The sequence below is a fragment of the Strongylocentrotus purpuratus genome, unplaced genomic scaffold (assembly GCF_000002235.5).
Source record: "Strongylocentrotus purpuratus isolate Spur 01 unplaced genomic scaffold, Spur_5.0 spur5_scaffold_4, whole genome shotgun sequence".
NCBI lineage: Eukaryota > Metazoa > Echinodermata > Echinoidea > Camarodonta > Strongylocentrotidae > Strongylocentrotus > Strongylocentrotus purpuratus.
Genome location: NW_022145610.1, coordinates 14,920,961 through 15,065,139, shown reverse-complemented (window position 1 = coordinate 15,065,139; position 144,179 = coordinate 14,920,961). Strand labels below are relative to the sequence as shown.

The following is a 144,179-nucleotide window of genomic DNA, read 5'->3' as shown; positions in this document are numbered from 1 at the left end:
CAGGATGGCGGGAAAAAATCTTATCTTGAATGTTTGAGATGGTCATGGTGGTGTGGTGGAGGAGGATGCGACGGGTCTGTATGGTGGCCCTGAAGGGACATCGCGAATAGACTAAATCGTGAAAAATATGCGATAAAATTCACGATATCGTCAATTTTATCGCATATTTTTCACGAAGAAATTCACGAAATTGACGATATCGTGAACTTTATCGTGAACTTTTCACGATGAAATTGACGATATCGTGAATTTTATCGTGAAAAGTTCACGATATAAAGTTCACGATATCGTCAATTTTATCGTGTACTCTATCGTGTACTCTATCGTGTACTCTCCTGACGGGCGCTTCGTAAACAAAACCAGCCCTAGCTGGGGGAGACAGAGAGAAGGAAAAAAGGGAAAGGGAAAGAGAAGATAAAAGGAAAGAAAGAATAATAATAAGAAAAGAGGGAAACGGGGGGGGGGGCGAAGGGCTCTTGCCTCCTCCTCACTCCCCCCCCCGCCAAAAAATAAATAAGGAGAGAGAGAAGGGAAAGGGAAAGGGAAAGAAAATATAAAAGGAAAGAAAGAAGAGGAAGAAGGAAAGAGGGAAACGGGGGAAGGGCGAAAGGCTCTTACCTCCCCCCCCGCCAAAAAAATAAATAAGAGAGAGAGAGAGAGAGAGAGAGAAGGGAAAGGGAAAGAAAGAAGAGGAATAAGAGGGAAACAGGGGAAGGGCGAAGGGCTCTTGCCTCCTCCCCCCCCCGCCGAAAATAAATAAGAGAGAGAAGGGAAAGGGAAAGAAAATATAAAAGGAAAGAAAGAAGAGGAATAAGAAGGAAAGAGGGAAACGGGGGCGAAGGGCTCTTGCATCCCCCCGCCCAAAAAATAAATAGGAGAGAGAGAGAGAGAGATAGAGAGAAGGGAAAGGGAAAGGGAAAGAAAATATAAAAGGAAAGAAAGAAGAAGAAGACGGAAAGAGGGAAACGGGGGAAGGGCGAAAGGCTCTTACCTCCCCCTCCCCCCTCCCGCCATAAAGGGAAAGAGAAGGGAGAGGGAAAGAAAATATAAAAGGAAAGAAAGAAGAGGAAAAAAATAAGAAAAGAGGGAAACAGGGGCGAAGGGCTCTTGCCTCCTTTCTTTTCTTTCTTTTCCTTTCTTTCCTATTCTCCCTCTTTTTCGTTTTTCTCTTTCTTTCTTCTCTTTCCCTTTCCTTCTCTCTCTCTCTTATTTATTTTTTGGCGGGGGGCGGGGGGACGAAGCAAAAGCCCTTTGCCCCCGTTTCCCTCTTTTCTTCTTCTTCCTCTTCTTTCTTTCCTTTTATCTTCTCTTTCCCTTTCCCTTTCCCTTCTCTCTCTCTCTCTTATTTATTTTTTGGCGGGGGGGGGGGGGACGAGGCAAAAGCCCTTTGCCCCCGTTTCCCTCTTTTCTTCTTCTTCCTCTTCTTTCTTTCCTTTTATCTTCTCTTTCCCTTTCCCTTTCCCTTCTCTCTCTCTCTTATTTATTTTTTGGCGGGGGGCGGGGGGACGAGGCAAAAGCCCTTTGCCCCCGTTTCCCTCTTTTCTTCTTCTTCCTCTTCTTTCTTTCCTTTTATCTTCTCTTTCCCTTTCCTTTCCTTCTCTCTCTCACTCTGATTTATTTTTTGGCGGGGGGGGGGGGGGAGGGGGGGGGGCAAGAGTCCTTCGCCCTTCCCCGTTTTCCTCTTTCTTCTTCTTCCTCTTCTTTCTTTCCTTTTATCTTCTCTTTCCCTTTCCCTTTCCCTTCTCTCTCTCTCTCTGATTTATTTTTGGCGGGGAGGGGGGGGGGGGGGGTGAGGAGGAGGCAAGAGCCCTTCGCCCCCCCCCCCGTTTCCCTCTTTTCTTCTTATTATTCTTTCTTTCCTTTTATCTTCTCTTTCCCTTTCCCTTTTTTCCTTCTCTCTGTCTCCCCAAGCTAGGGCTGGTTTTGTTTACGAAGCGCCCGTCAGGAGAGTACACGATAGAGTACACGATAGAGTACACGATAGAGTACACGATAAAATTGACGATATCGTGAACTTTATATCGTGAACTTTTCACGATAAAATTCACGATATCGTCAATTTCATCGTGAAAAGTTCACGATAAAGTTCACGATATCGTCAATTTCGTGAATTTCTTCGTGAAAAATATGCGATAAAATTGACGATATCGTGAATTTTATCGCATATTTTTCACGATTTAGTCTATTCGCGATGTCCTTCAGGGCCACCATAGGTCTGGGTATTCCATCCAATATCAGAACCGGAAAGCCCAGTTCATGTTATCATAAAAAAAAAAAAAAAATGTTGTCTTCGTTTGTACACGGACATGCTGAAAACAGCATTGCGGCAGAAATTATAAAACAAAAATCAAACACATAAAATGACTAAATATGGTATGATAAAACAGTCAGTATCAAAGTGTATGATATCATAACAATGATTGAAGTGTACCAAAGTATAAACAACTTCCAATGGGGGCATAATGTCCCTTGTAGACCCTGTTCGATCCCTAACTGAAAGTAATTACTAAAAAAACACAAAGATTATTGATAAAAATTTGATATCACTTCTTTCAGTGGCTCATATGATGGGGAGGGGGGGGGGGGGTTGGTGTGGGTACAACGGGCTCATGCACCCGTAAATATTCCTTTACTTAAGTGCCCATGTGAGTCATTCTTCCCCAACTAAAATAACAATAATAATGATAATGATATTAATAATAATGATGAGAATGACAACGATGCAGTCTAAGTCACCCTACTTATCCTTGAGCCCCGTCACCTGTCGGTTAGCTTAACAAAATCTTTAAGAGTGTGTTAGTAATGTGAAATGTTGGGCACAGAAAATCTAGCTTAAGCTTTATAGTGACAAATCGGAATTACTTCACAGTTTCGTAAACCCTTGCCCTTGCCAGATTTTGTCTTGAATGACACAAAATTGTGTACCTCTGAATCGGCCCAAAACATGGGTGTCACCATGGACACTGCTCTCAATATAAAGGCTCACATGAAGAAAGTATGTAAAGCTGCATCTTATGGTATCCACAGAATTGGTAAAAATTAGGAAATTTCTAGATAAACCCACTACAGAGCGACTGATACATGCATTTGTCACTTCCCATTTAGACTTCTGTATTGGCCTCCTTGTTAATTTGCCACCCTCCCACCTTGTTCCTCTTCAGCGTATCCAAAATGCCGCCGCTCGTCTAGTTATACCGCTCAACACTTTACGAACATAATACTCCAATCCTACGCAATGTCCACTGGGTGCCAGTAATTCAAAGTATATGGCGCGCCGTTTGACCAATAATTCAGATAAACACTGTTTATCGCTCGATAAACAGTGTTTATCATCTGAATTTTGGTCAAACGGCGCGCCATAAACGTATCCAATTTAAAATTCTTCTCCTTGCCTTTAAAATCCGTAACGGCGAATGCCCCACGCACTTTCCAGTCTCGTAAAATCCAAAACCCCGTCCTCCAGGTTGCGTGCTTCAACTTCCTCTCACTTTCAACTAATTCCTGGCCTAAAAACTAATTCGTGGGAAAAGAAGATACGGCGATAGAACACTTTCTGTAGCCGCCCCCCAGTTGTGGAATAGCCTCCCGTCTTACATACAAAATGCTCCTTCTATACACACTTTCAAATCCACATCATGAATTTCTGTTTTCTCTAAACATGTCACAATAAATAGATGTCGTACTACTATTCATTATGAAATAAGTCATCTAGCATAAAACAAGTTAGATTAAGTTGATTGATTTATTTATCTCTAACATACTATAACTTTTTGGGAATAATATTGTTTAATCGTGGTGTTGCCGTCCCAGCTTTTATTTCGTGTGAGGTCAACGCTTCACGTAATGGCTGCTGGGACAACGGCACCACAGCACCACAGCACCTAGAAATAAAGTATGAGGCGCGTTATAACTGTGAACTATTATTATTATTATTTTTATAACGATAGGAATATTAATGATAACAATAACAATAATAACAATAGTAATGACTGTTTATGTTATATACATCTTTACCTGTTACAACCGACCAAAGCGCCAACAGTATTATTATTACCCGGTCTCTGGATTCAGTTACTATTCCGTACATTAGAGTACAAATTCTCAACTCACTGGGGAGCATTCCAGCCAGTCTCCTTTTTACGAGCGCGCACATGCTAATCCAACAACGATGCCATTCGCATCTTACCAGGTACCCATTTGACACCTGGATGGGGAGAAGCTGTGTAGGGAAAATGCCTTGCTCAAGGACGTGAGTGCCATCACGCCGAGGCTCGAACCAACGATCTTTGCATTTCCAGTCAAGTGATTAAACCGTTCAAGTACGACACCTCTGCGATTATGATGTTGGTTTCTCGACTATCGTAATCTCCATTATACCTAAACATTGCCATGCTCAAGACGATGGGAGATTAACCTTAAAGGCATCGTTAAACTTAACGTTAAATCTGAGATGCATGGCCCTACGTTTTATCAGTGTCTCTGATATGATGTAATATTTTAGCCCTAAAAAAAGTGCCTCAAAAAAGTAAAACAAATTTGAGTGACCGGTTTTACCATACTCATTTTCCCAATAGACTGTAGAGTTATAATAACCGTTAGGAAAACGAAAAATGAAATTTCGATTTCCAATCATAAATATCTTGATAATCAGACAGGCGATCGGCTTGTAAAAGTCATGGGATTCCTGACTGACCTAAAGGTTTATAATTATGATTGCAGCATGAGCTAAATCCAGGATTTTGTTTCAGAATCTGAGGCAATGTTACCGAGTCACTTTAAATAATTTTGAGCATGCCAGTGAATATCTTGTCCTCTAAAACATAATTTTAATATAGCAAATTACGGCTTGACTGTAAAAAGTAACTCACATCCGGTCATTTGTAGGAGACTGGCGTCCATTTTGTACACCGACTCGGATTTCCAGGTGGCTATAACCCATTATAAGTGGTATAAATGAATTCTTAGATGTAGAGGTATCGTGGTCTAGTGGATAAGTCGTCGGACTGTGGATCACAGGGTCCGAGGTTCGAGTCCCGCCACGACACTAATATCCTTTGCAAGATATTTATCTACATTTGCCACTCTCCACCCAGGTGTTGTAGGAACGAATTCCTTGAACGCTTTGAGCGCCGAAATCGGTAGCCTAACAGAGCCGGGGTAATAGTTGGGGCGCCTTGAACACCACGCATGGTGGATATGTGCGCTATATAAATATCCAAATGTCCGATTTTATTCGATTTTTAGTATGTTGTTTCTGATTCAAACAATGGCGGAAACCTTTAAGAAACCTCCTTTCAATTTGTTCGGGGATTGGAGTAGTTTTTTTTCCAATAATAGACTTGATACAACATATCAATCTTTGCTTGTGGTTGTAACGTATTCTTGTCTTGAAATGACGATACCAACCTTTGCGTGTAATCCCGATAACGCCTTGTTTAGATATGACTCGCAAAAAACCGATGTTTTCTCTTTCATGAAGACGTCAAATGTAATACGCCTTATATATCTGTATCGTAGGCCTATATATTACACAGAGCTCACTTTATACGCACAGGACCTTTGTTGCGAGGAGTTCATTCATTATCTACTAAAAAAAAAAACTAGATGGAACTTCGACTGCGCGCAGTCGAATATAATGCCTCCGTCATGGAGCAATTTTACAAACTAAAACAGAAGCAATTTTACAAATTCAAGTTCGATTGTAATCCATTACAGGTTATCAGAATATCGTGATTACAAGCTATTTCTCGTATACATGTATCATCCTTTGATCTTTGACCTCATGACCCTAAAATCTAATTAGTTCATTGGCTTTGCAAGATATACATGTCCTAAGTTTGATTGTAATCCATCCGTCAGTTCTAATTAGAATGCGTTCACAAGCTATTTTTGCATGCATAATGAGCCTCATCATGACCTATGACCTTTGACCTCATGACCCCAAAATCTACTCAGTTCTTTGGCTCTGCATGATACATACATGTCGTGAGTTTGATGGTAATTCATCAATCGGTTCTTATGATAATGGGATCTCAAGCTATTTTTGCATACATAATGAGCCCCATGACCTTTGATCTTGACCAGATGACCCCAAAATCTAATCAGTTCATTGGCTCAGCAAGATACAAACATGTCCTGAGTTTGATGGTAATCTGTCCATCTGTTCTAAAGAAAACGTGATCACAAGCTAATTTTGCATACATAATGAGCCCTGTTACCTTTGACCTCGTAACCTCAAAATCTAATGAAGTAATTGGCTCTGCATGATTCATACATGACCTAAGTAGGGCAGGAATCCATCAATCAGTTCTTGAGATAACGCGATCACGAGCTATCTTTGCATACATAATGAGCCCTGTGACCTTTGACCTTTGACCTCGTAACCCAAAATATAATCAAATTAATAGCTCTGCAAGTTACATACATGGCCAAAGTTTGGCAGGAATCCATCCATCGGTTCTTGAGACAATGCGATCACAAGAACGGGACGTACGGATGTACGTACGGACGGACGGACAACCCGAAAACATAATGCCTCCGGCTACTTCGTAACGGAGGCATAAAACTTGGCGGCGGTTACCGAGACATATCTGAACGAGCCTTAGTTACAAAAAATATTAATTTAGAATGTGATGCTATCTACATAATATTACACATTTTATGTTTTAAAGACAATTATGCTGAAACAGCCACCTCTCTTTAAAAAGAGTGGATGTTCCTATTATCATTTACACACAATAGGCGGAGTTACACAGAAAAATCCCGACCCACCTTGAATAAACTATGTGTGATTTGAGTATGTCTGTACGTGCGTGTGTGTGTGTGTGTGTGTGTGGAGATGGGATACCGTCTGTTCACTTTAATTTCATTAACATATCTTTTTCTCCAAAGTGCCTTCTCCCTTTGGGCACTACTCAAATTATAAAATGGGTAACATATTATCATAGGTCCTCTTAAAAGAGAAGACCCTCCCGAATCATGTACATTTAGACAAATTGACATTTTAATCATTTTGTGTGTTGAAATAAATGGGAAAGTAGTCCGGCACTTTGTCACGATGATGACATTACCGATTTAGCCAATTTGAAGTGCCCATACGTATAGTGATTACAAGTTTAAAAAAAATCACAACTTTTTTTTGTTGGTCCGATTTAATTCAAACCTTCGCCCGTCTGCTTTTTGATTTGCTGCCTTCTATGAGAGTAGATGTTTGTTAAGGTTAGATTTATCTTTATGAATAAATAAATTTAAAAAAAAATCCATCTTATATCCGTCGCAGAGCTAATGCTTTGTTATCGTGACGTCGTAGGTAATGGGGTAAACCATCTACACTAGTAGAGACACAAAACCTTGTTTCAGCATCGACTTCAGCCCGTGCGATACAGACTTGATCTTCCGACATGTTTAGCCATATGAGCCACCCAGATGGCAGGAATAAAATACTGCCCAGCCCCAGACTCGGCGTGCTTTCGAGGTTGATGAGTATGAACGGACCTTGTATTTTTTTCAGATCAAACCATGCAATTCGGGCTAGATAGGCTTGCGTCCAAAACAATCGTTCTCCTTTAAGAAAAAAAAAAGGCCAAATAATAGTAAATGAACATACTTAAAAAGATATTATATACCTCACTTAAGAAATTCAGCCATCTCATTGGTCGAAATTGCAGTCATAAACTTTAACTACTCCTGTAAAATTCCCGGTAAAATTCCAGTAACCATGGTTACCGGGAAAATAGTTCAGTCTTGGTGAAATACCCATAGGTTCACATTTTAAAAACTGGTTTGAGCGATCGAGGATACCGTACGTGTGCGAAGAATTGGTCGGTAATTTCAATCGTACTAAATTCCAAACCGAAGGCAAAAATGGCTGAAGAAACTCCCCCAAGATTTCAACTTCTTGATGATGATCAAATGCAAGACTTGCTGACAGTAAGAGCACCAAAAAGGGTACGTTAAATTCTCCATAATTTTTTTTCAAAATAGATCTAGTAGGCCTAGATTCTAGTAAGTAGGTCTAGTAGTGCTAAAATCCTTCCCGTAGAGATTGCACACATCCCTATGCATTGGCCATTGCGAATTGCGCACTCATGCTAAATTTGGTCGATGTTTTATTTACCAGAGATTCGAACTAATATTGCTCGTGATCCTGAAGGTGATACTCAGTGAGGTGTCATATGAAAGCGCAGGTTTTTCTCCATATTCCCCACAGGGCCGGCCCACCCCCAAAATTGTAAAAATATCTTGATTAGGTCTAGACTAGAATCTAGATCTAGTCTAGATCTACTCTCAAAGATACACTCATAAAAAACAACCGTGCAGATAAACTAGAGGAAGGCCAAGGTAGTGTCATAAGTTTTCGGCATATAAAAGTATTTATGATTGCTTTAATATTCGAGAAATAGTTGTTTTTATACGCTCTCGTGAAGGTTACAATTGGGCTATTGCCCTCGACAAGCCTCGGGCAATAGCACAATTGTAACCTTCCCTTGAGCGTATAGAAACAACTATTTCTCTCAAAGCAGTCATTAATACTATGCCATCTCATTTGCCCTGTAAACGAAAATTCCCCTGATTCGGAATGATCAACCACTATGTATAATTTACCCGGAAAAGACTTTCCTTCAGTTTGTTTTATCGATTTAATTAGTGAAAATAGATTCTGCATCGAATTAACAACAATATGGTCGTTCTAATAATGCCATAGGCATGTTTAACGTTCTCTAGTTCCAGACATGCATACAATGCAGTCATCTGAAAAGGACACTGATGAGGCCCTTCCGAATATTAACCAGTGTCTAAAAAGAGAAAATGCTATTTCCTCATCAATATACACTAGAAACACGTTTAATAAGATTTTCTAAAATTCAACCTAGGACAATTTCAATAGCCTTGTTGTCCATAGCCTAACATGCGAAAGTTGCAATGATGCATTTTTTAATCCGAACATGATTTTTATGGGAAACACAATAGGGTATTGAAAGTGCACTCAAATTGATTTTTCAAAGGCCCATATTTTGATCTTTTGGAACTTCCATTGGGCTGGGATTGAAGGTCTGCAGCCCCCCTCCCCCATTATGCCCTCAGATTATTATATTTTGATAATTTCGTACAGTTCCACTCCACTTGAAATGGCCATGCATGATTCATTGATAACTTTTTAGTGCCGTACTTAACTAAAAGAGGAGCTTTGAAATAATGAGTAGATTATTAAAAAAACCAGAAAAACCGGAATAACTAAGCGATTTAAACAATAATTACCACTAATCTAAGACTTTTGTTATAATCCCAAGCACTGGTGATTTCCAATATATCCTTCTATTTTTTTCTTCATGTAATTTGAAATTGAAGTTTGCGTAACTATGCAGTTTCACGTAAGATGTGTACAAGATTATTTAGATTATCTAATTATCCTAATAATGGGAGTTGGAAAAGATCGGGAAGGGAGTGGGAGGGAGCCCTTCCAATTCCATCCATCTCAAACCCAATCAATTTGCTACAATAAATAATTAACCACCTTCTTCATCTATTGTCAATCCATGAAGCGGTTGTCCTACTATTCTACTTTCTAGCTTTGTTGTGTGCCCGTCGTCAAGATGGGTTCGATGCAGTCGATGAATCCCTTTAAATAGATGGAGAGTGTAGAGATACCTGCCGAGGGTCGAATGATTCGAAACAATTATGTAGAGCACTTGGGAGTTGGGAACAGAGTATCAATTATTCTCTTGATGATAATATATCTTCTCCTGCGATAATAAAGTGTTTACGATGTTCGTGTACTACAAGCAAGATAAGCCTTCTACATCTGCATTTGACAGAAGAAGGAGAGCAAGGGCTCTTTTCACCAACAAATGTGTTATAGATAATATCTTGAAAATGCGCAAACACTGACGATTGATGAAATCATCTTAATTAAGATCAAAACAAAGAACGATGGTCCTGTCAAATATCCCACTAACATGATTAAACAGTGTGTGGTGATATTACTGTAACCGTGACTTAGAACTACGGTTATCATGATTAAGTGTATCCACTACTTAAAACGTGGTTGATGGGTGTAAAACGAAGGGAGATAGGACACAGAACGGCTACGTATTTTAAGTTGATACGTTCAAGGTTGGAATGGCTTACACTAACAATTTACAATTTGGAAACGAAACTAGACACTGCTAAAGAAGAGAGACGATACATCAACAGAAATAGGAACAGGGAAGAGCATAATAAAAGCGAGATTTTTGGCGAGATTATTTGTCACCTTCGTCGCTGATCAATGACATAGCTTCCGCTCATCGGGACTCCCGATAATTCAACAGGATCGGAAACGGCTCCTTCTTGTCGTACTCCTCGTTGCATATGTCCACCCGGGAATGTCATCCAGTGAAGTTGCTGTTCCTTGTTGTCCAAAGCCAAACACCTGTAGAGACTTGTCACTGTTATCAACGAGACGGAGAATACGAAGGCTAAAAACTTAAAATCTTAAGAGCACAAACAGTAATCATGATATTCCGTGATGACGGAATTTTTTCTGAACAACCGTTCTCAACAAAATTTCAAATTCAATTTTGTTTGAAAAAAGAATCCGCCCCGAAGCTATTGGACAGAAAACGATATTTATGTCTTGTTTTCCTTTTTTGCCCCCTGCATGTGCCGCTTGGGACTATGTCCCTTTCCCCATCTGCCCCCCCCACCCCCGCCCCCTCTAGAGGGGCGTGGTTTTCCTAAACTTAGAAGTGATTATGATGGACTTTAGTATTAGATCCGTTGAGTATTAGCAGATTGTTTGATGACCAGCAATCAAGCATTAAACATGAACTAGACCGTTTAGTAGTTTGTCAAAGGAGTCCATACGCTCAATGGCTTGCCCAAGAAAAAATCTAGCTGTGTAAAATCAGTGTAAACTGCACATCGATTTATTTGATGAGCCGTAATAACAGCATTCAGTAAAACTCTGTATGGGATGAATACCAGTGGGCCTATGTCAGACCATTGGGGGATACCCCATGTGAGAGCAAAGAATCAAGAGCAAGTCCGGTGATATATACCCCCCTCTGGCGACCCTCAAGGTAAGATATCAGCCCTTTCAAAGTAAGTCTTTGAATGGCATGTGGGTTTTGTGAGGTGTACTTTAGTCTGGCTTGGTCAATCGTCTGACATGCTGCCCAGTGGTGAAGTATGCTTAAATAGCTTCATATCCTCTGTCAAAAACGAGGAGATCACCCAATACTCGTACTAGTGCAGTCAACGTTGGATGGTAGCCTCGATAAGCAGACTGTCTAGTCTGCTTACATATCGCACCCATGGTCCTATATTGTAAGTATGTATGGATGCTCTGAGACGACTGTCTCCAAGACTTTCGTTGTACACTTGAAGTTGACAACGGGTCGGATAGTTCTTTTGGGTCATTGTATTCCACATTTACATAGCTTTTTCAAAAATGCGGTAACAGCACCGCCTTAAAAAGGATCTGTCACAATCATGACAATGCGACAGCACATGCAGTTTGCCGAGACATGTTTCCACTACCATCAAAATAATATAAATATTGAAAGAAAATATATATTGATTTAGAGGCAGATTTGTTTTTAAATATACACAAAATATTTTGAAAAAAACTTATGTGGTACAATACCTGCAATATCAGCAGATATAACCGTCCAGTTCGCCCATCCCATCTTATACATCCTAACGTCCAACGCCATAGGCTCGTTCGGTTTTGACAAAGTTCCTTTAACCAAATCCGTCCAGTAGAGTGTATCAGATGTGTCATCAAAGACCATGGTTACGATCTGGGCGGAGTTGCCGAAGTCTACGAATTTTGAGAACACATAGTCGCTCATATTAGCGACCAAAATCCCAGTCCTTTGCGGATTGATGATTAGCAGTTGCAAAGAGACATCTGAGAAAAGGTCATGGAATGAAAAAACGGCATTATCTTTAAGAATAGCATTCAAATTATACGGATATTGCTACTCGATATAAAATCTCAATAGTTTTAGGACGAACATGTCGTGGTATAGTGGTTTATTCACTTGACTCTCAATCCAAGGGTAGATAGTTCTAATTCCTGCTCGGAAATAACGTCCTTTGGCAAGACATTGATCAACTCTCCACCCAGATTTTTTGAAGTGCAAGCTCCACATATAGCTATAAGTTTACCACTGAATAAAAAACAACAACTTTAGGATACCTACCACATTCTGTGCCATCGAACCCAATATCACATTGGCACCTGAACGCTGGAGTATGGCCAATAGAAGGCGTGCAGGTTCCTCCATTGAGGCAAGGGCTAGCTGAGCAAAGATTGTAGCCTACGAATAAGACATGAGTGAGAGAAGGAGAGAGAGAGAGAGCGAGAGAGAAAGGGGGGGGGGGGAGAGAGAGAGGGGGGGGGGGGGGGAGACAGAAAGAGGGACAAATACATTCGTAAAAGCGTATGAGGAATGTATATTCAACGATATGCGCTACTGAATTACTGAATTACAATGTGACTGTAACAATAACAAATCGAAAGTAATGAATAAAACATTAAATGGATTAACGAAAATAATTAATTATTTGATCGTTCTTAAGAAATATTTACCGTAGTGAGGTGCCTCGCATACGATTATCTCATGACCTGGTGTTGTCAATGATGATGATGATTGGTTGAAGACCATACCTTTGACAGTTCCTCTAATGACCGTGCCATCGGGTAGCAATGAAGAGGGACACATGTCTTCTTCAGGGCACTTCAATACTTCACAATTTATACCTAGAAACATAGGGGATCTTTATACATGTAATTGTGTTCGGTAATCTGTTTCAACTCAATCATCCAATTGAATCGAAATGACTATCGAAATGAATATTTCAATAAGTACAAGGAGGTGAAAAGCTTGTGTAAGGAACATGCACCATCAACAAATACAAACAGGATACTTGTAGCCATTCAAAATATGAATGCTTATCTTTGCAGGAGTAGGAAAGAAAATACAGAATAAAGGAAAATCGCGGAGAAAATGTAGGCCTTAGATGATAAATTTATATAAAATTACGAGGTGTACCATTTTTTACCATTCTATATTTGTTTCGGGGCTGTGCCCCTCAGTAAATAGTACTATTGGAGTCGCCTCGTGCGCATAGTTTTAACCAGAACCTCTCAAGACAGAGTATATTTGTATACTATTGAAACTCTACTTTGCTACTATTTTCTTTTTTTAATATTATTCTTCTAGGCCTCTGTATATTTCATGGTAGCGGAATGGTACGTATAACAATTAGGGGTAATCTAAAGTTTGTGTACGGTTTGTTGTCGGTTTGTTGCCGGGATTGTTAGAGCCACTGAGGTATCGGGGTTACAAAATACAAAAACAGCCCGAGGTCAATGATGGAATTATCTAGTCTTATACTCTTCTAGATCGAATATCATACTCACCGTCTTCTAGCAGTGTCATAGCAATCAACAGGCTGATCAGATGCTAAAACTAACAAACAAACGATATGAAAATAGTACATCGTCGCAGGCGCGTGCGCAGGGGGGGGGGGGGGGGGTCGAACCCCCGCTCAATTTTTGGTTTAAATGTGTGTGTTTTGAAGGAAAAACCCCACCTCAATTTTGTTTTAATAAACAAAACAAAAAAGAATACAAAAAAATTGTGTGCTAAAGGGTTATCAAAAAGTGATCTTACCCCCCCCCTAACTGAACGAAATATCGGTCGGCCAATTTTTCAAATTTCCGGGACAAAAAACTAAGAAATTTTAACCCCCCCCCCCTCGAAAAAAAATCTGCGTACGCTACTGCATCGTCGCAACCCAAATTGAATTTCTTCTATTCTTTAGATAGCAAACTTTGAAATCCTCAAAATCATTGCATTTTTCTGCATGTCAGGTTTCAACTTTTCACCCTGGTCTCCTCAGGTTGTCACGAAACCCTAATCCGCAAAAAAAACTACAAATAGTAAACTTGGAGGGACTATCGTTTATTGTCATGTAAATATAATTTTTCAACCAAAAAAGTGTTTTTTTTTCACTTCATTCCTCTCGACCCATAATAACTGGCAATATCTGCAGGGTCTGCAGGAATAGCAATGAACGATTTCCTGCAATTTGTCGCTCACCAAATAATGTCGTTTTTGTTGTTGCTTCATTTCATCCAAATAATTATGAGAATATGTTGACTTGACCATTTCACAACCTTAGTGATACCAGTAATTTCTATGAGACAAAGGTCGTAACATCGAGCGATTTTCACTATTGGATGTTGTGAAGAACACCGGCGGTGCACGTAATCGCCCCGATATCAATACCGATGTGGCAATCTGAATACACGTAAGTAAATTAGACTAAATTAATTAACTAATAACAAAAGTCCTAGCGAAAACAAAAGGAAAGGAGAAAAAATGTATTACCGAGGTAAACATGATCCTGATGATGAAGACGATCTTTATCGTCATTGGTCACACAGAATGAGAGGGTTTAAAAGATCCGTAGCCGAATAATCTCGAACAGACTGTGAGCAGGAGGGTGATTTGAAGAGTGTTTAGGTCTTGCAGCCTAAAAATCCTTTTCTTTTTATATGAGAGATGGAACCAGATTTTGTTGTAAGAAGGCAAATCTAAAAAAGCGTGAGAATGGTTCCCCGCGGAAACAACGGACGTTGATTGCAAGCTACTGCTTCATGAGAAAGGTAAATGGCCGATTTCTGTTTAGTTTGCGCGAAACTGCCTCTTCCAGGCACCCACGGCATTACAACCGGGATAATAAATATATTCCAATGACAATTTAAATATTGCTTGCAAAGTGAAAAAACCCTTTTAAATCGATTTTTACCATCAAGGAGGAAACTATTAAAATCACAACTTTCAAGCAACCGTCACGAATGGTAAGCTAGATAAAATATATTACATCCTTATTGCCACATCGGTCTACAGTCCAGGCAAAGCTAGTTTTATAAACCAAAGATTATGGACCCCATTAAATAACAAGTGTCACTTATGATGTTCATGCCTTGGCAAACGGTGGGAGGTAATAACATAGCAAAGCATACTTTGCTGAAACGTTGTCATGGTAGTATTAAGCCAGATGAAATGTCAGCCATGTCAGATTCGTTACCAAAATTGATACGATCATCACGATTATATTTTACATAAAAAAGTATTCCATCATTGAGTCACGGTTAGTGCCATAAAATGGGACCATTAAAGCAGAACGTCACTCGGATATTAGGTTGATTTTAATAGAAGCAGACAAATTAGAGAAACAAGTCAATGATAGTTTGAGCGAAAACCGATCAAAAAGAAGAACGTTATGGATGATTTTTGAAGGTGCAATCAATATCACAAATTGGCAACTCTGTGGCGTATCCTGCGAGCTCCCCTCCCATTTGCCCTGTTCCTTAAAGACTTCAAAAATCTGTATTTTCCCTCAAGAAAATTTTCTATCTTACATTCACCCTAAACTTAATTATTGCAAATGCGTTTTTAAATACCCCTGTATGGAACACATATATTCCGTCCTCAATAACTAAGAAAATGAAATTTTATGATTTTTTTTCTTCTACAGAGCAAATTGAGAGAACCTCGCATGATACGTTGTAGTCCAGCCTCTGTACCGTTTTCGTTTAGCGCACCCAACCAGCTGATAAAATAACACACTCTCAACGTTGAAAGTAGACCTAGCCATTCCTCTAAATCTGGACCTCGAATACGTGTGGACGGAAATTTGGGGATTGCGCGATCACTGGAGAGACCGCGCTGTGTGTGGGGGATAAAAAGAACGAACGGACTGAATCTGGACTAGATACGTTGTTGATACGTCTTGCTTATTTGTGTTTCATTGATGACAACTTTAACAATCACCATCACACGTTTTATTCTCTGCAACAGCTTGATCTACAAAAAAAAGTAGTATTCATACAACGCGTCAAGATCGGAGGCATACCGTGTGTGTATGGGTGTGTGTGTGTGAATGTGTGTGCGTGATTGTGTGTTCGTGTGGGCGTGTGTGCGTGCGTGTGTGTTAAACTGCGTTACTTTACTAATGTTCTGTTTTCCCACTTTCACTCGTGTTCTCGCTTTCGTCTTTCCCTGCTCAGAATTACCTTCATGACAGGCTCCATGGGAATATTAACTCCCCGTACGACACCTGGAGCCGTATCAATAAGCCAGTTTACGGTTGCAGTCTGAGCATTAGCAGATAAAGGTCATTTGTACCAAAAAGGTAAAACCCACAGAGATGAATACTGGATATGCGCCCATGAAAGTTATGTAACATTATTCATTTATGCACCAGAGGTAAATTCTAAGATACGCAGGTGGAAGTATTCTTTTCAAGGGGGCAAACAAAAGGTATTCATGAAGCACATCTAGGACTTTGGCAGTTATTATTTTAAGATGCTCAAAGTAGAACTTCTCCATGTGTAAAAGATCTGTGGATATTTGGGGTCATTTGTACCATGTGCTATCTGTAAACTCCTTTATTACCATCAACCTTCCCCTTTCTCTCTCTCTCTCTTTCTCTCTCCCTCTCCCTCTCTCTTTTTCTCTTTCTCTTCCCCCTCTCTCTCCTCCCTATCTTTACCATCTTCTTGTTTCTTGTTTTTCATTCTTTTATAACATAAACAACATAAATAAAATAATTTAAACATTCAAATACGGCAATTAGCCCATTTCAGCTGAAAATGGCAGAGAACAGCTGTTTTTCCATTGGGTAATATGGTAAATAATATTCAGCCCACGTAGATCCTACCCCCTTTCTCTCTTTTATTCTCTCGTCTTTCTCCCAGCAGATTTGTCGCTGATTTTTGTCATTTGTCATTGAAAAACGGCTTTGTGAAACAGGTCCCAGGGCATGAGAAAAGCAAGGAACAATGCTAGGCTCAATCTCAAGCCACAGACGCAACCTCTTGAAGCACGGTGCCATGGCTTAGCACTGGATATCGGATTAAAAAAAAATTAAACCGAAAATTGAATTTAGCCCAGAAAACTAGGGTATAAACATGAAAACAGGGAGAGGACTGAGAAAACTTTGTGTGACGACTCCGGGCGGAACAATCCTTATAATGTAGGGGCCTGTTGTGAACTGCATATACTGAGGCAAAATTGATATGGAGTTAAGGCGTTGGTAGCAATATGGCATAATCACATAATCACAACTTACCTAATCGCGACCTTATACCCCCAGGTATTGTTTTCGTCGATATGGTAATCGGTGACAGCTCGGCAATTACCGGAGCATGCTGTCACCGGAACGAGTACACAGTGGTCACGAGGCACCGCGTTTTTTTGCCATTTTGAAAAGAATACTTCCACTTATCTTAAATGGAATCCATGGATCATTCGGGGAAAATCATTATTCAATGTTCACGAGTAAGTATCGTATCCCCCCGGTGGGATTTACGATTTGGTTCAGATGACATTTATTCTTCCCTTGCTCTACAAAGTTTTAGTTTTCCCCTTTGGAAAAGTATGCTACGTACACCTATCGTGGAATGCACCGTTGGTGCGTAAATGAATAATAATCAGCCAACATTCATGAAAACATTTAAACATGCGTCTCCTGTGGGTCTTTCAATGTGTTACAAATGACATATAATGCTCGGACTTACGAAACGTGTTCCGGCGACAATCCCTCAGTGGTCTATTTCCTACGCAAAGCTTTTAAAGGCAGGGTATTTTCGATTGCGCTATCTTTCAGTGAAGGCGTACATTAAAAAAAGGAAATATATTAGAGCGATTTCCGGTTCCAGTACCCCATCACGCGTGCGTCATGCAATTAGTGATGCATTGTGGGACATATCTGGACATGTAGTAGTAGTAGTAGTAGTAGTATACAAATAATACACATCAGTGAGGGCATTAGTATGAATTACCCACCCGAGGTACTGTTGGAACAGTCTAACACGCCCGAGGCGATAGCCGAGGGCGTTTGGACTGTTTTGAGCATATTGGTCCGGTTGTCTCATTTTAGCTCGCTGGACGTATATAGCAGCCGCCAATCGGCGGATTAGACGACACTTGGTAGTGAATTTGTATGTGAGATTGCTTTGCTAAATATAAAATTCAAGAACATTTTCCATATCTTTAAACTATCATTGATATCTGATAATTAAACAGTTATACAGTTATTAAAATAAACCTACCAAACTACATAATACAATGAAATACTTGACTTAAAGTAGGGGAGTTTGATGTGGTGCACAATTGCACCCCTCTGAAAATAATTGAAAAGTCCATGGCGATCATGAATATTCATGTTTTTGCTTACCACGGCAAAATGTTTGCCTATCTTCAATGGAAAAAAATACGGTGGGGGGGGGGGGGGGTTGGATGAAATGGACATAATGAACCGATCAGAACTGATCTATTATAATTCATGGTTCTTATCCTTCGTGTGCTTGACCTAAAACCTTACAATCGCTTGGCAAACTATGTCCAAAGTTCGACTTGTTTCACGTGTGTTATATAGGCAATGGCGAGCTTGCAACCTATTTTGATCAAATTACGGTGGGTGAACTTTCAAAAGTCAATGGGACATGAGTGTTCCAATGAAAGAGCTAGTGATAACGTACGTCGGGGTGAATGTACTTTTCGTTTAAACAAAAAATGAATTTTTAACGATTTTTGGGGTAAAATTCCATAGGCTAACATGTAAGGCTGCTGACTCTGACGATAGGGGGCGTTGTCAAATGAGACTAAACGGAGCTATATGAGGTACCAAGTGTCGGTAATTTTACTAATGCCCGAACAAAATGATGTGTATTATTTGTTTTATAAGATTATGTTTTATTTATTTCATATAATGATGTTTTCTAACATGATTTTGATAATGACCGGTCATTATCATTGGATAATGACCGGTCACTACCCAAATTACGCGCGATTACGCGCACGTGTACGCTTTCAACCAATCATTTGATTAGGATCCACGTCATCATCTTATAAAAGTGGTTATTTTACCTGACCTCTAAGGATGCACCAATGCTTGTTAATGAGCAACCATAGGACCGACGGCTTAAGGTCCTCTCCGAGAAACATTACGAGCACTAGGGCCTCGCTTAAAAAGAGTTACGATTGATCCAAATCAATCGTAAGTCCTTTAATCGATCGCAAGTTTGCAGTCTCCGATCTCTTACGTACATAGTTGTGCCGATTGATATCAATCGCAATTAAGTTGCGTATTTGGCTTGCGTGTTGCTGCGTATTTATGGCAAGCCGTTTTAACATTTATTCCTATTTCAAAAAACGAATTCTTGATATCACGAAATGATTTTCTGTTGTAAAGCAATGGTAATTTTTAGTATTAAGAATTCGATTTCTTGATATAAAAATAAATAAATCAATTCTTGATATTAAGAAATAGGAAAAAATGTTAAAACGGCTTGCCAAATACCCAACGGTGTGACTGAGGCATAAAGGCGGGGCCCAGATGGCAGTATACGTAAATCTGAAGTAGTGTCAATGGAATACCCTGCCTTTCAAGGTTTTTTTGGGTCCATAACTGTAAAAAAAAAAAATTGCCCGTGAAGGTCTTGTCATATTTCTAATAAAGCCAATACAGGGCTTGCTTCCATATAACATTATCACACAATCGAACTGTTATTTAGCTTTAACTTAAGCCTCGGTCACAAATGCCATTACGAACTGCTACGAACGCTGTATGAACGATTTTAAGATAATGGAAATTCGGGTAGACAATGGAAAAACGGGGAGATTCGTACGAAATTATCGTTCGTACGAACCTTTGTGTCCGTATAGTATAAAACTCACCCAGCCATCACACTCTTAGGTATTAATCAGGCAACTGAGATCTATGGCTCGAAGAGGTACATATAGCGTACACAACAATCACATGTAAAGAGATTTAATTGAATGAAAATATATCGAATGAAATAATTCATATCCGTTAAAGGCACTGAACAGTAAAGCACAGCAATGAAAGATAACAGAGGGTTATCATATTCTTAGGTGCTTTATTCTAATTTTTCTTACAATCAAAACATTTAGGGGCATACTTTACGTATAATGCAGATAAGTATTTTTGTCGGGGGCAGCCCTCCCCCAGCGTCCACTATACATGTAGGCCAATGTCTGATCTTGATATTCAATTCTCAATAGAAATACGTCAAATATTATTATTCCTTTTCCTTCATGCAATATAATTATCTTTACATACTGTCTTGGCACTGTTGCACGAGACCATCACGAGTGCAAGTTCACCGACAACCCATTGAAATGCGTGTTAATATCAACACACGTGTTCCAACGGGATGTCCACGGATTTCAGTCATACGACGCGTCGCGACGGTTTCGTGAAACGCTGCCCATGCAGACTGCGTGGAGACTGCGTGGTCAAAATGTTCCGAGATCGATCGGCCTAATAGGTCGCTCGAGGTCGAATATCGGATATGATACTAACCGGACATCGTGATGTAGAACGCTTGTATAAAAACCGATGTGTTCGAGTGATGAACTTGCAGACGACTTTGAAATGAGAGGGGTCATCGCTTGACCCCTTTATTTCTTCGATTTTTCTCTTGATGGCATACTTAGTACTCGTGGTAAGTAGTTTGCCTCAGGCTCAGTGTCACATAGGATACCAAGTAAAATGATGGGTACTGGTCATAACATATTGATAACGATAACTATGGTGATGATGATGGCTGTGATAATTGTGATGAAAATAATGATAATAACAATAATAAAAATGATAATAAGCTTGGTGGTGGCGGTGGTTATTTAACCTGACTGCTGAGAAAGTATAAATGCTTGTTAGTAAGGACCTGGTAATGAGGATTAATGCCTTACCAAAGGGCACTAGCGCATCGCCTTGGTTTCGAACCCGGGTCACCGGATTACGAGACCACTGCTCTACCGACTGAGCTATCGCGCCTCCTGCTGCTTTTATATAACGCTCAATACATCGACGATTTCTTTAAACGTTATACAGATACATGTATATTCCCCAATGAGTAACAATGATGGTGGGTACGATTCGCAAGTGTTTTTTATACCTACACATATTTTTGAAATAGCAAAAATACTGTGTCCCCTTTCATACGTGGTGATATACCGTCTCAGCCCATAAAATTATAGACAAATGCTATATTTACAGTAGGCTTGCGGATGCCCCATGTGAGAGAGAGAGAGGGAGGATTCAGGAGTCCTGAAAAGGACTCTCGGTAATCTTTCTTGAGGGTGTGTAGTCCTGAAAAAGACTGTTGGTGTAGTCTTGAAAAATGCTATTATTGTATTCACCATTATAAACACTGCCTAGCACATGTCAAAATAATATAGTATTATATATCATGTTTTTATATAAAAATATATTAAATGAAAATAAGTGAAATAAAATGATACGTGAAATTAGATTTTGTTATATTGATATTACAAATTCTATTTATACTTTCAAGCACTACGGGGGGAAGAAATCAATTAAGCAAGGCGATACGCTTGTTTTGAGTGAGACTTGGGCAACGAAAAATCGGCGAGAAAGAAAAGGTTGTTTTCTTGTAATCTAAAACACAGTTTTGTTAACCCAAATGAAACTCGTATTTTGTAACCTTTCATTGAAAAGGCATGTCCTACAAAAAAGAAGAAGAAAGTGTTTGTTTTAACCTAAAAGAAGCCATTGAATTTCATGAATAGTTTAAGACGAAGCTATTTCATGGCTTGGAGCTACCCCATCCAACTTCTCTTCCGCAATGTGCAAGGTCGAAAACCCAGATAGGGGGTATGTATATGCGGACCTACTAGAAGGGGGGCGTAAGGGTCTTTACCCCCTATTTTAGTTTTTCTTGTCAGAGATTTTGGTTAATAAGAGGCACCTCAAATATCGGATGATATTTCAATAATGATAATTATAATGATGATGATGATGATGATACTGATGATGATAATGATAGTTATGATGATGATAGTGTTGATGATGCTGATGATGATAACGATGATGATGATGATAATGATGACGATGATTACTACTAATAATAGTAATAATGATAAAGATTATAATGATAAGAAAAATAATAGCAATAATGATAAAAGTCATGCGCCGAATCTTTCAAAATGGAAATTCCTTGCAAATATGTGACAGTAAATTCACGAAGAAAGTAAGCAAATTAAATATATATTTGTAATATCCTTTTTCTTTTATTGGCTTTTTTTTTTTATTATTTTGTTTTATTTCAATTTTGTTTTTGCTTATCATGTAATATTTCTGAATTTTGCCCCCCCCCCCTCTCCATGAAAAACCATGGATCTACCCTTTCAAGGCATCATTATGTTTAGCCATAGGCTTCTTTTCTCTCACGTGAATCCCAGCATTTTCGTGACCGACCTTCCTCCTATTATATGTCTTCGAAATCTTAAGCCGAGCTTTAAAATATGAAAAAGCAGCATTAAAGCAGGGGTTACTCTCCAGTGCTCTCAGAGACAGGGGGAGGGGGGGGGGTGTTCTTCTTTGAATTATATCTTTGTCTTAGATGGAGCCTGCCATTAATGCGAAGGTCCCTCCAATAGAAAAGGAAAAAAGAATAGGGACTTCCTCCTTTAAAAAAATTGCCAGAGTAACTAAATTACTTTGTGAGTCCCGTCTTCTATTTCATATTTTCGAAGTGTTTTGCAATTTCTAAAAAGATGTTCAGGATTGATTTTCTCAGTACGGGGTGGGGGAAGTTTGGCAAACTGGATCCAACTACGTCAGTACAACTAGTGTGCAAGGAGAATGCTCCCCTCCGCTATCGGATAACAAAAAGGGGAAAAGGGATATGACAAAAAATGGACTGAGATAGAAAGGAATAGATGGAAGGCAACCTTAAGAAAGTGATTGTATCCTTTCACACCCTAAACTCAGATACGCCCCTCTCGTTACGCCACTTGGTGTAAATTGGAATTTATTTTGTAAATTAAATAGAAATTATGGGGTGCAAAGATGCCCCCCTGCTTCTTCAGTCAATAGGGACTTTAAATTCGCACGAAGACAATGGGGATTGCTACGATCGACGTCCTTTTAATGCTCTGCCTTGAATGGAAGTCACACGTATCAGTCCACGCAAATCTAAAAGTCCCTATTGACAAATTGTTTCCCCTCTAGAGGGATTCCCATTGTATTGTTTCCCTCTAGAGGGATTCCCATTGTACTGTTTCCCGCCTTTTTGGGGGTATCTCTATCACTCAATTGGAGTACCCCCTATAAGGATTCTATTGAACTCTTTGCATGAGTGCATTTCTTTTGTGCGATTGCTAGCATTGGTGCATGCTATAGCAGGCAGGCAGCCATTCTAAGCTATGTAATGAGGACTGCAAGCACATGTACATTTGGCCTGCTGTAGGAAGAAATGTGGTCAGACTTTGTTGATGCATTCATCATTCCGAGAACTACTGTTTGATTCAGGTAAAATTACTTAACTACTTAACTCCTATTTTAACACAGAATTAACGCCCTTTTGGATCTGACGAGAATGTAAATGCTTCAGAAAGTTTATATCAACCTTATGCATGGGTGCATGAATACAGGATTTAGTAAAAAGTTGAGGGGCGCATTTTCCAAAATTACCCGACAAGCAAAAAAAAAGAAGAAGATTTATCACATTGTTTTGGGTATCGGATCTCTTCTTCTTCTCTTCTTCAAGATAATCTCTCTCCTACAATACTGAAGATTCTTGCAGATGCCGTATATACTCGGCCTGATTGGGGTTTGCAGGTGGAACACCACATCGGTGTTTCCTCCTACTCTTATGCGAAAAGTGCAGTGGGTTGGAACTTGAGTGTTGAAATCCAGGTCGGCACTATAACGTCCTCTGGCAAGAATATGCATCCCTATAACACTGGTTTTTAACCATCTCGCAAAGCTTTCCCATAGCAACTGATACAACCTCTGTATGGTATCATTGTCTGCCTCATATGGTAATTAACGCATGCGTGGCAGGCTGTGGTGTCTAGGGCAACTATGAGGACGTGCAGGTAATGGATACTTTAAAGAGATTGTTTACATGTTTCCAGTTTTACACATCTGAGATGCATGGCCCTACGTGTTATCATTGTCTGTGATATGATGTCATATTGAAGCCCTAAAAAAAAAAAAAAAAAAAAAAAAAAAAAAAAAAAAAAAAAAAATGCGCTTCAAAATGATCATGAAGCCCTTCAAAAAAGTAAAAATCTTTTAGTGACCGGTTTTACCATACTCATTTTCACAAATAGACTGCAGTGTTATGAAAAACTGTTCAAACCGTTGGGAAAACTGTTTCTGAAATTTCGAATTCCAGTCCTAAATATCTTGATAATCGAACATGCGGTTAGCTTGTAAAAGTCATGGGATTCATTTCTGAACTAAAAGTTTATAATTATGATTGCAGCATGAGCTAAATCCAGGATTTTTATACAATCGGAGGTATAGTTAACTAATACCTTTAAAGCACGGAGCACACTACTATAGTTATAGGCCTACGGTCCTCCTTCCATCCGATTTCCGCTGAAAGGGTGTTTGTATTTGATAATGGAAATCTGAGCAACCATTTACCTCTTGATTCAGGTTCTAAATAACGACAAGCCTAATAACAAACGGAAGTTTAGTGTATTTATTACTTTTCTCGGCTTCACATCGTAGACAATCGCACGACTGGTCTGACGTCACTACGATTCTGAGCCGATTTAGCTCCCCCTTCCTCCCCTCCGAAGAAGCATGATATCCCTTGAAATTTAGATTTTATTGATCATAATTATGACTTTTTAAATCCTCGGTCATTAAGATTTTACGTGTTTCAATGTTCATATATGCCTACAATGCGGTCACAAATTCTCCCAAAATCGGATCGTAGTCAGATCGTTTAGTGTGCGCTGGGCTTAAGATTACGTTAATTTGTATGATCTTCTTCACACGATGACGAAGCGTTTGTTTTATTCAACGAGGGGAGTACTCGGGTACTCTCTTGATAATTATTATGGTGATTTAACTACTACTACTACAAGGATCTTCGTCACGATAGCCCTCAATGAACCCTACGTCCCGAAAACTCGGACATTTCGGATAGGTTATAAAAAGCTTGTAAGAGCGATGGCTGGATACCATTTCATCCCGAGAGTTCAACCGTTTCTCTAACACTTTCCGTGATGGAGGAGGGAGGGGAGGAGGGGGTGAGGGGGCGAGGGAGTGATGGGAGGAGGGGTGAAGGGGTGAGGGGGTGAGGGGGTGAGGGTTCCAAAGGATTGCGGTGATTGTTCGGAGAGTCTCTAAAATAGTTTAACGGATCAACAAACTTCAACATTGGAAAAGGGCCGCCATCACCTCCAAATAGTGATTTTGCCATCTTTTTAGCATTTGCCTCCATTTCCGGAGGGATATACATGGTTTTCTAATATTTTCTTCTATTTGTAAACGATAATTCAATAGGTAAAAGAAAAACTGAAGAAGTCTCTTTTCTTTTCTTTTCTAACAAAGCTTATGTAAATAGTGAAAAGTGCATAGGCCTAACTCAAAATAATATCTACATCTTTTTCCTTCTTTGAATTAAAATCAATTAATGATAAAGATAACGAAGATGATGATGAGTTTATAATGAATAGTAGAAAAGAAAATGAATTAAGAGTTTATAAATCAGGTCTCCAAAAGAAGTTTTCCTAATGTGTGTATGTAGCGACATTCCAACAAGGGTTTACGCCCGGTTTGTCCTACATGAACCCTTTGTACCGAAAAAAACTCGGACATTTCAGAAAGGTTATGAGGAGCTTGTAATAGAGATGCTTGGATATCATGACAATGCAGAAAAGAAAACCAAGCCTCAAACAATGATGACAGGAGTCAACTAGGTCAAGAGGGAGAGGATGTTAGATTTGGAAATCGTGTGTCAGCGGTACAGTCGGGTCTGGGGGGGGGGGGGGAGAAGGAGGAGGGGCAAGACCCCCCTCCCCCATCCCAATTTATGTTAATTTTATACAGCATAATAGTACCTACCAAAACAAATATGCGCGTTGATGTATATGTTTATAGTATGTGTGCTCTTGGTTTAATTATACCCTCCTAATGACCGGTCTTGAGAAAATTTAGCAATGGGGTAAAACTGGTCACATGTCCGCAAACAGCCAATCATTTGGTTGGGATCCACGTCATCATTTTATGGTATCAACATTGAACATCTTTAACCCATCTTTTTTAGTTGCAGCAACCTTAATCCAAAAATCATCCGTGGAATAAATTCTATAAACATCCTACAAGGATGAAGATCCTGTACCCCCCCCCCCCCACTACCGCATGAACGCGGCCAATATGAATATCATCTCCGGTTTATGCTTACTTAACAAAATAGATAATTAATAGTAATGATCTAGTATTACTTACCCAGAGCAGTCGCATCATCATTATCAATACTGCTCTACCGAGTATGATTAGCCCAGCATTGCCATGTACTCATTTGCACCTTGGTGGAGAGTGACAAGTAACTATTATGTGCAAAACACTTTGTCCAAGGATGTAAGCGCCGAGTGAGGATCAAACACCAAAACCTCTTGTTGAAGAGTTAAGAACAATCCTAAAATACTTTTCAACTGAATCAATCTCTGGAAAAAGACCTTTACATGATCATGTGCTATGTTCATATCTGCTTTAGATCTTAGAGGTGCAATGCTCTACCTCTGAAACTCATTCGAATAACACGTGCGGGATTGTTCTTGCGCTGTTCACATTAAGTATGAACATGACGTACAAAGAAAGAGGACAAAATATACAGTTCCTCAGGTAGACAAAGAACATCCCTTCCCTGCTATTATGTAAAAATGTGTAGAACAGGTGAATATGCATGTGACACCTGTTCTACACATTTTTACATTTTAGCAGTGAAGGGATGTTCCTTTGTCTCTCTGAGGAACTGTATATTTTGTCCTCTTTCTTTGTCCGTCATAAGTAGCCCTCAACTATAATTATCAAAGTGTTGTGTGAAAGTCCAAAGAACTCGACGGTATGAACAGGGCGGAGTAAAACGAGCTTCATTTGTCGAAAGTCTATTGAGAGGTTCATAAAGTCAATGCACGATCAATAAGAAACAACTGTACTATTGCTGAAACGTAATTCAAATACAAAAGGCACTAGAACTATACAAAATCAATACCCTTCACACACATAGGCTACAATACACTTCCCCGCGTTACCATGCGAGGATCACAGTATGGGTCAATACATATTCCTTTATTTAGTTGATCGAAAAGTAGATATTAGGGACTTTTAGATTTGCGTGGACTGATACGTGTGACGTCCATTCAAGGCAGTCCATTAAAAGGACGTCGATCGTAGCAATCCACGTTGTCGTTGTGCAAATCTAAAAGTACCTAATGATTGAACCTACAACGACGTTGTAAACATTCCTCAGAAAGTCTAACTCAAAGTATAGAAAGGAAGTCGAAGAGTCAAAATTCCATAGACACACATGTTAAAAGTCAGTTCCAAAAAAGAAAATACCTATCATACACTATTCAAAACGTCAAAAAATTCCTAAAAATCTTTGAGTAAAATTCAAAATATCAAAATTCACATAGAAACACGTTTTGTCAGACATATTTTGCTCGAAAAAAAAATAAGTCCAAAATGACAAATCCCTAATTAAATTCGAAAAGTCAAAACCTCAACAAAACCCCATAGACACGCGTGTTATAAGTCCGTTTTTTCTCGAAAATAGACTATGTCAAAGTTAATGTACACGAGTCAATTAGAAATAGTATAAGTACGAAAATATTCGTGTACAAACCCTATGGCCGTCCGCCTACTCACTGCTATAACTACTGTCATGTTCATAGTGTCAATAGAGAATAAAGGAATCTTTGAATGTTGGGGAAAAAAAACGTGTAAATACATAATAACAGGTTTAAAGCCGCACGGAGATACAAGAGCTCTTCAATCTAGCTTTAACATAATAAAACAGATCATAAGGAAGTTGTCGAGCAAAATAAGTATAGTGACACGTTTCGAAATAAAAGAAAATCTTGTTTTTCATCGATGTTTCTGAGAGAGTTAAAGAATGCACATGGACATAATGGAGGGGAAGTGAGAGTTGTTAAAATTGCACGTGATTACCATTAGGTGAGGTTTATCTTCATGTTTTTCCTACTTATTAGAGTGACATGTTTCGAAATAAAAATTGCATGTTTTTCATTTATGTTTTCTGAGAGAGCTTAAGAATGCACATGGATATGATAGAAGGGGAAGGTGTCAAAATAGCACATACTTCCTAACATGAAAGGATTGTTTTCATGTTTTTCCTATTTTCTATTTTTTTTTATCTTGATTTGTCTTGAAATCCAGCATTAGAAATACAGCTTTTAGGACACAGTTAATATCATTATATTGTTAAAGCCCCTTGTGATTTGATGGTAATATTGATGTCGTATGAGATGTTCGATTGCCTAATATTATTTGACTAAAGAAGAGAGAGAGGGAGAGATAGAGAGGGGGAGAGAGAACGAGAGGGATAGAGAGAGGGGGATAGAGAGAGAGAGAGAGCGAGAGAGAGAAGAAAAGAGAGCAAAGGAAAGAAAGATAGAGAGAAAATAAGAGAGTGAGAGAGAGAGAGAGAGAGAGAGAGAGGGGAGAAGGGAGGAGACAGGAAAAAGAAGTACGTAATAGGACCCCTCCCTCACCCTCCCTGCATGGTATGCTCCATTTTCTTTTGAATTTAAACCATATACGTAATATTTCCAAAACCCATGTTGCATTTGCCCCAACCACCCCCTACTTTTAGCACCTTCACTTATGCTACGCCGATGTGACACAAGGGACCCTTCTCTAATACTTCATACAGTTTTTACTTAAAAGACTTCTTTCGTGTAAGCCTCTTCATATTTCATTTGCCCACGAGGGTGTCTGACTTTGAAAGGGGCAGGTCGATGACGTCACAGTGAGTCTCGTCGAAGGGAAAGCAATAAATGAGAGTTTTGATGAAACATTACGTCATTGAGTAAACTGAAGGACAATGCAAAAGTCAATGTCTTGAAGCGGGAGTATTTGGTAGCCTCGCTCCAATTCTTTACTCAAGCTTGAATTTATATATATATATATATATAGATGGAACCTATATAAAATGCGGTATGCATGTATATCTTTCTCTATGTAAAGGTACCACGGTCTAGAGGATACGTCACCTTACTGTGGATCACATGTTTCGCGGTTCGAGTCCCGCCTTTGGCACAACATTAATCCTCGTATGCCACAATCCGCCCATGTAGGATTTGAACGTTAAAGTGGTTACATCGGCACTTGTGCGCTCGTACAATGATACGTTGTCAGAACAGTCCTCATGCAGCGTAGCGTGTGTACTATCCTGTACCGATTAGCATTTTGATCCAATGACCGAGGTAATATCAATTATAAAATGCTGCATTCAATCAGATATTGTGTATCCGAATTACATATTCAAATAATTTGATTTTGGGAAAATTCATACTGATTATTTCGGCCAAATGTAAGTATGGTCAAAACAATCACGGGATGTTATAGGATTTTCCGGCCAAATTCGCGAGTTTGTCATTAAAATTAATTTGTCTTGCGTTCAAATTCGACGGTTTTAGTGCTGTCGGATATATCTCGGGTTTATATTCCTTTTTCTAGATTTGAAATCTATGAAGTTTTCGTTAGAATCTATGTGTGTTTCATTCAAATTAATTAACAAAGTGCTTCTTTCGCTATTTGGTCATTCGATTTAGCGCAACACGATTTTCTAACATCGCGACGGTGTACTTCTAGCATTTTGTAGCATTCAAATTAGCACTTTGTGCACTAAAATTAATGGTCAATATACATTTCTCGTTTATTACACGCTTTTTATAGCTCATTATCTTTCTTTCAAGATCGTTTTTCATGTGTATTTCATCCTATTTTATTTTCTTGCATTTATACTCTTTATATACTTTTAGATTTATCAGATATTCATCAGCCTTTAAGTTTGATTGTTAAAAAAAAGACTTACATCTACGGACTTGATGGTCTCAATATTAAATTTGTGTAAATTTTCATGTAAGGAAGTTGTTTTGTGTTTTATCATAAATTTATCACAATTTCATTATGGAGGAAGGGTACAATATTGTGACTGGGGTAGCTGTTTTTGTATCCCCATTTTCTGGGGTATATGAACATGTCCGTTCAGAAATGCCATATCCCTTGATTTCGCCCCTTCTTTACCTAATGTCTGACTACACACTTATGCTTTGTCCTCAAAATTAATAAATTGAATAACAGAAAAGACCCCAATGGCAAATCATGTATTTAATTGCATTTTTTAAAAACTGTAAACGTGTGTTGCATTTCTTCCCCCTAACTTTCCTAACTTGAATAAACATAATTCGAATACGAATGACAGGTGTTAATTTGAATGATAAAAATAACGCCTCGACAAGTGACGATTAATTTGAATGCTAGTTTAGCAGTTTCTAAATTGAATGACAGATCTATGAAATCCTTCGACCAAAATCCTAAATTAAATACAAAATCGGAAAAATTGAATGATAATTGGCATGGAAAAGCTGATCTGCGCTAACTTAAATGCAAAGTAAATGAATTCGAATGACAAACTCGCGAATTTGGTCGGAAAATCCTATATTAAACACGCATGTAAGTAACTTTGACGTTGTTAAGAAACATCGATATACTCAAAGATTTGGTTACGCAAACACTTGAAATCTGATCAATGCAATAGAGGATGGCAATGAAGAGTGTTCTGGTAAACTGAACGGCTGGACATGAGACTGTATATATCTACATCCCAACAATGAGTTGTTGGTGTGAAACCCTTGAAGATCTGCCCCAACGACTATCTGGAGTTCATGCGCACCGCGAGCGACCCAGCGATGCTTGGGTGAAGTACCGTTGGAGTATAAGAGCCTTCCCCGAAGAGCGCATCCCTCATAATTGTCTGCGAACCAAACCTCACGCAGCGTTGGAAAAGGTAGCTCTCGCCTTTTGTCCACTCCATCACATCACCTATTAACCGAGAAAAAGTTCGGCTCACTCTTGGGACGGGGATCCCCGCGGATTTTTCGAGGTGTGATGTTTCCCCGTGTCTCATTACCCCAACCCACACAATCCCCTTTGTTTGAGAAGAGAGACGGGAGCAGAGATTGAACGCGGGAAAGCTGATAGCGAAATATTTTCCAGGGTCCGAGCTATACCGCTAAGAGTTTTGATTTGCTTGGGCGGCAGACTTGAATAGTTGAACGGTAATCCTAAGGATCTGACGCATATGCCCCGGGATTGGGCTTATATTTTTCAATAAACTGGCCATCGTTTATTCATATATCTGGCACAAGGAATAAGTGAGTTAATTGCAAGAGTCAGGGTGGTCGCCTCCGGGATCTTTTTGGACAGAACCTGCCTCTTTCCAGGAGAAATCGTCAACGCCCGAAGGTAATATCAACTAATTTACCTTCCTTTTCATTAAAGCACTTAAAACAATTTGCTTTCAACCGCCCGTGATTTGCCAATATCTTGCTTTCTTTAAATCTATACTTAATCCCTTATTTTATTATATTTGTTTTCAATTTTGGATGTTTGCTTTTGATTTTAAAATTATTCCCATTTTTCCCAATCTACTACTTTGCCCTTTTCCTTTGGCGTAAATTAGGTTTTTATTACTTTTACCTCTATAGTCCGATTCTTCTCCAGGCCCGTAGCTTAATCCAATTTCTAATTTTCATCGCCTCTTCCCTGACCTTAATGGTGAAGAAAAGTTTCACTAAAAAGAGGACGAAACTATTATAGCTATAAAATACGAATTAACGCCAGAGTTGAGAAGTCAAGATTTTTTGAAGCAATCCTAAGAACTCCGAAATAACCCGTATGCTATCCTGTTTCTTCTCCCGGGTAATTGAATGTCGATACTGGGTGATATTAGCCACCTCCTCTCTTAATCAACGGGAAACTTACCCGGGGCTCGGGGCAAAAAGCCTGGTTGCGTTCATGAAATGCCAAACTCTCATTTGGAACACGTTCAAAAACTAAGCGATCCTGCTGCCAGGAGATTTAGTGAAACTAAAATCATTCGCAGTTCTTGCCTAAGATTTGTCGAAATAATTATGTCCACATAATATTATCAATTAGACTTATACTTACATCAGGCAAACCAGCAAGCAATTAACACGACGGAGTGAGTAATTCATAATGCTTCGAAGAAAAAATAAGGCGCAGGCTTCCAGCAGTTTGTATTTTTCAGGACAAAATGCAAAAAAATGTGTGAATTTAAAGACTAATTTGGGTCATTATAATGATAATGTTAATTATTTAGAAGTGCTAAAACCACAAAAGTAACAGTGCGCTTACAAAATCACAGAATTTGAAGAGAAACACAAAATACAAAGACTCATAAGATGGGTAAATTACATTACTGAGGGAAGAAGAATGTTTTAAGTGATCTTGTAAAAGTGGCAAGAGTATGGTTCATTCTCTAATGAAACTTATCGTTTATTTTAGAAAAAACACTTACAGGTTGCTCAAATATCACTATTTCGTGAACTTCTTACTTTCATCTCAAACTCGAAAGAAGAAATCCCTAAAGCTTCGAATAAAAAAACAACTTGCAGGCTCCAATCGATTTGTATCTTTCTTGACGAAATTCAAGAAATCTATGAATTTGACGACCATTTTTGGAATTGTTTATGAAATAGCCCACAACCCCGCTCAAATATTTTCATATCGTGGAGGTCTGATTTTCGTCTCGGCCACGAAAGGTGATTGGGGATTCTAACCTTAACAACTTTTGTTATTTTTCGCTCCAGGTCGATTAGGTCCCATTAAGGCTTTAAATATTTGATGATTCCCTGGTGCTTTTTACACAGTAATAGCGTGATACGATCAATCATAAGGATGCTTTCTATTGACAAACAGGCTTGCTTTTAAAATGTCTCAACCAGAGTTCTTTATTCACCATTTTTACTTGAAGCTGCATTAATTAAAGATAATGAATCGTTTGATTGCGATTAATCTCTTTTTCCGAAAGCAGGTGCAGTATTAGCGTTTTCCTATATCATCAACACACATTTTTACAAATAAAGTTATTTCGTGTATGACGAAAGATTGAGAAGGTTTACAACGAAATCAGTCTTTTAAATCGATGTCATTAAGTTGTGGCAATTTTGTGTTTTAGATTTAAAAAACGAGCTGTCGTTTCAGCTGTCTAAATATCTGGTGGGCATTTGCGCCGACGTTTGGCAGTCATCAGAAATGGATTAATTGATAATGAGTATTAGAATAGTTTACAAGAAATCAATAGCTGATGAAAAGCCAATGGAAATCAGACAAGATCATTGAAGATATCTATCAAATTGGTGGGGTAATGTTGAAAATGATTTTCATTGTGTGAAGGGAACGAACACTATTTCAAAAAGCGCGAATGATTAATTAAATAATACAAAGATAACAATATAATATGACTCCTTAACAAATAATTTCCTTTTTGCATTAAGAAAAACAGACGCAAGATAAGAGCTGTCATCAGACATTTAAAAGAATAAGATCTTTACCATATCGGAGCTTACAGTTTGCGTGCTATTATTTGTAGGTTAATGTAAAGTCGTCCTATAATATCTTTATTTTCATTCCAATTTTTCCCTTTTAAGGTTTAATTTGACTTTTTTTTCAAAGTAGATTCAGTAATTCACGTGTACATTTTTAGAAGGATTGTATACATTTCCGACGACTCCTTATTACTACATTTACATGACATTTTTAGAATTTCATCGATTTTGACTTTGACTCTTTAGAATGTCACTCGTCATCGCAAATTCTTTTAAAGAAAGAAAGATGAGGCCCAACGTGTTTTTCCACCTAGCCATAAACCACGGGCATCCATTATTTAACAAGCAGAACGTTTGATGTTAAATGACTTCGCTTATGATAATGACAAGCTGATGTTTTACTTCCGAGCGAAATGGAAGAGTGAATTGGAAGTGGGACGCCTGAGAAATTGCGATGGTAGAAAATGAAAGAAGAAAATCCATTATACCAAATTAAATGCTTTAGAAGAAAGCATGAAGATATTTTGTCTCATAGAACTTAAAATGGAGTAGACACCTCCGGGCTAGTCTACGCGAATCAATCTTAAAAGGAAACCCACCAATCGCTACCAAATTGCCCTCCTTAAATTACCGATTAGGGAAATGAGAAAAACGAAGAGTTCTGATTTTAATACTTTTTTTCCGGGAGAAGAGGTTTTTTTTTCTTCTTTATGAAATCCAATGAGAATGGAAATTTGCTGGGAGGGAGGGAAGAGGTTTGTAATTTAAAAGCCTTTTTGTTTGTTTGTACTTTTCACCTGAGTTTTGCGAGTAGCTATGTTATTTTCCAGTATCTTTTTTAAGGATCCCTTATAATTCCAATGATTTTTTACAAAGGTATGCAAAAGATACTATGGAACTATAAGCTCAAAACGTTATGGTAGCTCTGTCAGCAGTTGAAATAATGTTTACTTGGGGCCCTATATAAAACGTAACAATACAGAATACATACATGTGCATTATTAGTTATATGGTGCAATAGTAATTTCGATTTATTTCCAGGAAATTTAAACTACATAGAAAAAAAAATGAAATCAACATGACCTTCATTTAGTAATCCTAAAGACCTATTATTTAAAAAAATAAAAAAAGTGATAATGCACGCAAACTCACGCACGCGCACACACAAGAAATACAAAGGGCTTAGCGTGAATGTTTCATCAGTTGGTGTAAGACTTGATCAAATGAATTTGATATCTTTTTTAACACTCGACAAACAGATCAAAACTACATTGTACTTAGTTAGATTTACGACGAATAAAAAAAAACGACAACTAACAAACAGCAACATGAAAATCACCCAAAGTATAATCAGGACTGTCAATATAGTTTCGACCTAACACTTAGAGTAAGATTGATGAAGGCTAGACAAAAAAACAATCCCAAACAAATCTTTACTTGGAGTTACTGAAGCTTTCGGTCTCATAAATCTTAGATCGTGTTATTCGTTGTAAATCTGAATTTGCAAACTGGACAAGTATTCAGAATAATAATATTAACAATTTGGATTTATTTGCCCAGGGTGGCTCCATCAGTATTGATACTGTTTTTCCTGCGGGCTATGCAGGGAGAACTACTATAAACGGGAGACATGAAGCGAAAAATAAAACCCCACCTCACAATAACTTGTGCATTTTCTTCTCCCACCGTAGTTCAGAAACAATATGTCCGCTTTACTAATAGCTAGATCCGTTCCGCAGGCAATATAATGGATAGCAGATAGCTTAAGTAGCAGTGGAGCTCAAGGCCATATCATATGGATGAAAGTGAAAATGCGTTCGAGGCCTCCATCATCCATCATGATTATTCAAAGTCACTCTTAAAGTTGGAGGGGAAAAAAATCGTATGAAAATATCTCCAAAAAGAAGAAGGAAAAAAGCGAAATATGTATTTTTGATGGTTCGGTTTAAGTTCGGTGAAGCTAGGACACATTTTTTTTTGGTTTTTTCAATCATGATATTTTGTACATGTAGGAGAAATTCAATGCCACTGCAATTTACAGTCACTATCATAAATCTCTTCATCCATAGGAGCGACTAAGGGCAAACGGCCAATTAAAGCTAATCTTCACTATTTATACAGGGATTCCACGCTTAATATGATTCTGGAAGTGTCTATGGGGTAGTGGGTTGTTTACGCCAGGAAAATATACACACATTGCTAGAAAAATCATAATAACTAAAAAGAACAACTAACTTCGCAGATATTTATCTTTGGGGAGGCTACAAGCACCTTCAAAGTACCACCATTACCATGTCTTTGGCCAAGCTGCCCCGCGGAGCTGAAAGCAATCTAGAGAGTTCTTCTTCCCTAACAGGAACCCATTAACTACACCTGTGTTGAGCGTGGCAATTGTGACTGCATGTCTTGCCGCAGGACATTAGTGCATACGCTTTAGGCAATGTATCTAAAGGTTTCCGAGAAATATCATAACTGCCTTCCTGGTCAGGCTCGAACTGGGGACCATTTGAATCAGATGTTTCCACTAGACCACGATTGAATCAGAATCAAATTAACTCGGGTAACTTTTTCACCTTGTATTTCTGCAAATTACTGTGAGGGTTTTCTTTCTTCCCATGTTTCCTCCCCCCTCCCCCTCTCTGGTAAAATGCTCTGATGGTGCTGGTAGCGAACGAAGAATCTAAAGCCATGGCAATATTTTAATTAGCTTCGAATCGCGAAGAGATATTCTATACCATCAAGCTATATACGCATGGCACACAATTAAATATAATACCGTTATTGAATATTCTCCTATGGTTATTAATGCAAGTCAACCTGCTCAGCAATACATTTTAGTTATTGAATGGTAGGGATTACGACGCAATAATGGTCAGTAAATTGATTACGAAACTAAAAGCTAGTGATACCTGTTTCACAATGAACTATGGCACTCTGTGTGCGTGTCTTACGAACTTTCGCGAGGGATGACGGTATAAGAAGTAGACAAGTTTACGTTTTGGTCGTGATTTTGCTTGTCAGTGTCCGATTCTCTCTTTGATATAAACATAAGAAGAACTAGAACAACAGTCAGGGTTCTACCGGAAAATAAACATGATTCCATATTTTACACGATGTCAAAGTTGTCAAAAAAGCAAAACTTGGACATGAAAAAATAGTTAGCTTCACAAGTGTGTGCCTTTCTGCTACCATGACTATTATTACATAATATAACAATATATAAAACAAAATTTTGGGACGGGGTCATGAATTTGGTTCAAATAAACATATTGGAAGCTTATGCGATGCTGCAATATTCATGGATCGTTGTTGCGGTTGAAATCGAGTCTAAAATTATGAAATTGTAAATAATAAACTCTTATGTTATATAGCCCCCTCTCAAGGTCAAGATATTAATTAAGCTATAAAACAATTTTTCTTGACTAAAATCGACCAATTAGCTATTCCCGTTTGGAAATTATATATCACAACCACATATTCTGAGATTTTCATGATCACAGCTACCATTGTACGGCCGTAGGCGCTATTTGAAATTTATCAAAATTTACCGAGAAACCGGTAAATATTTATGTTCAATTTGTCTCGAAAGGAGAAGTGTTTTAGGGGCTACTTTTTCTTGTGCTTATAATACATCTACAGGGGCATCCAAATTGTAAAGAATCATTTTCCACCCAATTTTCAAAACTTTCCCAAAAACTTTGTATTACCTTTAACAACAGATCTCGTTTACTTTTTGTTTTTGTATAAGCATTGAAATGGAAGACCTACAAAAAAGGTACATGGATTCTTACATCAAATGCTAAAATGCTAAAACCGTACCACGGTGTTAATGACGTTGTTGACGTTCTGTATTTATTTTTGAAGATTTATTTCAGTTGATTTCATACCGTTACAACAATGCTGTCTTGTTTTGACCAAAGTTCTGGTCGTTAATTGTTCGGATTAACTAAGTTTTTTGAAGACTGAAGACTTACAAGAGACCATGAAGGTTTTCCAACTTAAGAAGAAAGAAAAGAAAAAGGCAAATAATTTAATCAGCATGATTGGCCCTTAAACTGAAAATTCTACGATAGGGGAAGTTGGATTTTTTTCATGAGAGAGACATAGAGCAAGGAGCTAGATGATGATGGGAGACGGACCAGAATGAAAGGAATGAGGAACGGTTGCAACAAATAACAAATAATATTCCGCTTAATACAATGTTTCTAAGCTCATTACCCCGTTCATTGGATTCAGTGCTTGTCCGTACACACTGTGTGCACAATCTCAAATACATTTGAAAAGTAAATTATTCATACCTTTCCCAATTTTTGTAATTTTTTTAAGTATGTCAAAGTTTTATGCATTCCGATTTCTGTTTCTTGAGAATATGACATATTAAACCTTACATCTAAAATTATTCAACAAAGGCACTAATTCAACCAGTCCACATTTAATTCTTGAGTTACGAAAAAAACACACATCAAATTTACAAGGAGTATGAATAATTTAGTTGTTTAGTGTACGTAATGAAAATTGACTTATAGGATCCAGCAATGCCCCATAGCACATGATGCGTCTCTTTCGATTACGTTCTTACGTAAAATAACATTTACTGCAATTAGTGAAGGCGTCGATAGTTCAAAGTCACGTCTACACTCTTTATTTTGCATTCCAAATACCATACATCATGATATAACTATGATAATGCGTTGATAACTTAGATATTGTAGGCATCTTTTGTTAATTGATAGTGTAAACTTTAAAGATGTAGTTGAGTTCTGGTCATGCGATTGCATTGTGAAAGAAGCGGTGTGGAATCGACCAGAAATGGTTGATCATCTGGCATATAAGAATTTGTGTGTATTGCAAGGTTCTGGAATTATCAAAATGATAAGAAATTTGGCCAAGTCTTGGTAAAATCCAAACACTGTACACAGAAAGATGTATATGGGACTACATGAACACGTGGCGTAAAAATCCTACCCCCGAGTTTTACGATGTTACATGAAATATTTAGAATATGAAGTCATTTGAAGAGCCATGCTTTTCAGGGAACATGTCTTATCTGATGTTCTTCCACACTTGCATAATAAGAATGATAACGCTCACAAATTATTTTTCACCTCTTCACAAAACTCAACCTTCTCTTTAAGGAGCACGACATTTCAGTGGATTTCTTTCTTTCATGTGTTTTGTCAATACATGGACCGCATGAATTTGGGAAGGGGAAGTGGAATTTGAGCCTGTCTTTAGCGGCCACTTCTTTATAAAGGCCACTTGACTACCATGGTCAGCTATATTGTTTCCCTCTGGAAAGAAATGTATGTTGAAGTGCCAAGTTCTCCTGTTTCCCTTTGGTAGCCTTTATAGACAGCTTTGACTGTCTGTATTTCTTACGATTTTTTTCTTAAAATCTCATTATAACTCGCTCATGATTAAATTCTTGTTGTCTCTGTTTTCATGTAGGAGTGCGTCAAGGCAAGAACATCTTCTTCGGTCGTGAGTGAAAGCGACAACCGCTACGATGTACGACCCCCTCATCGACAAAGCGACGAACATGACCCACATCTACAACGACTTCAGCAACCCCAGCACGCACGTCCAGGACCACTACGACTATTCGGACGATTCGGCACCCAGCGATGACGGCGAGCTCTTCCCCCGGGTCCACATGGCGGCCAAGGCTGCACTGGGCTTGAGCTACACACTCATGATCCCCGTTTGCGGGATCGGGAATCTACTTCTTTGTTGCGTCATCTACCGCTTCCGACGCATGCGCACGACAACAAATCTCCTCATCGGGAATCTAGCGCTGTCCGATTTTATCGTTGCCGCGGTAGTGGCACCCTTTAACTTCTTCTACTACCTGCACCAGACGTGGCCCTTCGGCGAGGCTATGTGCGTGACCGTCGGCTTCTTGAAGGCTACGTCATTCTATGTATCGATCAATTCACTGCTGGCGATCGCTATTGACAGGTAAGGTATTAAGTTATGAAGGGCGGCCGGGGGGAGGGGGGGGGGGTCGGTACAGGTATTATAAACTATAAGAGAAGTAAAGTGCGATAAACCTAATACACTTCCGTCTGGCCCTTGGCGCAAACCTGTGCAAAATAGCCCGACCTCGCTCAACGCTAATTACACGCAATTCGATATCGTAAGAAGCTCATTGGATATAACCATGCAATCTAGACTTAGTCTAGTAGATGTTTATCAATAAGGAGATTGTCATGAAAAGGATATCCAACAAAGACTTATACTTAAAACATGATCATGTCGTGAAGGCGTTAAACATAAATCATGAACAACAATGCATTTGAATCTTTTTATAGAGGCTCCGAATTCACACGTCTTTATAAAAAAAAAAAGCCCCCAAGAATAAAAGCAACGTCTACCCCTATTTTTCTTGATAGGCCTACCGCCTTGATTCAATCTGATAGACCTTTAAATAGATATGAACTACCCTTCTTACGAATGGAAACACACCAAGATTGTAATCTAATCCTACAACAAACCTGTTGCCATGCAAGGTTTTCATCCCTTCGAGCATGTCACGATACGAATAGTTATGACGTCCACATATTTCTCTTTATCTCAAAGATGAAGTGCTTAAGCATATAAATGAGACGAACTTTGTATTTTGTAGTTCAGGGCTTCAGGAGTTATAGATATGAGAGCTATATACCTATTCGGGTTTCCTACTAACTGTACAAATTAGCGGATACTAACAGTATAAACTAGCAGTTCCCCAGCGAACTGGGAGTTGTGGCGTGCGCCTGTAATCCAGCTAACAGTGGAAGTTACAAATTGATTCAGCCGCGGACGCAGGTTCGAAACCGAGTCACGTCTTTCGGATGGTGACGGTAAAGGTCATTCCCCAGACGTAAATAATCATATCTGATTGAAACACATCTGTAAAAACTCAATACACATACACACACACACACGTACAAAGTGATCACCATTTGGGTTGAAGTTATTGGTTTTACTAAAATATGTCACGTTTACTTGGTGCAAGCAAGAAGGTCAAAGAGCAAAACAAAGATCAATATCCTTGCCCTGAAATTTATATGATCACATATATCTGAGTTACTTCCCTACTCAAATAATAATAATCAAAAGAAGAGACATTGAAAAAAAAACTTTGATATCTCGAAAACTACAGGTTTCTAGAGAAACTAAAACTGGGGTTTCGTTTTATCCTCCCATGTGTTTTAAATATATATATATATATATATATATATGTCTTTTGCAGCCAACACCAAGTTCTGTAGAACTTTGCAGGAATTACGAATATGTCATGAATTTCCTATCTGTGAAATTTAAACGTTAGCAGTGTCCGCGTGTTCAAATTATGCAAGAAAACCCGTTTATTGTCTAGACTTCCCTGTCAGACACTATTGAGCGACTGACTGACATTGTTTTCTTTGGTAATAAAATACACAAAATGAGCTTTAACAGGTACATGAGCATTTGTCTACATCAATAACCCACTACAAAATTTAACTGATTGAATATTTGTACGGCACAAAACGTTCGGTACAAGGGTCTGAAAATCAGACCATTACTCAGGTGATTGCAATCTATAATGTCGATTCGACAACAAATGGTCGTTATTTTCCCATAATAAGCCATTTTCAAACCCTTTCGTTTTGAGGGAAGTTCTAAATAAGTATTGTCTTTCAAATGTTATTGGAATTTAACCTTTTAATTTTTTGACCTGCAAATGGGACAAAGTACCTTTAATGTTTTACCCTAATTTACGTCATCCGTTCAAATTTTACAGACATCGTACGTTACAGTTTAAAGTGTAGGCTGAGTTCTGGTACAGGTGAAAACTAATTTGCGAGCTCTGACAATCTTTGGCCGTCAGTTTGGTGAAAGAATATGGTAGAGATATCCTCTGAAAAAGATTACCCTTCTAATGTCCTCATATTCGAATAAGACCGATAGAAAGATTCGAGCAAGACCATGTGTATATCGTTAAAACCCCCCAAATCACATTAAATGCACGTATTTTTATGTGCTACACAAGCAACTTTTCCAACTGCATCGCTACAGGTTCTTTGACAACGCAATAGCATGACTAGGAAAACGTTTTTATTATATCCACCCATCTCATGTAAGCTAAACTGTTGCATTTAGCACGTTAAAAACGATGAATGGCTACGTTTTCATGAGATTTGTCAGATAAGCTTTAGACGAAAAAACGGAAAATGATGAATATAATATTTCCTTGGTCCTCAAAATGAAGGTCAGTAGGGCAGTTTTTAAAACCACAAATCATTATTTCTGCGGGAAGCAATGACAAAAGCGCTGGCGGACTTATGTCAAAGACGTCCTGTGCTTATGAAAAATACATTCGTTTCTGTCTACTCGAGACACATTATTGTTCGAAAGCACTCATGGTGGGCTTTGCGACAAAAATGATGAGTAGGCCTATTTAGCAATTGCTGGGGTAAAAATAATCTCAGTGCCCTAAGGAAGAACACTGATGAGGCTTCGCTGGGTAAACGAAATTATAATTAATGTTATTAATTCTCAAAATAAAGCAACTAGACAAAGAATTAAATCAAACAGCCAATTAAATTATGTCTTCTTAGACTTAGAATTTGAACTTTTGAAGGCAGCTTCGGCCATGCAGCTTACACCATACCCGTTACCAGAGCACACTGGGACAATTCTTGGTGAAAAAAAACACAATTCCGAAACTTTCCAACATATAATTTCAAGCAGCTACTAATTTACAGCAGCTAACTCAACCAATTTTTTGTTTACCAACAATATGAACATGTAATACCTTTTACTTTTACGAGTCTCTTTGGCTTACGATCATGGAAAAAGCCGAGCTAAATATTATAATAAATACAATCATCAGTAGTTGTAGTCATTATGGTAACAGTAGTAGTAGCAGTGTTATTATATTAGTAGTAGTAGTAGTAGTAAATAATAATAATGAAGATGATAATTAGGATAATAGTAATAATAGCTATGATAATGATGAAAAGAAATAAAAAACGGCCTCTTGTATCACAATTATGTCCGTCACGCCGTGACGTTCCAGGCACTCCAAATTTGTTACCTATGTTGTATCCGAATGGCCAAATATGGAGATTCTAGCATATTACTATTAGCTACCCATGTACACCTAAATGGAGAGGGGAAAAAAAATTGACATACCGAAGGACTATGAAACCTGGCTTGATTTCGAAATGAATGATCCACTATACCACGACACGTCTATCTCTTCATTCCTTCTTTTCACAAAGGAAATCAATGAAATGTCGATGAGTGGAGAGGACGCGGGGGTACATAATTGGGGTGGATACATAAATCTTGACCCCCCCCCCATCAACACCTACGCTCTTGAGAGAAACACGTGGATATCTTAACCCGTCTGCGAGCATCCTCTTCTCCATTTGCACGGCACTGCATCCTATTTCCTCCCACTTCAAGCCCTCGTCTCGCGGGTACGATGCAAAGAAGAAGATGGGGTATATGATGCAACCCTGGGGCACTCAAGGCCATATACCACACAGTATTAGCTCTGGTGATACCTTAATGTGATACGCCACCGAATAACATTTCCCCGTCTTCTCTCACGATCTTCATCTCGGTGAGCATCATGAGGAGAGGGAAAAAATATGAAAAGATGGCCAGAGGACATAGCTCTTTACATGGACAAAATACAAACCAGAATATTGATGATCCATGTTTGACATCAAAATAGAAGAAGAGTGGAGTAGATGAAGAAATGGCGTAGGCCTATTTTCGAGACAATGTGGGGATAGTCATGGACATAAATAAACGCTTGTGGCTTGTATGATACATACTTTTGCCGGGTACTGAATAAGGACTCACAAATGATGCAGTTTCAAGAATAAATAGATACACCTATTGATTAGGTTTTGACGCAGATCGCTTTAAATATAGTCCGAAATTCCAAGATCAAAACAAGTTATCGTCTGTTATTTTGTTTTAAAAAAGGTGTCAGTTTCTTCAAAAGTAAGATGGTATAAAGATACAAAATTACGCCGTATTCCACTTAATGTAACAGAAGATATTTGAATCGTAGACATTACGCTTCTTTCTTTCATTAATATGTAATAAGACAAATTGAAAAAGAAGTAAAAATCCAAGTAAGAGCGCATCAACTTTTTAACGACAAAAACATTGAAAATGTATATCATTTTGAGAGTTTTGGGCTTTCGAAAACCACTCACACATCCACAAATCGCACATACTCACGCACAGAGAGAGAGAGAGAGAGAGGGGGGGGGGGGGAGGTAAATAGACATAGAAAGAAAGAGAGAGAGAGAGAGAGAGTGTTTGTGTGTGTTTGTGTGTGTGTGTTTGTGCGAGAGAGAGAGAGAGAGAGAGAGAGAGATTTCGTGACCAAGGTAATAACATGAATAAAATATTTCTGATCTTGGCAGAACATCCTCTCAAAATAACCACTACCCCTATAAATTACTCATTTGAAATTCATATTACGTTGCCAACTCGACATAAGTGATACGTCTGTAACGTTTTCTCTGTTGTTGGTGTTGTTTTCATTCCCCAGGTTTGACTCTCGCCACTTTCGTTTTTCTTCTTGAAGAGCCATTTTTTGTCCTTATCTTTATTACCTTTTTTTAATCTAGAGGAGGGGGGGGGGGGGGGGGTCGGATTCAATCTCTTTAATGGCTCTTCAATTTGATCGCGGATGCGTTAAAATCTTATATTCTATTCAGACTTTTAGTGTGATACACGTCGATGAACAGATTTGTCGTCTCGCGTTACACTCTTGTAAAGAAACGTGACGACAAATCCCGTGTCGAATTTCCACAAAATTCCCGTCCTCTCTGCGGCGGTGATTTTTTTTAAAGTATCGACTTCTCATCCACTACAAATGTACTCCAAGGCCCATTAAGTGGTGGAAATCATTACATTTTCCGAATTATTGTGCCTCTTCTACTGTGCGGTATCTTTTACAGGAAAACAAAATATTTTAGAAAAAGAGTAAAGAGGTATTTCATCTCTAGAGGTATTTCATCTCTGAAACCATAACTTTTTCTTGAAAGGAAAAAAAAAACTACGCAAAATATTTCAAACTGTAAATATGTTTATGACGTATAAAATTATATTTGCGACACGTTGTTACTCACGCGTCCTTCAAATTTTGGTTGTTGTCATTGTTGTAGTCTTTTGTTCCCTCTCTCGCTAACTTTCTCTGCAAAATGAAAGTTATCACGATTCACATTGCTTTATATTATACGCCTTATTGTAATGTTATTTTTTTGTAAAGTAATTTTGTATTGTAGAATTTGTGTAAGTTTTATTTAAAAAATGTTTTCGTAGTAATGCTTTTTTTAGAAGTCCAAAATGAAATCTATCAGTTTACTTCAATGGTCTCAAAAAGTTGTAGCCGGGCAATAACTATAGGTAGAAGTTATCTATAAGGCCGAACAAATCTATTTCCCTCATTTCCTCTTTAAATACTCTATTTTCCTTTTTGATTTGAGACTTAACAACATAATGACAACCCTCTTGGTGAATTGCAAAACTCTTGAGGGATTTTCCCATTCGTTAGATATTTATAACTGAAGTAATCAGTAATCATGATTTGTTTTTGTAACGTATGAATCCAATACCGTGAACATTCTTGAAATCCAGACATGACGAAACCATTATTCACAGAGCTGTCTTCTACCACCAGAATGCAGATGAGTAAAGAGAACAAAACTAAGGAAACAGTTTATTTCTTTTTGACCTTGGAATTGCTTTCATATAAACCGAAAGAGCAATTTTTCTTTTTGTATGAAGTTTTCTTAACGTTTCCCTTATAAAGCTTGAATTAAATCTTATTAAAATTCGTGCGAGGGAAAAAAAAAGTAGTTTATATAGACTTAGTCTGATGAAGAAACAAAAGGATGCGCAGAGCTTAACGTCATAATGGTAATATTATATAGTGATCATGTGATTACAATCAAATTCAATTTGGAATCATGGACAATTTGGTCGGGAAACACATGTGATACTACTCCTAACAAACAAGAAAGATATCAAATTTATTTTCAATCGGAGTACATTCTTCTTATTTGTAATGTAGCTGTGTACTACCAAGGACTGAAAGGGAAACGTCCCTTTATTTTTCGTCAGACGGCCAATTTAAACTATTCTATTTTGTATTAAAGTTACCGTAAACAAGAAGAAGCGCGTTGATTAATGACAAAGTATTATCTCTATCCTCACTTTATTTCCGGGGTTGTCCCTAACTTTCAATGGAGGAGCTGCGTGGGTACGCGGGCACGTTACCCGAAGGAATAACCAACAAATGGAGAGAGAGGTGAGAAAGAGACAGGTAAAGAGATTAAGAGATATAAAAGGAAAAGAATGGAAAGCGTGAATCATAATTTTCCTTAACGAAGGAAATGTCGTCCTACCACTCACCTCCCTCCCCTTCCCTATGATTCCAGCTAGTCTTACCTAAATGGCTCGAAAAATACGAAGCCACTGGCGAATTTGATCATCTTCAACTGCCATGGGCCTGTTGACTGGATTGAATGAACTAGATGATTATGAGGTGGGCTGTATTAATGACTATGGCATATTACAGAATCGTTTTCATCACCGATGGGTTACAAAATGATTTCGAAACTATATGAACTCGATTTTCACCAGCGGCTCCTGGTGAAGTAATGAGGGGGAGAGAACCTGAGCTCATGGAGGGCCTTCGCTGTAGAATACTATTCCTCTAGAGATCCCTAATAACATATCAGTTGAAGTGTTACATTACAAAATAATCTAAATACCTTTTATTTTGGATTTGGCGTCTAATTGATCGTTCTCTTTTATTTTTTTAAGCTCTTTGATATTAATCCTGTGGTAGCTTGGGATGCCTAGAAAATCCAGCTTGACATAAAGGCCAAGTCTTAAGCTTATCAGCGCCTTTGATTAGGCAACTAGATATGGGCGCTCTACATATTTCTGAATTGGATTGGATTTGATCTTGACGCATGAAACGCAAGTCGGCGGCGTAATGACTGAGTCGTGTAATATTAACATTAACCCATCGCACACGAGGCGTCATTTTGATTGCGTAAGTACAAGCGCTTGTTGTACACTGTCACTCTTACATGGGCACTCAAAGACGTACCGTCGCTGACGCAGCGCTGACGCAGCGCTGACGCACTCAGATAGCGCCTCCTGTGCATCGAGCATTATTCTTCCCTCCCGATATTAATTTCATATAATGTTCTTTGCAACCCCTGGAAGGTAACGAGGAATTTTTTTTTCGCCTTTTCAAAAGGACAATGTCTTCTCGGAAGTAATTTGTTTTTCTCCCGCCTTCGCAGTTCCTGATGTTGACAGCTGAGCGATGATACGTCAATCTCGACCGTCTGCGCGCGTACACGCATATTGGATATCGTTATGTTTTTCCGACGTCCCCTTTTCTTCTGACGCAATGGAAGGGAGAACGCTGGATGTCCAGGCGAGGACGAAGCAGTGGGCACGTCGACGAAGTCATATTCCAGCCGTGCCAGACGGGATTTATTGAAGCGAGCGGGAAGGATCATCGCAACCCAATGATTATGCTGATTGCTTCAGCGAAATCGAAGTGATGGGTATATAGAGAAATAAGGCGGATCCGTGCTCGAAAAGAGACAGCGATATCCCAGCATGTCATTTCCACCACATTTCCTTTCTCTCTCTACTGTCGAAACGACAGATTGAAACAAAATGAAAGGAACATGGCGTAAATAGAGAGAGAGATAGAGAGAGAGAGAGAGAGAGAGAGAACGGGACTGAGGGAAGAAGAGAGAGAGAGAGAGAGAGAGAGAGAGAGAGAGGGAGATAGATATAAAGAGAGAGAGATAGAGAGAGAGAGAGAGAGAGAGAGAGAGCGAGATAGAGAGAGAGAGAGAGAGAGAGAGGTGAGGGAAAAGTAAAAGCGAGAAGAGTGAAAATGGAAATGGGAGAATAAGCGTGAGTTGAATGCTAATAAGGAGAATTATTTAAAAAATGTTATCGGAAGAGGAACGATAGAAGAAAGACAATTTATTTCTAAAATGAAAGAATATAATTATATTGAAAGAAAAAAACCCCCCCCAGATTTAACCTAAAAAGGGGACATGGGTAGTGTGAAAGAGAGAGAAAAGGGCAAAGAGATGGACAGAGAGAGAATGGGGGAATAAATGGACATAAATAAAGAGTGTGAAAACGAGAGAGAGAGAGATAGAGAGAGAGAGTGAGAGAGAGAGAGAGAGAGAGAGAGAGGGACGGGGAGAGGCACGAGACATGGAGATAACAAGATGTATAAGGGAATGGGAAAGAACACAACGGAAGGGAGGGAGAACTTGCAAAGAGGGAGAAATGGAGAGAGAAAGAGAGATAGAGAGAGAGAGAGAGAGAGAAAAGCGATAGGACAGGTAGATGAAAGTTGAACAACAAAAACAACCCCGAAAGTATGAACTGTAACAGCAGGGGGTCATCTTTGTCAGGTGTGGTAATTCGAAGAAGGTTTATCAGGCTCATCGATCTCGTCAGGAACCATAAAATTGGCAACAAAACACAGGAAATTAAACCTGTAATGAAGTCAGCAGAGAAAGAACGCGATAAATCACAGCTCGAGCGTTATTTATTGCTCTTGTTTGTCCGCTTCCGAATGCACCCCAAGCGCAAAGAAATTTATAAGAAAACCCTAACATTTCTGATCTCATCAAGATGTCTATACAATAAAACACTAGACCGATTCATCATCTCAACGACACACAAGTATCAAAATACACTCGCATCAGGCAACCGGTAAAGGGTACACTTCCTTTTTCACAAACTTTTGGCATTTAGACGATTCCGTCACAAATAATTTCGTACAAGTTTGCCCAACCTATAGGCGTTGTCAACGCGGCGCGTAATTGATACAAGGTGCGTTCGATTACAGACGAAAACGGTAAACTCAATGAAGGCAATGTATGTTTTCGAGGAGAATTTTGCATTGATGAAAGTGTCCGTAAATTCGAAACCGGCCGAGCTCTTTGGCTTTGATAGGAACGTGACACGAACACGTTTGGAAAGAGGAAAGCCGGCCAAGTATTCTTTGAACGCCAAATGCGTGGCGTCGCTTTATCGCTTGAAGCTCTAGTACCTAAGGATACATCTTTATCTGTTTTTTACTCTCCCTCTCTGTAATTAGATATATAAACATATATGCGTGTGTGTGTTTGTGTGTGTGTATTTATATGGTTAATATATATATAAGAGAATAATGGTTGCTATTATAAAAGTTTTCCATTTTATTGCTGTCCTTTTTTCTTCAAATAAGTGCAAAGGTTGAAAAAAAAAAAACAACCTCCAAACATATCACTATCTTGTTGATTCCAACACTTTCTGACTCATGTATGTGCTATCACTCTCATTTACAAGCACACGTTGCTCCTTAAGGGCCCTGGCCTATTGTGCATTCTGTATTTTTGATTTGTACTTGATATTTTCAGGATGCCAAATATAACTAAATTTAATTGAATTGATTAAAAAAAAAAAACTTTGCTTCGTAAAAGGTTCCACGTATTTCATTTTTAACAATAATTGTCTCTATGTTTACATGTCTATCATTGTTTTTGTTATGCATTATATTGTTATATCTTAAATAAAAATGATAATAATTATAATAATAATAGTAGATTCTTGTATAGCTCTCATGTCTGTCAGACTTTACACTCCTGGTGCCCCTTAACTTCGTTTTGTGGAATTACCCTCTATCTTCAAGAAAAATGTACAAAAGAAAGTTAAATGAAGTCATCCATATAAGTGTTTTGATGCTGTTTTGGAGCAGCTGCTGCTTCTGTTTTCGATGTTATTCACAAATTCACAAAAAGACTCTGTAATGCATACATTCCATCTCTTCATTGTCCTTCTCATATAGAAGTCTCTAAAAGCTCTTTTCAAAAGATCTTCCTTTGCAGTGCAAGTCTCTCTACTTTATTGAAATTGGTCTCGGTTAAAGATGTGATCAATGTAAATCTCTTTATAAACTGGGAAAACAAAACTTTTGTTTCGTTTATCACAAATATTATATGATTAAAGATAATATAGAAATTATCAAGTTTAAAGTCTATTTGTATTGATTAGTATCGAATCTATTTGTCTGCTTGCTGAAGTTCAAGAACAAGTTCAAGAACAAGTTAACTATAAACGAACCCAAATCAAAATCTACAACTGTAATTACATGTTCCGAAAAGAATTCATAGTGAATCTTTCAAATATATCATGATCACAAGCCTAGGGCACAATCCTATTGCTAAAGACTTATCTATCTGCAAAATTTCATGCGCGTTATAAAGAGGTGCTTGTTAGAATCTGCTCCAAAACACAAGTTATACAATACAACAATAGAGGAGGATTGGTTTGGAAAAGGTAGTGTAAACCAAAAATCCTACGGGTTTTATGTTTGTTCAGTTATCGGTCAGTTAACTTTTCCGCTAGTTATGATTTAATCTATCTTCAGCAAAGTTTTGCTTAGTTCTCTTTTGTGTAGTTATAATAATAAATAATATATTATATGCACATAACTGTGTGTAATATATAATATACATATAATAGTATATAATAACTAAGGTGTGACCGAACTCTGGTCTAGTTTACTTTTAACTTTTCAAGTTTATAGCTTTCCAGGTGACTATTTGTATACAATTCAACTTGTTTCTGTTTCTGTAAGTGGTATGATGAAGTTTATTAACAAATAATTTTTGATTTACAACTCGGTTAATAATGTCATGACGTCTAAAAGAAAAGGTGAATGTCCGCCCGTCTAGATGGGATACAGATTCTGATTCATAAGACGTAACAAAGATGGGTTTACTTAGAAATGATATAACCCTATGGAAAATAAACCTCTCCAAAAGGCTTGAACACCCAATTTTGATTGATCATCGCTTAATTTACTATCATTAGGGAGTTTGTTTATTCCTTTTTTTAAATGATACCAATATAATTTCCCAGTCACCGAATGTACATTACATCAACATTAAGGGACAAGGTCAAATGTGAAAGGTTGCAAAATGCTCTGCTCTTACTTTGAAGAGTGTGGGACTGTTGTGAAATGCACTGCATAACAATACCAGTGCTTACCAGTGCATTTCGCAACTTTACACTTTTGACCCTACCTCTTATTATGATGTACTACTCATTCCAATGTTGCGAAACTATATCAAATATTGTATCATTTGAAAAAAGGAGTTTACTTACTGTCTAATGAAACTAAATAAAGCTAGCATTCATCTAGCTTTCGAGCTGATTTTTTAAATCATTTACGCAACGAAAGCTTGACCTGTCCCCTATTATACCTACTTTTTAAAAAAAAGTGTTAATAAGGTGTAGTTCCTTTAAAAGCAGTGACTTGATTTAAGAGTAAAGTGATGGTATCCATTTAACAAAATGATCGTGAGCCCGGATGGGAGGCGTAAGGTTCCCGGAAGCGAGTCGCGCTCTTTCGCCTGAAGACCGTGGTCAGGAAACTTGAACCGGTGAATGCACTGACAGCGACCTCCCCTCAGGCGCCGAAAATGTGTGCGTTTGCGTGCGTTTGCGTGTGCGTTGCATGTGTGTGCACCGTGATGTGTGTTTATGGAGCATACCTCTGATGCCTTTAACGAGGCGCCAAAATGCGTACGCGCTCATAATTGGATCTGCGTGCCTTATTGTTAGCCTCCATAAAAAGGCGAGGCGCCGAAAATGTGTTCGCGCGTATGTATGTGGTTGTGCGTATCTGTTCTCCGGAGTGTGTGAGAAGGTATAGATACTTTTTTTACAAGCTAAAGTGAAAAACATTTCCGAAAGTCGGGAGTACGCTTCATCTCTTTTACCCGTATCCATGGTCTAGTGGGTAACGTATTGGCGTACGATTCCTGCCGGAGACTTAAAACAAACAACTTTGCAAATATTTCAAATGGAAAAAATAAAATAAAAAGAAAATATAGATCAGTACAAGGGAACTTTGATTTCACCTACGCAACCACTAAATTCTCATTTCCTATCGTAGTATTGTATATATTTGTGTTTGTGTATGTGTATGTGTGTGTGTGATAACCCGTCCTACTTTGGCTTAGACAGAGTAATAAACCATCAAGAATGATCTGGTTGCTATGGAAATATGTATTGTGTGAAAAGTGCGCAAAGGTTATTTTCAGTTGATTTGAAAATAATAATGGATGGTTGTCTGTAGATTTTACGTCTACTATAATCCTCCTATTATACTGGACGCGTCATAGTATGTCTATAAAACACTCCTTCTTCTCTGCTTTATAAGATAAGTTAGTTCCCGACACTAAGGATGCGATTTCATTGTTATCACTTAATAGTAGACTGACGCCACTCATCCTCTTTAACGATCTCCGACATGAAATATAACGAAACCTGACGTTCCTGCAATAAAGTGTTCTATTACAGCTGTATTAGCTTCTATAACTAACTTATGATTTGTACCATACTCCTTGCCAGGCGCGTGCATAGGGGGGGGGGGGGGGGGGTTTGGGGGGTTAAATCCCCCCTTTGGTAATTTTTTGTGTGTAAACTCCCCCTAAATTTCCCTAAACCCCCCCTTTTGGATTTTTTTTTTCAATAAAAAAAAAAAAAAAAAAAAAAAATCCCATGGCCGACCTCAAAAAGATGACCTTACCCCCCCCCCCCCCAACGCAGCAAAATGTCAAATTTTCAAAAATTTCGATACCAAAAAAAAAAAAAAGTGTCCGCTAACGATTATTTAACAGTCTACAGCAGGGAAACATACGTACGCAATAGCGGTCGAATCCATGCGATACGTCACAGAACGGGCCGTGCGCAAACACAATGGCGACGTCCTGAAAATTCTCAGAGCCGCGAAAGACGAAGGATTCTAAAGAATAGTTACGTCCTCCTTTATGTCAAATGTATGATGCTTCATATTTTTCAGATAGTGTTTTTAATGGCCCCAAAACTGAAATTAACAAGCAGTTTGAGGTTAATTCCCCTTTAAAGAGATAGGACATTCATCCGTATGGACAGTGTCATCCCAGAAGACCGACATCATACCAGACCGAACGCTTAAAAATATTCACGATACCAACAGAAACTTCAGGAAAGAGAGAATTATGTCGGTCTCTGTGGCTGTCGGTCTCGTGTGCTTTCAGTCTCGTGTGATGTCGTTGTGGTGGGCATTATCTCTCTTTCTCTCGCTCTCTCCCTCGTGTGATGACGGTCTGGTAGACTATCAGGCTCATTAGCTTTCTCTCTTTCTCTAATTCTCCCTTTCTTTCTCTAATTCTCTCTCTCTCTCTCTCTCTCTCTCTATCTCTCTCGAGGGATGTTGGTCTCGTTGGCTGTCAGCCTCGTGTGCTGTCCTTCTCATGAGCTGTCGGTCTCGTTTTATGTTGGTCTATTAGGCTATCGGTCTCATGTGCTGTCGGTCTATTGCGAAGTCGGCCTCGTGTGCAGTCGGTCTCCTGTGCTGTCGGTCTTGTGAATTGTAGCCGTGGTTCATAATGATGTCCTTGTACTCATTTTGAGGTAGGGTTAATTTTCACATTCTATCTACACATTATCTAATGAAGATGTGAACCTGTTTTCGTAATAATAGTAATATAGATTTTATCAATAAAAATGATAATAATAATAAAAATTATTATAATTATTTGAAATGAATACAAATCATAATTCATGAACGCCATAATCTTTTTGATTGTCGTGTACAACCGTTCGGTGTCTCTACTTTCAAGAGAAACATACTAAGAAACATACACACACACATCCCACACAACCTACACACATCAATACACAAGTATTATAATTGGTCGGTTGTGGGCTATTTGACAAAGAAGGTAAGTTTTTCCTGAATTTTACAAATAGGCTTTAAATTAAGATATTCATAGTTTATAACGATATTTAACGACTATTGTTAGAGACTACACTACACTACACCACAATATAAACTAAATAATTCCCTTGTTCATTTGGAACAAGTTTTTTGAGTATCTTCCAATATCATGCGGAATGCACAATGTAAACCCGTTTAAGATGCATATAACTGAATTTGTTTGTCTTTTTTTCTTTTTCAATTCTCGTTTTATTAATTCTTCCATCACAATCTCAAACTTTTACAACATATATCATTAACATAAGTTCATAAAACCATACACGTATTTTTTTTCTTCATTTTTTTCTTATTAAGACATGAATTGTACATGTGCAACATAATATAGACTTTAACCTATTTGTTTCGAATGTACTCTGATATTCGATTAGGAAACTATTATATTTATTTTTCTTTCTGATCCATTTCTATTCTTTTTCTAAGCTGTGAAAGAGAAATATAATTCAAACCAGATTTTCTAAGATCTAAGTCAGTTTTCCTCACCTACTTTGATAAGATGATCTGCTGTAATTTTTATTTCTGTGTCAAGCACTTTTTGTATAAACCAGGATAAATATAATTTGAAGGAATCATTACATTAACATGAAATAAAAGCATGAACAATGTCTTCACTTGGTTCACATGTTTTATCTAACTGAAGTTGTAACTCCCATATCTCCGGTGTAAATTTGTAAAGGCATACATTGTTACCTTGTACAGATTATAGGCCAATTAAAAGAAACCAAAGCTCCCATTTTTCGTTGTATCTATTGCAAGGTAACATTGAATATCTCTACGAATAACACTGCACCCTCAAGCAACATATTATTGTAGTCATTTTGTTTTTCTCCGGTTGTTACATGAATCCCTACCCAATACTTTCCGGATTTTATCCAATGTGAAGACGGGTTTCTGTTACGATACTTCTCTCGCTACTGGGCATATAATTTTCACTTAAAGTCTTTTTGTTCTTTCGTTTCTTAAAGTAAAGACACTAATTTGTACACATGCCTAGGCTAGGGAATCAAAATCCTTCTTTTTCCAATCCGATGCGGTTAGTTTGAGGCGTGCGCAAAAGCAGGGTAATTTAGCGGGAGATATTACATCCGATACAGGGCCCAAAGGGCATTTTGTTGTATTGGATGACAACATGAGATTCAGGGGATGGAATGTAAGACATGCGTGAATGGATTCGACTATCTGGGCGCGTCTATAGGGCAGTAGTGATTACAAGATTACTAGAAACTCTCTTATTATTACTATTATTATCATATTTTTAAAATTATCATTATTGTTGTTGTTGTTGTCTGAATTGTATAGTTTCGATCACTGTACTTGTCTCTCTTATTGTCCCTCCTTTTTCTTCTGGAAAATGGCTATCGATGCCCTTGAGTAGGGATGTCAGAACTAGGGTGTCTGAAGGATACCACACTATTACTGTCGAAACAGGCGATTAGACTCCTACAAAATCATGTATCATACTTCTCCCTATAGTTTTCATTTATTTATTTATTTATTTCTAATCTTTTGTCAGGGTAGCCTATTCACCAGTAAGTAGTGGTCTTCCATGGGGCCATGAATAAACATGAACATATTTACATCAAACGGCATAACGTTATTATAGTCGCGGAGTTAGGGATGTAATTGAGGCGTCCATCGCTATTTTGTGACCAAATTTTCTCTGCCACTCTTGCAATCCCATGTCTTGTTTTCCTTCAATCTCGCTCTCTCTCTCACACGCACGCACACCTAATAATAATAATAATCAGATAATGTATTCCGTTCTGAAAGTGACTTTTGGTCATACAATATTTGTTGTATAATGTGCAATAGTGAATAATGTCAAATTCAGGCAGTAACATGTAATCAATGACATTTTGTCACACCAGCAGTCCCTGTAAGTAGAGTCCGAAATAGGCCGATCAAAGTGGTTCAATATGGAGCAAAACAACGCTCTCTTGTCCTTAAAACCAACCTGGGCCCCGTCTTACAAAGAGTTACGATTGATCCAAATCAATCGCAAGTCCTCCAATCAATCGCAAGTTTGCAGTCTCCTATCTCTTATGTACATAGTTGCAATTGATATCAATCGCAAATAAGTTGCGATTGATATCAACTCTTTGTAAGACGGGGCCCAGGTTTTACAAGGCTCTGTGGTCATAACCACCGTTTTCAAGACTACCCAGGGTTTGTATCCAGCTTATATTTCAGATTCAAATGCAGCCTATAACCATGGAGATATCTTTTACCATCTATAAAGGAATTTGCCAGTATCTTCATTCAACCTTCTTTTGACAAATGAAGAACGACTTGGGAAGAAGTATCTGTTGAGAGCCCCAAAGCGATGTAAACATATCCTACCACAACTGCGATACATTACTGATCAGTGTTTAAAGAATCTCCTTCTCCTTGAAAATTTCTTCTGCGACAGACATTGAGTGATTATCGTGATAGACTGGGTGATCATGCAATATCCTGAATTAAAGAAAATTACCTTGTTATGATAGGACTCACTGTAGGTCTATTGTTTCATTCGGAATGGTGTAAAATGGGAGCATGCCTTTGGTTGCCCGGTAAAAGGTTCCGTAGCGTGCGCGCTGGTAAAAACAGGTGGAACCGAGAAAAACGCCTTTGAAGTTTTAACACCGACTTCAAGTGCTAAAAACGACATTGTTTCTATGTTCCATGTAGCCAAAAACATTTCTTAGAGAAAGATATTTACCTGATTATTATGTTCTCAAAATAATTTGCAAATATATTTTTCATTTTTTCACGGTTTGCCGGGCAATCGAATTTGTCACCTGAAATCTCTGATTTCCTATTTAAGAGATTCCAACGCACCATCCATATTTTAATCATTTACAACGTTAATATGTGTGATAGTGATCAATATCATAATTTGAAAATTAAAGAACTACTGAGGAGAAGTATCTGCTGAGAGCCCTTAAGTGATGTAAAAAAAAATCCATCCTACCTCACCTGCTTCTCCTTGAACTATCGGTCATTATCAGTTACCATTTTTCCCCCAGTGAAGGACTTTGAGTAATGATTGTGACGCACTGGATGATCATGCAGTCCTGAATATAAAAAACTACCGTGTTATATATAGGACTCATTGTAGGCCTATTGTTGTATTTGGAGGTGCAAAAAAGATCCTGCCTTTAATATAATGTCAATTGATGTCTTTGCTGAAGAGAAAAATTATTTAAGAAATTCTAATGTACCATCCATATGCAATCATTCATAACGTTAGTATCTTATATAATGGTCTCTTTCATAGACTTTTTTTGGTACACATTATTACGGCTATTCTTTTAACGATGTGTCTACTGAAGTTAATTTAAACATATTTATTCAGAGTATGATGAATATAACCCATATAAACTGTTCTTGAGATGGTATGAATAGTAAAGAGAGCCCATTTTGTAGCTGATTGACCCAATTTTTACAGAGCCCGTCACAGTTATGGCAAATTGATAACAATCAATGTTAGCTCAAATTGATTTGATGAAATTGCTCACAAGCATCAATGTAAGCTAAGATTGATTCGGCCTTAAATTGATTTTGAAGATCGAAATCAGTTTTAGTTGATGAACAACCCTCCCAGAGCATATCTTTTAGTACTGTTCTTTTTTTTCTCCAAAAATTATGTTTTTTCTGCCAAATTATTTCTTTCAATGATGATGAATTGTTTTCTTACTAATCTTCATTTTTATTTCTCCATTTTCTCATTCAAGGTACATCATCATAATGCACCCCTTAAAGCCTAGGATGACGACTTACACTGCATGTTTCGTTCTTTGTTTCATCTGGGTCTTCTCTCTCGCAATCGTTATTCCAACGGCCCTTTACTCCGGAACCCACGACTACTATTTCAACGGCGGCGGCGAAAATATCCACGTCACACAGTGCAGCGAGCGCTGGCCCAACAGCAAGGCGATGAAAGCCTACACCCTAGTCCTAGTCATCGGCGAGTTCCTTCTGCCGCTTACTATCATGTCGGTGACGTATTTTCTGATAGCTCGCAAGCTCTGGTTCCGTCGTGTTCCAGGTGGACATGCCACTGAGCAACAGGAAATGGCTGCTGAATCCTCCAAACGCCGTACCGTCCGGCTTCTGATCATTGTGGTGGCGCTCTTCGCGTTTTGTTGGGCACCTTATCATATGTTTGCCATCATGCGTGACATCGTCTTCCCCAGCTACCAGGAGTCGCACCTGACCCTGTTCCTGACCGTCTTCTATCTGGTAGAAGCCTTAGCCATGAGTAACAGTATGTTCAACACCCTAATCTATGTGGTCTTCAACGCCAACGTCCGAAAGTATGTCCTGCAAATACCAGATTCGTGTCGACGCCTCAAGCCAAGCGACAAGGCTACCGTGCGCTACTGGCATCCGCTGGCGACGCGCACCAGTTCTCATTGCATGCGCAGTTCGGTAAGGTCAAGTCAACTCCGCACCAACACAACCTCCATTTCCACCCGCCTCACCATAAATCTCAACCGACCGACGTCGTGTTCATCAGGCCCTCAAAGTGGAACCGTGCATGATCTTAAATGCTGATGGTATTCTGGTCTGGTCAGTATGGTTCCGAAGGAATTTGTTCCAGAGGAATTGCTGAACTCCGAACTCGATGACAACATAGTACACTAGCTTCAATCAGTTTCACCCACCCCGTCTCACTCATCTTTGCTAAAACATGGCTACTCATTCGCGAAAGATTATCGATATTATACCAGATGAAGAATACCCAAACGCGACACAAATCGGACGAACACCCAGACGCTTGCCGTTGGGTGAAACAATATTTGTACATTTATAAAAACGAGGACACCGACTACATCAGAATGTGACTCAATCAGTCAACTAATAATCGTTGTACACTAGGTTCACGGTTAGTGTTATATGTTCAAACTTGTATTCACTAACTGAACTTAATTCCCAGGGAGGGAGAACAAAAATAGAATAAGGGAAGTAAATATTGTGACCCAACCGGTATTTCATGAGAAATGTAGACTAAAGACTTTCATGTTCATATGCGCACTGTAGGTTAAATATCGAACCCTTTCAAGGTCCCTTTAGTAGCACCTTTAGGGTGCATATTTTGTACATGATTGAGTGTATGTCTTAAAGGTAAAGGACAGTATTGGAAACGCCCCAATTTCAAAAAATGAAATGGAAGCTCTCATTACCAATAATGTGAAAGAATATGTTTTGACTAATACATGATGATAAACAATTTGCCGGGAAACCGCCTACTAATTCATATATTTGGTAAATTTGTTTCTCTCATGGTCTGTGAGAGATATAGGGTAGTCCCATATACATCTTTCTGTGTATGGTGCTTGTAACTTTACGAAGAATGGGCCAAGTTTCTTATCATTTTGATGATTCCAGAACCTTGCAGATGCTAGATGCTAGATGATCAACCTTTTCTGATCGATTCCACAACGTTTCTTTCACAATGCAATCGCATGACCATAACTGGTCTTTACCTTTAACAGTATAGAGCTGCTTCATTGAACCCTATAACCAACATAATTATGTTTTGTTTTAAATGATGCAATGTGAAAGCTTATTTGCAAAGAAAAGAAAATATGTGGATGCAGAAAGCATAAAGAAACATCCCATTATTTCTACTATCGCACCCACAAATAGGTGCCTCTATTGCGTTATATATTTTGTATTTAACAAAAATGTACCTACATGAACATATCTAAGTTATATGTTAAAGTATTTATTTGTCTTCATTGACTGTTTAATGATCGTAGTGACTCCTTGTACAACGTACTGTCATAATCACTGAACATGTACCTTTTAACAATTAGAACAGTTTATAAGCTATTGTTAGGTTTTTTTATTTATCAAAAGTACTAATGGAACTAGAAGTGCAATTGTGCAGCAGTTAAGTGTTTTACCTCCTCCTACTGTACTTAAAATACGGAGTTAGAATACAGTTTTGTTTGCTCTTGGCTGTTAATATACGTTGAATGTCTCCTGAATCTAGCATTCATTATAGATTCATCTCCAAGTTGTAAAGATACTTTGTCCCTTCTGAAGCCAACATAAAACTATGTAGAACTTTGCAGGAATTATGAATACGTAATGTATGTCCTATCTGTGAAATTTTTGAGCAGCACAAAACGTACAACCATTCGGTACAATGGTCTGAAAATCAGACTATTACTTACTGACTTGGTATTTGACAACTAAAAGTCGTCAGTTTCCCACTTACAAACATTTTCAAGCCCCCCCCCCTTTTAGGGAAGTTCTGAATTAGAATTATCTTTCAAATGCCGTTGGAATTTAACCTTTTCATTTTCGTTGGCCTGCAATTGGGACATAGTACCTTTAAAGTGCAATCCTAAACTTGAAATAATTTTATTTGTATGAAAGCACAAAAGTAAGCGATTCAGAATGGCGAACGTTTGAAATACATCGGACCAATGATTAGAAATTCATGAATGCTTGAAATTTGAGATCACTAATTCTATGCCAATGTCAAACGTCAGTTTGGTCAGGGGATTTTGACGTGGTGGCGGATAGCTCTCCCGTTTGTCATGTACAAAAATATTAATTTCAGTTTTTTCTCCTAAGTGCCTTCTCCTCCGGGGTAATACTCAAATTATATTATGAGTGGCATATTTTCATAGATCCTCTAAACAATAAAAACCCTCCTGAGTAATACATTTTTGAGAAAATTGAAATTTTAAAGATTGTGTTTATTGGAGCAAACGGGAAGGTTGTCCGCCACTACATCACGGAGACATTACTGATTTAGTCAATTTGAAGTGCCCATACCTAAAGTGATTACAACTTTTTAAAATTAATACGTTTCTCAAAGTTCGCCCAATTTCATTCAAACTTCCACCGGTTTACTTCTCTGATTTTTCTCCTTTCCTATAAGGGTAGTTTACCATCAAGGTTGAATTTCCCTTTAACTTCAAGTTCCACTTGTTTGGTCATTGTGCGGTATCAATATAATACGATCATGTTTTTTTGCGTAATGCTTGAGAAAAGGGGGTGAAATGGTCACCAGTCTTAAAATATCGTTCAATGTTTAGTTCTTTCGATTTCCCTGGAGGATGAGTGCTTTCTTGGTATTCATCGACGGGGAAGATAAGAGTAACTGGATACTGTCTTCCCAGGCGACACCAGGAGTGTTCAGGTTCCAGTCCTGTGTCCCCAAGTTCACCTCAGGGCCTCCCAGGGTACCTCGCACTAACTAACACTCAGATTAAAAACTAATTACCGTCTAAGCATATCTCGTTTTTTGTACATCGTTCGTTGAGGAGAAACAAAGTAATCTAACCAGGGATATGCCGTGTTTTTGTTGACACGGTATCCTCCAGGTGCATCTTCAAGCCCTTGGCTGTTGCACCACCGTGTATTTATTGTTCCATTTGTCTCATTTCGCCCTCCTCCCCTGAAGCTGTGTACGAACTCGTCGATCCCCTGAATAAGGTTCTTATGATTCTCCGAACATTGATTGAATTTTGTGTGTTTGTCGTCATCGATCATTCCCCTTGTGTCCCTCTTCTGATTATCACATTACTCCAGTGTCCTCCTCATTCGAAGGATGGCATCACTTTATCAAGCACAAATATGTATTTATGCAGTGTGCAGACCGACAAGTGTCATTAAAGAACTGACAACATTCTCAGCATGGGATGGACACTATGACACTGGAATAGCAGGTTCGTGTATATTATCTATTCAAAGAAATCCCCAAGTCGTTTACAAATATCCCTAAAATAGGTTATACGTATACAAACTTGATGTTTTCACCCAGAGCAACGCAAGCACATTCTGTGTTGATAATGTTTGAAATAACGTGTAATGTTCATCATAAATTATGGTTGTTTATATCCGTCGGATAGATTTTTCTCTCTCGTATATTTGTAGATTTAACATGACTCGTGACAATGATGAATTTTATGTGAATATGGGGAGTAATCTCGAGAGTACAAGAGATCCCGGGTTCGAAACCACGTCGATGCGCTTTAGTGCCCTTTGGTGAAGCATTAATCCTCAATTACCAAGTCCCTCCGAGAGCACTCACAGCTGACGGTTCACTCGTTGATGTAGTTGTTTCCTTAGAATTAATAATTCTTCATCTTCATTTCAATTACGAATGTAAAATTTACGAGTGAACACATCTTCGTCATACTGCATTCTGTCCTTAGACTTACAAATGATAGTACTTGGTTTTATATTTCAGCAAAACACTGTTGAACCCCCCCCTCAAAAAAAAGGGGGGGGGGGGCAAGTCTGCTTCACTTTATAACAAGTAAGTGTGTATCCCGAAGTCCATATAAAAACCCACATCTCAGATCTCAAACTTCGGGGATATTTATCAGTAGACATCTGAAAAAAGGATAAATTAATACATAGATATTTGTTCGGCCATTATTTCAATAACCAATTTTGTACATATACATACATGTAACACATCCAGGAAGGTTTATTGGTTGCCAAGCAGATGATGATTTCGACGGGAATAACAATGTTGGTTCCCTCATTCCTACACCACTTACTTAAATATTGAATATTGGTATATATTGTGCTTGAAAATTTGCGGTAGAATTGATATTGCATTGGCACCAATATTGTCTTTCAGCCGAATGAGCTTTAGCGTAAATTGCGTCGTAATATTGGATGTTTTTATTATATCGGTTGGATTGTACAGTTTTCATTGCACCATCACATTAATGGGTTTTCATTTCTAGAAAACATTTTGACATAACTTTAACACGCCTTATCTCTGTAAAACTGATTTCATTTGAAGTTGATCGACATCTCTCGTTATCTGTTTGTTTAGTGAATAATTAAATCTTAAAATTTTGAAATCACTGTGAGAAATTTGTATAGATTCTTATAACAACAACACTTTGAATATGTAAATGATGCATTATTTTGTGAATAGTCAGCTGTATTGATTTAAATATTTATTTTTCTATCTGGGCGGTGGCAAGACAAATACGGCAGACTACCATCCCGAACAATCCACTTCTAGGGTAACTCCTCGAGACGTATTCTCCCAAGTACAATCCTTTGTATTATTATTCACATTCAATAGCAAACATATCCTCAAAGACAAAAAATGGTATAATATACTACCACTACACTACATGCATTATTACTACTTCCTCTACTACTACTACTACTACTACTACTACTACTACTACTTCTACTACTACTTCTACTTCTTCTTCTACTACTACTCCTCCTACTACTATTAAAGCTGCTGCCTCTACCTCCTACTAATACGACTACTTTCACACAAAAAAAATCACTACCACTCCTCCTCCTACTACTACTGCTGCTGCTCCTGTTGCTACTACTTCAACTACAATTACTTCTAATGCTGCTGCTTATGGTGGTGCTGCCACTACTACTACTACTACTACTACTACTACTGTTACTACTACTACTACTACTACTACTACTACTACTTCTACTACTACTACTACTACTACTACTACTACTTCTTCTTCTTATATTACTACTGCTATCACCCTGAATACTACCACTCCTATTACTAGATCAAATGATATTACTATCACTACTTCTACACTACTACATAAGTTTTACTGTTAGACTTTAGTGCAATACTACGTCCATACATTTGATTATACTTCTGATATAACTACTACTACTACTACTACTACTACCACTACTACTTGTACTTTTACTACTTATATCAATATTATTATTACTCGTATTGATGGTAAGATGTGTACTGTTACTACTACAACAATATCAGCAACACGAACAAAACCAACGACAGCAAAAGCAAACAACTACTGCTACTACGACTATTTTTACTTCAACTACAACTTCTAACTTCAAACTACTAATTACTCCTACTATTTCTTCTTCTCTACAACTACTAACTACTACTTCTACGACTACTGCTACTAGCACTACTAATAATTCTACTAATAATGTTCCCGTCAACGCTAATAGTACCATTGCTACATTTGTTGCTACTACTATTAATACTTCTACTAGCAACTATCATCATATTTCTAATATAACTATAGCTGCTGCCTCTGCTACTGCTACTGATACTGATACTACTACTACTACTACCGCTACTTCTATCACTACTACTACTAATTCCCCTACCATCACTACTACTAGTACTGTTGCTACTACTATTTCTATTTCTACTAGCACACTATCATTTCTTCTACTACTACTGGCACTACTACTAATACCACTACAAAAACATTCTACCACTGTTAATTCTGGTACCTTTTAATTCATGTAGTACTTTGATTGCAAGTCCAAATGATAATTGACCTAGTGCTAATGAATTATTTTTCACCAAAATTTCCATCAGAGGTTTATCATTATAAAATGTGGATGGCCTCGACAGAGATTCACTTCATGATTGTTATTATACGGCTCGTATAACAATCGCTTCATCCATATGTTTCTTTTTCTTTATGTCCAATTTGCACGGGGTGAGTAGAGAATGGTTATATCATATATCACTGTGTGTGCACAGACGGAGTAAATATTTTTTAAAGAATGTTAGGATGCATTTTTCGCGAATAAACAAAAAGAGATGTTACAAGTAACGTTTTATATTTCATATACCTGTATATTCAAATTTCACCATAATGTCTAAATTTGTACCTTTTGCGACAGTGACTATTTGGTAATTTAAAGTATATAGTACTTGTCCAGATTTAGACCATAATTGTACTGTATTTCTTGACACAGGATTGTTGTAAATAATTATATTTCATTGTGGTTTTCCAGCTCCAAACCATGATTCCCATCTAAATGATCTTTTTTTATCGGATAAATTTCATCATCTGTATTTATTTGTCTTATTAATGGGCACTTTATGTTTATTTTTCATCAATTAAAAGGAAATAACTCTCACAAGGAACATGCCCATAAAGTCATTACGGTTTTCTGAAGCTAAAACCGGTATATAAATTTCATATGATATCATGTTTAATAGTACAATAATCATTTAATAAACAGGGCATTTTAAAGTAATTTATGGCCTCTGATCATAATATCGTAATACTTTTATGCGCTTTATATAAGTAAAGAAATACCTTCATTTTCATCAAGACTGTCAATTGATGTGTTGCCGAATTATGATAAAGTTATTCCTGTAAGATCATATATTATTCTACGTAAGACCTATTACTGATGCACCTACTTATATGTTCACTTAATTATTGCAATATCAATAAAACGTCAATAGAAGGGATTAAAAGGCAAATACGTGAATTATACAGATTCATAACGCTAGAAAATAATAAGTTACTACGCTATAGTAACAAAATGATATATATTTTATATATGTGTGTGTGTGGAAATGTACATTTGTTTATATATCATGATAATAAAGGTGTAAGTTATTCTTCACAAAACCATCAAAATGTAATATTGCCTTCTATTTATTGTGTTTTGAGTGGAAAGTGAGATCTTGTGATTCGCCTTTATTACACTTTCTAAGGAAAAATATCCCGAAGAGTTCAATTTAGTTAAATGATAGTCCTCATCCTAATCAAAAGTATTTTTCTAACTCTTTAGTAATTGCTAAGATAAATCCAGTATATAAAAACATTATCTACATGAAGTAAGCGATGATAGGCCCATCTTCCTAGCATATCTAAAGTTCTCGACAAATATTATAAACAATTTATAATGGGTATATTAATTTTTGGAATAACCACGAAATATTGACTATAAATCAATATGGTTTCAGAAAATCATATTCCACTGACCTACATGTAGCTTTGGTTCAAATGTTTGATAAAATATTAAAAGCAAGGGCCCCAAAAACCCACATATAATGGGAATATTCAGGGATTCGTCAAAAGCATTTGCTACGCTAAATAACAATATTTTGCCTAAAAAGCTTTAAGTTCATGGAAATCGAGGACTGAACCGTAAATTACAAATTATTTGTTATTCCGACAACAATATGTGGTTCACAATTCGTTTTCATCGGATTATTTAACAATTAAATGTGGAGTCCCAAAAGGATCAATATTAGGTCCCATTCTTTTCTTATCGAATATTTAACGATATAACCTATGCATCATTCGTTTTATCGTTTGTAAAATTTGCTAACGACACCAACCCTGTTGATTTCCATGATACTTAAGATGCCCTTATTTATACACTTAGTATAGAATTACTAAAAGTATCAAACAAATTTAAATGTAATAACTATCTCTTAATATAGATAAATCGAGTTTCACGCACTATAAACCTCGAATACACTTACCCTAAATTTTCCTCATAATATTGTAATTGATGATATAGCATTAGAACGTAATAAATGTAAACAAAATGTAGGTATTATTATTTAATGTAGATCTTAGCTGGAATGAAGACATACGACATATGATTATATGCATTTCTAGGAATATTTGTATACTTTATTAGACAAAAAGTTATCTACCTAAAAAGACTCTTTTAAAGCTATATAACTCGCTCATCTAGCCAAGCATTTCATATTGTAACATGGTGTGGGCTTCAAGAGCAAAGACAAAAATGTTCCTATTTATTTATTGCAAAAACAAGCGCTTGGCATTTTTGCTAGCTGCCATCATTTAGCCCATACAAACCCATTATTTTATGAATTCAAAAAAAATTATTTTTGACAATTTTGTATATAAACACATAACAGAGTTTGATCTTCACGTTTAAATACATGAATATGATTTAAAAAAATATATATTCAAAAACATTATTCATTCTTACCCTACTCGGAATTCATTAAAGTGTCATTTGATAAATCCTCAATTATTGATCTTGCATAAATCAATAAAACATCATGGTCAAGATTTATGGAATGCACTCCCAGACTCAATAACATCATGTAAAACCCTAAATTAATTTGAATATGTTAAATCATCAACCCCCTACCCCCTACCCCACGGGCTATCACGCTATCAAGCAATCACTTATTGCAATAGCTATTCTTTTTCTGCAGATTTCTTAAAGAATATTTCTTGGTACTGTGTTACCAGTTACATTTTGTTTAAATGTCATAATTTATTATTAATATATCATAAAAAATTATACAAGTTTTAAAAAACTTTTTATATTTTGTATATGTTGTATTGCTGAAATTTAATTTGTTTTTTTTTTGGTTGAAGAAGAAAATAAATTCAGTTTAATATAATTCCAGCCAGGCACCCTCTAACAGACAATCACCGAAATGCAGAGCAAACTACAAATAACTTTCGCATGATACCGGGTACCGATTCTAACACCTCATTGGAGAGTGGCAAATGTGGATTAGCATCTTGCCAAAGGACAATGGTCTCCGGCTGGGATTAGAACCCCCAATCCTTGAACTGTGGGTCAAGTGACTTTACCACAACACCTCAACATAACCTAGTTATTAAATACCTATCAATTACAGTTAATGACCAACTTAATGATATATTAGATTCGTACGCAAATGTTGTTGTCCGTGGACAACCATTCGGAATTCAACTGCTTAATTAAGATAGGAATAGATATGACCCGGTGCAGATGTCCGGTGGGTAATTGTCCTATATGGAGGGTAGTTGTCAGTGTTTTGTTGTCCTAGAACCAGGGATATGTGAGTTTCCCTGCTAGAACCATACAAATGCAAGGGACTATGTATGATGTCATGATTGATGTCATTAATCCATATAAAAGAGAGGGAAATACGGGCTTGAGGCACTTATAATGAACAGAAAAACAACCAATTACACCGGTTAATAGAGTGCTGCTCTTCAGGAGTTAATGAGATTCGCCCAAAAAGGTTTCTTGAGATTCAATTTTGTACGGATGCGAGAAAGAGAGAGATAGAGAGAATGATAGAGAGAGAGAGAGAGAGAGAGAGAGAAGGAGGGAGAGAGAGAGAGAGAAATAGAAACACCTATACCCACCACACAATCTCACGCACATACACACGCACACGCACCCTCCGCACGCATTTATGATGCCAATAATGTGTGGAGAGAGAGATAGGAGCACCTTCACTCACCACACAATCTCACGCACAAACACACGCACATACACACATGCACAATCACCCACCGCGCGCAATTATGATGCCAATAATTAGTGGAGAGAGAGATAGGAGCACCTTCATTCACCACACAAGCTCACGCACATACACACACACACACATACAGACGCACACACACACACACACACGCACACACACCCACCGCACGCAATTATGACGCCAATAATGAGTGGAGAGTGCATGGGGTACGGGATGAGTGTCGTTTGACGGCTTGTTGAGTGGGTCCTCTTCAATGCCGTGTTATTGATTCTCAAACGGGAATGGAAAGTTTTGATGAATCCACTTCGGCAGATCTGTCATTATTGGGGCAGGCGAGCAGCACCCCTCTTGATGGCGTGGGTACGTCAGGCCCGGCCTTCCAACGCATCGGAAGTCCACTGAAAAAAAGCTGGCAGTGTCTTAGCGGTGCATGACTTTCATGACGTCTCCAGGATTGGTTATATCAAGAAAGGGGCTACCGAACATCCCTCTCTCCCTCTCTTCCTTTTCCCTAATATTCTTTTAATGTTTTTCAAAAATAATTTAGAGAGAGAGAGAGAGAGAGAGGAAGAAGGGGAGAGAGACACAGAGAGAGAGAGAGAGAGGGAGAGAGAGAGCGAGAGAGAGAGCGCGAGAGAGAAACAGATACAGAGGGAAGAGCAAAGGAGAGATAGATAGGAGATATATTTATTATAGCGCAAGAATAATTATGACAAAAATTGAAAAATTTGGATTCTAATCCATTCGCAGTGGACGCAGTAGACAGACAAAGTGTTAGGTGCAAGAAAATGTTTTCATGGTATCCGACATACTCAATCACATTGAAGGAGAATTTCACCTGCTCCGAACGTACGTAGCAAATTTAGGGTTTCACCATGGTTCGTATAAGGTTGCAATAGGTTCGTAAAAGGTTGCAAGAAAGTTCGCAAACAGTTAACATAGTTGCAAACAGTTTTTCTTGTCGCGATGAGAAATTATTTTCTGCAAACCGTTGCATGGGTTTGCAAAACAGTCGTAAGCATTTGCAAACGGTTGTAAGACGGTGTCGTTGAAGTTAGCGAATCCATAATTCGCAACGTTCGTAAGCATTCGCCGGTCAGTGAGATGTATGTTTATTACGCCACCCATATATTATTACCATCACTCTAAACACATTAATTTCACATATATCAAATATAACACAGTTTGACCAAAAAATGTGAAACATCGTAAACTTTGCGGGTTTTAAATATACTTCGTCCCTTCCCCCTTGTTCAAACTAGGCTGGCTCTGCCCTTGGTATATCCCTACGTTTTCAATAAGACCGAAATTGTCACGTGTTTAAGGAGATGGGATTCAAGAGACAATTGTAGTCGCAATAAGGAGGTGTAGGTTTATTAGAGACAAGCGTGTTCCCGATAAAAAGAAGGAAAACAATCAAATGGGTCTCCTATCCTTAAACACGGATACCTATAGTGGGCTGGTGGATGGTAAGGAAATTGTCCTTGTAATGGTCTCCCGGGGTGATAAAACCACTTGGGATATAGCAACGGACGACTTCAAATAACAAAATATATTGCACATCATTCTGTGTTATTTCACATGTTTGCGTTCGAATGCGTCCGCCACGGTCAGCGTACATGCGGTTTGTAAGGTCGGTGCATGCGTGTCGGAACATTGTAATATTGACTTGTCAAAATTGGCAGATTGACCGAATTGAAGCAGTTATGGCGCCTATTTTCTAGGGTGGAGACAATATTGCTCTGTTCATGCAAAAGATCAAAATGTCGCGAGATTTGTATGTCAACAAGGAACTATAGAGAGGCTAATTTCTATTTATCATTTTATTCACATCCCCTTTTTTATGTGAGACGTTTTTTTCAACTTGACCATAATATGAACAGAGATCGGTTAATTATTTACTACATAAAAGTTACATAAAGCAAAACCCAATAATGAAAACGTAACTATGTTAAACGGGTATATTTCTATGTAAAATCGTAATATATCTAAGGTTCTTTAAATGCATTTTTATCTGCAATCAAAGGCTTTCAGATTGCCCTAATAAGTCCGTGGTAATGCGTCTATCTTAATGCAATCGTAGATCAGCTTTCTGAAGATATATTGCATTTCTTGTTACAAAGTATCTTAACTATAGCCAGAAGCAAACGATGAGTTATTACACTATCGCTCATTACGCCACAACTAGTTCTCTTTTATTAATTTCAGCAGAATTCATGCTACTTGTAGACTTAATGTACAATAGTTTGACGTTTTCGATTAGTTACAGCCAGCCTTACTTATTCGACATTCTATTCTTTTGAAATGTGTAAAATTTGCAATATTTTGTTTGATATATATTTGTAAAAATGCAAAAGAAAAAGAAAATCAAACAGAAATTAATAAATCAAATCAAATCAAATATAATGACGGCATTAAGCGCTTTCATGCGCCTGTAAAATTAATTGATCACTTTTCTGAATATATCATTCTCGCAAAGCACGTCGAATACAATGCTAATCGCTGACGCTGTATTGCGTCTGAAAATGAGTCATCGTATGCAACGGACTTATACCAAAGTAAAACCACTCGCAACTCGCGACTTATCCTTTCATCTCTGATGAAATAAAAACCCGTAGAAATTGTCGATGTGTGGGATCACCCTAATGATATATCTATTGATCTTTATGGCAGGCTATTGTATGCTTTGGGAGTAAAAATATTTTCAAACAATACTTTCTCGTTCAATAAGCATGCATTTTAGTGTCATTCACCTCTCAACGGGTTTGTGCTGTCAAGTGTTCGGCGAAAAAGCAATAAGAAAGGAGAACATTCTCGATTCCCACGAAGTGTTATTCGGGAGGATGTTTTGTGTCATGTCATAATCATAAAAGAAAAAGAGAATGTCTTTTTTTAACAGTCAGACACTTTCTACAACATATATTGCATAGTTTGTCTTCTATAAAATTACTCATTGACATTGAGCTACAGGAAGTTTAATTATGCACTCAGAATGAGGAGGAGGAAAAAGAGGAGGAGAAGAAGAAGAAGAGAAAGGAAAAGAAGAAGAAGAAGAAGAAGAAAAAACAGAAGAAGAAGAAGAAGAAGATAATGATAGTTCCGGCTCTTGTTCTTGTTCTTGTTCTTGTTCTTGTTCTTGTTCTTGTTCTTGTTCTCGTTGTTGTTGTTCTTCTTCATCACCTTCTTCTTCTTCTTCTTCTTCTTCTTCTTCTTCTTCTTCTTCTTCTTCTTCTTCTTCTTCTTCTTTTCTCTTTCTTCTTTTTCTTGTGGATTATCAGAAAGTGTTTTTGTTTTGTTACCATAGCTTCGCCCTAAGAATACTGTATTATCAAACCCATGAGATGGATAGGTCCTGGATTGAATCTTCGGGTGAAGAAAAGATATTGGGGGATGAAGTCCTGTCATAATTTGCATTCCTAAGCTTTAAAAAAAAGTAAAAGACAATTTTCTGATCTGCTAGGAATAATTGTGCATTTTGTGCATCTTGATCCCCATATTATTTTAATCATCGAAATTCATACGGGCATAAAAGAGAAGTCACCCAATATAAAACTGTATTTGCTGAGCCAGTTCAGACATTACTGTCAGGAATGACAGTTTATATCTCACTATCCGGTTATTGTTTTCCCCTCAGAGTGCAGTCAGAGTTCGAATACAGATTGAAACAAGATTTTATCTGCGACCTCCCCCTCCCCATTCGTGGTTGAAATATCAATGCATATACTCTACGTATAGTGAATATAGGGATTACAAATATTTTTCTTTGCCACCCCCTATACTTTTTCTTCGATTTCTAATGGCTCTTTCTCTTCTTCTTTATTCGTCTTCTGCTATATAGAAACCCTTTCCATCCATAATGTCCCTCTCTCTAATCGATCATGGTCATCCAAATCACCCCAATCATTAGGTCATCACGGGTGTTTTTCATATTTAATTACTTATTCAGCCATTTATTTATTCGACGATTAACTGATTGGTTGTAATGGCTAATAGGTGCATGTGTTTATTAATTCATTCGTTTATTCATATAATGTTTTTATCCATCTAAAATTCTATCTATCACCCATTGGTCCATTTATTTATTATTAGTTTAATTTGTCTATTTCTTGGGGAGGGGTGCTATAGATCAGTTGGTTCTCTCGGCAAGAATTTTGCAGAAATGCTAGTATCTCTTTAAACAAAATATCTCATACAGTTATTCTAAAAGTCACATTTGAATATCTTGGCCTAAATGATTTAACAGCATTTTAAGCAACAGTACTAATGGGGAAAAAACAAGGCTCCCATTGTAAAAACACGTCCCCATTATCATCATCTAAAACCACGTCCCCATCATCATCATCATCTAAAACACCACCCAACATCATCATCATCTAAAACCACGTCCCCATCATCATCATCATCTAAAACACCACCCAACATCATCATCATCTAAAACCACGTCCCCATCATCTAATAACCAAGGTGCATATTGTAATTTTATGACAAGCTCCATTCTCGGGACGTCTCGATTCCGCATTCATTCGTGGCGTTTTCATACACGTAAGTTGCCTCTCAGTTTGGGCGGGTGGTGGTGATAATTACCCTAATGATATTACGCCTCCTTCTTTCTCCCCGTCCCAAGGGGCGTGGGGGGTATCCCCTTTTCCGTACTGTCTATATGGTGTAGCTACGAGGGGTTGTAAGTGGTGTGTGTGCCCAGTCCCATCATCGAATGAGAAGTGATAGAGACGCATAAGCACTGAGAGAGAGAGAGAGAGAGAGAGAGAGAGAGAGAGAGAAAGAGCGACAGAGAGAGAGAGATAAACACACTGAGAGACAAAGAGACAGGTGGAGGGAGAAAAAGATAGATAGAGAGAGAGAGAGAAAGAGAGAGAGAGAGAGAGAGAGATAGAGAGAAGGGGTGGTAGAGGGTGACTTAGAGAGAGAGAAGGGGTGGTAGAGGGTGGAAGAGAGAGAGAGAGAGAGAGAAAGAGGAGAAACAAACAGACGGGGACCAATGTAAAGAAGGGATCGAAGGGCAAGACTGACAAGCACAAGAAAACTGTAAAGCGTTGGTCACATCCCACCGTGCGCGTTTTTAGTCCGTACGGTTTTTGAGGAGGCCACGGCCGCCACGTTTTCTGAAAACGTAGGGAGGGAGTGGCAAAGGCAGGAAGGGAGTACCGGCAACGCGCGTCACACGCACTGTGTAAGTACGTGGCCCGCACGCCACGCCTGGCCGTGAACGGTTGCGTGTATCGTACGTTGCGCACGTGGTAAGTGCGTTGTACGTGCTTACAACGTGCTTACAACGTACGGTCTCCGTGCGGTTGCCACGTTATCGTACGGAGGCCGTACTTACAAGTGCTGCTCACGTACGGTGTCCTTACTCACTCGCATGTTGTAAGTGCGTGCACGTGCGATGAACTCGGTGTTTATATAGGACGACATTCCGATGTTCTCCAGAAGTTCCAGCTGTTGCTGCCTCAAGATGCCGCCCATTCCACATATACTGCATAAATCAGTGCGAACAACGTGCGTTGTAAGTGCTTACTCGGTACGGTCCACGTGAGTTCTGCGTGCTCACTGGATAGCTGAACTGGGGAAGTGGCGAGTAAGCACGGAACACGCACTTATCACGTACGCCTTTAAAAGACGCACGGAGTCAGTGCGTTGTGCGCTCGTTGGCAGTACCGGTCACGCACGTCACACGCACTGGGGTGAATCGGTAGCCCGAACGCAGCCCGAACGCAGCGAAAGTTCCTCGTGCACTTAAAGTGCTACGGTGCGTCTGCGTGCTCCCAAATCCGTACGGAGGCGGTACTCATCACGTACGGATACCCAAATTTTGCCGACGTTTTTGCACGTAGACAGCACGCACTTGCAAGTACGGCGGGATGTGACCACCGCATAAGATAACACTCTCACGCAACTTTCGTCTCATCTTGTGGGATGTGGGCTGTGGTCAACTACTACCCCGCCTCCCGATTAATGTCAATGCCCCCTCAACGGATGGACCCATGCGTTTATCGTTGTATTTCGTTATCTAGCTTATTATGTTTTCCTTTGTCTGAACTAACCACAATTAGTGTCAGTTTCCGAGCGTTTCTTGACTTCTAATGAAATAGGAGTACGCGTACGAAATAAAGAATGACAGAATGTTTCATATATTTGTTCAGGTAATATGATAATACAATACATGTACATGCTGGGAACAATGTGTTTTTTGAGCTTCTTCCCATGTGAATAAATAACTTGAGACAAAATGGAAAGATGTGATATTTCATTTACGATACAAATCTAGAGTGATCTACTTGCCAATTTGAAACGTAAGCATTTCTAAAGGGCAGGCACTCCCTCAGAACATATTGTTGAATATTAATGAATTTAAGCAAGGCTCATGCAGAAATGAATGCAAGATCCTCCAATAAAACTTATGACTAATAACTTATAAATTATCAACCAGCATAATTCAACATCGCCGTTAACATTGAGACTGGCTCTACTGGAAAGACTTCAGACCAAACATAGGCCCCAATCGATCGGTTTGGAGTCGATTTGGCGGTCTGACATGGACATTACAATTCGTCTCATCTCAGCCTCAAAATTACCGATTCTTTTTTGAGTTACTAATCTCCGTTCCGTTGTCAGTTCGCCATATCGAGAGACGATTCTGATAAAAAATGTTGTTTAGAAGGACACATCTTATAATACCATGTAGAGAATCATCTGTGACATTTTGGCGGACCGGTGCAGTGGATGTCTATGACTCTTAATCAATTCTTCTCGGCTAACAATTTCTCGCTTTCTCTTCTTAAAAAACACACACAACGCACCCACACACACACGCGCGCGAAAACATACACCCCCCCTCTCTCTCTCTTTTTTTTTTTTATTATTATCCTTTCTCTTCCTCCTTATCCTTTCCCTTATATTCTACCCTTTTCCTTCATATTTTTCTCTTACATTTCTTCTTCCCACTTCTTCTTCTTCCTCTTCTTCTTCTTCTTCTTCTTCTTCTTCTTCTTCTTCTTCTCCTTCTTCTTCTTCTTCTTCTCAGTTCTTCTACTTTTTTTCCTTCTTTTTTTCCTTCTTCATCTTCTTCTTCTTTTTTTTCTTCTTCTTCTTCTTCTACTTCTTCTTCTTCTTCTTCTTCTTCTTCTTCTTCTTCTTCTTCTTCTTCTTCTTCTTCTTCTTCTTCTTCTTCTTATCTCCTTCTTCTTCTTATCGATATAATCATCATCATCGTCATTTTATTGATATCACTCTTATCATTTCATTAGATTTGTTCATTTCCATCATCATTATCATCATCACCAACGTCATCGTCATCATCATCATCATCATCATCTTATTCTTCTTCTTGCCGGATATAACAATCATACACAATCCAGAGAGGATGGAATGAGTCTTAAATTGGAATAATTAAATGAGATTCCGATCAGAGACATTTTCTTTATTTTCTAGTTCCCAAATTTAAAATCTTTACACCATGATAACGAATGCTTGATATATTGTGAACTACTTCTAATCAACTCTTCAAACCAGATGAAAGCCTTCAAGGAAGATAAGCACAACAGCTTTCAAAGAAAACTTTTCCGTGCTAGTTGTCTATAATTATGTATGTCTTACAATGAAATTTTAGAGTGCCATGAAGCCATACAAGTTGTTGAATAATTTGTTTACATTTCAACCTTTGGACAAGCGAGCCTTTAAATTAGCGAAAGTCCGGAATTACGAAACTTCCAAATTATGAACCTTCCAAAAAGCGACATGTAATCGGTCACTGAACCCCCACAGATGTAAATCGTCTTCAGGAGTTCATCCATACCTCTTCATGAATTTAAATGATTCTGCCCGTTGTATTAACGTTTATTGTACATGTATAACTAATCACATTGTGTTTTTTTTAATAAGTAACGCAATATAAATCAAAGTTTGATAACATTGAATACAAATTTCGGTTGATTATGTCACAAATAAAACACACTTTTCATGTCGACTTGACATATTGATATAGACGTAAATGCTTTTAAATGTTGCATCATCAGCATGTAATTGTTATTGGAGGTTGTGTCGTCATTTTTGTTTTTGCTTTGTATTGATTTAGTTTTTGTGAGGCGGTTCATCGCGTCAAGTCTGAACGACTCTGTTTAGTATCTATACGATGCTTACATTATAATCAAGTTAAAATCTGGCATGAACACACTTACAATATGGGCAGCCTGTTAAGAGGTTGGGGGGACTCACCTTCGACTAGGCCCCCGTAGAAATACCCTTTTTGGTTCGAGAAAATACGGAAATGTCAAGAAGAGACGGAAATGTTCTCGGGGACGGTTGGCGTCATGTTCATAAATGCCGTCCATCTCGACGATGACCCCCGCGGGGTATACAGGCAGAAAGAGAGATAGAAGAGAAAGGGAATAGTTTGTACAGAAAGATAAAAAAAATTGGAGCTTGAGAGATAGGGTGAATAAATCACAGGAAATGCCCTAAGCCTATTCTGGTTTCTTCCTCACAACTATCGAATCTGGACCTTGAAAATGAAATATTCAATTCACTGAACTTATATGCGACTATTGTGCCAATAGTATTTTGTTCTTGGAGGAGCAGACTCGAAAATGGAAATTTAAGTGAGTCATTTTTCATCATGGTGTAGACAGATAAAGATGAAGAGAGGGGAAAATAACCGTATAGCTATGGGCCTTCATTCTTTCAAAGGCATTTATTGTTTTCCTTTTGTTTTGATGTGATTCACCTTTATATGAGACATACAATATACGATGATGTATAATTTATATGAAAACTAAAAACAAACGGTTTCCATCACTTTTCTATGACTTCCTTCAATGTTATCCCCCGATCCATCCCCCTTTCTCTCTCTCTCTCTCTCTCTCTCTCCCTCTCTCTCTCTTTCTCATCCTTTCTTTCTCCCTCTCTCTTTCGCTCTCTCTCTTTCTCTCCCTCTCTCTCTCTTTCTCTCTAATTATATCTCTCTTCCTCTGTCTCTCCCATCTCTTCCCTGCTCTCTCCATTTTTAATTTGTATTCTTTATCGTTGTCTCTACCAGATCTCTGTCATTATCATTTTCTCTCTATTCCTCTCTCGCCTCTCCCAATCCTCCTTTCCTGTAAGTTTGTCTGCTTTTTTGTTTTATTAATCTATTTATTTATTTGTTAGCTCATTCGTTCTTTTATTTAATTCCGTATTCTGTTATTCATTTACATATTTATTTCTTTTGTATTTATTTTCATTTATTAATTTATTAATTTACTATTCATTTGACAACATGCAAGCAGTTTGTTTTATTCGTTCTTTATAGCATGGATAGCATGAATCAATTGTAAGTTCAAAAAGAAATTTGATATAAATATTGCCGACTTCACGATCCGATCGAAATCAATTAAAATTCGTTCAGCCATTTATAGACGAATGCCTATAATCGAAGCTCAGAGCAGTCACTGCCTCGAAAATGTCAACAAGCCCATGCCGTCTCCTATCTCCTTCTTTCAATCCTTCGTTTCCCTAATAATTCTCAGCAGCCCTCTCAAAATACAGTATAATCCGGAGAAAAGTTAAACATTTCGATGACCTGAAAACCAATAATTTTTCCCCCCGCCAAGTAGCGATCATTCCCGCCCTTATGAAGTCAATCTCACACAGCTGTGGTGATAATAGTGCATTGAGAGGAGGAAGTATGCTTACTGATTTTTTTTCGTCGAAGAGATAATCTTTTTTAACGGTCAGAAAAGTACAGGCCCCGGCATCTCATCAATAATTCAGACGGCATATCGAATTCTAAAAATTATTCACGATAAAATCTGCCGAGGAAGTTTTTCCACGACCAGTAGTCACCTTTGTGGATAAAAAGCGAGGGTAAAAAAATGAGTAGCAAACAAGCAAACAAAAACATTAAATATAGTAACTAACTATGTAGCTACAAAATGCAAATGTTAAATAAATTAATGAATAACTAAATAAATTGATAAATAAGTCAAGAAAGGAAAAAAAAAAGTAAGAAAAAATGAGAGACAGACAAATAAGTACAGAAGTGAATAAATGAAGGTTTAAAGTAAATAGATTAATAAATAAATAAATAAATACATAAATGAATAAGGAAAGATCTTATAAACAGGAAGAAGGGCGACGTAATTCTTGTTTTAGGTACATGTACTATTTTTTCAAGTCGTAGACGAGGATGAAAAATAATTACGTAGAGCAAATTTTGTATTTCAAAATGGAAGTCCATTTGTATGAATGCAAAGATATAAGCTAAACATAATGGCGAATAGAAACCACCCAGTACTCATATTATTCAAAAACTAGCAAATATTCGGGAAACTGTCACTGTGTTCATATTCGGGCATTGAGCTGCTCTCTTATCATGCTTATATTCTGTATATGTTGCCAAAGTACATCTTGATCAAAAGGTTGTAGCCTTCGGAGGCTGCAACAAGCAAGCAAAATTTCTTCGAAAGGGCACTGACCATTTCATTTTCTACCTCGTATATGTATATCTATACGTAACCGCAAGCAAGTGATGGTTTAACGTTTGTATACGTATGATGTTTTCACACCTAATCACCGTTATTATATTGTCATATTTCTTTTGTAAATAATACCTTACCATGTGGTCAGAAACAGAAACGGACTGGTATAATGAATGGGAATTCTGATCTGTAGTACACTGTCGAGATAGAAATATATTTGTTCTGACTTTGTAGTATATACAAAACTTTATCCTCGGGACTGGACAACAAATGAAAATCTTGCTAAAAATAGAGGGATAATAACGAAAACATGATATCAAGTTACTGATCATTGCCAAAAACAAGAATCGTCAATCACAAATGAAGTTCTCTGTTCAGCTCTGGTCTGATAAACGCATCCTTTTGTGTTTTAGGGAGATGGATCAGAACATTTGGAGAGAAGAAAGAAGAGGGGGAGAATAAGAGGAGGAAGGAGAGGGGGAGGAGGGAGGTGGAGGAGGAGGAGGAGGAGGAGGAGGAGGAGGAGGAGGAGGAGGAGTAGGAGGAGGGGGAGGAGGAGGAGAAGGAGGAGGAGGAGGAGGAGGAGAAGGAGGAGGAGGGGGAGGAGAAGGAGGAGGAGGAGGAGGAGGAGGAGGAGGAGGAGGAGGAGGAGGAGGAGGAGAAGGAGGAGGAGGAGGAGGAGGAGGAGGAGGAGGAGGAGGAGGAGGAGGAGGAGGAGAAGGAGGAGGAGGAGGAGAAAGAGGAAGAAGGAGGAGGAAGAGGAGGAAGGAGGGGATGGAGGAGGAGGAGGAGGAGGAGGAGGAGGAGAAGGAGGAGGAGGAGAAGGAGAAGGAGGAGGAGAAAGAGGAGGAAGAGGGAAGGAGGAGGAATGATGTTGGGGGAGGAGAGTCGCCAAGACGATGAGTGGAGTAGGGAGAGGAGGAGTGGTGCGAGGAAGAGGATGGGAGAAAGAGGAGGAGTAAGAGGAGGAAGAGGGAAGGAGGAGGAATGATGTTAGGGGGAGGAGAGGAGGTACCAAGACGATGAGTGGAGTAGGGAGAGGAGGAGTGGCGCGAGGAAGAGGATGGGAGAAAGAGGAGGAGGAAGGAGAGGAGGGGAGGAGGAGGAGGGGTAGAGGAGGAGGAGGAGGAGGAGGAGGAGAAGGAGGAGGAGGAGAAGGAGAAGGAGGAGGAGAAAGAGGAGGAAGAGGGAAGGAGGAGGAATGATGTTTGGGGAGGAGAGTCGCCAAGACGATGAGTGGAGTAGGGAGAGGAGGAGTGGTGCGAGGAAGAGGATGGGAGAAAGAGGAGGAGTAAGAGGAGGAAGAGGGAAGGAGGAGGAATGATGTTAGGGGGAGGAGAGGAGGTACCAAGACGATGAGTGGAGTAGGGAGAGGAGGAGTGGCGCGAGGAAGAGGATGGGAGAAAGAGGAGGAGGAAGGAGAGGAGGGGAGGAGGAGGAATGATGTTTGGGGAGGAGAGTCGCCAAGACGATGAGTGGAGTAGGGAGAGGAGGAGTGGTGCGAGGAAGAGGATGGGAGAAAGAGGAGGAGTAAGAGGAGGAAGAGGGAAGGAGGAGGAATGATGTTAGGGGGAGGAGAGGAGGTACCAAGACGATGAGTGGAGTAGGGAGAGGAGGAGTGGCGCGAGGAAGAGGATGGGAGAAAGAGGAGGAGAAAGAGGAGGAAGAGGGAAGGAGGAGGAATGATGTTGGGGGGGGGGAGGAGAGGAGGCGCCAAGACGATGAGTGGAGTAGGGAGAGGAGGAGTGGTGCAAGGAAGAGGATGGGAGAAAGAGGAGGAGTAAGAGGAGGAAGAGGGAAGGAGGATGAATGATGTTGGGGGAGGAAAGTCGCCAAGACGAGGAGTGGAGTAGGGAGAGGAGGAGTGGCGCGAGGAAGAGGATGGGAGAAAGAGGAGGAGTAAGAGGAGGAAGAGGGAGAGGGAGGAGGAATGATGTTAGGGGGAGGAGAGGAGGCACCAAGACGATGAGTGGAGTAGGGAGAGGAGGAGTGGCGCGAGGAAGAGGATGGGAGAAAGAGGAGGAGGAAGGAGAGGAGGGGAGGAGGAGGAGGGGTAGAGGAGGAGGAGGAGGAGGAGGACGATGAGTGGAGTAGGAGGAGGAGGAGGAGGAGGAGGAGGAGGAGGAGGAGGAGGAGGAGGAGTGGAGTATTGGGGAGGAGGCGCCAAGACGATGAGTGGAGTAGGGAGAGAAGGGATGGCTCGAGGAAGAGGATGGGAGAAAGAGGAAGAGGGAGAGGAGGAAGAGGGAAGGAGAATGATGTTGGGGGGGGGGGGGGAAGGAGGAAACAGAGGAGGGGGGGGGGGGGTGAGGAGCAAATGAGGAGGAGTCAGGAAGGAGTCAGAGGATTATATCAATGATGTGCAAAATACAGTACAATACACCCTATGCGTACCCGCAATAAGAACTATTTTTATTTGAAACATTAAAAACAAAATCACACAGACTTTTGAAAGATCAACCTGATAATAGCATTCCTTGTCCGTTAACTATCAAAATGTGCGAACTTTACAATGGCATATTTATGTAGCCCGAACTTTATCTATGTACTACACAATATAATATTGAAAGTGACTTTGTTGGTTTTGTCAAAAGCTCCGCGATCGCGAGTAGAAAAGGGGTTGAATCCGCGATAGCAAATGATTTACCTAGGAAGTTAGTTTCGGAAGGGGGGGGGGGGGGGGGGGGGGGAGGTATTTTTCAGGTAAAGACAGTTATTTAGTGATTTTATGAGATCCTTTTTGTTGAAACCAAAACTTTGTTTACAGCCAGTAATTAAGATAATGAGTTCAGTTTCGAAACAAAAAACGCTTGGAAATATACTGTTTATAGCTAAATTTATTCTACAAAAAGCGTCCCTGATCTTTTCCAGAATATCAGTTATCTTTTTATCAGGCGTATTATGACTTCTTCTTGTTTATATTTTGCCAAAATATTCCATTGCTCATCCAGCTTCAAAATACACCCCGAGAACTCTTTGTCAATTATCCACTGCTCAAAAGGGTATTATTTCTGAAATCTATATCCCGCCTTTTTCTAAAATTACTATGTAGTCTGGTCACCGTACAAATGTTGATTATTTGCCTACGGGATGTAATCTTCTTTCCACCACGCTATCTCTTTCTTTTAAATCTCTGTTCCTCTCTCTCTCTCAGCTCTCTCTCTTTCTTCTAAATCTCTGTTCCTCTCTCTCTCTCTCTTTTCGCTGTTTTGTTCTCTTTTGATCTCCTTCTTTACCCCCCCTCTATCTATCTAGTCAACTTTCTCTCTCTCTCTCTCTCTCTCTCTACCTCTTTCTCTCTCTCTCTGTCTATCCCTTTTCTGCCTCGGCTTTCTAATTATCAATCTTTTTACGCTCCCCCTTCATCCTGTCTGACTGACTCTCTCTCTCTCTCTCTCTCTCTCCCCCCTCTCTCTCTCTCCCTCTCTCTCTCTCTCTCTCTCTCTCCATCTCTCTCTCTCTCTCTCTTCCTATCTCTTCATCTCTCCTTTTAATGTCCTCTCATAGCCTTTCCCTCTCTTCTATCTTTTTCTTCCTCTCTTTCCACTTTTTGAAAAGTCAAACTTATCTGTTTCAAGCCATCGGCTTTCCTAACCAATGATGATGCTACTTTATTTGAACTTCATCCGGTTCTAACGCCGGTATAATTTCGTTGTTTTCCATCTTTCTTGTTCTTTTATAATATTCAACTATATCTTCAGATTAGATCATGTTTACTTGGAGCAATTAATCTCTCTCTCTCTCTAAGTGCCATATCGTTTGACGTTGGCAATCATGCTGTTCCACAACCCTCGGTTCCTAGCCTTCTGTACTATTAGTACCACTCCCAGTTCTTTCACTCCTCTCTCTTCCAACAATTTCTGCAGAATGTCCATCCAAAGTATTTTCCTTCTTCCCCTACTCCTTCTTCCCACAATTTTCCCTGTCAAAGCAAAAGCAATTAATATCCATACAAAAACACAAGCACAACATTATTTTTAGTAATGTGCTATTATTAACACGGTCGTGAAGACCTTCAAATATCGACATTGGCTCAGAGTAGAGTATAAAGACTATACCAACTGGGCAATTTCAAAAGCCTTTTGCGTCACCTTTTGAAATCCGTCACCTTTTGACAATGAGATTATACGTTAATTTAAACTTTTTTTTTTAAATACACATCTAATCAAATAAATAGCGTAGGTTACTAAAATTGATTGATTTCTTGATTTGAAATTCATCAACTTTTGACAATGAGATTACTCAAAACGTTAATCAAAACATAATTTGTTTTGGGTTATATATTTCTTTTAAGCAAACAAATAGCATTGATTTCTTGAAAGTTTTTGCAATTGAATTTATAATAATTTAGTACGTCATTATGTAGAATTGGTTAAAGATGTTGATAAATGAACGACGAGGAGGAAGAGATGGTCATGATAATACTGATGACAATAAATAATGATGACTACGTTGATCACGCTTCCAAAAGAATGTTAATTATCGGCAGACACTTTGTTACAAGCCAACAGCTAATAATTTTAAAATACAACCCATTTATTTTTTGGCATTTTTCATTTTCCCCGGCATTTTCCTGTTAGATAAGTTTAATCGTCTAAGATCTACGGTGTTGTGACATGCGCCCTCTCGTGATTTCTGATGAGATTGATTCTTGCCTTTTAGATATCAAGGAGCTTTTCTTCTTGGTGATATATTTATTTATACAAAAAAAAACACACGATAGAGACAATTAAGTTTTATATTGACTGGACTTTTTATCTTGTTATCGAATTGAATTTGACTGAATTAACATAAATATTTTCTTATAGTAAGTCCAAAAAAAAAGGGAGAAAAAAAAAGAAAATAAAGAAAAACAACGTTTCTACATATTAATGAAATATCAAATAATATTAAATTATCAGTATAAAAAAAGACATTGTATTCATCGGTTTTACTCATTTAAAAATTCTTCCCTATACATTATCATCCTTTAAAAATCTTTTTTCTCCTTCTCTTTCTCATATATCTCTCTCTAATCCCTCTCTTTCTCTCTCTCTCTCTCTCTCTCTCTCTCTCTCTCTCTCTCTCTCTATCTGCTATCATGTAATGTCGGTTTCCCGTTTGCCAATCTCCTCCGCCCCCAATTACTCGCTATACAAAACCATTATAGTTCATGAGAGACATGCTGGATATCAGTCTAGCGCTCTCTTTAGTTTACGACGTGTCAGGTGAGAAAAACTTGAATATTATTGAGACTTGAGTGTCTGTACACAGTTGACCCAAGGTACCGCTATTATCTTACAAGACCATTATTAAGGTTGAAAATATCCCAATAACCATTTTGGAAAATTCATAAACGAAAAATTCACAATTAGGCAAAGCCATAAAGCTTAGCTTCTGAGGTTTTAATAAGACTGTTATCTTCAGTTTTCGATGAGTTTTCTGACTTGTACAGTATGCCTTCTTTTTTCATAGTCGTATAGGCTATATATATATATATATATATATATATATATATATATATATATATATATTATATTGTGGAGCAATTCATTTTTTGTTGTTTGGAATCGTTCGAACAGCATTCCACGTGATACCAAGCCATTGGAATTAAATTTGCAAATTTCTGTAGTAATTAAGAAACGGAAAAGACTGGTTTACTTTTCAACCTGTTATGTCTATACTTGAATTTGAGCTTCAGGGAATCAATTTTTCATACATTGAATTTTCAACTGATGTTCTAAGTTTTGGTAGTTCAACATTGTTTCAGCCTCATGGCTGCTGGCCGCTGTTTTAATTTTTTTCTTCTTTTGAATCAATTAAGTATACATAGATCTATTCATTTCAAATCAATAACCCGTGCAGCAGCAGAGTTATCGTTTTTTTTTTTTTTAGATTTCCGATTATTTTTCTGATCATGATTTCATCAATTTCTCTTCATTGGTTGGCAAGTTGAACAAGTACCGGTACTTGTAACAAAGCATAATTTCACTATACTACAAGTATACAAATGATAACAACAAAACAGCTGGATTCTTATTTCCGCGCGCGCAGATAAACGAATGCATACATATTTATGTCCTAGCTCTAATCGCGCGCGCTCAATTACCTTTTATCTCCGAGTGCGACGAACATCGTTTCGTTTTGGAAGTCATTCTCAATATTCTGTTCATGGATAGCCTCACCGAATAAATACCTTTGATCGGTGTTCTTGTACCCCTAATAAGTGAAGATGAGGTTTTCGGAACATCTCTCTGCCCATATTACCCCGGAATGGCAGAAACAATACATCCGTTATGAGGTGAGATTGCGTCGATTTCATTCATTTTGTTTATTACAGTCCCACCTGAAGGGAATTCTGTAGTTGTCCTGCAGGTGTGAATTGTCTTATCTCCGACATCTAACTTCATGTGACTCAATCACTTCAAGTTTAAAGATTGTCACCTCTCATCAAATAACACCGAACATTTATACAAACGAAGATGTCAAGTCATGCACCTTGTATTTTTGGCAAGTCTTGAAATTATAATGAAATTATTGATTACGATTGAGGAAAGTCAAGACAAAGCCGAAATGAAATTTTGAATTATTTTTTTATTGTTTTGATTTGATTTGATTATTTTAGCCTTAAAATTTAAGGGCAAAATGATAATATGAAATATGATATTGATATAACCTACTATGACCTAATCTCACTTAGATCTAGATCTACTATGTCTATGAGTATGAGTAGACCTAGCCTCAGTAGTTATTTGGCACCCATATAGCTGCGTGCATGCAGGGCGTTCGCTAAATTCAGTGAACTGCGTGTGTACACCTCGGTAGTAGTAGACTAGTACACTAAACTAAATTACTAATCGCTATTATCGTAAAGTCAGCATCAAATTGGCAACATGTTAACATGTACTGTACTGTAATTGTGTTGTGGCCAGCTAACTGACCACTGCGATCTCTTGCCAGAGATCAGGGTTATTCTAATATGAATGTAAGCTCATTATTTAATATCAGGAACACAACAGAAGGTGGAAAGTGGAACTTGGAAGCAAAAACAGGAGATTAAATGCAAAACAAGAAAAGTCAAAGAAGGAAATAGAATTGAAAAGTAGGACAACACTACTACCGGTATGCACACAAGACATGATCAAACTCTTGCAGTTTTTTTTCTTACAAAGAGGATTTTTCTGTACAATTCACATTAATAGATCATATTTCAAATCTGAAAAATATGATGTGAAGTTGATACACTCGAGCCTGTAAAATTTGTGCCAAATATTCTTTATTTAAAGGAGAATCCATCAATAATAAATAGCAGACTGCTCTAAAAGAAAGCAGAAAATGGGAGAAACAGACTGGGGAAAGTTTGAACAAAGTTAGACAATATTAGAAAGTTATGAATTTTCTAATCACTTCATGTATACAGTATGTACATGTGTGAGAAATTCAAATTGGCCGCATCGTAATATCACTGTGATGAAGTGTACATGTAGTGCTGGACAACTTTCCAACTTGTTCCAATACACAAAATGACACAAATGTCATTTTAGAAAAATATATGTAATGTACATGTACATGAATGACATGGGAGGGTTTTCTTTTTTCTTTTAAGGGGACTTTTAATATTATCCTGTCCATAATGCAGTTGAGTATTGCCCCAAGGCTAGGGAGAAGGCACTTACATGTATAAGAGAGAAAAAAAATAGACAGTAATGATATTTGTATGCATAAGATATGGGAGGGTTGTCTATTACTACATGTACATCACAATCCACTGACCAAATTGACAATTTGAGATTTACATACATGTACACTGTAGACTTGATTACATAGTTCAAACATTCATAATTCTCTTTTTATTGGTCAAATTTGATTCAAACTCACCATTCTGCTCGTCTCATTGTTTTGCTTTCCTAAAAATGAACTTACTACAAGAGTTGGATCGTCCTTCAAAATAGTCTTCCTATCTGGTAATCATAATGACACCAAAAAGAGTTTGTATTAAAACAAAAGAGTGTTGAATAAACTTTGAAATGACACAAATTACAACTTCAAACCCAAATGGCACTGAATGTTCAATGCAACTTTCCATTTCAACAGAAATTAAAGGTTTACAATTTTTTTCAAATACATGTTAAAGATAATAAAAACCAGAAATAATAACAGAGCTACAGTGTACAATATTAGTATTGTAGCAAAAAAAACAAACTAGCAATCAATTTAAATGGCAAATCAATTGCGTCATATTTTCTTTTGGAGCAATACAAAAAGGAAACAGAAATGCTCTTTTACTGAAAACATAAATAACAATAAAATCCTGGGACTACACAGACATAATTATTATGGCATTGAAATTGGTCCAAAGTTGTATGCTATGTGATGTTCTTCAACAAAGATAAATGATAAACCCTGAAAAAAAAATTACTTTTCAAATCAGGACTTGATGTTCTATTGAATCTGATGGAGTGACCCAAAACCTGCAGCTAAAAAAACTTCATTGTTACTCCAACATTGTATGATTTGTATGCTTGTTTTGTGTTTGTGCAGTGATACTATACTATTATTTCAACAAAGATAAATGATAAATGATAAACCTGGTGACAAAAAAAGATTGCAATTTACTTTTCACCTGCACCAGAACTCAATGTTCTTCTGAACCTTCATGGAGTGACCCAAAGCCTGCAGCTAAAAAAAGGTTCATTGTTACTCCAACATTGTATGCATGTTTTGTGTTGGTCCAGTGATGAGCTACTGTACCAGTAATTATTCAGGTCAGCTCATAGACGTGTTTGAGCCTTGTAATTTGCATACAATATCACAGCTCCTTCAGATGAGTTGTTTACATGGACCTCTTCTCAATCTGCAGCTGTACTTCTGTGCAGAAAATTAAGTTCTGTCAAAGATTACAAATTTAAAGATGACTGCAAAAGTGCAAATACTTAATGTTTTGACTGGAGCTACATTATACAGTGTATTATATTGTACCGAACAGGCTAATATTTGTGCAGACTGTACACACAATGTATATATAAATCTGTCAATATTTTGTTGTTGTTGAAATACATGTTTTGACAAAAAAAGAAAATAAAGTTCTGTCAAAGATTACAAATATGCAGACTACTGCAAATACTGTATTTTTAGACTGGAGCTACAATGTAAAAAAATATAATGTTTCACCCGGCAGACTGATATTTGAACAGAGACATTAACCCATATTTGCCACTTTCCACCCAGGCATATATGTGTACAATGAACATACTTTTTTTTTTTGTATTCTGTACCTGGCAATTGATTGGGGGTAATAATATTAAAGTACAGGGCCCTCAGGAAGAACAGCATTGAAGCTTCCTGGTTAAACAAAAAATATTGTTGTGTCTGAATCTAATTACTTTCCAAGTTATACCATGTTCAGTTCATAGCTGTCAGCTGTGCATGTACAAAACTTATCTCTGTACATACCAATAGGCTTAAAGCGGTAATGACTGATGTGATATGACAAATTAGGACTTTGGCTTTGGACCAACCAACCAGATGGAAATTTACCGCAGTACAACATACATTGTAGATAAGTCATCCCTGTTGTTTAGCTGGCTCAGTTACAAGTGTGTGACATTCGCGACAAGAAAATTCTTCTTCGCGACCATGTGTTAATGCCCCCTGATTGGAATCCAAAATTTTTTACCTAAAGCCTTGTCCAGACAGGACACGGTTTATTATAAGTGGGCTAACAGTAAACTGTTTACAATGTAACCAAACTTGCTGCAGCTAAACAAAAACAAATTTTGTTGTGTTATGGAATTCTCGCTACCCTAAATAGGTACGAAAATCTCGAAATTCGCGAGACGAGGTAATTTTCACTCTCTCGGGTCGTCACTACAACTTCCGGTATAGAGTCCCATCCCGCTGGCGCTAGCGCCTGTGTTCGCTGTGCAGAGTTTTCACGCACGCTAAAATCGATGCCAATCAGTGTAATTTGTACAGATTATAATATGCAATGGAAAGCTTCGGGCAGAATTAGTGACTTTAGCACAAAAGGCCGTTAAACTCTACCGTGAAAGAGAGGGTTGTGATCACGAACGCCTGCACAGGAAGCTGTAATGTCGAAAAGCTATCCCATAATGCAATGCGCGTTTTCAGGATTTTCCCCGGATCTCGGCAGAATCGCTATTTGGGGTAGCGAGAATTGCAGAGTAGGTGAAAAAAGGTATCTGTGAGAAAAAAGTACTCCTATCATGTAGGATTAACAAATGTGAAGCATGTAACACCTACCGGTACATGTACCTAGCAATTGTAATTGTTATTTTTTGATTTTGGTTAGCAGATGATAAATACAGTATGAAAGGGGTTGGGGGTTTTCAAATTGATTATGTTCATGCAGTGTAGACACAACTGATTTCAAGTTTTGTTTCCAGTTTGTACAATTACAATGTAGAACTGACAGCAACTGTTACATGTATGTTCTGTGTAGAAACAACTACCGTAACATGTTTTACAGGCTGTATAATAAGTTTAATGCTGCTTGCTCATTGTTTCTGCGCTGTGTGAACCTGCACATTTAGCCATGCAAGCATATTATTAAAACAATTTAATTTCATCATTCAGCTGTGGTGGTTCTATTGACACTGTTTACAGTAGTGAGGTTCACATGACATGCAAGTAACTTTAAGTTTAGATCATGGTTTTAAACTCCAAAGTTATCTTACAACTCTAGTAGGACAGTGTGGAGTCACCCTTAACCCAAAGCTTAAAACCACAACAGATGCCTGCGAGCAGCAGGGGTTCTCACTGGAAGTTATTTAATAAACTTTGAAGTTATTTAATAAACTTTGAAGTTACACACAGCTTATAGTTTTAATTGAATGCTTTCCCTGGCTTCAAGTTAGCTACAGGTATGAATACTGGTACTGATTTGGTCCTATGAGATCCCTTGTCATTTTCAGTGGATCGTTGTGTACTGTATTACTGTGAGGTTTGACAAACTTAAAGTTTAAAACTATTACGCTCTCGTGTGAACATGGCTATAAATTCATGTCGCATTCTTCAGATCCTAACAGCTCACAGTTAGGTCAAGCAATTAACAAGCATTTCATCTTGCTAAATCATTACTGGTCAGTGGTAAGCATGAATGACATGACTTTCTTCAGCTGACAAAATATCAGCTGTGTTCCCATCCTCTACCCGACTCCCCCATCCCCCTCCTAGTCTGCCTGTACAGACTCCATTTTGGGGGCACTTTAATATAATTCCATAAAGCCTTGAGCGAAGCCCAACTTTGTTGCCCGGGCTGTGTCAACCAAGTCAGGAGTAGATACATGTAGATGTACATGTTCACATACCAGGCCTGATAATTTCCCGATTTAAATTGGTTTCACCATTTTTTCCAGATTTTATTTTTTCCCCCCAATTTCTTTTTTTTCCTTCCCGATTTTACCCCTATTTTCCAGATTTTACCCTTTTTTTCCTCCAGATTTCCCCCTTATTTCCCCTTATTTCCCTAGTTTTCCCTATGTTCTCTATTTTTCCAAATTTTCTTACTCAAAGGGGGGGGGGGGGGGGGGGGGGGGGAAATGTTAGATGCCATCCCCCCCCCCCCCATTTTTTAAATATTTGTTTTACTCAATTGGGGGTTGTTGAGAAAAAAAACACCACCCTATTTTATTTAGTGCTCACTATCACCACTGATATACATTGTTAATGTAGATGTTTTACAGAGAATGCAGTCTACTGTGCAGTCTGCATAGTCTTGTAGTTCAGACTCTGTGTTGTATGCGTTTATAACAACAACTGACAAGGGTCTTTGCCTGCAGACTAACCCCATCCCTTGCCTTTTTCATTCATTATAAATAATAGGCAGTCAGGCACTCTCGACACATGTTCAAACTGTATTGTTGGCCTCATGCAGGCCTGCATCTTCATTTGTTTACATCGGTTTGTTACCCTTGCCCTTTCTGCCTTGCCTCATTTGCCATTCTGTATCAACATAATGTGGGCCAGTAGCCTACATATATAATGTAAATACATTGTGCGTAGCCCTTCTTTTAGTAAAAACAAGATATGAGTTTTTAAAAATTGAAAAGAGTCAACCCCCCCCCCCCTATTGAAAGAAAAAAATGAATGAAAATGAATGTGCTCAAAATTAATACAGCTAATGACGTAACCTGTACATGTACAATGTACATGTACACATGCAGGATTTCTTTTTGTGACAGAAATTTATATTGCGTTTCATACCTTGTAACCGACAGCCCATGGGCATGAGACCGATATGTAGGCCTTCTGGCTAGACGTTCTGGCAAACTTTTTTCTGCGGGCTCACAATCAAGACTGACATTGCCTGTCTAGTGGACTGTCTATCCTTAGTTCTTGTTGTCACATATATTTTAGTCTTATGATTAAAATGCAAATTGCTTTGGTAATGTTTACATGTGATTTGCGGAGGTTACATGTGTTTCCAGAGCTCATTTTGTATTAATAAAACAAATACATTCTTGCTCTCTCTCTATGTTCATTAACGATTCATTTATGTATTTTATTTATACATATTTTTGGATCTGTTAGATTTACAGTTGAACCTTTTTATGATGAATGAAGAAAAAAAATAACAGCATTCATCATTCCTTAGTTCAGTCTCTCTGTCTCTCTACACCCCCCCCCACTCTACTCTCAACTATTGATAATGTCAATACTTCCAGGAGAGAGTTTGACTCTCTTCCTGACTTCAATTTACATCTAACCAGTGACAGCTAAAAAGAAGTGGTTACTCCAATATTTGTCGGGCGTGACTGACTGGTCAGGCGTCGTAGAAACGCAAGGTGGAACGATGCATGCAGATCACATGAACCACACCTACCTGCGCTGCTGCTCTACATGTACATTTGTAGCTCAGCCTCATTCCAGATCAAGTCCAATATTGATTCTGAGGGATTACCGGGGAGCTTTAGAAGAATATGTTGGAAAGAGATTTTGTTTGTGTCCAGTTTTTACTATACAAGTCCAATTTATGTAGGTTCTTTCTAAATTCTGAAGCCAGAATTGATTTGTATTTTCTTACTGTAAAAAAAAAAAAGGAAAAATGAATGAATGATGAATCAAATAAATAATGAAATAAATAAATCAATAAATAAATTGATGAATGAAGTAAATACCGGTAAGTAAGTAAACAAACAAACCGACAAAAAATAAATACATATATGATGTATGTTTGGTTTGGTTTCATATTGACAACAATTTTCACATCATATTCACTTCTATCTTGCTGCTTGCATTTAAGGCTCTACATAACTTGTCCCCTGGCTATGTATCTGCTCTCATCAGTGTACGTCAGCTACGACCAGGACTACGCTGTGCGGGACTCGTTCTTCAAGTGCCCAGTACCCGTCTAAAAACATACGGGGATAGAGCCTTCTCTTCATCTGCTCCGCATCTTTGGAACTCTCTACCTGTCCAACTTCGAAATTGTAACAACATTGATACCTTTAAATCTGAACTCAAAACCTATCTTTTCCGGCAACATTGCGAATAATATGTGACATATTGAGGGAGCCAGGCGCCTTTGAATGCTTTTGCAGATAAATGGCGCTATACAAATGCTGTTCATCATCATCATCTTCATCATCATCATCATCATTCTATAATTTATTGATTTCTTTCTTTCTTTGTCTTTCCAAACAGGAACTCAAGAACATGCTGTACGATGCTCAGAGAGCAGCCCCAGAAGCAGATGGTAAGTTTCTAGCCTGGACAGACCATAAGAATAATGATAAAAATAGCGATAATGATAATTATTCCCAAATACTTCCCCTTATTTATAGCACATCATTGTTTTATGTCATACCTCAACAATTTAAATACATGTACCAATAAGCCATCCTCAATGACTTTATCATACCGTTGGGGAGTGATTTTTTGCTTTTGCAATGACAATGGGTTAACCCACACTAGTACAGAGTCTTCTTTTAGTTATTTTCATTTCATTATCTCTTGATCTAGAATGCTAAGAATTACAATTTATAAATGTACAAGAGCAGAAAGCAAAAAGTGATGGAAAATTTTTAGTCTGCATGTATTTCCAATGCAGTACGTTTGGCTCGAAGAGAATTTAGAAAATATGAAAACTCATAAAGCGAGTCCAAGGTAACCTGCTGAATGATAAGCTCAAAGATAACTTGGCATGAAGCTCATCGGTTATGAACATGAAATTCACTCCAAAAATGTACATGTGCATGCGTAAGGTATCCCTGAACAATATCAGGAAATTTGGCAGTTCCTCCCCAGGAAATGACAAAGGTGATTCGTAATTTGTCTCTAGGGAGAGGTGAGGGGGAGAAAAATAAAATGTAATGGTGGGATAAGAGAGAGGGGAGGGGGAAAGTTGTCATACAGGTGTACAGTGTAATATGTATTCTGGGTTGCCAATGAGTAAAGATTTTAATATTTAACAAGACTTCAACAAGGCTTCTTACAAAGCACACAATTAAAGATCTAGTTTCTTTGTCTTTTCTATTATATTTAGTTTATAAATTCATTTTGTTTACCAAAATTTGATTTTCAACAATTTGAGTACTTTATTGATGTTACAATAAAATTGGCTGTCTTTTACATTTTTTAAAATTAATAACCCAATGAGTCAGGATGATAAAGATATATGACTGAATGCCAGATATCTGTTTAACTGATGGAAGCCATTTGAATTGTAACATCAAATTGCTCTCGATATGACCATTCAAATATATATTCCCATTTGTCATCTTTATTATCGTCAATAATCATCGTCATCATCATTACCATCATCATCATCACCATCATCATCATCATCTCCATCATCATCACCATCATCATCATCATCATCATCATCATCACCATCATCATCATCATCATTACCATCATCATCACCATCATCATCATCATCATTACCATCATCATCACCACCATCATCATCATCATTACCATCATCATCATCACCATCATCATCATCATTACCATCATCATCATCATTACCACCACCATCATCATTACCACCACCATCACCATCATCATTATCACCACCACTTCCATCATCATCATTATGATCATCATCGTCATAATTATCATCATTACCATCATCATCATCATTACCACCACCATCACCATCATCATTATCACCACCACTTCCATCATCATTATGATCATCATCATTGTCATAATCATCATCATCATCATCATCATCATCATTACCATCATCATCATCATTACCACCACCACTTCCATCATCATTATGATCATCATCATCGTCATAATCATCATCATCATCATTACCATCATCATCATCATTACCACAACCATCACCATCATCATTATCACCACCACTTCCATCATCATTATGATCATCATCATAATAATAATAATAATAATAATAACAACAAGGCTTCATACAAAGCACACAATTAAAGACCTAGTTTCTTTGTCTTTTCTATTATATTTAGTTTATAAATTCATTTTGTTTACCAAAATTTGATTTTCAACAATTTGAGTACTTTATTGATGTTACAATAAAATTGGCTGTCTTTTACATTTTTTAAAATTAATAACCCAATGAGTCAGGATGATAAAGATATATGACTGAATTCCAGATATCTACCTGTATTTAACCAATAGAAGCCTTTTGAATTGTATCATTGAATTGCTCTCAATATGACCATTCAAATATATATTCCCATTTGTCATCTTTATTATTGTCAATAATCATCGTCATCATCATTACCATCATCATCATCACCATCATCATCATCATCATTACCATCATCATCATCATCATCATTACCATCATCATCATCATCATCATCATCATCATTACCATCATCATCATCATCATCATCATCATAATCATCATCATCATCATTACCATCATCATCATCATCATCATTACCATCATCATCATCATCATCATCATCTTATCATCATCATCACCATCACTACCATCATCAACATCATCATCATCATCACCATCATCATCATCATCATCATCATCATCATCATCATCATCATCATCATCATCATCTTATCTTCATCATCACCATCACTACCAACATCATCATTGTCACCACCATTCCCATAATTATCATCTTCATTATCATCATCTCATCATCAGCATCATAATCATCTCATCATCAGCATCATAATCATCATCATCATCTTATCTTCATCATCACCATCACTACCATCATCATTACCATCATCATCATTACCACCACCACTACCATCATCATCATCATCTTCATCGTTGTCGTCATCATCATCATCATCATCAACATCATCATCATCACCATCATCATCATCATCATCATCATCATCATCATCATCATCATCATCATCATCATCATCATCTTATCTTCGCCATCACCATCATCATCATCTTCATCATAATCCTCATTGTATTTCCTGAATGTATTTGCTAAATGTTTGAGTCATCTTTCATACAAACATAAGTTATTAGTACAATGAAAATAATAAAATAAATGAATAACTATATTTTCATTACTCTTTAAAAAAAGTAATTCTACTATTCATATTGCTCATAGAAGACTTTGCTGTAGTTGAAAGTGACACCACTTTATCAATGACATGTAATGTATGGAGATGCTGGTTTGTAGAGGAGTCCAAAAGAAATATCAACTCATAATATAATTTTTAATGTTGTTTTTATATTTTTTCCTTAGTTTCTGGGGAGGCTCAGGTGGATCGGCACTATGTCCAATTTGCAGAGAAATTCTTCCAGTTCTGTGACAAGGAGCTCTCCAAAATCAATACTTTCTTCTCAGGTGAGGATGAAAATGGCTTCAACTCCAAAAAACAATCTTTACACTTTGAAAATATGCTCATGCCATTGACTTCCTTCAGATTTTATTCTTCTCCTACATAAACATCTACATGCACGGTCCTATCATAAATCTTATACTGTCATTGCCCTATAATGAGCATGTGTTATGATATTTCCCATTGTCCTCTGTATATACCCACTTGTACATGTTAAACTCTTTAAAATTTTCATTTCATTTCATTTTATTTCATTCGTCATATAAAAAACATACATGATCAGGGTGCTACAAGAATTTTTTTCACCACTTGCCCTGTCGGGCAAGTGAGTTTTCAATTTACTTGCCCAAACAATATTTCCACTTGCCCAAAACTTTTTGCTTACTAGCACAATCGAGAAAAAACAGCTGATCAACGCACGTGTGTGTCTGTGCAAGCCGCTGTCATTTGGAAACGTAGGCTAATTTTCAGCTGTTAATAATTTGGGTCAACTCTTCCATCAAGAAACGTCATGTAAATAATGGGTAATCAACTATTTTAAATAAAGTACGGACATTTTTATTTCATCATTCACTGCTATAAATATCATGCCAAAATTTGTAAATTCTTACTAAATAATAATATTGAAGATATTTTACGATAAATCTCGGATAAGTATGCGAAAACTAGACTAAACAACGTCGCTAAAACCATGAAAACAAAACAACAACGGCTTATATTCTGGGGGTCTCGATACTATTATCAAAATGACTCGCTCGGTCGGATCTTGAGACCGCAGTAATAAATTGAAAACGAGACAAAAACATTCATCTGATTTATATGAGCAGCGAGTTTTAAATAATATGTTCACAATCATTAACAGTCATTATGAATAAATATCAAACATTTGACTTTTTGTACTTACTAGAAAATCCCTGTTGTTTATTCCATTCCGATTCGCACGTGTTCATTTCCCTAGAATAATGACGTCATATTTGGCGTGATTCAACCAATCGGCAATCAGAGAATAGCAAAGGCCTGTCGGTGCGGCCTGCAGAGCTAGAGAGAGAGAGCGCGAATAAGCTCGCAGCTGGTACGATCGCGCTAGCTGTCTCTAGCTAGCTCACGGCCGGCCGTGCGTGGAGGCGGAGCGGCATTCATGGCTTGAAGTGTCACTGTTGCATGCGCGCTGAGCTAGCTGAGCTGGCTAGCTGTCTGTGAAGTTTTTTCGAAATCGGAACGAACGCTTTTTTGCTTCTGGATTTTGACGACGGGTAAGAAGTTGACGGGTGAATGGTAGAGTTCTTGGACACTAGGAAATTACTGTAAAAGTATCACTTGCCCGAATCGGGCAAGTGATAATTTGATTTACTTGCCCGACGGCTCAATTTGGTTGCCCCGGGACGTCGGGCAAGCGGGTTTGTCGCGCCCTGATGATTATAACATTGATATTTACAGATAAGTAAAGAACATACAAATAACATAACAAAAGACAAACATAAAATACAAATATATATACGAATGAGGAACCAGCAAGAAAGAACAATTAAGTCTTGTGTGGGGCTGGTCCCATATACATGTACCTGTTTAAATATCAGTCCAAAATATTATTGGAAGCAGTGTTTTACGAGCAGTGACATGTACAAACATGAAGTAACATGGCATGGCATGGGATTTAAATAGTATCACATCATTGTTAATTTGTTATAATACAAACGTACATGTATACACGTACATGTACCGTATTTGCCGGCGTAAAGGCCGCAGTATTTTTGGAAGAGAAAATATCAAAAATTCGGGGTGCGGCCTTTACGGTGAAACAGAAAAAAAAAAAGTCAAAACCAGCACGTTGCATTGTTGACATGAAGACGAAAATAAACTTCCAAAAACAACATCTGCCGATAGATTTTGATCTAAGTTCGTGCCAATGCATTGCAAAAGTAAAAGAAGGGCCCGTTTAGCGAAGCATCCAGCACGCGAAGTCGCCATTTTCAATCCATTTCAATGACTACATCACAGAAAACAGCAGTGTATGGTATCAGCGCGGGATGGCCGCGCGGTTTAAGGTGGTGATTTTAGTCACATCAACATTTGTACGCAAGAGATCGAATCACGACTTCGGCAAAAGATTTTTTTCTTTTTCTTCTTCTTTCTTTTTTTTTAAATGTCAAAATCGGGGGTGCGGCCTATACGGCGATGCGGCCTTATCGCCGGCAAATACGGTACATTTTAGCTTTAATACATGTATTCATGTACTGTATGTACTGTACAAATGGACAAATAAAGTGTGTAACTTTTGTTTTTCTGTTTGGGTCAAGATTTAAAAATATGATTTGTTGACATCTAGGAAATATAAGAGTACTTTGAAGTATTGTTGAAAAGGATAGACCAATAAATTAAACTAACATTTTGATTGGAGATGGATGAGGGTACAGAATTTATAGTTATGCCCTTCTCATCACCTTAATTACCAAATTTTCTTTGGTATCAGGATGGACTTCCCCTTTAATACATACATGTACATGTATACATGTAATTCACTTGCATTTTAGCTTGCACCAAATTTGTATTAACTTTTTAAACAGTAATGTAAATATAACCACAAAAGGAACCGAGAACGCATCTCATAATACACGTAGGGAAATTCATGAAGCTTGTTTGTAACCATGGTAACTAACTTAATTGTGGTAACAAAATAACTGGTTAAATTACTTTAGGCGCTGTGTCTCTAAGCACATGTTATTAGCACTCTGAGGATGTCTGTAATTTGATCAATCTTGGAGAATTTGGAAGGAATGCATTTTTCAAAGTTCAAAGGGGAGGGAGCTGGAAGATTAATTAATTTATTGAATTAGGAAATGCCAAAAGTATATTAATGCCTGCAAACAACTACATGTCTACATGTACATGTACACTGAAGCAAAACATGTAGGCAAAAGTCAAACACTCCAACATTGTGAGATTCTGATTGAGATGATAAGAGACCCAAAATCACATGACCTCCACCTTCAATTTGGTGTGGTGGGAATTAAAATGTGGTACGTTGTGTGGGATATTGATATTTCAATCTCACTATTGTTCTAGATAACGCCCACATGACAACAGGATGAGGCCACTTTTTAATATCACACAAAACTGAAAATCAGCTTTATAAATTTGTATATTAAAAACATAATTAACAGTGATATTGCTCAGTTAAAATTAATAATAGGGCTTTAATATTAAAGGTTAGCGTATACAGTTATCAACTACATTATTCAAAGCCTACACCCAACACTGTGTCGGGGGGGGGGGGGGGATGGGGTTGAAAGTGAGCTTTCCAATTGATTCATAATCCCCATAACGTGAGAGTAATACTAATCGCTTCATTTTTAAAAATTAAATGTAATGTTAATTGTTATAGTATACATGTAATTGTGTGAAGTGGGGGTACCCCAAAAGAGTCCTATCTCGCACCCCGGGGCAACGTGTCTGACACGGCCGGTTGTACAGTAGCAACTACTCCGAAGATCAAGATACTAATCTTGATCTAAGGAGGTACGAACGAACGAACGAGTGTGTAAAAATAGATTCGTCCAAATTTATGTTTCTTGATAATGTGACATACTGAAGCTTACATTGTACATCTAAAATTATTCAACAAAGGCCCTAATTCAACCAGTCCACTTTTCATCCTTGAGTTGCGAAAAACAAAACAAAATCAAATTTTCAAGGGAAAGGAATTATTTAGTTATTGACTGTAGTGTGCATGTAAGTCATGAGAGGCCAATAACCTTTGTCCCCTGTTTGATCAAGTGCTTCTGTCAGTTAACATCTCAAACAGAATGGAAGGAAATAAATAAGTAATTGCAAACGATCAATAGACAGTTAATATCACTTCAAGATCCTTACAGTGTGGGTATCCTGTTCACACCTGTTTGATAGCCTGTTCACACCTTGGGGATTCAGTATTAAAACTCGTATCAAGAAACATTTGATAAAGAATCATCGTAAAGGGGAAAAGGCTGTACACACACAAAAAAAGGAATGTATAAGAAACGCCATTTAAAGAAAAAGTTTTGAAGAGGTCAGCTGTACGTACATAAATATGTGTAGAGTCAGATTAGGTTGCAAGTGGCCAATTGTGCAAATTTTCATTTGAAACGATACCCAACCCTGCTTTTCGCCATATGACGTTCATTATATAAAATGTAGAAGAAATAATTATTTCATACAACTATACAATGAGTTTTATTCGTCTGAAAGAAGCCTCTTTACAGAGAGGAAGGTAGGAAGTGCAAGTAAATAACTTTCAGGGTACAAAAATGTTAAATTGAGAGTTTCCTCTTTTTGTCTTCACCGGCTACATGTTTGTATTTCCTTTCGGGGTGAAATTTACATGTCCATCACATGTAGAGAGACTGCATCAGGTATGCACAGTTATGTATTAAAAGCTCTTCATAGCTTTGCTTTAATTTCAGTCACACCAACCAACCGTATCGAAACCAACCAATTTTAGGCCATTCGGGTTAATGTAATCTTTGGTTAGGTCTTTTCGGTCCGACTGAGGTATAGATAAAGAGATGTTTAAAACAAGAAAAAGTAAAGACAGGAGAGAGTAACAAGTACAAAGAAAAAGAGAGAGAAAAAAAAGGGAAATTATGCTAATGAAAGGGAAGAGAAAGGGACAGTCGAAAAAAATGAAGTACATGTACAGGAAAGAGAGGGTTATTTTGTACAGCTGAAGAAGGAGAATATTTTTTGTTTTGTTTCCAGGTTTCAAAAATGGTTCTACACATTTAAATCCAATAGTGTTTAAGAGTATGCGTAATTACATTTTAAATCAGATAACTATGCAGCTTTCCTACAATGTACAGTTTAATTCCAACTTTCTAGATCTGTTTAATACTCCTTTAATGCGAAGAATGGTTCTTGATGGACTTAGTTTATGGTGCTGATTAAATCAGATAACTCACATTGTATCACTCCAAAGGTTGAACTCTTCGAAGGCTATTGGGTCACTATTTGTAGGGAAGTTGTAATCTTATAGAAGTGATTACTTCCGAAGGTAAATGGCAGTATATAGGTCAAAAGAGTTCAATCTTGAAACTGGCATTGTCTTTCCTAGGCCTTCTCTCATAAAAAAAACAACATACATGCAGCTTGTCTGTGTTCAAACTACCAAAAATTCAATGTATTATTATTAGCTATACAATTTTTGCCTACACAATGTAGCTATACATGTATGTACATGTATATGACAGGTAATTACCTTTTTTCAAGTCCGAATGTATAAAGAAAGGGACTGAAACGTATAACAAAATGCATTTTGGAGCATTGTTTAAAAAACTAAATTGACAATGATAATTCTTTATTATGTATGTCTATTCTTATAGGGTACTTGTTTTGTATAAATTTCCTATACGCTCAACAGGGTTTTAATGGCCTTTTCCTATATTATGGTTTTGGAAAGTATCAACAATTCTTGAACCAAAACTTATAATCATTGTAAACAAAACAACGGAACAAAGTCACACATTTCCTGTCAGTATAAATGCAGCTGGAAATGTATTTACTGCCTCCAGTGCTTCTGTTCCATGGAGCTACTGTATTGACCAGTTAATTCTTAAGTGAAGTAACCTCATATCCTTTTGTTACCATTGTTCCAAACATTTGTTGTTCATCTATTTCTACTTCAGGAAAGAGCTGGTTCCATTGTGTTTGGATTATACATAAGTTGACATGTACATGTATACCTGTATACTTAACTTTGACTAGCCAGGGAAACAAAATTGGGGGGCTACTTTTCAAGCTTGCTTGCATGAAAATAACACTCTTTAATTTGTTTTGCATTGAACTCTATGCAAATTTTTGAGGCTCTCTTATGACTTTTGGGGGCTCTTTTTAGCATATTGGGGGCTACTTCGCCCAGAGCCCCCGTGTATATTTTTCACTGTGACTAACTACATATACATGTACAGGAACCATTTACACTTGCTGCATATAATTTAAATGTTACGATTCTGTCTTGTTTATTTGAAAATCATGGAGGAACTACTATTGAGTGAAAAATATGCAAATTAAAATATCTTTCACCAGCAATTTGGCTAGCAATATGGCCACAAGTGCACAAACTGAAACAAACAACATCAATACATGCTGTCACTATTTGAGAAATAGTTGTACATGTATGACACTTTTTCTGAATCTTTGTATGATAATTGCTCTATCAATTTTCTACACAAACCAAATTCTAGCCTTCAACCCTGGTCCCAACACTATACCCTAGCCCTAAAGCTAACCTAAACCTGATTACAATTCTAACCCTGTACATTTGACAAGATATAAAGCCTGGAGCAACTGTAACATCACTTTGAGAAACACAGGTATTCCTTGATCATTTCCACCACAGCCAGCACTCTCTATAGTCTATACAGTGAAACCTGTCCATATAGACCACCCAAGGGAGACAAGAAAAGTGGTCTTTATAGGCAGGTGGTCTTTATGTACAGGTTCCTTTAGTTCATGTTTCAATGAGAAACCATTTTCGAGGGAAATGTGGTCTTTCTATACAGGTGGTCACTAAAGCAGGTGTATTTTCATTTTAATTTACAGAGAAAGCAGCCGAGGCGTCCCGCAACTTTGCCCAGCTATGCGACGAGCTACGCCAGGTGGACAGCAAGCCCAGTGCAAAGGACCTCAGAAAGAACTCCCTCCGGCGACGGAGCTCGTTCTTCATCCCCGAACCCCTGGATAGTGAAACCAGGGTCATTAAATCCCATAAGCGTAAGATAGCAGATCTGAAGCTGGCTTTCACAGAGTTCTATCTTAGCCTCATCCTCCTGCAAAACTACCAGGTTAGAATTATAAAAAAAAACCCATTTGATGTTATACTCAGGTCGCACCATCCGCCAGGGCATCGTTTCACAAAATCGTTGTACATGTAAGTACAAGTTCACTATAAACATCCCTTTAAAAAGGTAACACACATATCAATCTGATGTCGGTGAACTTGTACTCATGATAGATTTTTGAAACGCTGCCCATGCTCCCCATGGTTTTGAAGGCTTGAAATATACATGTATGTATTAAACGTGATGATAACACAGCAGATTTGTTTTCAAGTAGCCTTTTTTTGTATGACTGACCTTTATTAGAAGTTGGCAACCACACAAACAAACAAACAAACACACAATTTTGTCATACTTCGTAGTGTGTGCTCATTATGTCGGTGAATAACATGTATGACCTACTGCACATGGAAACTGACTATCATCTCCTTTTAAACTATTTGCTGTTGATCAACACCCATGATTTGAGATTGGATATGTGATCTGTATTTAGCAGCATGGAACTTTGTGAATTTGAATTTGAATCAATTGTGAAATTTTCAAACAATTCATGGACACAGCAGTTTCTGGTTTTACAATAAATGTACACTGTATAAATGCTTTTTTGTTTTGTTGGAACAGCGGGCTTGACAGCTTAACAGTCAAACCTGCTTTTAACAGCAACCACCTGTATAAAACATTTTTGTTTTCCTTGAAAATCGTGTCTGTCCTTATTAAAGGAACCTGTTCGTAATGACCACCTGAAAAAGAGCACTCCTCTTGCCTCCCCTGAAACCATTATAAAAACCACTCAAGGGAGACATGAAAAGTGGTGTCGAGTTTGAGCATGTGGTGTTTGTGTACAGGTCCTTTTAAGACATGTTTCAACAGGAAACAATTTTTTTAAAGGGAAACAAAAAAATCTTTAATACAGACAGGTGATCTTTCTATACAGATGGTTGCTACAGCAGGTTTCACTGTAAAGAGGCTCCACTTTATTACAACCCACCATCGATCTTTACCTCTTTTTCTTTTCCTCATTCCAGTCGCTCAACTTCACAGGTTTCCGCAAGATCCTCAAGAAACATGACAAGATGCTGCAGACCAGGAGCGGGGAGGACTTCCACCTCAACCGGGTGCAGCAATCGCCGTTCCACACCGCCAAACAAATCAACAACATCATCTATGAAACAGAGGTATAAAGTTATAAACAAAACCTTTTTTAATCGAAGAAACCCTCGTTGATCGAAGAAACCCTTTTTAGAATCATTTAATCATACAAGTGCAAAGTTGATACTGCGTTTGCCCCCGAAAGCTAGTGGATTTGAGGTTTTTTAAGGCCCAGATGTGGCGCATTTTTAACACCTTTTTGTTCCTTAAAACATCAATCATAATTTCATATTGATGTGAAATAATTAGTACAATTCCTAGCTAAAATCTACACTGGAAGTTAATTTATATGTAGTTATTTTGGTGAAATAAACACGGAAAATGTCAAAATCAAATAAACAAAATGACTTGCTTGCATTTTGAGCTCAACTTCGACTGCGACTTTTTGATTTTGCTGAGTTTTTAAATTTTAAAATATAATTTTTTAATTTTTCTTTTTTCAATTTTTCAATTTAATTTTAATTTATTTTTTGGAACAGCCGTGCGCCACCCTGACTGACCGCAAGCGACTCAAGTGGCGCGCGCGCGCACCGCCAGTTGAGAAGTCCTGATTTAAAGCATTCAAGATTTAAAATTACCTAACACTCCCATGACCTTGGGAGCGGTTCACAAAGACTAAGATCAAGTTTTACTTGACTATGGCAGGCCATTCATGCCACTGTTTGCTCTCACCATTATGATCTTTAGATAATATTTTTTCCTTCAAGAATGAATTATCAAAAAATTTAAAAGGCCTGTGCTCATGATTTGTACGCCCCTTGGTAGACCAATGCCAGTAAATTGTGAGAGCAAACAGTGGTATGAATGGCCTGCCATATTTAAGTCTAATTTATTAAAAGTCAACCTTAGTCTTTGTGAAACACCATTCTGGTCTGTTCAAGGATTGATGCTGGTTTTGACTTTAAAAACTTCTTTGGAAACATTGATATGTATAATAGTTTACTAATGTTCTATTGAGATCTGTAGAAAAAAACAAGACTAACAATTTGTGCATGGATTTGTCCTAGTCACATAAAATGTTTTCCTTCATTTTTGCCAGACATTGTACATCAATGAACTTGAAGCAGGCAACAGACAAAGGGCTATGAGCAAACTAAGAGTGCCGCCACTTGGAGCAAAGGTAAAGAGTTTATTATGTAAAGAAAAGACAAAAAGTATACATTTAGGTGTTTCTCGCTTGTGAAATGTACCAATCACCTGATTTTTTGTTTGTTTTTGGTATGGGTAGAAGGTTTAAAATCAACCTGAATTTGTTAAAACCTGGCATTCAAGAGTTAATTGGCTATGTTTAAAGGAGTATGAAGAAACTCCAGGACAATATAAAACCTCATGCATGGAATCCAAGTCCAACTTGGATTCTGTGCATGCCTTATTATGCAAGCACGTATAACCGTTCCTTGACTAGTCTACGCAACAAGTCATTTTTGTGTTTACCGCTAGTATTTACTGCAATTTCTCTTCGGAGAAGCAATATTTGACGCTATTCATGTACACGTAGTTTCAATTATTTTGTTTTTTCTTGCAGAGCATCAATTGGACGACTTTCCGAGTGGGTCTCTTCCTTGGTATCTTTACTGTCCTTTGCTTTGTTGCTGCTGTAGCTGGCAAGTACAAAATTATGACAGATGAATTCTCAGTGAGGATTCAAATAATTGTTGTTGCCTTTCAGGCCTTGTTATTGAGAGTAAAGTAGCTAGCATGTCTATCATCTGCATTCATGTTAAAAAAATAGAATAGTGACAACGTAAATCATAAAACTAAAATGTTGGTGATTATAATCTTAATAATGAGCAAGGTGGTCGCGGCACTAATGTCCTTTGGCAATACATTAATCTACATTTGTTACACTCGACCCAGGTGAGGTAAATGGGTACCTGGCATGAATTAATTCCTTGAAATACTAGAGCGCCGTAATGGCAGCTAGGCTAAAGCCGGGGTAATAATTTTTGCGCCATGAAATAGAATTGTGTCTAGATAGACGATGCTATATGAATGCCTATTATTATTAGTAATTGCAGTAATTTCAGGTGTGATCTCGTGAACAATAATGACTGAAGAATTATCATATATTATAATATGATTCAAATATGATTTTGTTGTCTGTCAGGCCTCCTCATCGAGAGTAAAGTAGACAACATGCCGGCAGTGAGGATGTATCGGGGGATGTTCCTTATCATCCTCATGATCTTCTGTCTTGGTCTCAACACCTACGGCTGGAGGAAAGTTGGCGTCAACCACGTCCTCATCTTCGAGCTGGACCCTCGCAATAATCTCTCACATGAGCAGCTCCTTGAGGTAAAAATAATAATTATATGACATTTCTAAAGCGCATTTTAATTAGGTGCAAAGCGCATAAAAAAGAAATACAATGTACTTACAAACAAGCAAAGAGAGAGAGAACATTATCTTACAAAGCTTACATTAAATACAAACAGAGAAGAATATTACAACAAATTAGAAAAGATGTGTTTTCAGGCACCTCTTGAAAGCTGAATAAAGAGACACCTACAAAAAGCTTAATAGAAAATAGATCAATGTACTTTTTGTAACCCTGTGTTTTAATACATGAATTATCCCCACTTGCAGCTATTCCTATGCTGGTCCCTTGTTTCCCTTGGTCGCCCTTTAAAGGCAGGTTTGACTGTATTCAACAGAGGTGTACTTTTACAATGTTTAAAAAATGTGCGCTTCATGTTTACCTTCTTCAAGAAACTGTCAGAAAAAATATTTGTATTTCATTAATTAGCATGTGCATTAATCTGTCATGCCATTAATACAAACACAATTAAAAAACTTAATTTATGATTATTTAGTTAGCGTTTTTTAATGGATATGGTATCTCCCAGGGGGCAAAGATCAGAAATGGTGCTACGTGTACATACAGCTGAGAACCTGATTCACACATAAGAGAGATAACCACCTCACAAAAAGGTTGATGCCACAACATTGAATATAAAGACATCACATACAGCATCATGCCCTACACACTTCACACAGATATTATAAAGTGAGCGCTCGTTCAGATGTGATGCTGCAAAACCGTGGCATCTGATTTTCTTTCTTTCTTTTTTTCTGTCTTACTTTCCTTCTTTCTTTCTGTCTTTCTTTCTTTCTTTCATTCTTTCCTTTTTTCCTTTTTCCTTTGTTTTTCAAGGTAGTTTACCATGGCATGTGAAAACGAGGCATACATGTCATAATGATATGAGTCACAACATTTAAGCAAATACACCATGATTTGTTGCAACTTGATTTACAAAATAATACATTTATTGAAATTTTGGCTAGGGATCTTTATTACATGTACTTAATACATACATAAGTTACTACTTTAAATGATATTTACTAATACTCCATGAAAGTTAACAATTTGTATGTAGTACTTTGTGTCAACATATGCAAAGAAAACTAAAAATACTGTAGTTTGTGGGGTATATCAAGAGTAACATGTGCCTTTTCGTATATATATTATTTACTGTCAAGTTATGATGAATGATAAGATTAAGTAAAGAGATAGGATTAATTCGATGATTAATCAGACTCTGATCGTTAAAGAAATGTCACGAAACCGATAAGATTAGCATGGTAGCTGTCAATCATATTTTGTATGTCAACAAGGCAGGTCGTTCACCTGACTAGTTATTGTTCTTTTTATGAAGCACAAATAATTTAATAAATGTTATCTGCTAATCGTAGATTTGATTGTTACTGTGTTTGCACAGCGATATATGTTTGGGAGGGTTTGGAATAAGGTGGAAACTTGGGATGATCTTTGTATCTTGTTGCTATCTGTTAAAAAGTAGTATTAAATGTACAGTCTAATAAAAAAGAAAAAATATTCCTCTTCTTTAAAGAATCTTGCATTAAACTACAACATTTTTTGACAAATGAAAAACAAAACATAAACATACTGACAAAATTTCAAACTGAAGGATTAATCTTTTGTATGAAATATTATTGAAAAGAGTAATTTGCTTGATATCAGTTTGGTTGTATTTAAAACAAATTGTACATTCCATAGTAAATGCAAATGCTAAATTTGAAAACAAGAAAATTATTTGCAGAATTAGTAATAACAAAGGATATTTAGGGTCTATGTAGTGCTCAATACACTTTACAGAAATATCATTACACTGTAGGCACATTCTTTACTCCCTGGGGAGCATTACAGCCAGGTGCCAGATGCACTCAATGCTGAGCACACTACAATGGCTTTCACATCCTCCTGGGTTCCATCTGTGTGGAGAGTGGCAAATGTGGATGAATGATAAGCAAATAATTACCGTTGGTGAGGGTGATGGGACAAACTATCACTTCCGAGGCGATCTGGATGTACATGTAGCTATCTATCCAAAGCGAAGCTGAGGAAAGATAGCGTATACATTCTGATCGACAAGGAAGTGATAGTTTGCCATCGCCTGAAACCAAAAGGTGATTATTTGCTTTATATTCCACATCTAAAAAAATTTAACTACAAAAAGAAAAGGACGTGTATGCATCTACATAAACGACACCTAGGCCCAAATTCACACCAAAAAAAGTTTAAGTTTAACCCAACCCCTTGAGGGTACGGTGCGTGCATGTGTTTTCTTTAATTGCGCTCATAGGTAATGCGCGCTTAATTACGCCTGTTTTAGTGCGCTTTTTGATAATCTTCAGTGAAAGTACGTTGCACTGTGTAGATAGTACCTCTATCTTCAGTGAAAGTGCATTGCACTGTGTAGATAGTATTACTATCTACACAGTGTAACAAACTTTTTGCTTCTCCCATCAATAATGGGCGAACTATCTTTCATCACGTGATTTACTTTTGACCAATCGTAGAGCAAGATTCTTAGTATGTGGAATATAATAATACATATCTGGATGTATATAGCACTTAATACGATATATTGTTTCTTTATGCTTTGCTATTATTACCCCGGTCATCGGATTCAATTCGGATCTCCATTCCCTTGGGAGGGCATATATGGCAATTACAAACTCAAAGGCTTTTTGTCACCCTTACAGGTCTCCGTTTCCCCCCTGAGTATGGAGTGGCAAATGTAGATTAATGCCTTGCCAAAAGACAGGATCAAACCCAAGGCCTTTGCATTCCAATTCAAGTGCTTTTACCAATTAATATTGTGTCAAAATATGTTAGGCTTTGCTGTCCTCGGCAAAGAATGAGATGCATCTACTGGTAAGATAAAAATCGCTTTCGATAACCAGAGTTCAAAACTAACGTTCAGTCCGTCTCCTTTGAATTTTGTCTTCTTTAGGTTGCCCTTCTATTCATGGTGTTTTGGATCATAAGCATCCTGGCATACATCTGTTGCGGCATGACGAACATCCCTCCGTACATCAACCCCCTCATCCTGGCAGGGTCGATGCTACTCTTTCTTATCAATCCCACCAGGACGCTCAACTACCGGGCGCGATTCTGGCTCCTTAGAATTCTAGTGAGTATTGCCAGTTTTCAACCACTTTTGTCAACTGCTTCAGTATAGCCCCTTCCCCTCCTCTTCTCCCTCCTTTTCTCCCCTCGTCTTCCCCCCTCATCTTCCCCTCCTTTTCCCCTTATTTTCCCCCCTCCTTCCCCCTCCTCTTTTCCCTCCTATTTCCCCTCCTCTTCCCCCTCCTCTTCCCCTCCTCTTCCCCCTCCTCTTCCCTTTCCTCTTCCCCCTCCTCTCCCCCTTCTCTTTCCCTCCTTTTCCCCTCCTGTTCCCCCTGTTCCCCCTCCTCTTTCCCCTCCTCTTCCCCCTCCTATTTCCCCGCCATCACCCACCTCCTACACTAATGCTGTTCTCGACGATATTCAGGTGCCAACGAGGATGCTCAACTACCGGGCGAGTTTCTGGCTTTTCAGAATTCTAGTTCAGCAATGCTGATCCCCACCCCTTCTGCCCTCGATAATCAATGTTTTTCTGTTTTCTTGTGTTCATTCCCTAGTCATAGAACTTTTAAAATATAATTTCTTTTAAACAAAAGAGACAGAAATAATACAGGTTTGTACACTTTTTATGCCTCAATTTTAGATTCAGATTTTCTTTTAAAGATATGCTGAGGATACTGCTAGTCTAAATGTACATTTTTTTTCACCCTTGTCCTATTTCAATTTCAATTTTTCAATTTTTCAATTTTTTCGGTTTTATTACAAATATACCAAATAAAAAGTCCAAAGACTAACAATAATTGGCTTACAATGTATCATATAAAAATGCATTAAAAACAGTAGATTTAAAAATTCAGTAATAAGTTAAAGTACATTGCTCACATTGTATCATATAAAAATGCATTAAAAACAGTTGAATTAAAAATTCAGTAATAACTAAGTAACTTAGTATGAAGAAAAAAAGAAAGATTGTAAGTTATAAAATGGTGATAATCAGTTTGTCAGTGAATTGAGAAGAGAGAAGAAATAAAGAGTGAAAAGTGGAAGAGAGGGAGAGGGAAAGGATAACGAGAGAAAAAAAAGAGTTCAATTCATGACAAAAAAAGTAAGCAAATGAACGAGAATTGAGTTGATTCAGCTTAATGAAGCATTGTAAAAGTAAAATGCACATAATAAAGAAATGTCAAATGATACATTAATACGAATGCCATTGTGGAATTGATATTATACTGTTTAAAATTGGTGAATGTCAACGACCTATACATATTGGTGAACATTATTAATGAGTAATTATCACATTGTCAGAAATTGAGAAGAGGAAATACAAGACAGAAATAGAGAAACAGTGGGAGTGGGAGAGGGGAGGAGGGAAAGGAAAATGAGAGAGAAAGAAGAAATAAAGAGTGAAAAGTGGAAAAGAGGGAGAGGGAAAGGATAACAAGAAAAAAGAGAGTTCAATTCATGACAAAAAAAATGTAAGCAATTGAACGAGAATTGAGTTGATTCAACTTAATGAAGCATTGTAAAAGTAAAATGCACATAATACGGAAATGTCAAATGCTACATGAATAAGAATGCCATTATGGAATTGTTATTATACTATTTAAAAATGGTGAATGTCAATGACCTATACATATTGGTGAACATTATTAATGAGTAATTATAACATTGTAAGAAAATTGAGGAGAGGAAATACAAGACAGAAATAGAGAAACAGTGGGAGAGGGAAGGAGGGAAATGAGAAGGAGAAAGAAAGAGCTAGAGAAAGGGAGGAAGAGAGGAAGAGAGAGAGAGAGAGAGAGAGACAGAGAGATGGAGAGAGTTCGAAAATGACAATACATAAAACAGATCTAACAAGATTTCAGTTGATCGAATTTAGCAAACGAACAAGAGAGGGAACTGCCGATTGTTTGTAACGCTGGGTTCTGCAACGTGGAAGGGACAAATGATCGGAGTTTCTTAAACTGCGGCAAGTAGTCACATGGCGCGGTTGTGGCAGGAGATGGCGGTGTCTTTGAGAACCCAGAAGTGATTTCGCAAATCGCGTGAGGATCTCAACACGTCGACTATCAAGAGATGAAATGTCAAATTGGTGAAGAAGGTCATCATAGTGAGAGTCAGTCGGGTAACAAATCATGCGAAGAGCTCTCTTCTGTACTCGTTCAATTTCAGCAGACTGGCGCAGGGTTAAACTTGTTCCCCAAACAGGTACTGCATACTCTAGTATTGGTCGTATGTACACAGAGTATATGAACACGAGATCCTCTGGTTTGACACCAAACTTCTTGAGTTTACATAGAATGAAGAGGCGACGTGATGCATTTCCAACCATGCGTTTCACCTGCTCTTTCCATTTTAGATCATCCTGAACGATAACACCAAGAAGTTTAAAAGATGAGCAGGATTGCAAGGGTACATCACGAATGGACAAATGAACAGGGGGAGGAGCATGACGAAGAAAAGAGACTTGCAACACTTGACACTTTTCCGGTTTAGGAGCCATATCGTTGTCATCACACCAGCGACTTAAGGAATCGAGATTCGACTGCATTTCTGACGGCCGCGAGTGATGAACAACTTCCACAAGTGACAAATCATCGACATACTTCCAGTAGTCACAATTTTCAGCAGCATCGTTGATCATAACAAGGAATGTGATAGGGCCAAGTTTCGTCCCTTGTGGAACACCGCAAGAGAGCTGACGGGATTCAGACGATACACCCTTGAAGCGAACAGACTGCGTTCTCCGCGAAAGAAAACTGCAGATGGTTGGCAGAATGGACCTATCAACACCGAGATTGATCATTTTCTTGATGGCAATAGTGTGATTGATCTTGTCGAAAGCTTTACAAAAGTCGATGGCACAGACATTGGCGACAAAGCCTGGCCGGTCAAGGCCTTTGTGAATATGGTCAAGCATTCCAACAAGGTAGTGATCGACCGAAGAACCCTTCATGTTTCCAAATTGGTGAGAATCCACAAGGGGCTTAATGTCCTCCATTACCCAGTCAGCAAGAAATCCCTCGAAGAGGCGAGCCAGAATGGGTGTGATGGATATTGGTCGTAATTGGTCATATCCGGTAACACGACTGCCCTTTGGAATAGGACAGACAGAAGAATCTAAAAGTCATCAAAACAGACTCTTTTAGACCATTTGGAGACAGAAGTTGGAGGCTATCTATATGCCTTGAGTCTCCAAATGGTCTAAAAGAGTCTGTTTTGATGACTTTTAGTTTCTTTAAATTATTACCTGTCCTCGAACAGCCTTGAACACCAATGCTGATATTCATAAATGGAAACTCACATTAGCCCAGGCTAATATGTGATGAGATAGTCCACAGAGTTACAGAGCACCAATTGCCAAGCTCATAATTCCAAGAATATTACCATGTTTTTGTAAAGGACTGAACAGATAAGACTCTTATCAACCTAAAACAAGTTCTCATTCTCTTTTCTCTCTCTTCTCTCTTTCCTCTCTGTCTCTCTGTCTCTCTGTCTCTCTCTTTCTTTCTCTTACTCTCCCTTTTTTCACTATCTCTTACTCTCTCTTTTTTTTCACTATCTCTTACTTTCTCTTTCTCCCTGATTTCTGTCACTCTTGTCTGTCTCTTCTCTCTCTCTAATGTCTCTCTCTTCTCTCTTTCTCTTCTCTCTCTCCCTTCTCTCTCCCTCTCTTCTCTCTCCCTCTCTTCTCTCTCTCTCTCTTTTATCTCTGTATGTCTGTCTTACTCCCTCTCTCTCCCTTTCTATCTCCGTCTCCAGGGTCACATAGCAATAGCTCCATTCCACGCAGTAGGGTTCGCCGATTTCTGGCTGGCTGATCAGCTCAATAGTCTAACGTGTGTGCTTTTAGACATGGAGTTTCTTATATGTTACTACTCTTGCGAAGTCAGCTGGGTAAAAAATGGTCAATGTAAGTACTGAATTTTTAGTCTCATTCAGATATGATGTAGCAAACTGTGGCATCTTTATCATTTATGATGACTTAAGTGTAATACACGATTCACATTTTTGTATCATATGAAACAGAGCTAAGTGAATTTGCATAGGACCTTTCAATCATGAAAACAGGAAGATAATTTTCAAGGTATTTTTGTCAGATGTCTACCTTTTACTGTGCTACTATCATCAGTATTATATATTATTGTTTTGTATCACTTAAAGAATATATACTAAATTGAATGTTACAAGCCTTGGGCTTTTATTGCCAAACCTCTGCATGTTTCTCCATTACTGTACATGCATTATGATTGTATTTGCTTTCTTAAAATCTTCTGCTATCGTTTGTTTATTCTCATATTGATCATACCATGTAATGTGATGAACCATACATAAATAATTAAAAACAAATTAAAAAATAGATCAATAAATAACTATGTTAACTTTCATATAGGACACAAGGCATGTACATTTACTACTCTCACCCAGGTGTAGTAAATGGTACCTGGTAGGAGGAATTTATGCCTTGAATGCTGGGCTAAAGTCGGGATAATAGTGCCTTGAGCATCCCCATGGGGTGGGTATTTGTGCAATATAAATCTAGCTACAGTCAAACCTGCTTTAGCAATCACCTTTATAGAAAGATCACCTGTCTACAAAAACCATCTTTTTCATTTCCCTTGAATATTGTTTCTTATTGAAACCTGTACTAAAGGAACCTGTACATAAAGACCACCTTGCCTATAAAGATCACTTTCCATGTATCCCTTTAGTGGTCTTCATATACAGGTTTCACTGTATGAATATTTATCATAAGTAACTTTTGTAGCGGCACCTCAAGTTTATCTGTTTATATCATCTCTCTCATCTTCCAGGTAAATTATCCTGTTTATCCTCGTACTCCCACGCAATACGGGCGGTAGTGGCGTGCCTCCCCGCGTGGTTCCGGTTCGCGCAATGTTTACGGCGTTACCGTGACACCAAGAAAGCATTCCCTCACCTCGTGAACGCGGGGAAATATTCGACCACATTTTTCGTGGTCCTCTTCTCAGCATTAGTCCACATACGAAGAGGTGAGTAGTGAAAGGTAGTATTGTTTAATGGAGTTTCAAGTGCAGGGGATAATTAATACCAGCTCTACTATTAAACTTGACAAGAATTGGATAGGGATGTACGGGTGTGGGAATTGTTGGAAATCGTTGAAAATTAAATGTTTTAGGTGGGTGAATGTAAAAAAAGGTTTCCTTATGAGATTTTGAAGCTACCTTGTTTGAAATTTACTTTCATATAAACTGAAGAAAAAAAGACAATAAAAATTATAAATGATTAGGGAGAGCAAGATTGTCAAATATTGCTCTTTTTCTATTTTTTATAGAAAAGGTTTTTAAACACGCACTCCTGCAACATTTGCTCCAAGTCAATTTGCTACACTAACCAAATACCTACATTTTTATAACATTTCTATATAATGCCAGTTTTCAATGATATTTGCTTCAATATCTGTGATTATATTCCTACATGTTACAGATCAAGACCTACATGAGCATTTCTACCAGGATCCGTTGTACTGTTTATGGATCTTCAGTGCTTTCTGTAGCTCCTGCTACACCCTTACATGGGATATCAAAATGGATTGGGGGCTCCTGGAGAAGAAATCCTACAATAAATTACTCAGGGATGAAATCGTCTATCCGGAAAAGGTGAGGCAGGAATGGAAATGACCCAGGGGGGTGTTTCACAAAGATCCCAAGTTAAACTTATCTCTAAGTTGGACTCAACCATTATGGAAAGCCGTTAGCATCTATGAAAATATTTTGTAAAAGTTATTTTAAAAGGCTTAGAATGTTGATTCAATTCATTCATATTTTCTGTTATCAGGGAGATTTCATGTTCTTGATATATAAAAAGTCTAAAATACTTGAAATTTTGCTTTTGAATATATTTTATTTTAAGGCTACAAATGACTCACCATAATTTTAAAGTCCAACTTCGAGTTAATTTCCACTTAAAATCTTTGTGAAGCACCCCCCAGATCTCTTTCTTGAATGTGTAAGAAAATGTATGCCTGCATACATGCATGTTATGACTCACACACCCCACACACTACTCCCACATGGGTGCTCTTTTACTTAAGCTTCAGACAGCTTCAAAGCACATATGAATTCAGAAAATATTTTAGGATGACTAAAAATCAGCTCAAATATTTTCAATTGAGCCTTTTCATGAAACTGAGTAAAATGTTTGGTATGTGTATCATTAGAAATGACTTTGAATTTCTTTCTTCCTTGTACACAATGTTCAATTATACATGCCACATGAAAAAAGGGATGCAAGCATTTGAAAAGTAACCTCTTTTCACAGGTGGAGATAATGATAAAAGTTGGTTTAAGCACTGGACTTGAAATTCAAAGGTCGTTGGTTTGATCCTCAATAATCTACATTTGCCACTTCATACACAGGAGAGAAATGATTACCTAGTAGAATGACGATTCAAGCCTTTGTGTTAATAACTGCTATATGCCATCAGCGTGACTGTATGGTAGGAATACTCCACAGGGGGTAGAGATGGTGCACATTGCGCGTGAATGAATCCTTTGATGACCGGAGTAAAAATATCTGTAAAGCGCTAAGAGACGCTATTTTGTATTGAATGATATATATATCCAGATCACTATTATTATTTGGGGTAGGCTTTTATATAAGGAACTTCCCTCCTTTCTGCCTATCCCAAATGCTCTTATAAATTGCCATTGTATTTGTTATCACTTTCTTGTGTCTTTTTATATTTATAACTCCATTCTGTATTTGTGTGTTTTAAATGTTTTTATGAAGAGTATTGATTAAACTTTGAATTTGAATTTGAATATTATTGTTATCTCTGCAGGCATATTATTTTGCAATGGTGGAAGACTTGGTGCTACGCTTCATTTGGTCAGTCAACAACACGGTAGGACAGATGGACATTGGCCGCGGTCGTAACGGACTCATCATTTCTACCATCCTGTGTTTCTTAGAAGTTATAAGGTATTATTACAATGATTCCAATCATGATATATGTCATGTCACAAATTATCAAATTCTAGATGATGGTGTCATTACTTGTTGGTATGCAGTCATGAACATATCAAAATGTATCATTTCACTAATTCATATGTTGTCCGATTTGAGCTCTAATAGGGCTAACTTAATGCAAGTATAAGGGCCCTCTTGTCCTGTAACGTAAACAAAATCAAGGATCGGGGCTCTGAAACATAAAAATCAACCCACAATCAGACGTTAAAATATATTTTATCTCCGTTCCTGCTGAAATTTATTGTATCTTACCATGCATTGTATCCATCTGTAACATAAAGACTAATGGCAAGTTACTTTTAATTGTAAAGTTACGTTTGGGTGATGGAAATGTGAATAATTTGAATGAGATAAGATCAATTGTAATTTTTTCTGTTCCAGGGCCCAGGTTGAGGTATATTAAAATCTCTGATGTGGTCAGTAATGAATCTATATAGGACAAAAAAGCGTGGACTTGCCCATGTTGATTTTTATCATGGACAAACATGCATATGGGTCATTTATTGATCCAAGGGTAATAATCAAGTTATTGGTCTTTATCTTATGTGTGGTATATAGGAGATTTATATGGAACTTTTTCCGCTTAGAGGAGAACGGACTTGCCCATGTTTATTTGTATAATCAACATATACGGGATTCATTGATTCAACAGTCATTTTCCAGTTTTCTGGTCTTTATTTTTTATGTGATATATAGGAGATTTATATGGAACTTTTTCCGTTTGGAGAACGAACATCTTAACAACTGTGGTCAGTTCAGAGCGGTTCGGGATATCTCGATCAAACCTGCGAAGGAAGACGAGAATAACCCCATGAAGGTATGATGTACAAAAAGCCTGTTCAGAGTAGACTAGCTGAAATTTATACGGTTTCTATATACAACATACAGACTAGAAAGAAGTAATTACTGATCGTATAGGTTCAAGAAATTTTATTCATATTTTGTTGATTAAAATCCTAACAAATAGGATTATTCTCAATTTTTTATAACATTGGATAACAAATTTCAAAATTGTACATGAAGAATTTTTGTAGTCCGAATAGAGGGTAAACACAGCAGTTAGCCATGAGATTAAACTGGTGCCCCTCCCCCAAAACAGAAGTTTTATTACAGTAGTGAAGTTAGAAACACATCCATACAGAACAGAAATGGCTTGATTATTTTTGTTTCTATTCTTCATTTTGTTATCTGTTTTTATTAATTTTACTGTGTCCTTATCTTTTCCTTCCCTCTTTCATAATTATTTTCATCTACTTCATCCTATCTTCTACTATTTTTTTTCTCATCTGTGTTTTTCTCCTCGTCTTTTTCTTTATCATCCTGTGTTTTTAAACCTTGTTTCCCTTTTTTTTTTTTTTTAAAGGTAAAGACTAGTATTGGAAACGCCCCAATTTCAAAAAATGAAATGGAAGCTCTCATTACCAATCATGTGAAAGAATATGTTTTGACTAATACATGATGATAAAAAATTTGCCAGGAAACCGCCTACTAATTCATATATTTGGTAAATTTGTTTCTCTCATGGTCTGTGAGAGATATAGGTTAGTCCCATATACATCTTTCTGTGTATAGTGCTTGTAACTTTACGAAGAATGGCCCAAATTTCTTATCATTTTGATGATTCCAGAACCTTGCAGATGCTAGATGCTAGATGATCAACCTTTTCTGATCGATTCCACAACGTTTCTTTCACAATGCAATCGCATGACCATAACTGGTCTTTACCTTTAATCTTGTCTTTTCAAGGAATCATTGTTTTGATCTATCTTTATCTTTATCTTCCTCTTGTTTTCACCACTTGTTCCTATTCCTCTTCTAATCTACCTTTCTGTTTTAATCTGCTGTTTCTTGTTTAATTTTGTACCCCCTATTTCAATGTTTCATGAGGAATATATATGTATATGAACCAAGATAAAATATATTGATTTTTAAAAAATTTGTTTTGCTTCTAATGTTTCAGGTAGAGGAGATGATGGATAATGAAGAATTTGTGCCTCTATGCAAACACAAACCTCCAAACGAGGTTCGCAGAAGATTAAGTGTTAGAGAGTGAGTTTAAAAACCTTTTATAAATATACAAGAAATGTTACATTGTGTTTTTCAGAAAATTACTGTAGTATTTTAAAAATCGTTGGAAGGAATGTGTTAAAAATTTTAAGACAAAAATGCGAGGGCAAAATCAATAACCCATTATGAGAAATAGTTAGAAAGTAGCTCTACCCACTAGCCACTTTCAGACACCTGTAGAGATAACTAATTGGATTAAAATACTCTCATATCCATAACTAAAGAAAAGTAAATACAAGATTCTTGTTAGAATTTATTTTCTGTAATAACATATGGCTATATACCAACAAGAATACTGATTTTTTTTTAGTGCAGATGTGTCGGAATTAGTTACAATGTAGTAATGTACTACAACTGTATTTCACTGAAAGAGAAAACTGAGATTGAAATCTATGGTTAATTGAAATTTTTCTGTTGTTGCGCCCTCTAGCATCCCAATGGTGAACAATCACGCCTGTCTTTCAGTGCCACTCCTTTTAACCAGCCCCGAGCTCATTCCAAAGCGACCCTCGGTCGTTCGTTTCCAGGTGGGTGACAACGAGAGCGGGACGTCCAAGACGAGCATAGCCCAGGTCGGACTCTACGGAGAGGGCAGTCAAGATGATGATGATGATGATGAAAATAGCAGTGAGAACTCAAATGTTAGAGACATGCTTGTATGATTTGCACTGCTGAATCTGGGGTTTTATGACCAGTTTAAGGTGTTATGACAATCTCCTGTCAAAATATCAAGTTACCAATATTAATTTTTTTTAGTTGCAACACGATGTACACGTATGTCTTGATTCCTTTTCATGACAGCTTTTAAATAATCAGGCAGAAAAAAAGCAGCAGAATGTTCATTGAACATGTTTTTAATGGATTTTGTGCAATGTTTACTCTACGCAATAGGTTATTTGAGGATGTTCCTCAGGACTGTTCATGTTCACCTTAGCTGTTTATGCACATTGCTTGGAGTTTCTGGTATTGTGTGTAGTAAAAACATGACAAGCTGGCCCTGCTCAGCCAAGGTGCACACAAACATTCATGTCATTAGGGTTGAGGATTTGAAGACAACGTATTCAAATGTACATCCTCTTTGGAAGAACCTCAGATCAAAACCAACGACCTCTGTTGCAGGATGGGAGTTAGGCTTCAATATTGCAATCCCGTGTAGCATCCAAAGAGTTGGGATGACTCGGAAATGGTGTGTATCATCCAGTCATCATACTTCAAGGATGGTGTAACTTTCTCATAGTCGTTGACAAGTGCGCAAGACAATAAGTTATAAAGATTACAAAGTTTCAAAGATTCCTTCAAAGTGGTCTTGAGCTACAGATATGTGTAGCTGTTTTTATACTGAAAGTGCATTTATTACATTAGTTCTAGTAGCCAGAGCTGAGTGGCACATCTTATGTTTATGGTTTTTATTCTTGTACATCTGTAAATAGAATTTTCACCATGGTGCTCAAACTATAGAATAAGAAAAAGAAACTTATTGTTGTATACCCGCAATTTTGCAATGATCAGTGTCTGTGATTGTGAATGGGTATTTATATTTTTAATGTGTGATTTTTCTGTATTTTGTAAAGTTGTGTGTGATATCTCAAAGGCGAACTCTGTAGGCAGTTGTCTACAGATCCCATTGTAGTGTATGTGCCTGTCCATTCGAGATGCAATGATTGAAGAAACAGAACTGGAAAAAAAATAAAGAAAGAGGCAAACTAAATTCGTTGTCGTGTAACATCTATAGGAGTACCCAAGCTTGTTAATAACAGTGATCCCTGAACTTTTTTGTTTCCAAATGCCAAATTTCTCTGACTATTTGTAAGTTAGATGGAAAATATGAAGAAGGCTTTGAAATATCCTAATGCCTCAATTGGTGTTTCATGTCACTGTTTTTTAAATTTTACAAACAATCCTTTTCATTTGTATCTGAATTACATCTCTGCTTTGACAAACATCAAAGTGATTGGTTCTCAAAAGCCCTTCAAGTGAACCCAGAGTGAGTTTTAGTTGAATACTTATGGTAATATAATATTTTTTCCATAATTAACAGGACTCGATATTATGTAATACTGCAATGAACACAGTAATATTTTACGCAAAATAATATTTTCAAACTCTCATGTTTTGCTTTCATAATTTATGATAAGTGTCCGTCTAAACATTGGTTGAACCTTTTTATAAACAGACAAGCACTGGAACATTTACAATTGTTTGAATGACTACCTTACTGTACCTGGTATCTTCTGACTAGTTGAATTAGTATTTGTTCTTTGATTGTTGCATACAAAAAAAGAGAGTGACTTCTATGGAACACAACTCATTTTTATTTTCAGTGCAGCTTATTTGGTCTTGTGGCCAAGATTTATAACAATGAGACAGCTTCATTATCTATGTGCAAAGGGTGTTTGCAAGCCAGCTACCTCATATGAAAATGCTATTCTGGTTTGCATTATGTTTCTGCCTTTCCTTCATATTGTTATTATTTGCACTTTTAGAGAAAGTTGCCACTCTGTACCCGTGAGATGATTTGAGGTTTTAAAAATGTACATTTTTGCTGGATGATGTAGGTCATTAGCTGGTATTTCCAAAAGCACTGACTGTACAGACTTTAAAGATAAGGTTGAGTTCTGGGAAGAGGTAAAAATGATTTGTGAGTATAATCATTGTATTATGCATGTGTGGAAGAACATCAGATAAGAAATGTTCCCTGAAAAGCATGGCTCTTCAAATGCCTTAATATTCTAAATATGGCATGTAAGAACATACAAATTGGGATGTATTTGAATGCCACATGTTCGTGTAGTCCCCTATATATCTTTCTGTGTACACTGCTTGTAACTTTACTGAGACTGGGCCAAATTTCTTATCATTTGGATGATTCCAGAACCTTGCAGTACACACCAATACTTATATGCTAGATGATAAACTTTTCTGATTGATTCCATACCATTTCTTTCACAATGCAATTGCATGACCAGAACTCAACTTTATCTTCAACTCTTTATATGCCACACAAACATGTCTAATCTCCCTGTGCCACATTGTATTTGTCCTCCATGGGATAGATATACCAAAAGACTTTGAAATCGTTGAACCGTTACCAGTGCAAGACTAGTCTATAGGTCTACATGCATTAAAAGGGTTGTCACACAGCTAACCAAAATCGGAAATTGGCAAGTTTGTAAAGCCATTGTGTTACAGGAAGCAATCCTTCTGTTACATGGTATGGTGCCTGTTGTTTTGTGCCTAGTGGCATATGTGGCAATCTAACGACTTTACCAATGGTTACTGAAGGCAAATGAAAGAATGCAACGTTTTATAGTTTTTAAAATTTGAGTTGTACAGGTATTTTATTTCTCATACGAACAACAAACTTCAAACATTCCAGCACATGCCGTGCCAGCTTCAGAAAGGTACTGTGTAACATTGAAGAAAACAATTTCATAAATCGGCGATTTCATGCAAAGTTTCCAGTGCAACATGTTTCTTTTCCGTTTAAACAAAAAATGAAAATATACAAAATCTCTCTTGATAAATGTGTCAACATTGCCGAATGTTGATGATAACAAAAATTATCAATCAATGATCTTCTTAAAAGCCATTTCAATTATTAGATGAAATCAGACACTAGCTAAGAAAACTATTTACAGTAGCTGTTTCAAAAACGTTGAACAACTTCCCAGTTTCCATCAAGGGAATTAACCACATTCAAAGGATCCCTTCAAACAAATTTCTGCTCTTAGTCATATAATGTAATTTATTTATTCTGTGAGTCTATATAATTTACTTTTCTCTTCACATTCTGAGATTGTGTAAGCGTTATGGGATTTTTTGTTTTTAGAGCTCCTAAATAATCAACATTATTGTTATTACCATGGATAAAAGACATCTATTGCACTGGACATGTTGTACCGAATCGCATTATATAAGTATGGAGTTTAATGGGCATCAAGATACATGTAGCAACAGGTTGGAGTATTTCTCAAGAAACAAAATTTGATTTGGAGACGATTTCTATTTGTTTTGGGGGTTAAATGTATTGACATCTCAAATGAAATATACTTGTCACTTAAGATTACCTTAAAAAGTTAGCTTTATTTCAGTTTTTAATTCTCAAATAGATTACCCTAATGCCAAATGTCTAGCATGGGTGAAAAACTTCAACAATGTTACATAGTACCTTTGATATGATAATGCACACTAAACTTTGATATTTATTTCTGTTGGTTTATAATACACTTGTGCTTTCATCGAGTCTCACAGTATTTCTTTACGGTCAATATTGATTGTCAATGTACATGTACATAGATTTATAAATGTTCTGATTTGTGTTAGGAGCCAGAAGGCATTAACTCACATACTCTTTAATGAAGCCCTTATGTCTCTGAACAGACAACATACTACAAAGAAAGCAGCACAAGGTACACTTAAAATAAAGAAATGTGTGGGTTTTGTGAAAGTGAAGAATGAAAATCATAAACAGAATGTATACTAACTTCTGGAAGAATTTATGTTTTTTGTAGATAGCTGGTACATTATAAATATCTTTTTGTAAAAGATATAACTTGAGTTGGATTATGTGTGCTATTACCTTATTTTTTCGTGTATGGGAACAAGTTAAAGGAGTATTTAAGTTTACTTTTTTACCAAATCATTACAGACCTAATTTTTGTATAGTTTTCAATGATATAGTATGACATTGTGTTTAGTGATCGATCCAAACTGAAATTTGTGTAAACTGAACTGTCCCCCAAATGCACAGAAAATCAAATATGTTGAAATAGGGGTGAATTCTTTGTATCAATTGTGTCATATATTTACCTAAAGGAATAGTATTAATGAGTCTATTTCTGATATATTATAATCATTTTATATTTTACCTTAATTGAAAGTCAAATATAAGATTTGGGTGTATTTGTGATAAGTCTACTTATCATTAAATGCACTTGTTATCTACCCAAAAGTATAAAACGATCCCTGACTGTTATAAAGGTATACATGTATACCGTTTATGTTGTAACGAAATGTAGCTTATATGCAATGAGTTCTCTTTCCAAATTGTTTGTCTGAAACTTTAATGCGTTGTTTTTGTATTGGAAGATAATGGCATGATTTTTTATATACATGTGTAATCGTTAAAAGATATAGAGATACAAAATGCCTTCATTTACTTATTTTCAAGAATAAAAGAAATATTTTGAAGAAGTTTTTGTGTCTGTCTAAATTTGATCGGGTATTATGTTTCAGGATGCCAAATCTTTCCTTTTCTCCTTCTCTGTTTCTGTCTCTTTTCTCTCTTTATCTCTACCTCTATCTCTCCCTCCCCTCTTTATGTTTCTGTCTTTCTGTCACTTTAACTCTCCATCTCACATTATCTCTCTCTCTCTATATTCCTCTCTCCCTGTTGATTTCTTTTCGTAGCTGTTCTTCGCCCCTTCTTTTATACTCTGAATCTCTTCTTTTTTTGTTCCTTTTGAAATCTCTTTATCACAACACACACTAATGTTACTTGCCCACAGAAAGACAATAAAAAGCTTTATTCTATTGATTAACAGCAAATAAAGTTTAACCACTTAAGTAATGCATTCGTTCTCTACAACTGGTAGAACGCATGCTACAAGTGTATAGACGTCTACGAGTGTTATTGAATTATATACACAAGGAAACAAATCCTGTTTGAAAAAGGTGTGCATTTTTACTAGAAAGGTCGTTCTAATCGCAAAGACGGTAACACGTGCGATTGAAACCATACACAAAAGCAAATGCAGTTCGACAACTAAAAACTCGTGCGCTATGAGCCGTATGAGCCGCCTAGAAAAACCCATAAAACACGATGATTTAATGTCACTCAATATTTTATGTTCTATAACATTTCAATTTCAGCTAAAATCTTTTGCCCATCAATCCGTTATTCATATTTTTGCACATATTTTCTTTAACATGATTGTTCATGTTCTACATACATATCGTTTTTACTTACAATAGTTATATCAGGGGGTTGGAATGGACCTGGTTATATGTACAACTGAATGTCAATGAATCGTTTTGATGAATACAAGAATGCACACACAACATCATGATTTATATGTTTATCCATGGATTTATGGGTGGTTTTGCAGAGAGTCCATTTACAAAGTAATTGGGTCAAACCTCTTTACCCCTTTTCATTTCTACTGTTACCATCCAGCTTCATCCATTAAAATTAGCGAGAAAAAAAAAGAGAAAAGAAAAGAGAAGGAGCAGACGGCGCAAAATGATAACGTTTGACGAGAGCAATAACTATTCAGCATTATTTATATACACGTATATAATCATGAATTATGAGAACGTATTTTAATCGTTCAAAATGATGAGCGACAAAATCCATCTGCTTCGCATTCATACTCCCGTTTTGTCTTCCCCATCGCTTGCTGACGTCATCGGAGAAATCTTCTCGTGCTCGAGTTGGAGTGCTGCCAATTGTTGACGTTTCTATTAAAAAGAGTTTTTAAAGTTTATAAAGTTTTAAAGTTATAAAAAAGCGTCAGATTCATCATGTCAAGAATTATCTGAAATTAAATGATGTTCTCTCATTTCGAACTATAACATGTAACTCATTTTTATCCTTCATTTTACAAATATAGGCCTATTGAAACCGAATATTCTCGACCTTCTTAAAGTGAATCTGAATTTCATTAGGTGACTACATTCCGTTGATTTGATCTTTTGTAATCACGAGGAATGGATGTATGTTTTGCAGAAGAAGAAATACAATGATGGATAATACGACGTTTTACCCTATAACATGCCATTAAAAGAGCCCCTTTACCCCCTTGTATGGGGGGGGGGGGCAGGTGGTGGAACTTGTCGGAGAGTTTAGAAACATAAACGCCAAGGAGAATCAAAGAGCCTCTTTTCTTTGTACCTATCAGTTTATGTAATTTTTTAGGTGGTCTGTCATCGACAGACCACATATTGATTTCTTCTTTTTTAATTTCTTTATTTTTATTCTCCGCACTTTTTTGTGCAGAGGATAACTCAAAATCAGAACTGTCATTTTCTTTCAATTTTGACACAGTCATAGGTCATCATCAGAAGACGTGACAGGAATATTTTCAAGGTCATCAAATTGACGTGACGTCATCCAGATGCCATTTTGTAAAATTATCTGAAAATCAACTCATGATTATATCTTTATAACAAAAAGTGATTTCTCATTCATATTTACCATGATCAGGGTAAATATCCGTCCGTTTAATTTCAGGTCAATAAACGCGCGCAAATTTTCAAAATGCTCAACATCATTTTTGAATAAGAGTACGTTTCAGGCCATTTAAAGCATTTCGTAAAAAAACGTGCACACGCGAATGCGCATGCATTTTCGTTAGTGACGGCCGAACGCAAAATGTTTCCTCCTCTCTTTTTTCCGGATGATATTCCTCATTTTTTTTCCCAACAACTTGATACCATGTTTATCTTGTTATAAACGGAATGAGCGTCCGTTTAAAATGACCATACGCGCGAGCCCTTGTAATACACAGCATATATGGGCAAAAACATGCCTATACAAAATCCATTATAACTCTTTGGGATACACGGAGACCCCCAATTGTTTTTAATATATTGTATGAGTCGGAAATATGATTTTATGTTTCATTTGGCCTTTAATTATATCATGACATCTTCATAATGGCATTGGAACTCAAAATACGAATTTGCACATTATGATGTCAAGAAATTTATGGAAAATTGATTGTATCTCTGTAAATATTGATCAATTTACTTCCAAATTTTGATACGTTGTAGCTAAGACAATTTTATACAAGATCAACTCCATCATTTTCTATTTTAATTACGTCATCATGGTGAAAATTTCAATTAAAGGCGACATGTCAGAATTTTCTTAATTTTCGTGTTATGCCTACGGAAGGTGAATTTCGTTCACATCATGATGAGCGACAAAATCCATCTGCTTCGCATTCATACTCCCGTTTTGTCTTCCCCATCGCTTGCTGACGTCATCGGAGAAATCTTCTCGTGCTCGAGTTGGAGTGCTGCCAATTGTTGACGTTTCTATTAAAAAGAGTTTTTAAAGTTTATAAAGTTTTAAAGTTATAAAAAAGCGTCAGATTCATCATGTCAAGAATTATCTGAAATTAAATGATGTTCTCTCATTTCGAACTATAACATGTAACTCATTTTTATCCTTCATTTTACAAATATAGGCCTATTGAAACCGAATATTCTCGACCTTCTTAAAGTGAATCTGAATTTCATTAGGTGACTACATTCCGTTGATTTGATCTTTTGTAATCACGAGGAATGGATGTATGTTTTGCAGAAGAAGAAATACAATGATGGATAATACGACGTTTTACCCTATAACATGCCATTAAAAGAGCCCCTTTACCCCCTTGTATGGGGGGGGGGGGGCAGGTGGTGGAACTTGTCGGAGAGTTTAGAAACATAAACGCCAAGGAGAATCAAAGAGCCTCTTTTCTTTGTACCTATCAGTTTATGTAATTTTTTAGGTGGTCTGTCATCGACAGACCACATATTGATTTCTTCTTTTTTAATTTCTTTATTTTTATTCTCCGCACTTTTTTGTGCAGAGGATAACTCAAAATCAGAACTGTCATTTTCTTTCAATTTTGACACAGTCATAGGTCATCATCAGAAGACGTGACAGGAATATTTTCAAGGTCATCAAATTGACGTGACGTCATCCAGATGCCATTTTGTAAAATTATCTGAAAATCAACTCATGATTATATCTTTATAACAAAAAGTGATTTCTCATTCATATTTACCATGATCAGGGTAAATATCCGTCCGTTTAATTTCAGGTCAATAAACGCGCGCAAATTTTCAAAATGCTCAACATCATTTTTGAATAAGAGTACGTTTCAGGCCATTTAAAGCATTTCGTAAAAAAACGTGCACACGCGAATGCGCATGCATTTTCGTTAGTGACGGCCGAACGCAAAATGTTTCCTCCTCTCTTTTTTCCGGATGATATTCCTCATTTTTTTTCCCAACAACTTGATACCATGTTTATCTTGTTATAAACGGAATGAGCGTCCGTTTAAAATGACCATACGCGCGAGCCCTTGTAATACACAGCATATATGGGCAAAAACATGCCTATACAAAATCCATTATAACTCTTTGGGATACACGGAGACCCCCAATTGTTTTTAATATATTGTATGAGTCGGAAATATGATTTTATGTTTCATTTGGCCTTTAATTATATCATGACATCTTCATAATGGCATTGGAACTCAAAATACGAATTTGCACATTATGATGTCAAGAAATTTATGGAAAATTGATTGTATCTCTGTAAATATTGATCAATTTACTTCCAAATTTTGATACGTTGTAGCTAAGACAATTTTATACAAGATCAACTCCATCATTTTCTATTTTAATTACGTCATCATGGTGAAAATTTCAATTAAAGGCGACATGTCAGAATTTTCTTAATTTTCGTGTTATGCCTACGGAAGGTGAATTTCGTTCACATCATGAATCTACATGACATTGTTCTTTGAGCAGTATCTCGCTTATTTTTGCTCCATTTTCTCCCGAATTTTGATATATTATAGCCGAGACTATGGGCTATAGGGTACGTTCCTTTTGTTTTTAGATCTGATGTTGGGAACATGTCTAAATTTTCAATTTAAAGTTGAAATTGCGACTATGCCATGGCCGTTTTTCAGGTTTGCATGTAAAGTCTATATTTTGGTCCAATGTTTAAAGCACTTGCCTCCCATATTCAATCGACCCAGGATCGAAGGTTCGAATCCCGGTGGGTCAATTTTTGTAATTTATTTTTTTGGTTCGATTTTCCATATGATGCTATCACCTTCTCCGACACACATAACATATAAAATCACAAACAATGTAATAAAATGCCTAATTACCTAATTATAATGGCCTTGGAACTCAAAATACAAATTAGCATATTATGACGACAGCCTAGGCCTATTTGTGAAAAATTGGTTGTATCTCTGTAAATATTGATCGATTTTCTTCCAAATTTTGAAATGTTGTAACTGTGACAATTCTGAACAAGATCAGCGTCCACCAGATTTAATTACAGACCACCTAAATCGTCCCAATGACAAGGACGAATTAAATTTCTCTTTTTTTTTCTTTTCTTTTCTTGTCAGAGATTTTCCAGAATTATATCCTCCGTAAATTTGATAAAAACTTTATGTTGCTGTTGTTGCTTCTCGGTCATATTGAGACCTGTATCCCAGCCATCACCCAGTCATTTTCATTAATTTCACATGTCATAATGATACCCTCCCCTTTTCATCAATTACCTTTTTCAATTCCTCCATGAGTTTCTTTATCCCCTCGTCGGCAGAATGAAAATGAAACGCCTGATGCGATGACGTAGTCCCGGCAGATGACGTATCAGTTCTCGTCATTATGTGACTCATGCTCCGCATCATGTGACTCGAACCAGAGTCACGGTCGCCAAGGTTACAGCAACATAGAGGCCAAATCTTTGTTAAACGAACCAATATGTTATACTTTATAAGCCAAAGAAGTAGTGTGTTGCAAAAGGCGTGGGACCTAGGATTATCATGAGGGGGGAGGAGGAAGCTTGCTTCATATTCGATATGGGTTTTATTGATCCCTGGTAATTATACCGAGTATATAGTATAATATAATTTCACCAGAAGCGGCAGTTTTCGGCTCTGTTATAGAATGACGTCTGCAATTATTATAATATACCCGGAACAATCCTCTAAGAATAAGATCGTAATTTGTAGAACATAAAATACAAGGTATCTTTCGTTATGACATAAATATCTTCTTTTTATTAATTTTGTAGTTCAATATTTGTGTGGGAACTGTCTTTATCAACCTCCTTACCTTCGGTACAAAGACCAGACACAACATGGTGGTGTTAGCAAATAGAATCGCAGAGCTGAAGATGATGAAACGGAGATCGACTTGGTACATGAACACGCTAATCGTTGGGACAGCCACGGCCATCGTTACCGCCACCGTGTACACGGAGAAGGCGATGTATTTACCTGAAATGGACGATAACAAGTTAATGCCGATAATTCGGAAAATGACCGGAGTAACGATAAAATACCGATAATGTCAACATAACACGATAATACCGGTATAGCCGGCTGTGGCGATATAAAATGCCGACAATGCCCCAAAATCCGATATTGCCAATTATGTACAAAGTGACGAAATTGCAACGTTTTCACATATAGCTCCGTTTAGTCTCATTTGACAACGCCCCTATCGTCAGAGTCAGCAGCCTATTACATGTTAGCCTATGGACTTTTACTAAAAACAAATCGTTACAAATTCATTTTTTGTTTAAACGAAAAGCACATCCACCCGCAGGAACCCGCATGTCCCATTGACTTTTGAAAGTTCACCCACCGTAATTTCATCAATATTGTTCGCAAGCTCGCCATTGCCTATATAACACATGTATAACAAGTCGAACTTTGGACTCAATTTACCACGCGATTGTAAGATTATAGGTCAAGCACACGAACGATAAGAAGCATGAATTATCATAGATCAGTTCTGCTTGGTTCATTATGTCCACTTCAGCCACCCCCCCTTACCGTAATTGTTCCATTTAGTAAAAGCAAACATTTTGCCGAGGTAAGCAAAAACGTGAATATTCATGAACGGTCAGACAAAACAACCTTTTAGTACGTAAAGTATAGTGAGCCGTATCGCTCTTGGAAGTGTAAAATGGCCGCCGCGCATGCGAGCCCACTTCAAACGTTATCACGGGCGGGAATGGGCGATGATCCGTCCAGGAGGTAGAGGTCAGTGTTTTGTGCTGGCAATGTTCCAGCGAGCGACAATGAGACAACCAGGGCAATATGTCCGGGGTTGTCATACCCTTACCCGATGTGAGGAGAATGTAGCAGTTGATTAAATAAAACATTATAAAGAGGTCTTGTGTGTTCGAATGATGAACATGGCCGTTGCACACAGGGTATAGTTTTGATTTCGTCATATAGCTGCGCTAATCAAGCATATACGAAGAAGTTTGCGCATGCGTCTTTAATTCAACACATGTATTTTTCGTACGATGTTACACTGAACACGATAGCTACTAGTTTCGATATATAAACTCAAGAGCAATGCTAATACCGTATGATTGTAATAAGTGACGATCGAGCACAAGGTTATATAAATTGCCCTACGTTGATTTGTCGAAAGTAGTTGCGATCGTGTTACTCCCATCATAATTATGATGTGTCAAAGACTGCGCAATTCGCTGACGCAGTCATGCGCCGGACAAATAACGCCTCGTGTGCAAAATGCATAAATTAAGTACACTTACTGTCGTTCAAATCAGAGATGGTCACATCCCTAGTCTCCCAGGCCAGGAAGATGCCGAACATTAGAAGGATGCCTTTGATACCGTACATGATAATCTGAAAGAAGAGTTGATTTGTCGATCCGCACGTTCGAACAGTCGGTACAAAATACAACTCTTTGCTTGGATCAGTCATGTCCAGCTTTGATAAGGAGAACAAACAAAAAGAAGAAGATTTGGCTTGTTTGTTGTTAGTTCACACTAACTCTTGCAATATTACATCTTATCTGGAACACGTGATCGAACAGCTTACCTGAGCGTCTAGAGAGTGTGACGTCACATGTACGTCATCGAGCACCACTCGGAACATGAGAATAATTATGTCAGCGAGCACCAATGCGCAAACACCAAGTATGAGCTTAGAATCGGGTAAGTTCTGCAAGATAATTATAAAGAAAAAAATTGAAACAGTCATTGCCATGAATATAATTATATTAAATGACTAGGCGATATCATAATTACTTGTTAACACTCTCCTCCCTCGAGGCTGGGAGTAGAGACAATCACAAATAGAAAAACGCATGCACACACACACATACACGCACACACACAACACCCACCCACACCCACCCATATATACGTCCAGTGAATTCAAAATTAATTTGAAATTTAAGTCATAGGTTGGGAGTAGAAACAATCACACAAAGACAATCACACATAGAAAAACGCACACGCACACACACACACACACATACACACACACACATACACCCACACCCACACATATATACGTCTTGTGAATTCAAAACTAATTTTAAATATAAGTCATAGTGAAAAAGTGAACTCTCAACGATTTTTATTTCAATTGCTTTAATCATTATTTGTCTATTACCGTAACTGAGGATTATCAATAAATATAAATAAATAAATATATATAGATATATGTATATATATATATATTGAATGATCGTTTACTAGCAGGCCTTATATTAATTATTATTTCATCATTTTTAATTATTTGGCGTCACCTGTGCCTGGAAGGGGAAAATATAACTGAATCATTTTGATCCTACTTTTATCCTCTTTCTCCATTGATTTGTGAGCACGTGACTCTAAAAGCTCCGCCAGCGAAATTTAATTTCGTCGTAAGAAAAATCTTTGCGTTATTCTGTTGTTTGGAAGATTTTAGGAGAGCTTACAATCTTCTTGAGTCTTTCTACCGCTTTCTTGAAGATTGCATGGATGCGATACGTCTTACCGAAAAGAGCCCCCAACGACAGAGAAATGCCAACACTGATGAGGCAAGTTTGAACCTACAGAGATATTGAAACAGGAAGAATTTAGAATAAGATACAGAAGAAAAATCGAAAAGAAATGAAAATCCGCTATATTATTAATAAATATAAGGAAACAACCTCTCCAAGAGCTTGGCAACTCTTGTGGAGTACATAATACGAGTGTTGCCGAACTATCGTATTTGAAAGAGAAAAGAGGTCTGAGCGAGAGAAAGAGGTAGAGAGAGAGAGAGAGAGAGAAAGAGATAGAGAGAAGAAACGACGATAAAAGATGGAGAAAAAACCCTAACAGAAACCGATCCTGATGAATGGTAAATAGAAGATAGAATCATGATGGTGATGATGAGGATGATAATGATGGTGATGATGATGATGATGAGTTGATTAATGACGATGACGACGACGAGGATGCCGATGATGATGATGATGATGATGATCATGGTGATGACGATGAGTTGATTGATGATGACGACGACGACGAGGATGACGATAATGATAATGGTGGTGATGATGAATATAAAGGTGATAAATACGATTCCCGCCCCCCCCCCCACTCAGTGTTTTTTAGGGTACGCATATGCGTGTTTCAAGCGACCCCCCCCCCCCGCTTTCAGCAAAAGTCCGGTGTGTAAAGTCAATACGGGTCGACCTTTTTCTTTTGTTACGAGCCGGAGAGTTTAGGAACACGCATGGTATCCCTCCGTTCACGGAGTGGGGGGAGGGGGAGGGGGGGGGGGGGTGGTGCGGGATACGATGTAGTAGAAGAAGAATAATGAAGGCGAACAGAAGATTGCTATTAGGACATCAATACAGTTACAAAAGGTTTTCTTTAGTTTGAGAATATGATGGTGAGTGCATATACGTACGTGACAAAGAAGGACGATGGTTGGCTCACTGTAAGACGATGTGTTAAGCCCAGGAATGATGATAGCTGCGTAGAGCATCAGACAACCGATAACGATCAGGTTGTTTAGTATCGGACTTGATATCTTGATCGTTCTGATTGAAAATTGGATACCTCAGTCTCAGTTTATTATTTCATATTTCACATTTTCAGATTTAAAAGGGCGTTCACAAATTAATAATACGGATAAAAACCCATCGGCCCGAATTTACAAACCTCCTTTTGTTTCGCCAAACCTCCTTTTGTTCTTTACAAACCAGGTTTGTAAAAAACGCGTAAAAACGCGTCGACGTACGAAAACCAAGGTTTGTCGACAAACCTCCTTTGTGAATTCGGGCTAATATGTCTATTTGACAGAGATTGATTTATTGTGCAGGCAAAATACTGAAATAAATGTGAGTTATAGGCCCCAGCTTATTAATTTTATATTATACCGAAATTAAATTATTCTTGATAGTGGGCAGTAAATGATTAGTTGCAGAAGTTAGAAACAAGCTAAAGATAAATCAATGCTTTATGCTCAACAGGCGTACCTACGGAAGCTTAAGCATGCAGCGAGAAGACGGCTTGTTTATGTTAAGAAGGTGAGAAGGCGGCTTGTTTAACTCGTCAAAACTCGTCAAGGCATCTTGTTTAAGTCAAGAAGGCGAGAAGGTGGCTTGTTTAACTCTTCAAGGCGCAGTGTTTAATACGAGAAGACGAGTTGTCAAAACTCGTTAAGGCGTCTTGTTTAAGGCGCATTGGCGACTTTGGACAACACGCCTTCTAGCCTTCTAGGTTAAACCAGTCGCCTTCTCGCTGCACGTTAAAGCTTCCGCACACAAGGTAAGATTTCCTTTTAGCAAACCTGTACTCCCTGTAATGAACATTGAGTGAGAAGAAGATGAGGGATAAAACTATCCCCACACCAGACAGCGAGTAGAAGATAATCCGAACAGTCGAAGAAACTGTCTCATCAATCGGTTGGTATGTGATGCCATCAACAGGGCGCTTGCCATCTGCATAGATAATCAGTTATTATGGGTAAAGTACAACAATAATGAATTCAAATTTACACATTAGGATATTGTGATCCCCTATCTTATACATTCTTAATGTGGGGACAGCCTTTCTCCTTATCATCAACTTCTCTTTTGCAACATTCTATCTTTGTATATCGATTATCATAGTTTCATCTTCCTCTATAATTTTCTTCATCATAATTTTGTCCTTTATTTCCATCTCCCCCAGCCAAATTCATCTCTTGCTTCCTATCGTTCTTCCTATTTTCTTCTTCTTCTTCTCCTTCTCCTTCTTCTTCTTCTTTTATTCTCCTTTTTCGTCTCGTTTCTTTGCTGCTCTTGTTTCTTCTTCCTCTTCAAGTCTTCTTCTTCTCCGACCATTTTGTGATTTCTCAACATCACCCATCATATTTATCTCCATCTCCCCCAAACCGACTCCATCACGTGCTTCATGTCTTCTTCTTCTTCTTCTTCTCCTCCTCCTCCTTCTTCTTTTTCTTCTTCTTCTTCTTCTTCTTCTTCTTCTTCTTCTTCTTCTTCTTCTTCTTCTTTTTTCTTCTTCTTTTTCTCCTCCTCCTCCCCCTCCTCATTTTCCTCCTCCTCCTCATTCTCTTCCTCCTTCTTCTTCTTCTTTTTCTAAGTGATTAATTTCTACGTAATTTTTCCTTCTGGTTCGTTGTTTCTTCTTTATTATCCCGTTTGCTCCTTATTTCTGATAACTTCTCGTCTCCTTATAATCATCTTTATTCATTTCTCATTCCCACCCCCTTGACATTACCTGCCCATCTGATCGATCTATTCCTCTCCACATGGAATGATCCATCCTTGTCCGTATAATCCATGATTCTTAATGCAGTCGATCCTGTCAGGATATAAGAATAAAGCTGATGAAGATTTACAATTACAATGACAAACAACAATAATGATGATGATGATAATAATGATGATGATAATAATAATAATAAGAATAAGAATAATAATAATGATAATAATGATATAATGATAATAATAATAATAATAATAATAATAATAATAATAATAATAATAATAATAATAATAATAATAATAATAATTATTATTATTATATTAATAATAATAATAATAATAATAATAATAATAATAATAATAATGATAATATTAATACTAACAATAATAACAACAACAACTACATTGTACAACGATGACAATAATAATAGCAACAACAACAATGATAAGAAGAAGAAGAGGAGGAGGAGGAGGAAGAAGAAGAAGAAGAAGAAGAAGAAGAAGAAGAAGAAGAAGAAGAAGAAGAAGAAGAAGAAGAAAAAGAAGAAGAAGAAGAAGAAGAATAAGAAGAAGAAGAAAAAGAAGAAGAAGAAGAAGAAGAAAAAAAGAAGAAGAAGAAGAAGAAGAAGAAGAAAGAAGAAGAAGAAGAAAAAGAAGAAGAAGAAGAAGAAGAAGAAGAAGAAGAAGAAGAAAAAAGAAGAAGAAGAAGAAGAAGAAGAAGAAGAAGAAGAAGAAGAAAAGAAGAAGAAGAAGAAGAAGAAGAAGAAGAAGAAGAAGAAGAAGAAGAAGAAGAAGAAAAAGAAGAAGAAGAAGAAGAAGAAGAAAAAGAAGAAGAAGAAGAAAGAAGAAGAAGAAGAAGAAGAAGAAGAAAAAGAAGAAGAAGAAGAAGAACGGTAATGACAACAATCGTTAGCAAATATCAGAGACAGAATGAATGGCTAAATTACAAATTGAGTCAATGCAGTTATCCCAGTTCTTTAAACAAATTTGAAAGGTAAGATATTAAGAAAGAAATGTCAGAAAAGGTAATTAAAACGTCAACGATTGGATTGTGGCTTACCAATAAACTGCTCGACATATACAGGTGAGTTCCTGATGCCCTCTACCCCGAACTCTACCTTGTCCTGGTAAATAAACCAAACAGATCAGGGATATTATTTACAATTGTAATTACGTATCTGTGTTTTTACACCAGGCACACATATCGGTTATTTTATGAATACATATGTACTTTCATTATTTGAAATAATATTGTAATATAAAATTAATTTGATGATGAATAATAGAATGAGAAACATTGCTTTAATAATTGATATGAAAATGTTTATGAAACAATGACATGTCGATAGAAAACATGTTGGTGATACAGATCATGACAAAACCAAAAAAGCCCCTTTTGATAGCAACTGTTCGTATCAAATTCGTCCAAAGTATTTAAAAAAAGATCAAGTTACTAATAAAACAAAATTCGATAAAAAACAAAGCTGACCTCAAGCCTGAAAAAAAAAAAAAACGAAGACATTGGTCATACACTTGATAAAGGCCAATCTAGCTTGATTCAGGAATTTATATTATCACCGTTAGGCCAACGAACGATATTTCCCCCGCATGCTTTAAGAAGACTTCCGCCATATCTGTGTCACCGTAGGTAAAATCCTCCAGTCTTTTGGGTCTCGCTGTATCTCCATCGCTGTAACCAGGCAGTTGTTCCACATCAGCTATAGATGAGTTTAGTATAAGCGCCATGGTGATGAGGTTGTCATAGGCATAGATGTCACGTGAATTGTCGTCCATCTCATGCAGTGCGCGTAAGTATTCCAGGTGATGAGGTTGCGGTTTCTAATTTTAAAAACGTGTTAAAACATATAATTAGTGCTATGAATTATTTAGAAATACAAATGCAACATTTTATTCTATAACTTTCTGTTTTATTGGTGTGTGATGAGATTCCCTCCTCGTTTTTGCCTTCTTTTATTGTTCTCCACCGCCCTTTAATACCGCCAACCTTTTCTCCTTTCCTTCTTTTCTTTCATAACCATTATAAACTACATCATTGGTGTTCTGTCAATCGTCTTAAATTTTATTTTGATACTCTTGCCATCTTTCGCTGTAACTCTTCTTCTTATTATTATCTTTACCTTTCCCCTCTTCAAATCGTTTTCTCTTTAAAAAAAGGGCATAATTTCCTTGTTATACTCCATTTTGGAATGTATTTTCCCTCTTTCACCTTCTCACCCCCACCCTTTTAATAATTCTGACTTACGACGCCATTAAAGCTGATCTCCTCGACATCGGACACAAACTGATCTCCATCAAAACCAATGTGATATTGCAACACCATTTCCATCTCCTCGGAAGTACATGGAACCACTTCCGGGTCGGGATTTCTCCACCATCCCTCCGGAAACCATCCGGGTATGATCCAGATGAACTTTGACCCGTATAGACCTTGCCGAAATATCTGCATGGGTGTCACGAGTTTAGATTTAGTACACTTTTATTTAAACAAAGGTCGCTGATAATTGTGTAGATGACTTTATTTTGATTTTATTTCTGCATTTTTCCAAATATAATATAACTGAATAACAAAGAAGATATAAATGTCAGGTATAATACAACATAATTATACAAACAATGTTTTTTTTTTAACAATAACGAAACTTAATAATTAACATGACATATTATCATAAATTTAAAGTATTATCCGAACTATCTGTTGGAAAAGTGCAGGAGACCGCAATCATAAGCGATGCTTGACAAGGATGGCGGTCTAAAAAAAAAATCTTAAGGTAAAACTTAACAGTGTTGTGAAATCTGTGGTCTAATAATCTTTAGAGGTAGGGCCTTTACGTTCTAAACGAACATTGCAACATATTTCAGTTCGTTTTATTCCTTTTATTATTCCTATATTTATCATTTAATCTTTACCTGCCACTGAAACGGAACTTCTTACTCGCATATCATTTCAGAAGAATAGCGACGAATACAGACATAAACAAAGTAAATCGCACAACTAAACACATAGATTTCTAGTGAAATTATTAGTACACGTATATACTTTTCTCGCGTTTAGTTCACTGTGCAGGGTGTTGATATATAATATCAATCATGGAAAACTTCATACCGGTCTTAATGAAGAATTTCGAAAGTTTAATAGATACCTTGCAGAAAACAATGAGAGCCTGATCGGGTAGAAATCCAGCGAATATAACTCGAGCATCGTGTCGCTGTCAAAAGAAAACATCCATAAAATAAATAAGATTTTATCAGAACGTGATGGGTACTGGACTACATGAATGACCACCCAACCCCGACAACACCCGGGCGAATTAGTAAGCCAAATGATAACCATTATAATAATATTTCGTATCTCTAATCCAAAACACATATCACATTATGATACCAAAGCGCCTATGGAAGTTAATTCGGGGCTGTAGTCTTGGCAGCTACCATCGGTGCACAGTGCATCTCAAGGAATAATCCTTTAAGGTATCCATTTACTACACCTGGGTTGAGGGTGGCAGAAGCAGATTGATGCCTTGCCAAAGGATGTTACTGCCATGCCTTTGCCTAACTCCAGGTAAGTGTTAACCACTTGATTACAGCACTCGTATAATAGGAATAATAGTATAGGGTTATTGGGGATCACTATACACTAAAGGGAGACTACCATTTTTGGAGGACAAATAATGTCCTTCGTTATAGAGATAAGTTTCGCATAAGTAAATACGCCTGACCTTAGACTCGTGCTAATCCCTGTGGAGCTACATTAAACAAACGTACTGAAGAATTTCAAAAGTAAAAAAAGAAAAGAAAAGTAATTACACGATCGCAAAAACAGAGTTTAAAAAATCGAGTTGAGAGAAATGTCAAAGGTAATGTTCAAGGTAGCTGACATCGCCTGAAATTAATTATCATTCGAAAGAGTTTGTGATCGTGTAAATGCTACTAAATCTTAGAATCCTGACAGCTGTTACCCACCCACCACCACCATTCATTTTGTGTTACTATGAGATCGACACGTACCTTTAGACTTTCTAGCTGAGCTTCTGCACTGTTGATATCGCTCACGGCTTCAGTAGCGAGAACAGTGACGTCGACTTGACGAAGTAGTAGCGTCAGCTGCTTCGTGTTCTATGACCACCATAAAAAAATAACGCAAACATAATGCAAACGGGACATGTCCAAACACTATCACGACATTGGGGTTCTAGTGATATTTTCATGAACTTAATGTTAAAAAATTAAAAATTATATTTATTTTTTATTTATTTATCTATTTATTTCTAATCTTTCGCTAAAGGTTATATATACATAATATACAAATAAATACAAATAATGCAGACGGGACATGTTCGAACACTTTTATGACATTGGGATTCTAGTGATATTTTCATGAACGTAATGTTCAAATGATAAAATACTATCATTCTCTAAATTATGCATGTATAAAACATAAACAGGTTACTCTCCTCTTCTCCATGTAATAATAATAATAGTAATAATAATACTCAGCTTTTATAATTATAGCGCGAATTACAATTAAGTCTCTAAGCGCTTCCAAACTCGGAGATTATTACCCCGGCTTTATCTGTGCTGCCATTACGGCACTCTAGCATTTCAAGGAATTAATTCCTGCCAGGTACCCATTTACATCACCTGGGTAAAGTGTGGCAGATGTAGATTAATGACGTGCCAAAAGACATGCATTGGCTTACCTCTCTGAAGTAGTCTGTGTCCTCGAAGATGATGGCTACTCGACTCCACCCCATCTCCTTAATAAAAGCTGCTCTTGACGGGTTGAGGACGTCTTCATCGACGGAGATCCTGACGGTGAGGGGGTAACGGATGCGATCATTCAGGGTGCTCGAGCTTGCAATCACCACCTAGATAAGGTGCCAACATGAACAATGTATCTAAAAAAAAACTTCAATAAATTCCCACTCGTTCGGCGTTAAGGCCCTTTTACACTTTCACGGATCGCATCACGGACCATCCCGGATCATAATCCGGGGTGTTCCGGCGTGTGACACCACGATTTCTTCTCGATGCCGGTGTGGATACGTTCCGAACTGGGTGTATACACGGGCAAGTACGGTGTCTCCACGGACAAACAAGGTAGCAACGCGGACCACGCCGGAAACGCATACGGAGCTAACACGGATTTCAAGGAAGAGCACGGAGGCTACTGGGTACTTTTACGGTCCTTACACGGAGGTGTACGTTGTCTATTGGGATATCTCCGGAATGTTGACGGGTAACTTGAGCTTGTAGGCGCTCATTTGATCATTTACCTTCTCGGGCAACAACATGTCTTCAGAGTCAAGTATGGCAAAATATACGGAATTTCAAACCCGGATGAAACCGGTGTTAATACGGACCTCCCGGTGTCTACACGGACTGTCCCGGATGTATTCGGCGGCTACACGGAGGTACACGGTGCCTACAGGGAAGAGGACGGATTGTTTTCATCCGTGAACTCCGGGATAAAAATTAGTTAATTCAGTTAATTCACTAGATTCGATTACATTATAATCACAAGTGATTAAATGACCAGGGTGTGTTTCACAAAAAACTAAGATCGACTTTAATTTGGAATTAACTATCGCAGGCCATTCATGCCACTGGTTGTTCTCACTATTATGATTTTTAGATAATATTTTTCCCTTCAATAATGAAGTATCAAAAAATGTAAATTCTGCAGTTTTTGCGATCATGATTTGTAAGTCCCTTGAGAGACCAATACGAGTAAATGGTGAGAGCAAACAAGGCATGAACGGCCTGCCAACTTAAAATCGATCTTAGTGTTTGTGGAACACTCCCCTGATGTCGTTAAATTTTTAGCTTGAACGGGAAATGTGACAGTGAGAGCTCGAAAAGATGATACTTTAGGATTAAAACAAATTAAAAAATTGTGACAGGAAAGGGTGCAGGATGAAAAGGCATGGGGTGTCACACTCCCATTTCGATTTTCCGACGGCAAATCAGCAAAATTAAACAATATGTATCATAATTATGGTGACTTTAAAAACACTTCAAGTATTGTGCTTTTTTATATAGATTTTCCCTTTACATATTTCCTTTTCTATACTTTTATTTACAAAAAAAAAATTAGGGGGTGGTTTCTTTCTGTTTTTCCCCTTTGTCGTTTTGTCTGTTGGTATGGTTGTTTGCTTAGTTTCTTATTTGTCTACTTCCTTGTTGGAATCGTGTCAAATAACTTGACTGCATAATTATGAAGCCATCCTTTCTCCCTCCCCCAATAGAAATTAGGTTGAGCGATGCACCTCCAGGCTGGCAAGTGTATGCAATCCATCAAAGGCGACGAGACGACAAGTGAACAAAACAAAAAAATATTTTCGGCTCTATATTACCTGAACGATGTTGTACTCCGGAGTGATTTCGTTGACCACGGTAGCTACGGAAGAGAACATCGGTCCCCACGTCATCAAAACAGGCGGACCAGTGGATACGAAGTCGTGTAGAAGACGGAGCGCGTTGGCCGGACTTCCCTTTTAACCATAACAAAAGCATAACAGATTCTACACAAAGCTGCGTCATTGTAAAGTTTAGACTATAATATTAGTTGTTTACTGTATTCATCGAGGAAAGAAAGAGATATACTTGGCATGGTTGTATCATGTACTAAAGTCGAATTGAATATTGTATTGCCCAAATATTTGCTTCTTTATTCTTGAAACTATTAAACCTGATTATGTTAAACCTTTATTCATATGATCAACTGTTACACATTCAAAACGAACCTTTATCTATGACAACGAATCATTGCCTTACCATAGTCCAATTCCAGCGCATGCGTAGTTCGTAATCATCGAGGATCCCTGGTAACTCATTCACGTGGTCAATGGCCGTTTGGACTGTTCTGGGTAAACTCTCGAAGGCCGAATGGCCCTCGATCGGAAAGAAACCACCAACATAGATCGGGATTTTCGAGATGGTCATTGACTCCGTTGACGCACTGGACGTCGACGTCGACGTTGGTACTGAGGTCGAAGTTGATACCGAGGGCAATGCCAAGATGAGTGAGGATGTCAAGAGGCAAGCAAGGAGAGGGATGAGGGGTCCTAATATTTTTGGAGTCCGCATCTTGGACATGAACATTCACTGTAATTGGGTCTTTTGAGAAAGAAAAAAAGATTCCGGTCAAGGATTTTTTTTTAATTCATAAAAAGTAAGAGATTTAAAGAGGAAAGAGACATCTCATGATAATGTACAAACAAAATCACAAGAATACTAATGTTATACGTGACCTCAGATGAGATGTTTAACTGCAGCGAGTCATTAAATGGGAAGCCCACCCTGATTTTAAGTTGGTGTTAATAGAAGCAGGAAAATGGGAGAAAGAGGTCAGTCAACGTTTGAGCAAAAAACGATTAAAAATAAGAAAGTTATAATTTGTTGAATGTGGAATCACTCAAACAAAAATTTGCATCTTTGTGACGTATCTTGTGAACTCCCCTCCCATTTGCCCTGTACTGGAAAGAACATTTCCAATCATACATTACAAATATTTTTCATTTTGTATGACACAAATTTATCCCGTTTTCAATAACATTGAAAATTAAAGTTTACAACATTTTATGTACAGAGCAAATTGGAGAGGAGCTCGCGTGATATGTCGCAGTGTTGCCAATTTATGTTTCACAAATGACAATTTAAAAAATTAATAACTTCCTATTTCAATTTTTTTACTCAAGCTTTGACTAATCTATTTCTCCCATATTTTTGCTTTTATTAAAACCAATTTAATATCAGGTTTGACTGCCCCTTTAAATAACTACAGGCTCTTTATATCTAATGATATTTCTGGAGAAGACATCGCCGTTATATAATTTCAAGTCGCAAGCATCCTTGCCATCCTGAATTCTCATTTTTTTCTTCTATTCATTCTTTGCTTCTCCTTTCTTCTGTTTCTCCCTAGACACCTTTTTAATAGCATGCCTTTCATAATAATGGGGCCTAATTGAGATGTTGTTCAGTATAGATGGTAAAAGCAACTCTAGACCACTATGACAAAACCAATGCAGACGACAATTATCAAACTAGATAATGTTTCCGGGCCATAAAACTACTATACTTGAAGCAAGAAAGTGTGATATGATTTTGCAAGGACAGGGCGTACTTAATTTCACTACCTTCTTCGAGCTTTAGAAATTTTAGAAAGAAGACGTTAACATGTGACAGGAGAAGAAAATTGTTCCATTAATGTTTTCTTTCATGTTAGATGTCATAAGAGTTTCTCATGATCGGAATATTTTAGACAATTGAGGCTATTTTTACTTCAATGACACCTTATATGCCAAAATATGGCAAATTGATCAATAGAGTAGAATATTTTTTTTTTCTTCTAAAAGTGCTCCGTTATGCCTGGATTACATTTGCCCCGGGCGCCGTACGATAAATTAGTCTACGATTTTTTGTAGACATCGTAGGAGGCTACGGGGTACGATGTTTGTGTTAACATTATCTACGTGCATCGTGCCATATATTGTGTTGGCCCTCGGGGGCTGGCCAGGGCAAATCTGTACAGAGGCTGCTCGGAGATTGTACGGAAATCATGCAGCTTCCGTGCAAAGATGACAACTCAATATCACGGATACTGCACGGGCAGCGAGCAGCAACCTTGCGATAGCTGTGCAAGGGCCGTGCGAATGCCCCACGAGTCTACAATCTCTGTACGATTTTTTTTTGCCCCCATGTTCACCGAAAAATCGTACGTTTGCTGCACAATCAGTGCGAGGCCTCCGGGCGATGCCCGTGCGGGGATTGTGCAATGCCACCTACGACATGTATACGGGCTACGGGCTTACGATTTTTTTCAAATTTGTTTAACTTCTCGCGAAACAAAATCGTAAGGGCTGCGGAGCCCGTGAATCCGTACGAAAATCTCACGGTCGCCTCCTGCCTCCGCACAGAGGCCGCACGGAAAAGGGGATACGGGCAGGATACAGGCTCCGTAGACTAATCGCAGGCCAAATTTAATCCAGGCATTAGTAACGAATATTTAAGACGAAATAAAAATACGAATGTTGGTTATCAGAACTTGAACTGAAAACTACTTTATTTTCATAAAAAAAGTTTCAACTGTTGGAAAAGTTGGAAAGAACTTAAAAACTAATTTTCAAATTAATGATCCGGCGCACACTCCTGGTGGTTTTATACTTCATGATCAAAGGTGTAACACATGGTCGTTAGCGGATACAATTCATGTTCAAGACCATTTCCCACAGAATATGACCCCCTTTTGCGTAAAAGCAGGTACAAACTGGGCTCTAAATACAAGGGCGTTAAAGATAAAGGTGAGTTCTGGTAATGCGATTACATTGTGAAAGAAAAGGTGTGGAATGAATCAGAAACAGTTGATCATGTAGCATGTAAGTATTGGTGTGCACTGCAAGGTTATGGAGTCATCAAAATCATAATAAATTTGACCCAGTCTTGGTAAAGTAACAAGCACTGTACACAGAAAGATGCAAATGGGACTACACAAATGGTGTCGGGGCTAGTACTACCTTGATTTCCTTATCTTTCTATGCTCATTTCTCAGCCAGTACACATTTTCTTCCAAAATTGTTTGGCACATGTCATTTATTTGTAATTTTGAACATTCAGTGTAAGTTTCGTTTGATGCTGTGAGAATTAATTTTTTTTAATTTTTTTTACCAGAACTCAAGTTTATCTTTAAACTCTGTGTTAATGCCGTTCTTGCTAAGATAAAAAGCGCGTACTGTACGTCACTGATAAGAAGCAAAAACTTGCATCTGTCACTTATAGTTTGGGTACCATCAATTTAAGCCGAAAAATCTAGAACGTTTTTAAAGCGGATATCAGTTTTGAATAGAAACCTAGACTTATAAAGAGATGAATGGGCATTCTGAGTGCAATTCGGGCGACAAATTCCAGAGCTATGCATTTCAAGAGACAAAGTCAATAGATTCATAGCATTAGAAATGTTATCCGGAAAATTGGCCTTGACCGTATTCAATGGCCTTTTAGCCGCTGTTAGCTAATGTCTAAAAAGTTCAAGGTAGTAAAAGAGTAAAAACATACCTCTACAATTCCTGATCTATAATAAAAAAATAATAACAAGGACAAATTGCACAAAACAGTAAAAGAATATATAGAATAATGTTGTGTTTTTAACACTAAAAAATGGTTTCCGAGGCACACTTGTTAAGAACTGGAAGGACTCTCTGTTTAATATATGATGTAACGCTATTCTGGCTCTCAAAAAAAATGCGTAATGTAGGTCACAGACAGGAAGCAATAAAAGCAACTTTCACTTAGATTCGAGTAATCTGCCATTAATAATTAAATGTAAATATTTCAAGAGTCAATACATTTCTTTTCAACTATAGCTCGAAAACTCGAGCGCGTTTTCAAAGCGGATATCAGTTTTGAATGGAATAGTCTTGACTCGTAAAGAGATGAATGGCTATTCTGAGTGCAATACGTACGGTAAATTCCAGAGCTATACAATTCATGAGACAAAGTCAGTTCATTCACAGCATTTGAAATGTTATCTGGAAATGTTGCCTTTCAGCATTCATCGCCATCGGCATTTTAGCCGTTGTTAGCTAATGTATGAAAAGTATAACGAGGGGTTAATAGTATCGCGTCTTATACAATAAAGATAGTTTCCAAGGCACACCTAAAAGCGCCTAGAGATGATGGTAACTAGAAATAAAAACGCACGTAAAGTAGGAGCATTAACATAAGGAAAAGGAAAGGAAAGTTGAAATGGTAGACAAAGAGGGAAAGTTTGTTGAATAAGTAACGGAAAATCGGGAGGAGAGAGGTAGAAAAAGACGGGAGAGTTGATAATGTAACGAAAGAGAAAGTGGATCGAATAAGTGCGGGAGAAAGCTAGAGAGAGAGAGAGACGAAGAGAGAAAAGGGAAGAGGAGGGTACATCACACTATATAAATAGT

The 144,179-nt window shown here is 37.6% G+C and overlaps 3 protein-coding genes across 4 annotated transcripts; 2 read left to right on the top strand and 1 right to left on the bottom strand.

Moving 5' to 3' along the window:
• The first annotated feature begins 23,088 nt into the window (after positions 1-23,088).
• On the top strand, positions 23,089-58,471 carry LOC587298 (prokineticin receptor 2-like). Of its 2 annotated transcripts, none has more exons than XM_787033.4 (3): positions 23,089-23,364; positions 38,904-39,413; positions 57,036-58,471. In XM_787033.4, exons 2-3 carry the CDS (start codon positions 38,962-38,964, stop codon positions 57,856-57,858), a joined length of 1,275 nt encoding a protein of 424 aa, XP_792126.1. In that variant the 5' UTR covers positions 23,089-23,364; positions 38,904-38,961; the 3' UTR covers positions 57,859-58,471. The 2 variants fall into 2 exon arrangements, with proteins under 2 accessions (XP_792126.1, XP_011680942.1); XM_011682640.2 differs by lacking the exon at positions 23,089-23,364 and adding an exon at positions 30,687-31,350.
• A 25,404-nt stretch (positions 58,472-83,875) lies between these two features.
• Positions 83,876-118,666, top strand: LOC583216 (xenotropic and polytropic retrovirus receptor 1 homolog). Its single transcript, XM_030997374.1, has 16 exons — positions 83,876-84,076; positions 91,441-91,492; positions 94,464-94,565; positions 101,134-101,375; positions 102,395-102,544; positions 103,558-103,638; positions 104,044-104,122; positions 104,626-104,813; positions 107,777-107,956; positions 111,652-111,802; positions 112,704-112,901; positions 113,356-113,528; positions 114,713-114,852; positions 115,597-115,717; positions 116,861-116,949; positions 117,398-118,666. Exons 1-16 carry the CDS (start codon positions 84,008-84,010, stop codon positions 117,627-117,629), a joined length of 2,247 nt encoding a protein of 748 aa, XP_030853234.1. The 5' UTR covers positions 83,876-84,007; the 3' UTR covers positions 117,630-118,666.
• An 8,958-nt stretch (positions 118,667-127,624) lies between these two features.
• On the bottom strand, positions 127,625-140,334 carry LOC588218 (gamma-aminobutyric acid type B receptor subunit 2-like). Its single transcript, XM_030997166.1, has 16 exons — positions 140,023-140,334; positions 139,602-139,739; positions 137,946-138,113; positions 137,254-137,361; positions 136,389-136,454; positions 135,491-135,688; positions 134,851-135,066; positions 134,288-134,351; positions 133,241-133,324; positions 132,309-132,459; positions 131,424-131,556; positions 130,462-130,575; positions 129,576-129,698; positions 129,287-129,464; positions 127,828-127,991; positions 127,625-127,666 (listed from the first exon to the last, which is right to left on the bottom strand). The coding sequence occupies exons 1-16, from the start codon at positions 140,332-140,334 to the stop codon at positions 127,625-127,627; spliced, it is 2,259 nt and encodes a 752-aa protein (XP_030853026.1).
• Between the last annotated feature and the right edge of the window lie 3,845 nt (positions 140,335-144,179).

What these genes read in the sequence shown, in the direction of transcription:
- LOC588218 (XM_030997166.1), bottom strand. Translation starts at nt 140,334, where the DNA reads ATGCGGACTCCAAAAATATTAGGACCCCTCATCCCTCTCCTTGCTTGC. An exon ending in CGGAGTACAACATCGTTCAG is followed by an intron (nt 138,114 to 139,601) that starts GTAATATAGAGC and finishes CACCTTATCTAG; the next exon opens with GTGGTGATTGCAAGCTCGAG. An exon ending in AGATCAGCTTTAATGGCGTC is followed by an intron (nt 135,067 to 135,490) that starts GTAAGTCAGAAT and finishes TTTTAAAATTAG; the next exon opens with AAACCGCAACCTCATCACCT.
- LOC583216 (XM_030997374.1), top strand. Translation starts at nt 84,008, where the DNA reads ATGAGGTTTTCGGAACATCTCTCTGCCCATATTACCCCGGAATGGCAG. An exon ending in AATCAATACTTTCTTCTCAG is followed by an intron (nt 94,566 to 101,133) that starts GTGAGGATGAAA and finishes TTTAATTTACAG; the next exon opens with AGAAAGCAGCCGAGGCGTCC. An exon ending in TGCCGCCACTTGGAGCAAAG is followed by an intron (nt 103,639 to 104,043) that starts GTAAAGAGTTTA and finishes TTTTTCTTGCAG; the next exon opens with AGCATCAATTGGACGACTTT.
- LOC587298 (XM_787033.4), top strand. Translation starts at nt 38,962, where the DNA reads ATGTACGACCCCCTCATCGACAAAGCGACGAACATGACCCACATCTAC. An exon ending in CTGGCGATCGCTATTGACAG is followed by an intron (nt 39,414 to 57,035) that starts GTAAGGTATTAA and finishes TTCTCATTCAAG; the next exon opens with GTACATCATCATAATGCACC.